This window comes from Tachypleus tridentatus, chromosome 13, assembly GCF_004210375.1.
Source record: "Tachypleus tridentatus isolate NWPU-2018 chromosome 13, ASM421037v1, whole genome shotgun sequence".
NCBI lineage: Eukaryota > Metazoa > Arthropoda > Merostomata > Xiphosura > Limulidae > Tachypleus > Tachypleus tridentatus.
This window is the reverse complement of record NC_134837.1, coordinates 99777626-99884374: the sequence shown is the minus strand read 5'-3', so window position 1 is coordinate 99884374 and position 106749 is coordinate 99777626. Positions and strand designations below refer to the sequence as shown.

Genomic DNA, 106749 nt, shown 5'->3' with positions numbered 1-106749 from the left:
AGAAAAGGAAGGGCCTGGCATGGTTAAAGCACTCGACTCATAATCCGAGGGTCGCGAGTTCGAATCCCTGTCGCACCAAACATGCTTGCCTTTTCAGCCGTTGGGACGTTATAATGTTTCGATCATTCCCACTATTCGTCGGTAAAAGAGTAGCCCAAGAGTTGGCAGTGGGTGGTAACGACTACCTGCCTTCCCTCTAGTCTTACACTACTAAATTAGGGACAGCTAGCGCAGATATCCCTCATGTAGCTTTGCGCAAAATTAAAAAAACACAGTTAGAAAAGCCATATTAAATCAAAATGACCTAAACAATGGTATTGCTATAATTTAGGAAACGACCATATATGTGACACATATAGCTGTATAATCAACTAACGACTATATAACAATAGATATCTATATTTCAAATAATAATAGTATAAGCATAACAGGAATACTTTGTTATCCATAAAAAACAATAGATATTAACTTAATGTATGGTTGGTATGACGGCTGGTATGGGCATTAGCACTTACATTTAAAATAAAGTACAGAACAACGTTTCGACCTTCTTGGGTCATCTTCATGTAACAAAAAGAGAGTTTGCATCTATAGTGTTGAGACTATTATTTATAGCTATGGATATAACTATGGTAACTCTCAATGTAATAAGGTAAGTGAATTCATTGCTGATTGTATTGTAATAACAGAGCAGAGGAGAATAATTTGTCTTATCAAAGTAACTGACCCCGCCCGTGCAAATTTTGATGGGACAAAAAAAATACAGTTGTTTGAAGCTCTGGATACGTAGGTTTGACTTATTTTGAATATGTTCTTTTTAAAACAAGTGGATTGTGTGCTGTCCATTTATTGTTAACTTATTTTAAAGATTCACAGCCATAAAAACCTGACAGGAATTATAAAATTACTTCCCACACTAAACGTTTCAAATTAATAAACAGATCACACAAGCAGTTAACCATAAAGAAGTTTTTGCAACCACAAGATCTGTTTATTGCCGCAAAGTTGGCGATGCTTCATTTGTCATTGCAATTCCAGTTCGATAAGTCTTGCAGGTAAGTGTATAAACACAAAATGTTGTTCATCAATTAACCTGCAAAAAAAAAAAAAAAAACATTGTGAAGACTTACAGGCCTATTTATGAGTGTATGAATGGTCATCTTACAAATTATTATAAACCAATAATAAAATCTACATTTTAGCCACCATCATGCCTAGTAAAAAAAAAAAAAAGTTTATTCTAAACGAAAATTATTTTAGTAGCATCCTATTCGAAAGGATTTGCGACTATATTTTCTTTCGTCGAGCTGACTATACTTGAATGCTATGGTCTACCAATACTGTGAAAGAGTAAAGATCACGAGATTATGCTGCCGACTGGACAAAAATAAACCAAATTTACCTGTTGAATTCAAATTTTCTTTTCCTTTTAGTTAGGTAGAGACTGATCTTTAGGAACGGAAAGCGACTGTTCACTTGTCTTGTCTGATATGCCCATTTTTTTTTGTTCATCTAAATAAAGATTGTTATAGCATACTCTCTGTTACACCTGTCATTCAATAGGATTATTTTAAATTATTTGATAAATGCGAATTCCAGTCCATATAAAGATAAGGATATTTTTTCTTTTATAATGCTTCTACAGAATAAATTCACCTAAGATCCAGGTTTCCCAATCCTTTTTCAGTTGCCAATCTCTTGGCAAATTCATACATTCTCATGATATAAATTTATAAATGAAACTTCATACCCAAGAAAGTCTAATATGTAACGTTTTATTCATCATAACAAACTCGATACAAAATATATATGACAAAAAGATTGATGTTCTAATTTTCTTTAATGAGATGGTTGAGCTTGATGAGTTTTAACAAGCATGTGAATATTAGGTTGTAGATTTGTCAGTTTAGGTCCCAATATTATTCGACGTTGTGCTTGTTTACTCAGATTATTCACATGGTTTCGACGATGTACCAACTTGTACAGGTGAAGGGCGGTTAGTTACATAGGCCATCCTTATCCAGTGGGCCATTATCGATGAGTTATTAAATTTCTTTTCTTCAGTCTTTGTCATGGAATAAACTTAACCACCTTTTAATTTGTAAAAATAGTCAAATTTTTTTTATCCTACTGTGAGACAACTGCTAATAATTAAATGTTAAATAAAAGTTTATGACCAGTAAAAGTAGCAAACTCTTTGTCATTATTGGTGTCTTTTCAGAAAATATGTATGTTTCTAGAAAAGATAATTACACCAAACATAAATTAGTTTTTATGGTATGAAATGAATTTTATTATACCAAACAATTCAAGTTTGTTTTTGCACTTAGCAATAGATTAAAGAACATATTTTACTTATTAATCATATATGCACTGATGTTCAAAGTGCACAAGTCACAACCCTTTCCAGAATGCCATTTAATATGGCATAATGAATTTGAGGTCAAGGTTATCAACTATTTTATTTCACATTGCTTACTTACCAACAGTTAATGATAGAAGAGATTCAATTCCACATACATTATACAGGTATACTGAACAAAAACATAAATATGCTTTTTGGAGGTTTTTTTTAACTTTTCACAGTAAGTTAGGCTGATGTCATCAATTCAGACATATCTTGAGTACAAGCATCTTTAATTTTTTTGGTTTCCTAAAATACTTTACATTTTATTAGGTGCTTGTCATACTTTGTGTAGAATACACAGTAAAACTAGTAATTATGGTGAATATTCCTTCTACATTAAAGTCGGTCCAATGAACAGAGCCCATGCACATTCATTTAATAAAGCTAGTCCAGTTATTGCCTTAATAACATTGTATTTGTTCCTTCTGAAGATACATTAATTCAGATATAGTTAAATTTAACAAAAGTAGCAAAGAAGTATTTTCCCATCAATGTTTTTTCATATTATTAATAGATATAGTTTCATAAAAAATTGATAGAAAGGTAGGGAATTAGGCAACTTTTGTTTTTGGTTAACTGTTCACATACTGCCATCAACAACACTGTAAACTTTTCACCTTTAAGTTACAATTAATTGTAAAAATACTGTTAAAACACACAAGCAGCATAAAATTTGAAATAAAGGGTTTAGAACCTTGCATAAAAAAAACATTGTAATCTCACTCTAATATCTGCCATATCAAATAAAAAAGAGATATATTAGAAAGAATGTTAATTATTAATCTACATTTAGTTTAATGCAAAGAAGTTTAAATCATTTGATGGTTTTTTTTTCCCAGTCCTTAGTGAATATTTAAACTTGCAATTTAGAGGCATGGAAATCTGACTAATTATTGTAAAGAAACTCATTACCCTGATGATGCTTTTTAGGCTTAACATGTCTAGTGACAATTTATTCTGAAATATACACATTTCTAAATTACCATAAACAGTAAATCCAATATATGAGCTGTTACAAAACAAATAAGAAATCCTTAAGTAAAGACGACACATTTTGTAATTTTCTAAATACAACGTTTATTAATTCAATTTACTTTGGTTGCAGTCAGTGGCCTGCTAGAGGCTACATTGTACAAAAAACTGGACACAGTGGCCACCACACTGCACAATAAACTAAAAAAGAAACAAAACACAATATCTGAATAAAAATACAGATTTTAAGACAACAAGAACTGCAGAAAACCACATCACAAAAACTCATCCTACTGTATTTCACATGATGCCCAGAGAGAAATGTTTTTGCGAGACATATACTTTCAATTACCTTTAAATATATATTTTTGTTTAAACTGAGATCAAGCAAGATTTGTAAGTGTTATGGTGAAATTTACTTGCTGCTAAACGTTTTTTTTTCTTTACCACATTATTAAGCAAAAAAATTTAGCTAGAATACTTCATACTTGAAAGTGAAAAACAGTGCATAATAAAAGGCTGTTGGGAGTTGAACATCCCTCACAACTTGAAATTTAACCAAAAAAAAAGCCAGCAATTTACAATTGCACATTAACAAGCAGAACCATTTACATTTGAAAGAAGGCCATCACACTTTAGTTATGTCGTGTTCCATTAAGTGTCTTTGTTCAGTCTTTTTTTTTTTCAACAGGCTAAAGTGTATTAAATTTTCAAAGCTGGTAAACATTGTAAAAATAACTTCAGAAGAAAACTCATCACAACTTTAATGTTCGTTATAATTCACTGTAATCCCCCAATGTTTTTAAAAATTCTTATCAACTATACATTTTCGTAGTGATATTTATATATCACATCAAGGTAATGACCATTATGACATGAATTGATCTTGCACGTGCTAGAGCTTGGACATCTAGAGCCACTTGATGCCAACCAATTACAGAGGTAGTGATATACCCTAGAAATAAAAAAGCTGTATCTTCGTATTGTGTTGGAAATAATAATAATAAAAAAAGGTCTTGTGTGAGAAAAGTAAAAACAACAGTTTATCTTATACCAACAACTTCATCTGATCAAGTAACAACCTGCTAATTCTGTTCTGAACATTCACAAACACACATACAAACTCCCAGTAACATTACAATATTCAATCAAGATAAATGGAAAGAGTGCTGTCCTTCACAAGCAGCGATTTCTAATTTCTTTTTCATAATTTCTATATTGGTGTAATCAGGGAGTTTCAAGTAATTTACACAGGTCATGACTGATGGCAAGTAATCATCTTGGTTTTCATTGGGGTCGAATGTTTTCCTTACTACGGTCAGAGGAGGAGACAAACTCTTGAAACCTATCAAGATGAAATTTAAAAAGATAATCACAAAAGTCTGTTACAACAATTTCTTGCAAGTCAATAAGTGTAAGTAATCTGTTGTAAAATACAGGACACATTTTAATAAAAATGTTTCAAACTTAGTTTTTTTTTTCAGATTTCTTTAAATCAAAAGTTGTATACCTAATTAACCCAAATACTTTCCATCAGTTCTACTGACTCTGGTCTTAATTCTATTAGGTAATGTTGGAGAAACCTTTTTTTTTTGCATTGTTTAAACTTAGGTCTATTTAAAATAGGTATGAACAAACCACAATATTAAATCTAAAACCACAGATAATGGTAATGTTTCAGCATTACAGGAGGTGCAATGAATCAAAAGAGGATCAAAGTTTAACAATAAAAATATTTCAAAAATAAATTTGTATAATTAATTTAAACATACTTATGAACAATAAAGAAGGAAGTATATCAAAAGTATAAACTATTTTTCAAATTCACTACTAGTATTAATGTTTTTAGAGGTTGTTAGGAAAGTTTTCCAATATCTGTAAAAATATTGATAAATTCAAGTAATACTGTAGTATCTGATGGTAAAAGGTAATACAATTATCCATTAGTGTTTAACCCATTCACAATAAGCTTGGTATAATATGAGTTATACACAAGTATTGGATTATAAATTTTGATACGTGTATCTTGACAAAACTTGGTAGACTTTTTTTGTACACCATAAAAACCTCGTAACTATCATAACAGAAATAGAAAGTAAATATAAGTTATGTTTTTTTCCAGCTAGAATAACTATGTTAAACCAGAAAAATACAAATATTTAGTTTACGTAGCTAAGTCTCACAACACTATATATCTCGGTTTAAAAAAAGTGACAGCCTATTCACACATTAAATGGCTGAGAAAACATTTCAGTGGACATTCTAAACTTTTGATTGGTTATTCACACCATATACTGAAGAAATGTATATAAGAAACTGTTTCCAAAAACAGAAAGAGGTGAATGAGGCCACTGTGATTCAGTACATAAGCTATATCTCAGCAAAATAAAAAGCCGAGGTTCTTATTTTATATTCTGGTTTGTTAATATTGGTAAACGAGTTCCTAATTTGTATCAAGCTATAGACTTATTATTTTCACATAACATTTAATATTAAACAGTGCTGCATCCAACATACCATGCAACTCACTAAAACCTATATTTAGATGCAATTTTTTTTTAAATATTTACTTTTAAATTAAGAAATTAACTTGTATAAAATATTAAACTTTGAATTATAATCTACAGTTTGATTCCAAATTACTGACATTAACATAAAATAGTATTTCCATAAAATTTTTAATGCAAGTCAACAAATGAGATGATGTGGCTTTTGACCTCTGACCTATCACAAAAAGATTAAAATGTCTTATTTTATTATTATTATTTTTTTTTATGAGATTAGAATTTGAAAGGTGGTACTTTCCAAATCAACCCTAATACTTTCCAGCTTAGTATATCTCAAGACAACTACAAGATAAAGTATTAATGTTTGGCTTTTGGATTTTGTTCTGATATATATTTAATTAACTATTAACATTTCTTTTGAATAAAGTAACAAAAAATTCCAAAACACTCATTCTAATCACGACAAAGACATGTTCACACAAACTGTAATTTCATAAATGTTTTAAGATGTGGGATAATGCTTCAAAAAATTTGTAACCAAGAAAAACACAAGAAACTGGAAATAAAACAGTTAATATACAATATCTACGTACATGTAACTCAAATAGTAGTGGCTTTTTCTTGCATCATTTGTACTAAATTACAATGTACCTAAATATACAAATGTTTGAGATTAAGTTTTAAGTTACATAAAAACGATATTTTATAATCATAATATTCATTAATAAATAAACCTACATTACATACACACACACTTGTGTAATATGTTACTGAGAGTTTACACTACCTCCTACTGGTAATCTAGGTGACCCTGTGACAAACTGAAGAAATCGTCTTTGTTCTTCTGGATTGTAGTTACTAAGAATTTCAAAGAGAAATTTAATGGCACGGCTATCATGAGTATAACCATGGTCAGGTCTACAGCATTCCATAAGATTTTTCACATCCCAGCAGCTACTTCCACTTCCACAGAACAAACATTCCAACTGAAAAAAATGTATCGTTTGTTATATACAAGCTGACAAAATTATAAAACTGAGCAACTTCAATGTCTTTTTCTTCAACAAAATCTTTTTAAAGTGAATTCTTTGGAGAAGATTCTAGTGTAAATGTTTACTGTAAAATAATTTTGAACCTTTAAATTCCAGTGATTTTACATTTTATCATCTCTGTAAATAAGAATTTACTATTAACCTTTCCATAATGGATGCACCTTAAAATGTTTGTGTGTGCCTCACCCTGTTGTATTCAAAATTTAATCAAACACCTTTATTGTCACGGCACATGAATGAAATTAACATTTGAATGCATGTTATGATTCAAAGTTTTATGTGCTTCAAGTTTTATATCCTTTATTTCAAATGCAATTAAAAAAAACTACTTAAAGCTTCAAATGTATTGTCATGCAACCAAAAAGCTATAAATATTCTTTACTTTGGCACTATGTATCCTCAATAAAACAATGGCAGTACTATTACATTATTACATTTTACTATAAAATTCTTACATAACTTTTTGACTTGTACATTTCAAAATTCTATGAATGAATGCTAAATGTAGTTGAAACAAGTAATCAATTTTTCAACTCCTGACAGGTGGCATGCCCACCACCTTCAACAGATTTGTCTGAGATTTATAGCCCATATGTATCCATTACATACATATTGTTATTAGAATATCATTTTACACAAAAATCTAACATGGTTATTTTGAGACTGGTGCTAAACTGTCATAACAAAATACATGTAGATGACAGTTGTATTGTTGGCTGTTTTATTGACTATAGCATTTACAGTTGTTTCTTACTTATGTTATAAACAGTTTAAATTGTAAAGTCTTACTTTTATATTTTAGTTAATTATGTATGAAATTATGTTTTAAAATGCATAATTGAAAGATTTAAACATTTTTACAAAAACATCACATTTTTCACCAGTTCTCAAAGGCTTATAATACACTGCAGTGCACAAGAATTTCACTGAAGTATTGTATACATCTGCCAGAAACACTAATATGCCTCAAGGGCACCACTGATTTGTGTCAAGAATAACAAGCGGTAAAGAATAAGAAAGGAAAATAAAAATATAAAAAGGAAAAGACCTGAAATTATGAATTTAATAACAGAAAGACATTTAAAAATATTTACAAAAAATTAAAATGCATTTTTTTCCTGCTTCCTCTCTTTACTTATATTGTTGCATTGTACATTAATGATAATAAGCTACTTAGTGTGGCATGGTAAAGAAAATGAAAAAATAAACATTTTCTCTCCAAAAACTTGATATTCTTTTAGAAGGTTCTCAAGATTATACAAATGAAATATGTAACTTTAAGATAAAGGAAATTATTTTTATATCTTAAAAAAATCTCCTTGCACTTGATTTGTTGAGTTTGAGTGCAAGTAACTACAATAGGTAACATTTTTAGTAAAAACCATTATATTAATGCCATTCTTTGTGTACCAGTTTTTGTGAGAATATGCTAAGAAATCTCAGAGCTACTATATGTATTGTTGTACAAGCAAAATTTGAGACTTGGTTCCCACAAGTTACACAAGCCTGATGCAAAAGGGTTAATACTACCAACACAGGTCAAAGGCCATGTCATCATATTTGTTGACTCACCTTTAAAATTTTACTGAACTACTGTTTTATGAATTTATATCAATAAGTGTGGTATCAAATTGTAGATTATTTTAAAATTTTAGTATTATACATTTATATTTTTTTAAAAGATACATTAAAAAAATTTAAATGTTTGTGATGTGTAAATTCAAAGTATAGTTTTATACACAAGTAACTCAAACTGCAAAGTGATAGCAAGAATATAAAATAAGAACCTCCTATCTTTTCTGTTTTCTGATATTAATGTATTTATTGAATCAACCAAAATGGCCCCACCAATCAATCATGCACATCTACTTTGTTCAGTGATGTGTGTACAACCAATTGAAATTCCAGAATGTTCTCCCAGTAGTTTTCTCAGCCGTTGCAAAATATTTTCACAACAAATGCCTTTTACACATTAGATTCAAATATTAAGTAACAGACCAGATATGATTCAATATTGTTTGTAAGTTTGTAAAACTTGTGTACAAACCATCATTTGTAACAACTATTAGTAATAATTGTTACTCTAAGCAATAGTCCATAAAATCACAGCTAAAATGTACAATTTTGTAGAGGTTAATTTTATGTTTTTAAATATAGTATTATAAGTGCACGTATGCCACATCATTACAGCTTCTGTAATGACAGCCAGTCACAGCTGAAAGATCAACATAATAAAAATATATGTTTAATGTTATGAGGATTAAGCTATATAGACTAAAATTGTGTTATAATTTAGTTATTCTAGAACAAAAAACAATTTATATTTCTTTCCTAATGCTTCTATGGCAAATACAAAGTTGGCCAAATTGGCCATATCTTTACAGTGACAAAACAGTGACACTAACAAATAAATTATAAAGAATTAGAATGTGAAATCTGAAAACTTTCTGATACATAAAATATTTTTGATTTTAATATCAAAATTAATTTGCATGTTAGATATTCAACATTCAAAAAGAAAAAAAATGCATGAGAAAACATTTAAAATTTTAAAGTTAACAAACACTTTGATGTTTTGCATACAAAGCCTTATAAAATTTACTGAAAACATGCAAAATGTTGTGAAGGTATGCTTACTAATTTAAATGTTGCAGCATGAAAAATATAACAAGCAAAAAATATCTGAGTTCAGTCCCTGAGATTGAGCCCATGCTGAGAGTTAATATAAAAAATGAAAGTACTGATGAAAATATTCAGAATACAAGTTTCTTAGATAATTTATATTTTTATGGATAAAGAAGCTGTATGTAAAGGGAAAAGTAGCCAGATGTGCCTCAAGTTTCTTTGTAGTATAAGCACAAAGCCATATTGGGCTATCTGTGGTCTGCCCACCATGGGTATTGAAACCTAATTTCTTGGCACTGCAAGTTTGCAGGGGAAATCAAATGTGTATTGTATGTTTCAGAGCTAACAAAATATAGAGCAGGGGTACTATTTATAACAATCACTTAAATCTGATATTTTGTGTAATAATTTGTATCATGTGTATGTAAACATTTCACTTTTTAAAAATGACTAAAAATGATTCTAGGAAATTTAACGACAACTGTTACTCATTTATCATCCTTACATGTTATCTACAATTAGGATACTACAAGACTAACTTTATGTAGTGAGGGCACAACAAATATTACAAATTAGGTATATTTTTCATGTTCAAGATAATATGAAATGTTAAATTAATTTCTATAGCAATTTAACAAAATCTAAGTAAACAAAAAAACAAAAAACAAACACAATGGAGCACAATGCAGCGAACCTTTATAAATTCATGGATGTAATAATAAATTACACAAAAGTTTTAAAACTATATGAAAAAACAATGTACTGCATAAAATCAGTGTTCAAATATTCCTGGAAAAATACTTTTATATACATTATATATAAACAAATGAAATAATTATTGTGCCTCCAATTTTGTTTCCATTACAATAATTACCTTCAAATCAATTTATGAGAGCTATATAATAAGCACCCACATGTTTTAGACACTATCCTTATAACTGTTGAAAGCTCCAATTTTGTTTCCATTACAATAATTACCTTCAAATCAATTTATGAGAGCTATATAATAAGCACCCACATGTTTTAGACACTATCCTTATAACTGTTGAAAGGTTGCATCTGTGGTTAGCATGGAACTTCATAGTGTATGTGCTTGTACTGTGAAACACCATCTCTTATGACATATACCCTCTTAAGCCTTTCACAAGGAAATAATTATTTTTATTTTTTTTCCAAATAACTAAATGATAAGTTGTGAAATATCTGTTACCTCTTCAGGGAAGAATATCTGCAGTTGTGCTAATGGGAAAACAGACTCAAACCCTTCTTTAAAAGCTTCCATCTGCCTCTTGACTCCTTCGTATAGAGTCCAGTGACTCACCAACTGCATGATCATAAAGATAAATTTATTCATTAAGTACTCTCAACATATGTAACTGATGCCTAAATCATAAAGACAATTTGCCATGTTAAAACTGAAAGTTTTTTCTTACAATATTTTTGAGTGGCTTATTGGATGTTGTCTTCTACGGAGTTAATTTTAGACATTTTGTACATAAACTACCATTTGCTGTAGCTGAGATAGAAAAATAAAATAACTTGAACACACTATATATTTTTCAAGGTTTAAGTTTTACCTCTTCATTGAAAGTTACAGCTGTTTGTCAGACTTAGCTATCCTATGATACATACAGCAAAGCCACCAACAACTGATGACATAGGTAATATTCAAATGTTATTAATTGTTTTCTGGAGTAGATAGTCATTATTTACTTATCTGCTTCATATTTTAAATGAACATCTAACAGCTGGCTGTTTTGTACCACATTTCTTTAAGTTGTCTACAGTTTAAAGTACAGCCACTTCTATATAGTAGGAGCCCACTTTTTACAATAAAAATGAAAAACAAAGCAGCCAAATGTTTACTTTAATCAGAGCATTACTAGGCTCTAACAAACTTAACTGATAACATATTACTACATAATCTGTCACTGTAATGCAATACAGATAACACAACTGCAATAATGATGTAAGATTCGATTTTAAAGCCCACAAACATTGCAAATATGGAATATCAATATATACTCTTTAATGTTATTCTAAATAGCATTGTTTCTATTACTGGATTTCCAAAAAATTGGAATATAACAAATCTAATGAGATATATGGATAGTGTGAAATATTATAAAACCAAAAACTTGTTCCTTAAATTTAATGTTATCACATCTATAAACATTCATTTACAGAAGAGAAAAATGGAAGAGTGTAAAGTATCACATTATATTCAATGTTTACTATAATGTCAAGAGCCTTTTATTTTCAAGATTACAGTTCTATATTTAGAGACAGTGATAAGTACCGATTTCAACTTAAGTTTCCAAAATTGTAATAATCTACAAAGTTTAAGTGAAATAATGTTAAAAAGTAATTGAGAGACAGTAATACATCATTCATATAACAGCTTGAAATTTACAGTAAATGCAAGTTAAACCTAAAATCACATTACAAAAACTTGTTTTTTATTGACATTAAATATCTTCAACACTCACATGCAAATATTCTTCTAAGTTGTGGATTGTTAAAGCAATATCTCGTCCACCTTTCCTCAGTTCAATGTGAGGATAGCCAGGAAGAGTGAAGTCTATGTTCAAATCTTCTATTAAACAGCCATCTAACACTAGACTTTCTATAGCCTTCTTTAAGTTATGGGGTGTCTGAAAAGTTGATTAACATTTAGTTTTATTTTATCAAAGGGTATCAAGCAAATTGCAAAATAAACATTTTTACTCATAAGTATAAAAACCCACCACAAACATAGAATCCAATATATAACTACTACATCAACGTGATAATCTGGTTGAATGATTTTACCATTTTATTCAAAATGAACAACCACTTCCCTCCAGGACTGTAATTCAAGTAATGATGGAAACTTTTTCTTACACAAGTAGTTCATAATTCAACATTCTAATGCTGCACTGTTAGATGAGTTATAATTTTCCTATACTGAAATGTATTTCAGATAGGTACTTCTCTCCTCTCACAAGATTACCCATTCCCATTTATTGCTGCCTTCTATATGCAAACGTTTTTTTTATTACACATGCCACAAGTCTATAGCACCTGCTTATTGGAATCAAACAATTCCAATGTGTGTATTTGATTCCAATGTCTCTCTCAGGCAAATCCTCATGTGAAAGATATTACCCTCTCTATGCACCTCTACTGAACTATCCCTAAAGTTTAGATGACAGAAGCAGTGGAATTGAGTGATGTGGAAGTGTGGGAAGTATAAGAAAAGTGAAGTACCTATCATAAATACATTTTAAGTATGGGAAATTAACTTCTAATACAATACTTCCCTCCAATCATAAGATTAGTTAGAATCCCACATTGATAAGGAGGAGAGACCTGAGGGAAGGGGGGGATGTCTATCCCCAAAAGTGTCTGAAATATACCTCTGTAGATGAGAGTCACAACCAAAAGACTCCAAAAGGGGAACAACACCACTTTTGATCCAGGTATACTCTTTGCCCATTTGTGTTTAAGAAATCACGATGGATATTGAGAGGAGCAAATTCAATGGGAAAGAATACAATAGGAAAGTGATCCCAACTGGAGAAAGATATAGTAACTCAATCCCATAATAAGAAAAGTGGGTAAATGAGGATGAGTCCATTGGTGTAGAGTGGCTAGTGTGTAGCAAATCTTACTTGGCAAGTCAACTAAATCCAAAACATCCTCACACAGTAATAACATCCTCACAAGTGGAGAAAGGGAATCATACCATCTCTACTTCACACCCAAGAATTGGGGAAATGAAAACTATTTTGATTTCTGGGTATGACAGGATTAGTTCTGAACTATTGATCTGGGAACGTGACATCCGGTATTCAAAGGAAGTCTTTTGCATGAAATCAACCCTCATGCCCATGAAACAGGTTTGAACCATCTAAATAGCAATAATATTCCTGTAATAAGAGAACAAGGGAGACCCAATGTTAGTACTTGAGCAGTCCCATGTATCCCTGCTGTAAACCATAACACATAGGGAGAAATCAAGAGGAATTTCAACTACTTCAAATCTGTGTGATTTATGTTGATTGATTCACTCTAAATCCAAAACCAGTTAGTGGGGTACTTACATCCATATAATGCTAGGAGGAGGGCTCCCAACAGAAAGTATGATCTACATTTTGATGACTTACTCTGATGGATGGTTAATCACAGATTGAAGGATATTACTACATCTATACTGGTAGAACACCACTTTCCTACTCTGAACTGAACAATTACAGATATTTTATGTGGAACTCAACCAATAGGGTGCCTCCATAGTCAACTTCCCCAGTGGCTTGGAACTGGGAAGTTGCAAGAAGTCGTGTAAAAAAAAGAAAAAAGGGTGGGTGAGTGGAGGGACTGCTACACCAGAGACAGCGCAATGGGTAATCATGGAACTCTATTTTGAAAAACAGATCATACCAGTTTATTCAACTGAAGTACATTTATCTCCTTCTGCTTTACAAATGAGAGCTACAGGTGGTATTGGTCCAGGATGGACCAATTTATGAAGCAAATATTGAGATTTTTTACCTGCAAGCCATTTGGTGATTCAGTATTGACCATTTTACTTAGACTAATTACAATATAAGTATGCACGTAACTCACATGAAATTTCTTCATACAAATGAAACTAGTTAATGAAACAGTTTTAAACTTGTCTTGCACAATCACAAAACTATGTAGTTTTAAAGAAATAGATATTTAGTTTTGATTTTTCTACTACTCATAATAAAACATTTGTTATTTAATGTAGTTATCTGAACTCAAACCCATAATAGTTTACAGGCAATTTGATTATTTTAAGCATAAAAATACAAATTTGTTTTTCAAATTTCATTCACACAATCTCCAGAACCTCTTAAATAAACCTCAAATTTTTTAAAGAAAATGTTTATATTTTATTTTACATTTTATCTATATCATTAACTGTAGATATCATCAATGTGCAGTGCAAAGAAAAAATTAAAGAAACAGAAATATGTACATATCTTTTGCATGTTACTAGAGTTCTGCATTTTTTTGTCATATGCATAATTTTGTATCTTTATCTTTTCACTTAGTTTATTTTTAATTTTCCTTTCTAATTCCATCTTTTATATATGATGCAGGCATGCCAATGTTACCCTGTGGTTATTATACTTATTAGAAGGCAAAGGTAATCCACAAACTCTTTCACTAACATTTGCACATATAAATGATGCTACCTTGCTCAGACATATTCACAAGTAAAATTACATAAAGTTAAATGTAAACAATCATAAAAGTTTAAAATAAGCATTTTCAAACAAATAATACACAACTCATTAAAATATAAATGTAAAGCCTAAGTGCAATCTCACAGTTTAGCAAATTAATACTGTATAAGGCAAGAAACACTTGGTACACTTCAAGAGAACAATGGACTATGCTTCTTTTATATTTCATGCTAAAAAATCCATATAGTGGTAAGTGGGTTTTTCAGGCTATAACTGAATAGTGGAAAATCTCTATCGGTTGTAAACATGTAATTCAACTTCAATCTGTCACCTAGCAACACAGCTTTGATTTTACAAGTGAGCATGGCTGATCTAACGCTGGGAAATATTAGTGTAAATGCCACTGAGAAATTCTTGGAAATTTTCTAGATGCTAAAGATTTGGTATGTTTTCAATTTCGCACAAAGCTGCTTGAGGGCTATCTGCACCAGCCATCCCTAATTTAGCAGTGTAAGACTAGAGGGAAGGAAGCTAGTCATCACCACCCACTGCCAACTCTTGGGCTACTCTTTTACTAACAAATAGTGGGATTGACTGTTACATTATAATGCCATGGCTGAACTGGAAAGCATTTTGGTGTGACAGGGTTTCAAACCTGTGACATTAAGATTATGAGTCAAAGTGCCTTAACCACCTGGCTATGTCGGGTTAGCTACTAAACGAAAGACAGGTGGAACTTTAATTTGACCTTGTATACCAATAGTCTTTATTCTATTCTCACAACATAAATAGCTCAAAGTTTAGACTCATAAATGCAAGTGGATCATGTGAAGCAAAACATGCAGTTTTGATTGTTACTTTAAATGTTTCTTTTTTAAAGAAATAGGAATAAACCTTTTGATAATATAAAACTAAGTTATAACATACATGACAATAGTAATTTATTAAAATATATTCACATTGAAGTGGTTAAAAAATGGTGTTGTGGTTACAGGGTTAAAAAAAATACCTGGCCAGGCACCACTTGCCACAGAGCAGGTGCCATGTTTTGAAGGTATGAAGAATATGGCCCATGAAAGTAAAAAAAAAAAAAAAAGCATTAAAAAAGAATTACCTATTATCAGAGTTTCACAGAAGTCTAAAGTACAGCCAAATGTGGAAGACATAAATCCAAGGAAACTGAAAGCACAATATGATATAAATAATGGAAGATTAATGTGTTAGGGTAGGTCCACGTGCCTGATTGTAGGATTTTCTCTAAAGGCTGATAAAGACGAAAAGTGAGAAAAAAGGCAAGACATCATTTTAGTGAGAGACAATACAGAACAAAGTATGGTGGGAAGAGGACAGGGGAAAAAGCCAACTGGTATGTGTAAAAGAGGAGATATTTCAGGACAGAAGGAACAATCTGGATAAAAATTAAGAAAGTTTTAAGGTGGGCATGTAATATCAATGTCAGGCACATCAGACAACAGACCCTCAGGCCAGAAGGAAATATGCCTTGAAGGGCAGATAAAACAAGTACAAAGAAATACATTTGAAAGAAAGTAAAGTAATGGAATTGAGGGTCATATTAATATCTAAAGCCAGAAGAGCAGGTCACCAAGGAAGTCAATGAATCTGAAAGAAATGGAATAAAAATGCCTAATAACATGAAATCCATTTGAGTGAAGATCCCTGGTCAAAATGCTACATAAGAAAGTCAGAGACACCTGCAACAGTAAGACAAGAGCAGGAAATACCAGAGTCTGAACACACATGTGAATGATCTTCTGTTTTTACTGATCCACATCCACAGAAAAAGGACAGATGGAATGAACCAAATAAAAAGCTACACAATGGGAGAAACCAGATAACCTTACCAGCCATGAAGTGTGGGGTGCAGAAGTGGTGACTTGGTTTGATGAAGATTGGGTAATAAGGGGAGTGGTAGAGAAGGAAATAATATTACTTGGAATAAAAGAGAACCATGTGTTCATAAAATGAGAGAGTAGAGAAGGTCTGGCAAATGGACAATTCCACAGAAAGGAGTCACAGAAAAAAGGTTGGGCTTGACTGATGAGTGTGTTAAAAAGATAATGGCACAAGATATTGGGAAAGACACAGGAAGGTCATTTCCAGTTTGAACAACCAAACCCACCCAAGCAGCTTCAAAAAGGATCTGACAAGTATAACTAGCAAATTCCTTTGGAATGACCCAGAAACAGCCAGCTGTCTATGTAAAAACAGAAATAAAGCCACAGAACATTTACGTGACAAAGAAAAGCTCTCACCACTAAATAAAAATATAAGGAGCTGAAGCCAGCTGATAGGGTATGGTGTGAAATTAGTACACTACCCAACAATGGATGATCAATGATAATGATGAGTTTTACAGAGATGGGAATATGCAGATAAGCATAGGAGACATCCATCTTGGTGATCCATAAACCTAGAAAAAATGCTTACTGAAGAGTGAGGTGGAACGTCATGGAGAAATGTGGAAAGTGAACAAAATGACTGAGACAAGACAGATGAATGATGGGCGTCTAGTCCTTGGTCTTTCTGGGAACCACAAACAGACAAGAGTAAAAATCCAAGCAAATGATGTGGAACAGGTTTGATAGCCTATTGAGTGATGAAGGCCTGTATCACCTTGACTAAATGCTGGCTAATTACAGGATCCTGAGGAGAAGGGAAAGAAGAAAGGTTTCCAGGACCATGGGAAGTGGGATGAGAAATGGAATTTCTGAGCCCCTTTGACAAAAATCTAAAGAACCCAACTATTGGTAGTAAAAGGATGCCACCAATGAATGAAATCTGGAAGTAGAGCACCCACTGTGCCTGAACCTGCTAGATAGTCAGAGGAACTGTTGACAGTATATCAAATATTGAGAAAACTAATGAACCAGGGCATTGCAAGAATGAGGGACAAGGAAAGGAAAGAAAACCAGAACTGGTACCATGCTCAGCTCTGACTGAGCTAAACAAACTATCAGATGTGAAAAGTTCAAATTTTTGCTGGGTAGATGTCAGCCAAGACTCTTACAAACTCCAGGACTGTATTAAAGATAAAATATCTTAAAAATAGAGCCATACACAAATCCTGGAAGTAAGAAGCAGGTGAACAGTTTTGAGATAAGATAGCATCACAAACTAAAAGGTTCCAACAACAGATAAACCATGTTTGCAAAGCCAAAGCTGAAGTGAGCCAACATGAAGAGGGAGAGGATGTCCCCCAGAAAATCCCTCAGGATTTCTGTGAAGAGACTCAAGGCAGGTGATGAACTATGGAAAGGTACAACAAAAGATTCATGAGGGTAAGATGAAGGTGGGAAAATTGGGAATAGATGAGATTAACAAGAGAGGATAGTCAGTGTTCACTTCTCAAATGGGCAAAACTGAACCCAACAGTTGTTGGTTGAGATATGGATAGTCAGCCCTATTATATGCATGAGGGCAGACTCATCCAAAGCCTGTGGCAAATGAGGTATACTAATTGTCAGCTGAGGAGAATTGTTCAGCATGCACTTAAATGACAGAGGAAAAACACGGGGAAGATATTAATGCAATATTGAAGGATTTGAGTCATTAGACATAGGATGAAGGGGTAAAACATCACATACCTGAGAAGTCCAAAAAAACCCACAGAAGGCTGAACAGAATCCAGGAAGGATATGGAAATGCACAGCAAATTCAGGAAGTGAAAACAAGTAATCAAAGTCCTTGTCAGCCTGTCCAAGTTTCACAAGTTCAGGAGAAATTGGGGCATTGTCTGGAGATAAAGGCTGAAACATAATTTTCAGTCTCCCTGTAAATATAGATAAATCTTCTGACAGGTTGCCAGCACCTGAAACCTTTCATAGACCAACTGTTGAATGTGAGACACCTGTAGTGATGACAAGAACTTTGGAATTCATGTTGTATCAGTCAACAAAAATACTTGAACAAAAAATGAAATGCAACTTAAATAAGGGTATAAGAACCTGAATGCTTTATAAAAATACAATGTTTAATTAAACCACTTTGAAAATAAATTCTATATAAAATACTCATCAAGATGTGAAAAAAAAGGAAAATGTCAAGTTCAATAGCTGCCAAACGATTGATTGACTGATTTAGTGTTTTATGGCACAAAGCAGCAAGGCTATCTGCGCCAAACATCTGGTAAAAATGTAAAAATAAAGTAAAGTAGTAAAAGACATAAAAGGAAATGAAGGTAAAACAAAAAAGTATAAAACCAATGTTGACACCTAGTCCACAACGTTAAGAGAGAAAGCAGAGTATAAGAAGTTGTAAGGTATTTACTCTAGCAAAATGGTAATGATCATAACCCGCCAGGAAGACTAACAGATAAGTTCAAGAACCACCGTCAGTCACCTGAAGTTGGCCTTTCCAGTCCTGGTTCCGGGTTATGTGTCATAGCAGCCAGTATCAAAATATAAAAGAATAGAAGTTTTAAAAGACACATAACAAAATCGCAATAATGAGTAGTCAAATGTCCAGTAAAAAGATAAAAGTCAAGTAAATGGAGTAAAATTTGTAAAAGTAATTGAAGATAAAAACAAAATGGCAATTAAAACAGAAAATGGTACAAAAACCAATGTTGACATCCAGTCAACAAAGTTGTAAAGGACTACCTGTAGCAGAATGGTAATGATCATAACCTGCCAGGAAGACTAACAGGCAAGTATAAACACCACCGTCAGTCACCTGAAGTTGGTCTTTCCAGTCCTGGTTCCGGGTTATGAGTCAATATGGCCAGTACTAAAAGTAGTAAAAGTGTGAAATGATATGCAGCAAAAGTATAATAACAACTCGCCAGGATGACTAACGAGTAGTTCAAACAGTAGCGTTAGTCACCTGAAGTTGGCCTTTCTAGTCCTGGTGTCGAGTTATTTAATGTTCTGGCCATTGTCCAATGTCAAATTGAATGAGAGAGATTAAAACTGTAAAAAAGGAACCACAATTAAAAAGGTGTAATGAATAAATATGCAACACTTAAATGAGATTAATGGCCATTAAAAAATTAAAAACGTTATCAAGGTGGACAGAGTCACCATCACCAATAACACTGTCCAATGTTACAGATTGACCCTGGGAAAAAATATGTTTAAAATATTGCCATCATTGAGAATTGTAACGATGGCAAGAAAGTAAAACGTGGCTGATAGTGATTTGAGTGTTACACAAACTACACATTGGTGCATCAGTTCCAGATAAAAGAAAACGAGTTAAAAAACTGTGACCAATGTGTAGTCTAGTGAGAACAACTTCCTCCTTCCGAACTTTACGAAAGCTAGATGGCCAAAGTCCAATATAGGGTTTGATTTGAAAAAGTTTGTTGTCGCATTGCTCACTCCAAGTGGACTACCAGCTGGCATGGAGCCAAGTCTTGAAGACAAGGTCCATGTACGGAATAGGCACAGGGGTGATGGTGCTGGAGCAGACAGATTTAGCTGCCATGTCTGCAAGCTCGTTCCCACGAATACCAACATGGCCTGGTATCCAGAAAAACTGGATTGAAGTAGCTGTTAATGAGAAATGGGCCAGTCGGTTTTGAATATCAGCGAGAATAGGATGTGAGCCAACGTGTAGCGATTCAAAGGCAAGTACAGAACTAAGCGAATCAGTATAAATAGTGCAGTTGGAGTACTGCTCAGCTGCAATATGATCCAGGGCAAGAGATATGGCATACAGTTCAGCAGTGAACACAGAAGCTGTAGAGGGGATTCTGCCAAACGAGAAGTGATAGTTTGGGTAGAGGTGCACAGAGGGGGTCACATGCACTATGTGATTGTACCATGCTCTTATTGATGGTGATGCATAATGGTTTACAAGAGACATGTTGGAATCATTTCATTCCAGTAAGGGGTACAGAAGGCTTGTTGCATGTCTAGTAAATTAATCTGCTATATAGGGCAGCAATAAACAGGAATAGCTAATTTTGTGAAGGGGAAGTAATGCATTGGAAAAGTAGCCCCTGCAATGATATTTTATTCCAATCTCAATATAAATTCTAGAGTAACTTCATCTTGTTTGTTATTACTTTTAATTTGGTCCATTAGGTCTTGGGAATAAACCATTACCAACTGCATGCATAAAATGATGTCCTAAAAAACAAAATGTTTGACATCAAAATAATTAACCTAATTTCCTAAGTTAGTAATAATTTATTTTAAACAAGGTGGTATTAATACTCCAGTGTGTACTATGAACATTAAAACCAAAACATGTAATCTACAAACCTGTACACCTTTAGATGTCAAACATTATATGATATACTGTTAACTGTTAGCACCCCTGATGACCTGTACAGCCAGCTGGTGTCAATCCTCATCATTTTATTTATAATAAAATTAATAAAGTTGTATTTCTTTATTTGTGCAGTATTGTTTGACATCATTTGGATCAAAAAAGAACTAAGTATATTTTATTGAATTTACAATGAAATGATGTTTTTCACATTTCTCAGTTTGTTTTTTTTCATTAATGCCACTGAATTTATGAATAAATTATAGTAATGAGATTGAATAAAATATTTTTAGATGAAAGCAGTTATTATTTAATTAAATTACAGTGTACAAGTTCAATGCATCATATATCGTCACTACCACATACTTCTTTCAGGTTTAATGAAGTATTTCATACTATCTATTAACTGCATCCAGTTTTATTTAGAAGTATATATGATCATACACTAACTTTACTTTCACCAAGGTAGAGGTCCAAGTAGAACACCTATCATTTTACATTTACCTGTGTTCCACAAATAAATAAATAATCAGAACTATGTAAAATCATTAATAATTTTCAAAACTTTTAACGTAAGAGATGTTACAAATGTTGCTACGGTTTCAAAGTTTTTAATTTAGTGTACTGTGTAACTATACATTTATTAATCAACTTATAGAAAAGTACTTTTCATTCTATGTTACCCTGACATTCTGGATATGAAAGCTATTAAAAAACCAAAACAAACAACTGATTTCAAAGTCCATTTGAAGTGCACTGATTCATGCTCAGGTCATAATGGTCCATCTGTTGACTTTATTTATCTTTGACATTATTATTATATCCTTTATCGTGATCCAAGTCAGAGGCATCACTAGGTACTTAAAAGATTTTGGGCTCAGGGTAAGAGGCATGGTTTTTTTTTGTGAATATCAATCATCGAATTCTATTTTGATTTTTCAAGACACCAACTTAACAAATGAGGCACTATTGAACAGAACTGGGGCAAAGGTCCTGTGTGCCAATGCATAGCAATAACTATGTATTTACTTTAGCACACAATTTTTCACAAAAACCTAGAATTTGCAGGATTTTATGCTCCCCATAATTACTTAGAGATACAGACATAAAAGGCAAATAATATATCTATATTAAATACACTGTAGTGCTTAAAAAATCAGACTGTCTTAGTGAAAAAAGGAGGCACATAATATGAAGAGCTGTGAACAGTATTCCTCATCTCTGGAAGAATAACTAGCAGGAAATATGAATAGAAAGATAACAGGACTTCCAGTTTCAGTGGGTAATAATGAGATAAGTTTCTAGCCTTAGTGATAAGTTCAAGCAGGTCACACAAGTAATAAAATACCATATTTCTCATTTTAGTGAGAAAAACAGGCACACTACATAAGTAACGAGCTACCAGGTTTCTAGTCTTAATGGAAAGAGCTGGGTAATGAGATAGAGTTCTAGTAGTCAGATTACAGGGTTTCTAGTCACAGCAAGAGCAGCATGCAGGCTTTGTAAAAATGGTGAAAACAGGATTTCTAATCTTGTTAAAATCCTAAGACAGGATACTTTAATAATGTGATAACAGTAATTATAATAATAATAAAATATAATTATGGCATTTGTTTCAAAGTTCGTACTCATGATGGTAAATGTTAACTAAATAAATATAAAAATTCCACATTACTGAAAAACCTACTTTAACATGTCACACTGGTTAATTAATAACATTAATATCCATAACCTACATGAAATTATAATTATTATAGTGTGAGAAAGCTTTTCTAAGTTGGAAAAGTATTACTATAGTGAATGATACTTGTCATATGACATTAGTATTAGGAATATTATATTTTTAACTTCACACTTCATATTCACTCCCTTTAAGTACACAATAGAATTTTCAACCACACTGTGGTTTTCAGTAACCACTGCTGACAGCATGTTTTGCATAATATAGGGTTCATCAGACTAGATTATACAACAAAAATAGTATAATTTGTAAAATTGCCTTCAGAACTAAAACAAACTCAATGCCATTTGCTTTGAAATTACTAATAAACCATGAATATCAGAAATAAGTTATAATGATTCATGAACTTTTATAAAGCCTTATTCTGTATAGTGTTACATGAATGAAAATAACCATGATCTTAATTTGAAAAGAGAAACAAACCTTTGTGAATGAGGCAAACCTTGAATTTTGTACAGTTACTTAACTTGGGGATTTATCATGAATGATTGCCGATTACTATGCACCATAGACCTAGAGAAAGTGACCTGACATCTTAAAAATTTATCATAAAACATTTCTTTGGGTTTGTATGTTAATACTATTAATATAATTATACATCACAGAAAAGATTGATACAGTATTTGAGTATCTAACAAATAGTGCTATATCATAAAGGAATTCTATATCAAAATAATTCTGCAGGCTTTTAGGTATTCATTGTTTCACTGCTATCCATCAAACATGTATTAAGTAAGCAGCTTTTTGATTACAGACATTTTCAATGGGTTTTACATAATTCATCATAAAGACTGTTTGACTGGTTCATCTTCAAAATATTCCATCTGCAAACATTTTACGTATAAAAAGCACTATTTGAACATAATTGACATTATGTCAAATTTTCCTGGAGAAATGGGATGACCTTTGCTCCTCACTAGGTTACAACTGTTTCATGGCTCCTCAGGTTTACTGCTAGCAGAACAAGAATAGTTAACTATCTGAAAGTATTTGAGTTTCATTTGAACTCTACATAATAGAAACTAACATTATAGATGCATTTAAAAGTAACCAGTGTAAAAAAGTTTATGCTTGTGGATCATAATATAAATATCACTTTCCACCTCAACAATTACTATGTAAAGTTACTGTTCTACAGTACATTACAACACACTCAACATTAAATTTATCATAAACAAAGGGGCCTTTTAAACACAGTGTATTAATGCAATGAAATGTGTGCTACAGTATACTAATCAAACTTTGTAATCATACACTAACCAGACTGATGACAACATAACTTTTTTCTGTTCTAGCCCACTCTTTTTAGGTATATTTACAAATTTTTGAGTATGTAAGAAAATTTTAAACAATCATACAAGCAGTATTTTTTTCACATTTTCACATTCACAAAACTTAACTCACATGCATTAGTAATATATAACAAAATTCTTAAGATGCTATTTAACATAGTGATTGTATAAGAGACCACTTACAAGAGTATTATCTTGCTCCAGTTTCATTTTCTGTACAATCAGTTCTTCTAGTTTGAAGTATGTGAGAACTAAACCTGGATCTATAAACCGAATGTCTGAAGACCGCAAGCTTCCTTCCTGACCAAGAAGCCACTTGTAGAAGATCAGATTCATAGGAATATCTAACTGCAAACATAACGGTTAAATTAGATGGATCCGTCTACTTCATAAATGATGTAGACTAGTTTATGCTTCAGCTTAGGAATACCTGTATATATACAATTCTGGTCAACCATTAACTTTTAGGTTACTTTGCACATAAAGAAAGTAGGGTTTACCATGTTTTTGGTTTTTAAAATGCAAGTTAATGGAAAAAAAATGCACTTGGCATCTTCATATAAATAATAATCTGCATTTTCATATATTAATTAGAAGAACTATCAATACAAAACCAAAATTAAAGTACCCTAAAAAAAACAACAGAAGTATCAAATATATGACAAATATTTCTTCTATGACTAATATTTCTTACATAAAAAGTTATTCAGTGTTTTAAAGTGACAAAAATCACTAACAACAAAAGAGATCCAATTATGTTGCAAACTGTTCATGGCACATGTAGCATTTTCTGTTGCCAAAATAGAGAATATAATGTCATTTAACATACCTGCTTCTCTTGGACCTGATGCTTCAGTGTTTAATGTTTCCCAGAATGGAGGGGAATTATCATCTTTTTTCATTCTCACAGTAAAAGTAATCAACTAAATTGCATGAAACTTGGTATAATGTGTCAGTGTTTAGTCATTGCAAAGAAGAGAATATAGTATCTATATAATTCTTTAGGTGTGAAATCTCTGAAGTTTTGTTGTGGCACTTTAGTTTTACAGTACAAAACTATTTACTTTTGTCTTGTACTTTATTACTGATTAGTAAGTTCCATTTTATACATATATCCTATTCTTGGTTTTATTTTTTATATTCACAAATATATTTATTTTTATACTTAATTTTGCTGAATAAAGCAGTTAGCTTCAAACTGTATGCTATGACTGAAAGAGTTACCAGTGAACAATGATCTCACCTCTCAGCATAAATTTGTTTTAAAATAAAGCTACACAGAGCTATATGAACCCTACCCACTGTGAATATCAAAATCCAATTTTAAAAGTTATAAGTCACCACACCTACTGCTGAGTTAACGATGCATTTTAGCATGAATTCCATTATTTTTGTCAGATATAATAGAATATTTTGTCAACAGTATTTTGGGTTGAGATCAATTTATATTTAAAAATTATAGCTTGTTATCAACAAATAACAATCACATTTTTTTGTATGTTATTTGAACATAAAATACTCAACATATTGAATACACAGAGATTTGTGTTATCTGAATAGTCTTCCATGGTAGGCAACAGTTTATTCCACTTGCTGAACCTCAATATCCTTATCATAAAAAATATTCATTTACCTTTCAAACAAATAAAATTCAAGAGATGTCAAGAATGAAAATAACATTGTCAAAAATTACAAAAAAATCCCAAACTAACTGGGAAGTATTTCAAAATTATCTTGAGGTTGTTTCACTATTTCAAAATTTGTGATTATTTACACATATATAACTATTGAAATTTAGATTTATAGTTTTAAAAGTTATCAACTCTTCTTTCTGATAACTATTGGTTTTAGGCCCAACCTCTTCTGAAAGCCAAGAGTTCTCAAGGCCCCTTTGGGCAAGTAAAAGTAGATTCAACAAATACATTTGACATTGTACAAAGACAAAGTATAAAAATAAAATATATGCCAAGCTAACCACAAATGCTGAAAATTTTATTGGGAGAAATAAACATAACATTAAGAGGAAAAAGAAATAAACAAAATATTTACCATTCGAGACACTTAGACAAAAGAAAAATATCTGTATGAACATTTAATTATTCTGAAATAATCATTGTAGAATGCTAAAGTATTTACTGTACATTATCTTTAACTTCTTTAAGTTCATCTGGACATTGCCAGTGTCTGGCTGAAAATCCTGATTTACTATTTGGCTGAAACCTAATCCAAACCATGTTATTAAGCACAAATGTAATGTTTTACTGAATTGGCTGCATTATGTATACATGAAATGGTAATTTTCTTCTGAAAACTTTTACTTTCTATTTGACACTATGACCATGTTAAATGGACAGTCTAATTAATGTTAATCCTTTCATGAAATTTTGAATATTATTCATCACAAAATGTAAGATTTATAACAAATTCAATAAACTTAATGTGCAATGGCATTAAACTTTGTTTATTCACATAAAGTTAGGAATTTACCACTTTATGCACTATAAACCAGTAGAATTGCCAAGATGGTAATATGCTTAACTAGTGACTAAAAACATTTCAAACAAACAAAAAATTTATGATACTTACCATACGAGAGTCCATCAATGCTTTGGCCATGAACTTCCCAAGTAATTTGAATTTGCTACGGATTTTTGTGACACAACTAACCTTGGCACTTCGGCTGAGTGGGGAGGGGAATAATCCACATGGAGAATGAATATATGATGTGTGGTCTGCTGGACCTACATTTAAAATATAGCAGCAGAACTCATAAACCATTTCAAGTTTATGAATATCATATTTAACATTTTAGATTAAATGTAATATAATATTAGAAAATGCAGTATGTTTTGTTAGTGCAAAAGCTTCTATTTTGAAAAATTTAGCCTTTAAGATATCTCACTATATTCCTTCTTATATTACAAAATTGAGAACATATTGTTTTATTTATAATTTCACAAGATTAACTTAAAATGAAATAAACTTTACACTGAAATGTCAGAAAAGATATAGTCAGTTACTAAAACATTCCTCAATTTAAATAGTACTTCATAAGCTTTTGCAACACAATGCACAACATTGTTTTTTAATAAAGAAATAATTATTTGTTTGGGAAGTTTTCACTCAAAGCCACATGAGGGCTATATACACTAGCCATTTCTAATTGTGAAGTGATAATACCAGTCAACATCATTCACTGTCAAACTCTTAGGTTACACTTTTACCAGTGAATTGCGAGATTAACCGTCACACTATAATGACCTTGCAGCTGAAGGGAAGCACTTTTAGCAATGGGCTACAAAAGAAGTTTTACTGGTGTTTCCTGTTTAAGTTATAATATAAATTTATTTTTAATAGAAAGCTTGAACTATATACTGTTTCATCTTAAATTCTAGACAGCTGCCATGTTACAGTCAATCAGAAGAATTTAACTTAATATAAAAACATGTAAATTGTGTTTAAAAAGGTGTATAAAATGTTGGGAAAAATCTAGAAAGTATGGTTTGACATAGAAGTTTGTTATTAAAGTGTTTTATAACTGGCTACATTTTGGACTGTTAAATCAAATATATTGAAATAATTTCTACTGCTACAAACTATAAAGAAACAGGTGGAAATAGAGGTTAAAATTATCATATCAGATTACATTGAAGAACCAATACACAGCTTTAGAGATAAAAAATTCAAAATATAAAGTATTTTAAGATAACCATACTAGAGTTCAAATGATCAGTACTTAGATAATTCTGGAAAATACATGCAAAATTTTAACAATTTGAGTTTACCAACTAGTAAATTTCTACATAAAAATATCATTCAAAATGTTTTTAAGAAATCACTTGTAGCAAATTAATCAAAATTCAGTTATACACAAAAAATTACCAATACTAAAACTTCAAAGTATTAGATACATGAATATCTGTGAAAAGTATAAATGCATCTGATAAGATAATTATACTCCATATTATGTTGAAACGGTTGTTTAATAAAGTGATGGATGTGAAGATATAAATTCTAATAATGATTTATTTCCATTGTGTTAATGTCAGAGTAAAGAAGTTTAAGTATATGAAAATAAAAATGTGAAACATTATGCACAAAAATCTTTGAACCCTTTCTTTGCCTGAAAAACCACCACAAAATGTACAATATGAAGACAGTAGCATTATAGTTTATTTCAATTTATTTATACATTTTCATCAGCAAAACCAACTTCTAGATTATTAGTTTTCTACAAGCTTATAGTGTGAAACCTCAAAGTCACCTAAACCCATTTTTCATACTCTTTAGCTCCAGGTATCCTTTACTACTCAAGACAGAAAATTTTAGTCTTGCATTCAAAATGTTATTTTTTATGTTATACCAATTAGTAGAGCATAAAACCTTAGCTAACAATCCATATTTTAATAGTATACAAATTTTACATTCCAAATTCTACAACGACATTTTTAAAACATCTTGAATTTTCCTTAGAATGACACACGACATACGTTCTCTATTTTCCCTTAAAACAACCCTTAAAAAATTCAGAAATTAAACATGTTACACACTACAGATTGTTATTACTCAAACAAACCATAATTTTTATAAACTTTCTTTTTTTCATGCTTATTCTTTATTATTAATAATAAATCATTATTATTTCTAAAACTAACAATTAAGGTTAGTTGATGTAAAATAAATAATAATACCATAAAAATGTTTCACGAGGCAAGAAGCACATTAAGGCAATAACAATAGTATAAGATTAGCTACACATGCCTCAAGCGAATTACAACTTATAATGGTGTGGATAATAGTTAGACATGGTTCTAGGGCAATCAAATGGACAATAAAATAAAATGTAATTATAAATAAATGTATACTGTTACAAACTGAAAACTACTTAGGACAAATGAATGTTGTTTCACATTACAATTTCATGAGTAATTTAAATTTTTTTCTTTCTTTTTGATGATTACCAGGTAGGTTAAATTGACTAATCCTGTTTTGAGTTAGGGCAGAGAAAATATAAAATTATATTGAAAAAAAAACAAGTCTGAAATGTATTTAGCAGGTTTCAGAGATTAAACAAAGGAAATTTGAGAAGTTATTTTTAACCTTAATACAAAAAGTGCTTCACACAATAACTATTTAAAACAAATATTTTAGTCTATTATAAATACTTCACCAAAAATTAGTTTTTTGTACATGAAAGGTTTATAATGTTAACTTAAAGACTGCCAAATTCTGTGAAGATATACATGCTATATTGAAAGTTAGAAGCACTGAATCTATAAAGATTTTGAACAAGTATAAAGAGGTCATGTGGTTGGTTAAATTGACCAAACCCATGTTGAAAGTTAATCAATATCAGTAACTTGAGTGCATATGCAATATGATATTGCTAGCCTTCAAATGTGTTTTACTGAATGTCATCTACAGATGCATACATACATATTTTCAATGCTATACTATATTTACCATTAATGTGCTTGTGTGTGTTCTTATAGAAAAGCCACATCAGGCTACCTGATGTGTCCACTGAGGGGAATCAAAGCCCTGATTTTAGCATTGTAAATCTGAAGACTTGTGTGACAGTTTACTACTTATAAACAAACACAATTCAATAAAACGAAAGGTAGGATATAAATACACAATAACTTCTTAGGCTTACTACATGTTACACAATTACATTTGTAATGTTAATCAAAGGCATAGAAACATGAATGATTTCTTTTAATTAGTTAATTAACAATGTATAAATTATTTTTAAGATTGAGCAAAATGAATATAAACTCATATAATTTAAGAAAGTTGTTTTATGTTTAAATCATTTGACTATTTATTTACCAACATAACTGAATGGAGTATAATTATGTTAAATATTTTTTTGATATTCACATACTCTTCATTACACATCTATTACCTTGTTCAAAATAAAATCACCAGTCAATGAGATATTGCACATAAGTCCAAAAAGACATACACCAATTTTATTTTTCCTTCTGCATAAAAGATTAGAAGAAAAAAAAGTTCTAGTGAAACTTCTTCTAAACAACTTTCTAAATACCTTTTCCATCACTAATAGTTACTACTTCTCCTCGCCACAAATCAGAATCAGCTCGCTGGAACTCTTTTGACACAAGGGCATAAAATTCCAGTGTTGGTCCCAATCCTGTTCCTACCTTTTATTACAGAAAAAAAATACATTTTATCTTTATAATAAAATATTTAATATTTATAGAAAATACAGCAGCATTATAACATAGCATATTTTTGCTCAGATTTCAACTGATCTTGGACTTACTTCATTTTCATACTGTATCTCCAACAAAGCTCTGGAACTTCCTAAATCTTGCATAACCACTTCTGCCTGTTTCAATAAATCATCACGTGAAACTGTCCGCTAGAATAAAAATATAAAAGTTGTTAATTTAAATATAGCCTGGAATGTTGGAGAAATTTAAAATACTAAATATATGAGGGAGAGAAGTGTCATACATACATACACACTGCTGAAAGCTATTAAATGAAAATTTGAATATATAATACTTTACTTAAGTGAAAACAATGTTATAAATATAAATTATATCTAATATTCCTTGCATATTAACTAATATGTAAATCATCCATTTGGTGTTTGTTAGGCTATGTTCTTAAATGAACATGTGGTAAATGCAGTTTTACATCACAGATGTTCCTGACATTTCACATCAATATGAAGTATGGTCACAATGAATAGCAAGGATAATCTGGTATTGATGTCACATTTAAAATCATGGTAATGATGAGCTCCTGAATTATCCAAAACCACCCATTTGAAAGATCTGTTTTCAGAACATCTTTATGCCTGGAGTCACTTGAAATATAATGCATCATCCAAGAGCACTTTATACATACCTGACAAGACTGAAGTTTGTTTAGTGTGAAGTTTACTCCAAATGGTTACTTTTTCAAAGAAGTGTAACTGCCAACTTAGTATGGTTGGAATGTACATTATCATACAATAGGCTGCAGTTGGGGTCAACTACACTATCACTTGACAACAAAAAAGTGTGCAATTAGACTCTGACACATGTAACATTCACAGTAAAATTCTGCTTAATGTATCAGTCCATACATTCATCAATGCTTATTCCTGCTAATATTATACTAAGTGAATGATGGTCAACTTTGTTCAGGTATCCACACAAACCATTCCATTGGCTTCTAAAGAGTTCATATTGTGCTAATGACACTTTCAAACACTGGATCAATCTGTAATAACTAGTTATGATTGGCACATTTCTATTTGTTTAATGGCTCTTCATGTGAGAAAAAAAACAACCCAAAACATCTAGATGTTTCCCATGGTCTTTTTATTGTTCAAGTAAAATTTGGATGTGGATTCACATCAAAATGATTGTGTGTGACTACTATACAGAGTACAAGCTTATAGACAAAGCAGTGTCCATTAACTGCTAATGAACCACAAACAGATGACAGATGATACATGTACATTAAATAATTCTAAAATCAACCAGAATATTGTTTCAATACAATAAAAAAAAATGGGACTTTTTATATAACAATGCATAAAATTTAATTTTCATATTTTATTGAGTTTCAGACTGTAGAATAAACAACTGAAATTATTTTGATGTGTATTTCAAAAACAGTAATTTTCATTCAAGTTCATCTTAAATTTTATCACTTTATTAACACAACACAGATGTACTATTCCATAAACTGTTAAAAAGTAAACAACAGTGCAGAGAAAACAAATAAATATTAACAATGGACCAATCTTCATGTTCACATTATGAAATATACATTATTTATTAATTAGTTTAAAAGGTATATGATACTGACACCCAATGCACTCCTGCAACATTAATATCAGACTTTATACTAGACATTACAAAAACAACCGAGGCTTGAACAAAGTAGGTCATTTGTGTGATAGAAAAGGTATATTACTCAATTCAAAACAAAACTGATAAGGAGATCCAGAAAATCTACAAAAACAGCTCTCAATAATCTAATGAAAACAAAATTTTATCTTAAGTAACAGATACATGGTGAAAAAGACAACTACCTTTCTTCGGTCTAGTCTTGGAGTCACCCTCTCACTGCTGTCACTACTGCTTAGTTCAGGTGTCATATCTAACAACCTCTGGAGTGCTCGGTCTCGATCAAAAGAAGTCACATAGAACAGTAAATGCCGAGTTTCAAAGGGGAAGAGAAATGGGCTACAGAATAAAATATAGGGTATACGGTTACACAGTCTTTAAACTATTTTAAAAAAAAGAAACAGGTTAACCTACCTTAAACTGAAGAAATATTACACATACCGAAGTACACTGAATACAATAATATAATTTAATTCTCTTTTCTGGGTATTTCAAAAACATTTATAAAAAGTTCATGATCCATAAGAAGGAAATTACTACTTTTCACTTTTCAAAGTTAACGTAAGAATGGGAAAATTGCTAAAAAACATACACGAAGTTTACAAAAAGTGTACATACCAAGCATAAGATAACTGAGACAACCACTGGGGTAGGTTACCAGTCATTATAGCTAATGGATCTTGAAGTTGTCTATTAGCTTTGGCTGTTAACTTACTGTTCAGGAACTCTGGTTGGGGAATGGCTGAATTCCAACAGCTCATCTAAAGCAAGTCAGAAATATATTGATAAACGCTCAAAAATTAATTTACTAATTTAACAGCTGAAAACCTAATGACTATCTATTAGGAGTTTGGTAGGATAAGGAAATGTTATCCATTGAAATTTTTAAGTAATCAACAAAATTTTGAGTAATCTCTTAATCCTTACTGACTGTTTAATAAGTTTACAAATTAATACAAAACAGTTTTAGGATGGTAAAATTTATCTTCCTCTTGCACTGAGATCAGTTAATATCAGCAATACATGATAAATAATTGAGTGCTCCATCAGCATCACAAACAAGAAAGTGGAAAATTATCTTAACATCACAAAAAAAATATCAGAAGTGATATGGTAGATTAACTCACATCGTACAGTGTTCCCCAGTAACGACATAAAGCATGAATCACCCTAAGGAGGCATATCACTTCTAATGAAGGATCCTGTACTGTAAATGAATCTGGGAGTGATGCAGTTAAGTACAAGGAAAGTAAAGGAACTGAATCTGGAACTATTCCTTCTGCATAATAAAATAAATGATTTAAGCATATCACAAAATATTCATTTTTTCTGTTTTCTGCAAATTTAAATAAACCAAAATATAATTCTTTTTTAATTTAAAACTTTCTGTGAAATAAGGTACCATTAAAACAAATTATACAGTTATATAATGAATGATACTACTGTAGAAGCTCTCACTCACCATTCCATAAGTCATCACTTTTCTTCTTGGGTGAGGTTCTTCCACCTGAACCTCCCTTGTTACGGCGACTAGAACAGCCTGAAGATATACCCTGAGAACGATGAATGGAACTGCTACTGCTGCTTACAACGGCTTTACTTGATGATGGGTCTTCATCAGGAACTGGACGGTACCTAACAGACAAAACAAGTAAACATTGGTAATTGAGATCTATAATCAGAAATTAAAGTATAGAAATTAAAATATACAGTCTTACTGAAGACAAATGTTTGAAACGTATTTAGAAAGTTTTAGATATAATGCAAATAATACTAGATTTTTTTGGACAAAGAATAGTTATTTTAATCATAACATGAAATTACTTTGCAATCAGACTAGTAACAAAACAGAAAACTTTCACAAGCAAGTCTTCAGTAAAAATATTTCATTAAAAAATCTGCCTTTTATCTGTACAAAAAGCTTGCAATCTTTACTGAAAATATACAAATGTTGTGAAGATACACGTGCCGTATTGAAAGTTTTAATGCCAACAGTGAAATGATTAAACAACTAGCCAAAGTATCTGGATTCACAGATTATAAGGTTGACACATCTCAGCAAGTGCATGAAAATTATCAAGAAAGTAAAAATACTGATCTAATTTCATACTTAAATCATTCCTGAATTAAGGTATATTCTGTTACTTCACCAATGTTTTTAATAAAAAATGAACTTCTTTAATCAATGGAGACTTAGTTGAGAAATCAACAACTATCATTCCAGTTATATTGTTTATACTTATACTTTCAGTACACAGTAACAACAATAAATTATTCCTTTGTTGTTAAGTGACATGAAATGAAAGCCATCATCACCAAAATGCAGACTTTTAAATATATTAGAAGTTCTTTATCTAAATGACATACTAGTGTATATTAAAGGCATGCATGTGTATAGGTAATATTAACCAAGTGCACACCTTCAGGGCCCACTTAGTATAGGTGCAAAATTTCAGGTTTCTAGATTCTTTCTTTCCTCTTGGGCTATAGCAGTCACACACACAGACACACCATTTTACTATTACAGATATATAACACCACACACAAATTTAAACATTTTGAAAAGTGTTTCCTTTATGTAACAGAGATTTAAACTGCTTTTGGTATATTAAGAAGAGTTGATGACCAAGTCCAATAAGAGATTAGAAAAAGTCAGCTGATTGCTGATTTTGAGCCAGTTTTAAATCAAGGGTTGGTTTATCCTTTACACATTAAATTGCAAGTTATTCACAAATTATTACTTCAGTCCACAATAAATATGAATAATAATAATAATAAAAAAAAAAAGGATTTCAAGATTATAATTATGTTTACTATAAGGTTCAATTAGAATATAATTTTATTCACATATTTTGTCAACAAAAAAATTCTCACCAAATGGTATGAGTCTGCACCCAGATATTGGCATATCCTACAGGATTCTCTGAGTCTGTGTCTGTCTCATGCCCATCAGCACCTTGACCACCTGCACCATATTGTCTGATGGCTTGATACACTGTCATGTTGTATGGGAGAACATTGTCCCCAATCAAAAACTGAAGCTTATGACGTGCCTGGCCTTGGTTAATCATCATAGCAGCCTAGGAAAAAACAGGAATTTTTTCCTTTTTTATAACTAAAGAATGACAATTCTTTATATTGAATTTTTAAAGGTGAAAAATAATAAAGTTTTGAAAAGTAGTATTTGATTTTTCCTTTCAAAATTACCTCTGCAATAAAATGTAAAAGAAATGTTCATAGTTTAAAAACTTCCTTTTAATGTCTATTTTATTAAAATTTGCTATGGATAAAGTAATTTAAAAAACTCAAACTGCTAGCCCTAATTATTGTTTTCCCCTATCGTTGTCATTCGAGATTGTGAAAATTATCAAATTTTTTGCCTGTGCAGATAACATTTGCTTCCTCATGAGATGTAGCTGGAAATGCAAAGATTTCTAAAAGTTCATTGCTTATTTTTAGCTCATATAGGTTGAAAACAGTAAACCTTTTCATTAGTAGGTACTAATTATAATAATTTATATCATACATTTTGACTGCTGTCTTCAGAAAAGTCCTGAAATCTTTACCTACACACACACACACCAACAATAGAAATCAGAACCAGGACTACTAAATATTTGAATGTTTTCAATATAGATATTCAAATTTTCTGACGTTTATGTTAGGTTGACTGTGTGCATTATCAGTTAGGTAGATACAGGTAGTTTTTAACTTCTCTAGCATAGGATTCATATCCCATTATTTACAAAGTATTTCATTTTCTTGTATGATCTTTGATATGATGGGCTAGGACAGAGATCAATATTTAACATAGTCTTCTATGTGTATTAAGCTCCTGAATTATAACTATTGTTAGTCTTTTTGTTTCACTAATGTATTGGAACCCACACTCATAAGGATTGTTTTAAGTAGTTTTTCTTTCCATTGGGTCTTTAGATGGTTTGTTGTGTATTAAACTAAGACTATATTGTATTATTACTTCAGAATAGTTGTAACTATACTGTCTACATATTCTCTGTTTTCAGAGACCTTTGACATTGGGAAGAACAACTGTTTCTGTAATTTTCTTTATGCTTATTCTTCATTTTAATTTTCTTTATCAAGAGTTCAAGGTATCTATTATCAAAGTGGATAGTGGTGATGTTTTTATTCCTTCTTACATCTTCTACATTATTAATTTTGATCAATCTGGAAACTAGACAGTCTAACATCCATTTGTAGAATACAGATGTATTTACATTTCAGCTGTCTAACACTATCTGTGGGTTTTCAGTAATAGAAAACAGTCCTTTTCAAGACTTTCTGAAAACAGCAGCAGATTAGCAGCTGTAATGTGAGATATAAACTAATTAATATCTACTTATAAGAGTTATTAATAAATAAATTTTGGTAGTTGTATACTCACACAATTCAATTTTCTGTATTAAATTTATTAAAAAGGCATTTACTTTTGCCATCTTACACTTTTGATATAAAATTTTCTAGAATAAAGAAATACTAACCAATATTATTTAACATGTATGTCAGTAACTTTTAAAACTTACCATAGTATCATCAATGTCTTCATCTGAGTTTTCATCATCACTGCCATCATCATCATCATCCTATAGGAAGAACAAGAAACCTTGTCACAAAAAATCAAAACAACCATGAAACCAATGAGAAAAATTCTAAACTTACTGCATACATACAAAATATATCTTCTATAATTACAAAATTTGGATTTGAAATTCATTTTAATAATTTCATTATAACTATGATCACTGAAATAAAATGATGAGTGAACATGATATTCAACAAAATATAGGACAAAAAGGTTTTAAAACAAAAAAGTAAACTTAAATTTGATCTATTATTATAGAGATTAGTTTGCTATTTTAGGTTAACATATATGATTAAGACCAAATTTAAATCATAAGTTGACATGTCGAATTTTATTTTTGTAACATGCTCTAATTGGTTGTTACTATTAAATAAAAGATAATCTTACCCTGATCCTTCCATATCCTCGAATAACTAAATATCTTTCTATAGCTTGAACAAGTGCTAATGGATCAATTTTTACAGGTCCTCCTCGCCACTGTCTAAGATTGGAACATGATGGATGTCGTTGAAGGTTACACTACAAAAATATTTCATGTTATTGTTACTGCTGCAAGTAAAATAAAAGCAACAAAACCAAAAAAAAAACGTCATATGTAAAAACTGTAACAACTATAAGCATTTTAATGTAGAATTATCTACCTTTATCAATATCTTAAAAATAAATTCTGCTCAGATGAAAAAAATTTAAGTAGAATTAAAATCTTCTTAAAGTCTCACTAAAGTTGTTGCATTTACCAGCTAACCAACTGAAACTACCATAAAATAATCATGACATGTAATTTATAGTTAATATTTGTTTGTTTGCAGTTAAGGTCAAAGCTACACAATAAGCAATGTGTGTTGTGCCCATCACTAGTATTGAAACAAATTTTTAGAGTTATACATCTGCCATTTATGTCCTTTGAATAAACTGTAATAATCAGATTATATAAACTATATTTTGAACTTTTGTATTCATTCTTTGATAGTGAAAAGTAGCACTGAGCATTTACAAATTAACTTCTGATTTTTGATCACTGATGTAATTTTTGGTAAGAGCCATCCATTAATACAATGAATAACAATGATATTTTAAAATTTAAAGTGTTAAATAGAAATACAAGATTCCCCACCTTATCAACATCTCAGATAATCATATTAAACTTTAAGTATTAAGGTTAGTAACAACGTTATAGTCTTAACACTGATGCAAAATAGAGAAAAGTACCTTCTCTAAATTTTAAATGAAAAACAGTTAATTCTATTTTTTTTTGCTTTTAACAAAGAACCAGTTTTTGTATAATTGATTCAAAGTCCATTTTTATAAATCCAGCTTTGAAACAAAATTTGTCTATATCCAGTCCTATCAGGACAGACTTGCTAAAAGTACAAGTAAAGAACCAATAGAAACATAACTTTAGTTTAAATGTTTCAGAAGATCTGAGATGTTAGAAAACTGAAGAAATGATTTTCTTCAGAAAAACTCCTGAAATAAAATATTTCCTTTGGAATTATGGAATAAAATGTATGCTTTATTTCTATATTTACCATCATATGAACAGTAGTTAAGTATTATGCAGAAAGGTTACATAATATTGATATCAGAAACCTCAGGAACTTAAAACATCTTTTGGCCAATAATACAAAAACGAACAATACAAAATGTTTGAGTTGCATTGCACAAAATAGATGGAAAAAAATTAAGATTTTGAAAGGAAAATTTGGCCACCAGATTCTTGAAGTAAAAATTACTTCACTTAAAGCCACAATTGTACAACCCAAAAATTCAAGTCTTGCTAAAGACTAATAGGCTATTTATAAGCAGAAATAAGAAATCTTGAGTTTGTGGTCTCATATTGCTTTTCTTCATCTTTAGCATCAATATTTATACTATTCCTTCCCACCAGTTTCACTTATTTCTGAAATCATAAATATTTAATGCTGTAACTGAAGTAGTAAGTATAAAAACATCAAAGGAATTAGAATTAAAAGCAATGCAAGACACTAAAACTTAATGGTGTGTGCAGAGCTAAATGTGTTAAAAAATGTTAAAAGAGATGATTTATTATTTAACCTTAAATTTTAAGTTTAAAAGTATGGAAAACAAAATTGAGTTTTTATAAAAGAAAAACCCATTTAATAGAATAAATTAAAAATAGATATTACCTTGAGCTGGTGGGTGTTGAAAAATTTGAGAGTGCTTGTTCCTCTGCTGCTCCCTGTACCACCACCACCTGGTAAATCATGAACTTTTACAGGAAACTGTTCTAGCTGGCTTACACAGGCATTCAATTTTGCAACAAGTGCAGAGAGGGGAGAAGGATCAAGTTTATCTAACTCCAGTGTCGAAATCTTAAACAACTGAAAAATTAAATGTAATTTGTATTCACATTTAAAGAAACCAATTTTAAGGGAAAATTATTCAATCTTACTGGTGAATGCCTTATTTGTTCTAGTCTCAAATTTTCAGTTACATTTATTAGTTTTGCTCTATTTCTTTGGGAAGACTATAAACTATAATTTCAACAGTACAAAAGAAATACTAAAAATAACAGCAACAGCCAAAGATATTATAAATCAGAAAAAAAATATTAAAAATTTAACTGAGAGAAGTCACAGGCTATTTATAGAATTGCTATAAGCACCTACAACAAGATACATGATGCAACAAAAAGTACACAAGTAAGGTAATACTAGTTGGAGAGATTTTGAAACAATTTTCAATCCCTACTTTTGTTGGAATTATGATCTATACAGGTGAATTTAGACTGCTTCATAACCAATGATCCATACTTTAGTTGGAATTATGATCTATACAGGTGAATTTAGACTGCTTCATAACCAATAATCCCTACTTTAGTTAGAATTATGATCCATGCAGGTGAATTTAGGTCTGCTTCATAATCAATGATCCATACTTTCATTAAAATTTGAATTTTATTTTTCTATTTGTTCAGTTTTCATATGTCCATGAAATGTGCACAATATCTACAAACTTTCAGTATAGCCATAAGCCATATCCATGATAGCTATAATGTTCATGAGAATTAAAACCATAATAATAAATTTATAAACTGTAATCCTTACTTTGACCTATAGATTTGTGTATAAAGCTGCCAAACTAGGGACTACATTTTAGAAATGAGTGACTGTGGTTTTAATTCTTCTTTCATTACTTCTTGTAGCAGGATTCCTACTACATTTTAATCTTGATAATATTTTAATATAGTTGTTTATTTTTTAAATTATATCTGCATAAATTATATACTTTACCTTTAGGAATTGTTACGTCTACCATTTCATGTGTTGCCACATGTTGGGTTAAGCTTGGTTTAAGATAATATGCAGCATGTATTAGGTACGTCCATACGTTTACCATTTGTAAGAACACCAAAATATATTTATTGGAATATCAAAGGTGTAAGTACATCCACAGACCAATCACAAGTTGGAGAAATCTTGTAGTGCAAGCTCTGCTGATATGAGTAGGTATGCAGTAGATGACAGTTATTTTATAAATATTTAAATTGTTATACTGGAAACATTAGCAACCTTTTTAATGTATTATTAACATATATGCACATAATATACTGTAACCAATACATTAAATGGTTAGTTTTTTGCTTAAGAATTTAAGTGTAGTTTTTTGATACATGAATTATTTGGAAACCTTTTCAACTCTTGCAATTAAAGTACTAACCATACTTAACACTAATTTCAATACAAAATAGAGAGTAATAACATTGTTTCTAAAAAACAGAAGAAAATTGTATATGTAAAATGGCCTCTTGACATGCAAGTATTTATTAAGCTTTAATGAACAGTGAAATTAACCTACTTTCTACAGTGGTTTAACTAGATTTTGCCCCAACTACCATACCATTAAACAGAATTTTAACATATGAATGAAGTAGTACATGATATTCTTATAAATGTTATGTAATTAACTGATAAAATATCACAAGAATAATGTTAACAGAATTTGAAAGAAACATTACACAGTCACAATGATATAAATATTCACAGTTGAAACATACTGGAGCTTTTTTGAAAACATGAAGAAATATTCGTAGACGGTCATCTCTACTACAGGCTCCATAACCACTGGAAGCTGTCAAGTAGTGTAGCAGCTTTGTAACCAATTTGCTGTGAATAACTTCAAATGAAGATATATCACTTTCTACTACCACATCACGAATTTCTTCTAAAGCTTTCAGTCCTCCATCAGCCTATGAAAAAATTAACAATTATGGAAACTTGAATCAAATGGCAAGAGTATATAATTTCACATTATTTTTTCAAAGTAATTTAAATATTGAATCATTTTTTAATTAGACTGAAAAGCAAGTATTAAAATAATTACAATGCACTAAATTTCAACTTCAGCTAGTGTAAAAACTTTACTACTATTTGCTTCTGGTACCCAACTAAAAGACATATAAAGTTAAGTAGTTGTAATAAAACAAACTTATCCTTTACTTACAACATTTTCAAGGTGTTCCAAAGATGAAGTGATTCGATTAAGAACATTCATAGCTGGATGTAAAGTTCCATGATTTTCTGTCTTGAAATACTGGTTCTCAAACTTCTGAGCTGTGCATAATAGTCCATTAATTTTACTTATTATAAACAAACTTAAAATGGAATCAACTAGTATAAACAATTAGTTGACATCTAACCCACAGACTGGGAAATACCAATCTTCATATTTCCATAATTTTTATTGCAGCATCAAATCCTTTCGTTTTATTGAAAATTTTAAATGAATGACACAGTTGAACACAGGAATTATGGTACCAGACTATGCATTTTCTTTAATAGGTTAACTATTTCAATTTAATCTCTTCAAATACAAGCTTTGTGTAAAATACACTGTCAAGTGTCAATATAAAGCAACTATTAAATATTCCTTACAAATTTAACAAGGCACAATGGTTATAAAATATTAAAGTAACATGCTACACACACACACACACACGCACACAAAAAAAAAAACAGCTGTAATGTCAAATATATATTTTTGAATGTAATGTTATACTTGCTTGACTCAAGAGAAGGAAGATGTTTGTGAATAAAGTTATTATACCGTTTGTGCTATATTTATTAGAATAAGAACATTAGATATTCAAAATATGCATAAGTACACAATCTATCAAACTTATTTGAAGAAAGTGTCCTATTTCGACTTTCATTTTTTTAATTTCTCATGCAGTTAAAACAGAACACCAACTCTATGGCATTTTCATGAAGTTCATTTCCCCTTCATTTTTGCATACAATTTGATAGCATTAATATAATTTAACATTTGTGATGAAGTAAGAATTTCTGTTTCCTCACCATCTTTTCCATTTTGTTCATCTTCTGAATCTCACACTGTTACCATCTTCCAATTCTATTATAGATTTGAAATCAATTCCATCAGTTTCTGTTAAAACATTCTTGTCAGCATTCACAGAATCATCTTCATCAATCTTCTTAGAGTTTGATTTTCGCTAGAATCGTCATAACAAATAACTTCACAGTCTCCGCCATTATCAAGAATAAATCCACAGTTTCGAAAGCACTATTACACATTCATCTTTAACGCAATTAATTGAATGACTTAAAAACTGCATCTAATATGCCAATTTTCATGGTCATTTCAAATGCTCTTATAGTCGTCCATGTTTGCAATAATATGCTGAAGCATCAATTTTCTGTATTTCAATTATATACACTGTACAATTCCATTATCTAGTGGCTGTAAAACTAATATTCTACATGGAGGTAGAAAGACTAAATGAACATTTGAAAGCTGAACTTTTGGGTGACAAGTTGAATTATCTAGAAAAAGAATATTCCTATTTTCTTGTTCCATTCTTTTGTTTAATTTGTTCAAAAATTCCCTGAATATAGCAATTGCCATCCACGCTTTATTATTCACTTTCCATTCCACAGGAAGTTGATTCTTCCTCAATTTTTCGAAACAGCACGGATTTTCACTGTTATTTATTACCCATGGTTTTTCTAGTTTTGCATCAGCAAATGCAACCAAAAGTACAGTCAATCTTTCTTTCGAATAGTGACCTCCAGAATAATGATGGCAAAAAAAAGAACAGAATATATTTAACCAATACTCACTGTAACAAAATGTTCAAAAATTTAAAGAAATTAATCAAATAAGAAATTAATATTTAATCAAAAACATTTTTTCCACCTTACTCAGGTTCCAAACCCTCTTGTTGATAGATGAGATTGGCAAAAGATAGTTTTTCCACATGTTACACGCAAGTTCCGCCACATAGAGAGATCTTAAGGTAATGCTACAAAATTTAGATATTTCCAGCTTGTACACATTTCTGCCCTGTGCAGTTCCCAGCTCAGGTTTTACTGTACTTAGTTAAATAACAGACTAAATGTGCTCTGTACCCACAGTTGGTAGGTATGTATACAATCATTCTTTCCAGGAAGGTTAATCTGTATAATCATTGTGAACTGACCTCACCACTGATATAGAATAAGCTTATATTAACTTTACCAACACTGTCTATGCCCAACAGACCAAACTTGTAACTATTTGTACTCGTTACAGTTTATATACTAGTTACTTCTAATTTATTAAGTGTATCTTCACAAAACTTGGTACTTTAAATAAACATCACAAGGCCTTTGCACACACAGTCGGATTTATTAAAGTATTTTTTTAAACTTGTTTTTGAAACTGTCTATTTGTAATTAGTATGAGAGCAAATTAATTTTCATTCAAGAATCTCATATGTCACTTGTTAACCTCTAGAACCTCTTAAACATGAGGTTCCAAAGTATGTACCCAAAGAGTTTCAATTGTTAAACATATCCCATAAATTGTCTGTTTATTTTACTTGCAACACCTAAAGTTAAATCCAATCTGAATAAAGCTGACATCATGGACTGCCTCAGTGTACGTTTTACCCCATTTTTGTATATGGTATGCGTAATACAACATCCTTGATAGAAAGAACACATGCAAAACAGAAAAGTGTCATTCATACATGCCCTAGCTCCAAGAACACAATACTGGACGAAGCAGCTTATGTTTCCTACAACCCTTACAAAAGAAACTTCCAAGGGTAATAAAATTGCAATTAGAATGTGCAAAAACATTTATTATATGGTTAAAAAATTGCACTGGTCCAATAAACATTGTAGGTTCCTAGTCTCGCTGATCCACTTACCTCACAGGTGTTTCAGTACTTCTGCTTATTTATTTGATGTCTGTCAAATTTTGCAGGATATGTATATGAAGGTGTTATTTGAACACACAAAGTTTACTACCCTCTTGTTTTAAAGTTGTCAAGTTTCAAATGTAATACAATGTAGTTTTAAATTTACCTTAGTTTAGACATTTGGAATAACAAATACAGTGGGCATAACTGTGTATTGGCCTACAAAAGTATACTATTTTGGCTACTGTATGTTTATAAATATACATATTGGTATTTACTAGAAGTTTAAATTTTAGTTGTATTTATTAAAACATAGAAAGTAAATTAGAAATATATTGAAAACATTGATTATGTATATACCTGTGTTACAAAATTTTGCACTCTGGCATATGTACTATTCTAAGCCTTGTTTAGACTTGAGGGTTGGGTGTGTAGAGAAAAATTTTTGTGGGCTTCAAACATTAACTTTTGAAAAATAAATATCAAATTACAGTATTAATATCCTCAAAATCCCTGCAATTTAAAAAGATCTTTAAGTATATGTGGGTTGAAAAAATTCCATTCCAATTCAGGGCAATGACTTATTGCTCGCACATCTACAGTTTGGCAAAATTATTTCAAGTCCCTTAAAAACAAGTGTTAGAATTATGTAAAGGAGAAATTTCTCTGTCTACTGGTTATAAACCTGACATGCTTAGGAGTAGGTTGAACTTAAAAAGACTCAAATGGTTGGTTTGAAGGGTGGAGGCACTAACAGATCTGCTAAATATATTGATATCTCTTCTCAGCAAATTATAAAGAAGGGAGGTTTTTATTTTATATTTACCCTTTCTATATTTCAAATTTGTTAGATATTTGTACATATTGTATGGTGGGCATAATAAAATAGAAACTGAGCAATAAGACAACTAGACATGTTATGTGACACACAAAAACCGATACGTAACTTTTTCTTTTATATTAAATTAAAACATATTGCAAAATTTATATTATAAACTACATTTTGATGCCAATCTCATGGATGTAAGTAGTAAAAATGTTATTTAATGAAAATTTTGAAAATAACACTTGGAAAGTCATGACAAGTGCACTTTAACTTACAGTGGTGGGAGCAGGGATAAAAGTGTTAAATAAAAACAGCATTTACTATAAAACACACCAGTATTCACATCACAAAGTGTGGTCTCAGATAGATAGTATTCTCTATTGACCACTGACTGAACACCAGCTTGTTCCATAATTATGACATTGAAATTTACCTTGATCTCTGATCCAAGCTTTAATTTTTTCTCTATTCCCAGACAAATTAGTACAGCTTGTGGCCTTTTGGTCTGTAGATGGTTCCTTTAGAAGTAGAAATTTATAAAGTAAAATATTTCTATATCAATCAATTACAAAACTACCTTGTGATAAAAAGTAAATTTAAAAATATTTACTGAATATTATTACATTACTTGCACATAAACAAGATTTACCAGATATTATTCTCAGCTGTGGTGCTATTTTATAACAGGAACATACACTGATTAAGCTTTGTACTATTTTATTATTATTTTCAATTATTACTGAAACTTTTGCTATTAATACAGATATATTATTAATTATTACTTTTCAAAATAATACTGAAATGAGCTATATGACAAAATGTAGAAGAAAAATAATTTGAAACATCTACCAAATTAAAATATGTTTACTGATGAAGTTACAAATCACATGAAGGGCCTTGCATGAAACTTCAAATTCAACAGTAAACATACTCATTTTTTTCTACATTTACTTTTGTTGCTTATAGGTCTTTTATTATAAAAAAAAAATCAAACAATGTGGCTTACCTATAAAGCTAATTGAAAAACCAGGTGTATCACATATATCTAAATATCAAACAAATTATAAAGAAACAAAATATGGACATTATACTCAGGTACACATATAGATGAGACACCATATACCTGTACAGCAGAACATGTAAAGACACACAAAGCCTCACCTATCGCAACTAGTGTAACTAAGGAATAATTTGGGGTAAACCATGACCTACACAAAAAAGTTCAACTTCTTATGTCCACATGAAACTATATTCTATTGGTTTGATAACTGTTTCTGGATCTCTGAGAACTGAGTTGCACTTTATTTCAAAAAAAATGTTAGTTTAGCTCAAAATCTGGTAAAGCAATAAAAGTCTCAGTACTGTGTTAACAGAATAAAACTTACATAATAATAACAATAAAACTTTCTAGTACATATATAATGAATGTACTGACTTACTGAACTTAAGGATCTTCCTGGTAAAGGAGAAGTGCTGCTCCACCGGCCCCATCGAGCAGGATTAAGACTGGCAAGGAAAGAAGAAGTCTTCGCAGCAGCCGTACTCAGGCGACCTCTCCCAGAGTGACCTACTCCTGTACACTGTAAACTGGTAGAATTTGAAACAGAACTACCAGGTAAGGGAGAGTGAAGACTTGCTGCAGGAGAGGCTGGGACCGACAAAACTGAAGCACTTAATAACTGACTTGGGGAATTATCAAAAGTCCGCTCATTGCGACTTGAACTTCGAAAAGAAAAATTACTATTTACAGAATCTCTGGGGCTGTCTTCTGTGCGCACTTTACGACTAGTAGCATTTCCACGTTTTGGAGTCCTTTTTCTTTTGAGCACATCACTAAGACGCCTACAAAAAAATGATAAAAAATAATCATACATAATCTGCTTGAAATATTTACCTTCAAATCAAACATCTATAAATTGACTACTAAAAGATATATATCTATTAAACACACTTTAGAGCATGTTATGAATTAATGAAACTTTTTAACAAACATTACTGTAAACGAAAAGAAACTGGGCCTTTGGCCAACAGAGGCAATATTCTATCTATCTGAACAAACCTAAAGTATAAATCCTTTCAGTCGTAAAAGCTCTAAGCTTTTTAACTAAAAGTATGAAACATAATACTCTGTGTTATGGTCAGGCAACTGATGAGTTGATTTACCATAACAATCCAATCAAATCAAATTATAGGAGCCTAAACAGACTCTCACATATACTGTTCTTATTATATTTGATTAATATTATAAATCAATGAAAGTAAACTTCCTAACAAACATTAGGACAGTATAATGTTTGCTTTCAAAACTGAATAGTTTTATAAATTTGGTTAAAATAAGTTCAGCTAATTAACTGTAATTTTAAGTAAAGCAAAAGTAACTTATTATTTGTTAATTTAAAAGTCTGAATAATTTCAATTTTTTTTTCTTACAATCACACATCATAATAAAAAATCTAACTCAACAACTCTGAAAATTATGTTGTAAAACTGCAAGTAACCAGAAAATTGACACTTCACAATTACAATTGATTACAATATTTCTTCATAAACATATATTTACATTTGACCAATTGAAGAACAATGATCCTCATCTGGATTGGAGTTAGGGGGCAGGACTCGAAGACCCATGGGTCCTGATGATACTGAGGATGAGGATGACGGAGATCCCCAGAGAACACTGCTAACAAAGTGCAGAGAGCCATCTGCTGAAGATGAACCAGTATGGGGATTATTCAATGGGAGAGTAGTTTCACAAGGGCTAAAGCTTAAAGATATTGGAACTGGAGGAGATGAATGTTGTGACAGATCCTTAGCACAAGGACTAATCTGTTGAGGCTCTGTTTTAGCTAGTTCATTGACCCGGTGCATAACACCTGTGACAATAAAATTTTAATTTTTTATGAAGCAATCATACATTACATTATTCAAATTGCATACAGTTATTACATACAACTCTGAAAGTTGAGGGCTTAAGTTCTGTAATGTAATACATAAATACATCAAAATGTACAATAAGCTATTTGTATCAATATAAAATTAAGTCTAGCCTTAAGAGAAAACTCAAGTTAAGAATGCAACCTTCATTTAGTTTTTTCCCTATTGTTTTAATTACTTTTCACAAAATATTTTAAATGTTTAGGAAATCATGTTCCATGAAGAAATGAAATTCTTATTACAACAACTTGAGAGTTAGAGAAATTACAATATTGTATAGCTCTAACAATAAGTACAGTGGCAATTAACATTAGGGATCATGATGAAAAAACTTGCATCCATAAGCATTGCTTGTTTAAAACCACTTGTAAAATTAACAATGACTATTTTTTTGTACTTGTAAAGTCCCTTAAATTGCTATACACACATTTGAGTGAAACAAATTTTCACTATTTCAAACATTTTTTTTACCCAAGTAACTGAATTTTTTAGAAGTGTACAGAAAATATGATGAACCTTTTTGCTCTAATTATTTAACAGCACTCTTCTGTTTGGAGTCCCAGTGATTCCTTTCCTGTACTGAAAAGAATACTATAATATATGTACATGGATGTATAAAACAGACTGTGCTACTATGAGCATGTTAGGAGTAGATTGGTAGAAATCTTGACGAGTAATAAAAAAAAATTGAGTAGAGAGTCATCTCACGCTTGGTTTTGCTGGCACACAAAAATATAACTAATTAAAAGGAAAGAGCATAATAAAAGAAATGATTTCATAAAGATAAGTAGAGATCAACATGTACATAACCTAGCTAGATATAGTAACATAGAAAGTTTTAATGCTAAAAAATACTGAAACAAAAAAGTCAAAACTAGAAAGACAAAATTAATTAAAATTTGATTTTTTGAAATATTTTCTTTGGCTCAGACTAACATAATTACAATGATTTACTAAAGTAAGGATAAAATGTTTTAAATTTTAAGTTATTCAGTGTTTGTAGTTTGACTTTTCTTTCAGTACTTTGTGTAAAATCAAAACCAATATTACTATAGCTAGTTAGGTTTTGTGTGTGTATCAATCCTACCAATTTTATAAAATCTGTTTTATTATTTCATATAATTTTTTAAATTTATCAATAGAATTTGTTTTGGCTCATTTACCTTGATGAAATTTTGCATATGAACCTTTTATAGCAATAACATATTTGAAAAGAATACAGATCAAAATTAAAAAAAAAATATCCAATGAGAGCAAACATTGAAAAATATTTACAGCCAGTAAAATGTATTTAATATAAAATCTATAACTGTAGATTCTTAAAAGAAGCTTTTTTAAAAGTTACTGATGTAATAAAGCATCATACAATAATGAAATTCTTGCTTACACGCATGACAATGGAAAAACTTTATTTTATTATACGATGTACAGCCCCCAAATTCATGAAATTTTTTATCCTATGTGCAAGTAGATTTGCAATAGGGATCACAATTTTCCCATTTTGCTTCTTTTTTATTCCTGTCATAAAGAACTATCTTTCTCCATTCAAATGTACAGGAAAAACTAGGCAGCTGCATTTGCTGCACGTAATGGAGCAAATTGAAGATGAAGAGGTCACATGAAGATTCCATGTTTACAGAGTATTTTACACGTTTTCTTTGGACAATACAAAAAAGGAATTTACAAGAGGTTACAATACAAGGCTGCAAACTGCTTATAGCCACCATGCACTGTCACATCTGCCAACTGCTGGAAACCCAAGTGAGCACTGGTGCTACAGGTAATCAGTTAATATAGGAAATGAACATATCACACTTACCTTCTCTGCAAAAATAAACCCCAAATATATCAGGAAGTTTCTGCATCAAAATTTCTGCCATCTGCAGTGCTCCAACAACAACACGCAAATCTTGAGATGACAACATGGCTGCTACATGACTGTGAAAAACCCAAAAAACATACATATACTAGTAACAGTAACAACTGCATTAATACATTACATTCTGTTCAAAGATGTTTAATCTAACACAGAAATAAATCCTAGTATATTTACACAGTATTACATGCATAATAAATGCAATGTTCAAGCAAAAATTAACTGTGGACATAAATGTAATGAATAGTGAGGGAGTGAGATGGATTACCCAGGGTAAGCAGGCAAGGTAATTTAAACAATTTTTTTTTTGTAATTTATGGATATTTTTCTTTGATTTTATTCACAAAATGCTTGATATATTAAACAGCAAGTACTTTAGCTATAAAATACTTGGTATTGTTAGGTCTACTTGTTTAGAATTTTCATAATGATCTATTATTACTTAAATAATGAATATGTTTTGAAGAGTCACAATAAATTGCTAAAATTCTCCATAGATATCTACACACAGTTTCCACAGATTATTGCATGTTTTCCTGCAGATCTATCCTTAAGTCAGTGACTTGCATGCATCTTTTTCTATGCTTGTACATCACAGCAGAGAGGAAAGGAAAAATAGCACTTTCCAAAATCCACCATTATATAAAAAACACTAATATTTAGATAAGAAATGTTAAACTAAAGATGAAATTTATTGATACTTAAGCACTAATTTGACATTCTTAGCTGCAGTTGTGTCAGCCTCATTTTCACCTTTAACCCTGTGTGGATCAGTCAGCTAACAGGAGTGATGCTATATCGAAGAATTAATATTTACATAGTTCTGAACTTATTAGGTGTGCCTTTATAAACTTTCATAAGCTTTTGATAAACACGAAAAACCTGTCGTATACACATACTTTATAAAAATCTTGATTTTTGTATTTTTACTAAAGATTTGTAAGCATAAGATGATTTTTATATTAATAAAACCTTTTTCATCTTAGTTTCTATATTTCAGTTGCATAAACTCTACAACCTTCTAAATGAAAATCAAGTTTTTTTGCAAAACTTTATATTTCCTTTTGAAATGAAAAACTAAAACTTAGATAAAATTAAACTTTGAATTATAATACATTTTAATAAAGTTTATTTTAAATGTATAATGAAGTTTTATTAAATTTTAAATAAAACTTTGTAAAAAGGTCATGATATGGGTGCTCTAACTCTCTTGTATGCAGTTACATTAGATATACAAACATTATAAAACAGAGGAAACTGTTTACTGATGCCAAATGTTATAACTAGTCTCCTCAAAATGAAAACTTACCCAAAAATACCAAACTAAACTTGCTTTTTTTAATTAATAAAACAAAAGCAAATAGGATATACTTTTTGCAAATATAAATCTTTAAGACAAAAATTACTGACACACTTAAATATAAAAAAAATGTTTAGATGTGTTAAAATCTTTTCCAATGAAACTAAGAATATGATAAAACCAGGATACCAATTATTAAGTACTCTATATACGTTAGAAAGTTACAATAAACTTTTCTATAGATAAATTATTTGTAATGACACAAACTAACATTGAAAAACACCAACCCTTTTGTCTTTTGTCATGCAAATATTTTGTGTAAGGTTTGTTTCAGTGCAATGCTGCACAATGGGCTGTCCACTGATTTTAGATTCAAGCTTAATGTTAAGTATAAGGGTACTAAATGAAGATTCCTATAGATTTACAGTGTTATTAACATACCTTGACACTACTTGATTTTTTAGAACTTTACCCAGTAGTTCTGGTGGAGCAAAGTAAACCATTCTTAGAAGAGCTCGTAGACATTTGTGTCTCACAGCGGGTCCTGCCTAAAAACAATGTGCAATACATTGATAATTTCGTTTCTTAAACAATAAAATCTGTAATGCATTATTACATGTTTTTCAAAGACCTTATAACTACTATAACTATGATATCCTTTCTGAAATCATCTGTAGAATAAATGACAGGTTAATAAAAACACTCTTTATAAACCACTCTTACTGATGCTTGTTTTAAAACATTTTCAAGAAACAAAATGTATTATTTTACTTAATGTGTATACAAATAAAACTTTTAATACCTTAAAATCTGATGTTACATTAATAAAAAGTAACAATTTGTTCCTATTTAATTATATTTTCTGTTTATTAATGCTGAAAATATTTATTATAGATTTGATAACATAACTAAAGTTACATAGCTGTTAAATGGAAATGAACTTTTTACCATAAAACAAAATGTGGAAGTTTTTTAAAAATATTTTGGCAAACATCACACCAAGAAACTTTATTAAACAGAACTGCTACTTAATGATAACTACTGGATGTGTATAAATTCACTTCATTATACTTTAATGAATGAACTTACAGAACTGCTATAGACTTCATACAGTACTGCAAACAAAGATTTGATGAAGGATGCAGCAAGTTCAGTGTTCTCATGGAGACAGTCCACTCTGGAATCAACACTGCTGATACTTGAAGTTGACACTGGCAGAAAAGAGAATATTTCATGAATAGTGCCAGCAACAGAAATATTCTGCTTCTGAAATACAGGCCCTATTTTTATATCAATGTTGTGAATACACCATCAATAATACAGAAGTTTTCAAGGACTGATTAATCTAGTACATAGCAGTAGAACTCATATTAGAACAATGTGCCTTATTTTGAATGCAACAATGTACTACAAGAATGCTCCCTTGAAATCAAACAATTCTATCACAGATCATTTTTATTCTGGTCTTTTCAAAAATAAGCTAATGTTTCAAAATTTCTTAAACCTATAATTTTATGAAGTGAAAAATGAGAGACAAAACTCTTGATGTACTTCTCACCTGATGATGTTCCAGAACAATGGTTTACCCTTCGCTGCACTGGCCTTGTAGTTCCAGTGTCTTCATTAATCTGCTGCATGGAGTTGAAATCAATAGTATATGTTCTACCCATAGTTGATAAACTTATTTCATCTTCACCAGACTGATGGGCTGCCTGCAACAGATTTCGAACAATATTGTATTTATTGTGTTGATTTTTTCTAATTATTAAAAGCAAAAATAATTTACATCTATAGGTTTCTGAAAACCTTCTTACGTAAGTCTTGTAAGGAACCACAAGTCAGTTTGTTTTTAATACACATCTTTAGTCATTTTAATATACAATCTATATAAATAATACAGTGCATTTCTTTTTCTGGAACTTTTCTCTCACATTTCTCAACAAAACAAAGTTACAAATCTCATTGTTAGAAAAGCCTTTATCCAAGGAGTCTGAACTGCATGTTGGCTTTTCATTTCAGTATCATTTTATGTGTTTGTTTTTTTTCAATTCACTCTTTTCCATGTAATGATTATGGTGTATGAGAGTATAATGTTGCTGTTATCATGTGATGACTGACTTTATTTCAATTTTATTTCTGTGCACAGTATTTCACACAAACAATACTTAACCTGTGTGTAATTATATATAGAGAGACAAACACACACAAAAGAGCACTAATTTATTTAGGTCTAACATATGCATATTTGTGAGAACTTACTGAGATATGTTTCTGCATAATCAATTAAGTTTGCTTTCACTACAACTTTATATTTTTACTTTCAAATAAATTAGCTTTGGTTTGTTATATAAATTGCTACAAACACCTTTAGCTACTTTTTTTACTTTGCTATGGGATTGCATCCCTTAATTTTGCAAGTTTCTTTGCTTCAACTCATAAAACCATGCCATATGCTGTATACTTCTGTACCATTAGCATTTAATAAAATTATGCAGAAGTTAAAGTTATGTTTAGATGAATTTTGTCTAAACATGCAAGATTTTTAAAAAATGAACAAGGATTAATCAATTTCACACATAATGGTTAAAAGAAAGGATAGCTTAAATGGCATGTGTGAAAATGATAGACTAAGGAAAATACAAGCAAAGGGCATGAAAGCTACAGCAAAAATTCTGCAGGCTGCTGCTTAAAGAATTAAAATGGTTTAACATATCGAAAAATGTTTATTTCTAGAAATATTTTACTGAAGAATCTTTTTTTTACAGTAATTAATATTTCATATCACTTCCAAATTAATCTAGTTCCAGTTTCTTTTTATCTAAAGTAAAGCTTAAATCTTTCACTAGCTTTGTTTTACCAAGAGTGGAAAAATACAGAACAATATCTCCAACACTACAACAATTTGTTGTTACAAGTATAAAAACCAGTAACCACTGATCAGGACTAGTTCAACGTTCAATATCATCTAGAGTTAATCTTAAACATGCATTGCCAATATTATTATATAACAAAAGAACCCACCCCCAGTGACAGGAAGTTTAAATTTGATCTATAAATTTATTTCACAAACTATGAACATTCAGACAGACAACTATTCACAATATATACAAGAACTAGAAAAAAAAGCCATATATAAACTGTTCAAAGTATATACATCTTATATAATTACATTTGCCCCTCTAAAATAGATGAAGTTTTTAACTGCTTTAGATTTGTGTACCATACCACTTGTCCAACTGTTATACCTCTATAATCTTGCTATCTATCCCAGTGTATGGATGCCAAGCTCCTCTATCATCTCTCCACTGCCACACTACAGCATCTGAGTGGCTGCTTGTAGGTTTCACCAGATAAGCATCCACACTGAATATTCCATCCATGGGTAATCGTGGCATAAGCTCTCTGAAAGCAGCCAAACAAACATCATTCAAATTTAATCTTAATGAAACAGCTTAGAAACAGTGGAATTCCTTAACTTTATTATTGTTATCGTCCAAAACATTCAAGCATTTTATTTTAAAATATTTTTATGTTAAGTTTTAAAACTGTTCATAAATGCTTACCCAATTAAAGATGTGATTTCAAACAGTTCCTGAGGGCTTCTGGGAATAAGCTAGAAAAAACCCCAAAAAACTTAAAATATTTTTAAGTGGGTTAATTTTCTATTGTGAATTAAAATTTTTTTGGTTATGTATGAGAAAGATTACTAATACCACAGATGTTATTCCATAAATGAAATGTCCTTCACAAAATTTATACCATAAATTACTGTAGTTTCACATTAAAAGAACTAATTTACACAATTTGATGTGTTAAAGTTAACAGTAAAGAAAAAATATGAATTTTACAAGTATACTATTTCAAATAGATATGCTGATAAATTACTTTTTGTCACTTTTATAAGAAATAGAAGCATGTACCTCTAATGATACTTATGAATTACCTCAATCTCTTCTGATACAGGATCAACACTGCCCATCAAAAGGTACCTCAAAGTCTCTGCTATATCTATAACACAAAACCTCTTAAAATATTTGACTTCACAAAAAAAACAATTAAGGTGAAATTTTTCATCTTTGTTAATAAGAATTAACAAAGAGGACAGCCAACAGTGATTAACAGAAACATCTCCAGTTAAAGATAATCCTATAATCCAAGATGTGCTTCAGCAAATATGAATACTTCCCTTGTCAGAAATATTTTTCTTGCTTCAAGTAATAACTAATACCAATTTTAATAACTAAGTCAGTGGTGTACTATGAGAAGTTTTGTGAATGAAAATTTTTACATCTTTTTACAATAAAAAAAACAAGTTTGATGAAACCTCATATCTACATAATATTCCATGTTGTTACTTGTCTACATAAACATACGTAAAACCAGAAGCATCAAAAGCTATAAATGTTATGTAGAGGGAGCAGTTATAAAACTAACCTTCTTACACTTACTTAATATTTAATATAATTGAGGAAATGGAAATTGTAAAGATTCAAACTAACCATTCCTTTCGATAAAGGCAGCCCTTTAACATTAAATCACAAAATATGCCCATGAAATATACTAGAATGCTAGCCACATTGCAAATCAACCATTACTGACTGACTGAATCACATGCAAACATAGCATAGTAAGATAGTTTGTATACATGTTCTTTGGTAATGCTTTAACCAGTATTAGTTTATACTGCAGTATGAAAATGCTCATTTGAGTATTACTGCTGCTTCCAACCACAGACAAGTGGAAACCTAGTATTGACTTTCTTGCTGTATATGTCCTTTGATAATTTTCAACTAAAACGTTAGTCTAGCAACATCTTTAGCTAAACATCCATAACTTCTTAGAAAATATACAAAATAATAATAAAAAAATCAAATTAACTTATTATTTAAAGCCATTCTTGGTTGTTTAAAGGTGTTACTTTTTTGCATTAATGATAACATACTTGACTAAACTACTGAAACATAATATAAGTAGATGTTTATTTCAAGCAAATACATGGAAGTGGTTTGTGGTGTTCATTTACATTGTAATAATTTAATATATTTTGTAAATAACTTCACAAAAAAGTGTTATGAAGTTTTCCATAAATATACTAAAAATTCCACTGAGCTACTAAGACAAGTAGTAACACTGATATCTTACTATGCACTGTAAAGAAAGAGGGAGAATTTCACAACACTAAACATTAGAGAGTAACTACATAAAGATATTTGGTTATGTTACAACTCTACAAACAGGATACAATAATCGATGCTGAGACAACATTGTAATCTATTTACTTACTTTGTTTTAGCAACTGAACTGCCAATTCGGGACATGAGCCGCACATTACAGCCAACATCCTCAATACCATGACAAAGGTGCCAGAGCTGATGACTGGAGGAGTTACCATCAACTAAAACAAAGTAAACAAATAATGAATACACTCTCCCTTGTAATATTTACCATACAAATAAGAAAAATATAGAAAGTTTGTGTGATGAACACAACTTTCTGCATTATATTGCACAATACAAATATTCCATGTGATTAACATACAATGGAAAAATTCACAAGCTATTACAAAATTGTGTTTAACCTTGTTTAATTTTCAAACTGATATCACACTGGCAAATTAATTGTTCCAAGGTTTCTTCTACCTTATAGTTTACTAGTGGTGTTAAATTTTAAAGTTAACATATCAATAATATCAACTTTGGCAAAAGGCAGTTTTTGTTGGATGCTTTTACTCAGAAATTAAACCAATCAGTAAACATCTTTCAAGCCAGACTCCCAAAACAATGAGAGATCACTTAATCCCATTTGCCACCTGGTACAAATTTTTGAAAACTTCATATTTCCATATCAAATGCATTTACAATGTGAAAAATACCACTTAATAACAGACATATTGTTTATTAAGGAGATTAATTATTTATACTACATGTAAACAAAAATATATATTAGCTTGAGCATCTTTGTCTATATTTAGAATTTAAGAAAAACATTTTATTTTTTCTGTAAGCTGAATCAAGTATCAATTTCATTCAAAGTAGTATAAAATCATTTTCTAAATTCACTGCATTTTCCTTTCATTTTAAATTTTCAACTTACTCTTTGAATGCTGGTCATGATATATTGTCTCAGGAGAATATCTGTACCCATGCAAAAGTGCATTTTTTTTTTTTTTTCCAAGTTCAACATTGTCAAAATCTTGGTACCTTGCACATAACCAATTAGTGCCATTCTGGTTCAAAAGTTTATTAAGTTTTTTTTATTTTCACTCTATAATTTTTTTATTGGCCTTTCACAGCCTGCCAGAAGTTGACTTACATTTTTTCAAAGGTTTTACTTCTAACTAATTTCATAGAGATGAGGGTGAACAAAAAATATAGTTATAAGCATCAACATTTAAGTTTAATTTGACTGCATGTTTCAAATGCAATATCTGTAAAGAGAAACTGATACTGTTTTATAGCACATTTCTTGTATAATTAAAGATTAATTATCATGATAAACAATTCAATTAAAATTTAACAATTTACTTTCTGTAAAAAAACACCTTTCACGACCATCATAAACACCCTTGCAATAACCAGGTGATAGCAATTGCCTAATTTGGTTTATCAATAAAATATATATTTTTTTTACAACAACTGATGCATTTAACTGGTACCAATACCCCCCTTGTGGGAAAGCTGGATTAAGGGTGCTGATTGGCTAATGCTTACATTATATGCATGTCAAAATGGAAAAAGATGGTTAAGGATGGAATGTTTCAGCAATCTGACAGACTTGTATTAAATGTTCATAAATGCAAGTGTGTGATAGTTTTTTTGCTTTGAGTATGGCAAGTGGCAAACTAAGCTGAAAAATTAAGGTGTTTCAATCAAATTTTACCATGGGGGAAAATAAACTTGAATAAATTTGAATGTGAAGTTAACTATGTGGCCTCTGAGAAAGTTTAAGAAAATTGATATCACTAACAAGTCATCAAAACCTCAAATTTTATTTTGGAAGTTAATACTAATGCATGCATCTTTATTAAAGAAAAAAAATCATTTAATACAGTAATCAAAAGTATATTTTAATGTTTTAAACTAGAGGTTTCATATTTTAAGATATTTAAAAAGGTAAGGGGTTTTATAGTGAAAGTTATTTTGAGGAACATGTGTAAAATTATAAACTGTGTTGGAGTTTCAAATCCTGAAAATATAGCTATACATATTTTGTATAAAAACAAAGAGGATACACTTATTTTGTTCTAACATACCAATTGCTGAATGTTACTGAGAAGACCATGATTAGCTATTTCTATCAAGATCTTAGGATCATTTTGATAGCAGTCCACAAAACGTGAAAAGGCCAAGCACACACTCTCTACAGACTTCTTATCTTGCTGGGTGAGACGAGCACTCAGAATCGGCAGAGATTCCTGCACGAAGTGGAACTCATCAGTCATCAAATTTTGACAACAGTTGGCCATGATTGTGAGGGCAGCTCGCTGAGCATTTATGGAGAAGAAATCCAAGTATGTAAGGCAAGCAGAAACTCCTCTCTGAAAAACAACAAAACACTCATGAAGCACAATAACTGCCTTTTCACATCAAGAATTCTGGTTAAATTACTATTATCTAACTTTGGTAAGTGTGGAGAAAAATGACTATCAAACAATTACATCTTGAAGCCCCTATAATATAAAGGAAAGTGTAGTTTGTTTTATACAAAATATAATTAAGTGAAAGCAGTACTATAATTAATGCATGTTCTTAAAAACTGTAGTACTTACAGCATGAAGAATGGCTTTGCTGTGTCTGCGAGATAACATTTCAAGGGCTGTAAGAGATTGTTCAGCAACATCCATGCACTGAATTACTTGCAGCTGAGAAATAAAAAATTAAAAAGACTACTCGTAACGTAAATATCTAGGAATTCTGTACGATGAATACTAGTTTCTAATGTTTTTAAATGGCATAAAAGTAGAATTAATGCTGCTGAAGTAACTAGGAGAAAATTTTTCATAAAAACTGAATCATCCAAATTAAGTAATAGAAGTGCAAGCATACAGTCTAGTCAGACTTGCAACTTGATTTTATTACAACAAATTCAATTTTTTTAAAGTAAAAAGGCTTTGCAGCTTACATGGAGTTTCTCACATAATAAATCACACCATAAATCTTAAGTTGACTCAGAATCCAGTAAAGCAGACTAGTTCTTTCAAGACAAAAATCAGTCAGAATGATGTCATCACTGCCAACATCTCAGATTCCACACAAAGCAAGGAGTTCAAATGTTACAAACATTTTGTAAATGTATCAGAAGATATCATAAAATTATTTTATTTTTAATCTTATTCTGCATGTTCAGAAGTTCAGAAACAATACCTTTTCTAAAAATACAGGTACAGCATCAACCACAACAGCAGAAGATCTTGGAAGAGCTTCCATCATATAAGTGAGAGCACGACAGGCATGATTCATCTAAAACACAATATAATTACTTAAGGCAATACAAGACCTGTAATGAAAATTATTACTGAATAGAACAATCACTTTTTCAGTTTTACACTCAAATGGTAGTTCACAACATGACCTTAATTTAGAATAGCAAAACTGGCCATACCTACCTAGAATTAAAACTACGATATAAACATAAATAAAACAAATGCTCTCTGTTTACTGTGAAAACATATTGATCAAAATTAGTTACAAAGAGAGCATGATTCCTTACCACTGAATGCCTAACTACATAATAAGCCAGTTTAACATGCAAAAATATATTAAAAACATCCAAAGAATATGAATTCCATGTTTAGATGTTAACTACAAGATACTCATTATGATAATGATTATTATAAATTTTGATGTAAAAACTAATTGATAATGAAACTTACCATATCAAAATTGTGTTCCATTGACAGGAGATTTATGAGGGCAGGAACCACCTGTTTTACAGGAAAGCCAGCCAGTGTGTCCTCATTACCCATCACCAACAACTGACACATCTCCATAACAGCCTGTAGTTGTTGGCCTTCATCTCCAGTAGCTTGTAGTCCCTGAAGTAACTGGTGGGCTTTGCTACCTGTTAGTGATAAAAATAACATGGATATCTTCTGTAACAACCATGGCTAGTACAAGCACTTCAACTGTCAAGTACATGATGTACAGGGTGGCCAAAAATTATCTTCCCTATTTTGAAATAATTAACTAGAGTAATGCAACCATGCAGTTAACATTTGTAGACCAGCTCTACGTTGTTTCCTTTCACTCCAGTGAGTAGTGCAGCTCCATAAAATGGTAAACATGCAAGAAAAGGCTCAATAAAATGGAATGGTTTGGATGGAATAATTCCATGGCCTCTAACATTTGCCAGACATCACTCCACTAATTGTCTTTCTTTAGGGAGGTAATGTTAAGGATACCATGTGTTGCAGACCTAAGTAAGCATCACAGAACTAAAGACCAGGATAGCACATGCCATTGCTACTGTAACTGTGAATGTTGCAGTGAACATGGCCTGAAATCAAATATCAGTCAGAGAAGCAGAGCCACTAATGGTACACATGTAGAAGCCTACTGATATGTCACTAAAACTGTTTATAGTTGGGTTACAAGATATTGAAAACAGCATGGTTATAAATCTTCATTAAAACTTAAAACAGGAAAACTAATTTGAACCACCCTGTGTTATCCCCTTGTTGATTTAATATATCAACATAGTAACATCTAATTCTACAACACTAATACAAATAAGAAATGAAAATACTAAGAACTCTCTCTTACTTGCACTACTTCCCATTGATCGATGTAACAAATGTTGCATACGTGGCCCTAAGGCTCCAAAGAGATGAGGTGGGAGACCTCGAGCTTCCAGGAGAGCTAAATGGAATTCAATTACTAGTTAAACTAAATGCAAAAAATAATGATCACCATTTTGTTAATAAATACAAAAATTGTCTATGGCCTAAATATGTATCACAATACACACAAATATTATAAATGAACTCAACCATTTAAAAACACTTATTCAAGTGAAAAGAAGAGTACAAAACAGACTATTAAAATAAACTATAAATCTCTGTGCATTATTCAATTGATCATTATCAAATTTTTCATCACTTACAGCTCCCTGCACATATATTAAATGTTTCCAAATCTCATTTTAATAACAAGTAATAAAGCACTGTATTTTTCTCACAAATACTGAATACTGTGTGTTAGCACAATTTAAAAATTCCACTGAAGTGTAATCAAACCCAAATACTATTTACTGAACATATATCAACTTCCCAGCTGGACAAGTCAACTTACACCTGACTTACTGCTGAATGTACATCAAGACAACATTATGCCAAACAAGCACACAAATGTTATTACCAAGGCCACTCTGATATTTTGCATTCACTAACAATGTTGGGTATATCTTAACTTTCCAATACATTTGCATGTTATAATTTAAAACCTTTTCCCAATTTACTGCTGCAATTTAATCCATTAAAACAAAGAACTGAAAACCCAATAGGTGAATAAAACCTTTATATTTCAAGTTATTGTTCAGCCTACAAATTTTCTTGTCAAGGAGACTTGTCACAGGGTATGATAACAAGCAAAGTCATAAAACTGCTTTTTAAGAATTCTTTTAAATTTATTTGGTTGGAAAAATTATCGTCCCTAGGGACAAAAATGCAAAAAATATTACTAACATGAATCACAATACTGTATTTACCTTCTTATTTACAAAATATTCAGTAATGAAACATGAAATTTCATTCAAAATATTTCAGTTAACATTATACACCTTATAAATAACTAGCATACACAGACTGTAAAAACGGATGAAGCAAGTACTACCACCCCTCTCTGTAGTATACCATAACAAATCTCATCTCTCAACTTGGTGAAATAAGCAAGTTTTATGAAATCAAACTTGACAAAGAATAAGATGGAAAAGTGCAGCATTAGTAAATTTCTTTGCAAGCCAATCAAAACTGAAATGAATCCATGGCTTATTCATAGAATAATTATTTGTAAAAATCAGTTAAATTATCAACTTCTAATACACAGAAAAGCCAGCATGTTTTGATAACACTACATTCCAACAATGGCTTTTATGCCATGTTTTTAGTAACGAAAGCATAACCTAATACTGTTGTAAGTCTATGCTCTGAAAGTATAAAACCAGAGAAATATTTGTTGATTTCTTAATTTAGAGTATTCATTGATTAAAGAGTGTTACTTTTTATTAAAATGGTGATTATTATAAAATAGCTTATTCAGAAAATATTCAAGTTTAAAACTGAATCAATATTTTAACTTTCATGATAAGTTTTATGCTCTTGGCTGTATTTGGTGGTCCACACTTCAGGCTTATTATACCAACAATCATGTATAAAGTTCACTCCCCTTACCTTCATAACCCCTTTGTATCTCCATCACTAAAATCATAATGAGCAGAATATAATCAAACTATTCTATCTAGATAAATGGCTTTTATGACATCTAATATTTTTATAAATCAAGTGTGATGTGACACACACTGGCTTTTTAAAAACAGGTTAGATGGGCAACCTAATCAAGTATATGTTGATAGAATAAAAATACTGATTACTTCAAAAATGTTTATGTCGAAGACGAAGTTACAAGAATTCTAAAAACTGGTGTCTTTACCCTATCAAAAATTTTATGATTTGAGATTTATTTATTTTATACTAACAATATCATTCCAACAAGCCACGAGGCACTTTAACTTGAAGCAGAGAGACAAAGTTCAAAGCCTGTTACTTTTATGCACTGCCAAATTAGTGCATTTCTCATTCCATCAGGTCGTCCCTTAAGTAACGTCCTGAAATGTTATACAGAAAGTGCATCATTTCTGTCTTTGTAAAAGGCTTTACTAAGTAAAATATGTAGTAAATCATGTATTAAAATGTTCAAACAAATTAACTAAACTAACCCAACTTCACTTTTTCAGATCATTAATCAAATAAACCCTTATGAAAATGGATGTGTCTGATGAGCACATTAGGCATATAAAGCTTTACGAGTTTAAAAAAGGCAATAGTGCAGCAGAAACTACACAAAACATTCAACGTGTTTATGATGTAGTCTCTCTCAATGAAAGAAAATGTCAAAGGTGGTTTCAGAAGTACAGATCAGCTGACTACAGCTTAAGTGATCTGCCACGTTCAGGTCGTCCTGTCGAGTTTAATGATGACTTGCTGCTGGTTGCACTTGATGAAGATTGTGCTGTAACAGTTGAAGAACTAGCACAGAAGCTTAATTCAACCCACTTAACAGTTCACCATCATCCGCAACAGCTTGAAAATGTGTCAAAAACTTGGAAAATGGGTCCCCCATGATTTGCCAAAAGCCAATCTTAGAGCAAAAGTGGATATTTGCACTTCTATGCACTCTTGTGAACGTAACCCACCTTTTTTGGACAAGTTAATGACTGGAGATGAAAAGTGAATATTTTGTAAAAACGTTAAATGCTGCAGATAATGGCTCAGTGCAGGTAAACTGGCTAAAGCACAGCCCAAAATGGACCTCCAACCTAGGAAAGTATTGTTAAGCATTTGGTGGGATATTGTTGGTGTGATCCATTTTGAGTTGCTGCCACTCAATGTAACGATTATCAGACTTCTATTCAACAGTTAGAGTGCTTGAATGTTGTACTAAGAGAAAAGAGGCCTGCTTTGATAAATTGCAAAGGTGTTATGTTACAACAGGATAATGCATGGCCCCCATACAGCAAGGATTACATCTTCAAAGACTTGAAAAAGACTGGGAAAAGTTTCCACATCCTCCTTACTCTCCAGGCCTTGACCCATCTGATTATCATCTATTCTGAAGTTTGCAGAACTATCTTGATGGAAAAGATCTTGGAACACAACATCAAAACTACCCTCTCTGCATTCTTTTCCTCCAAACCCCATGAATTTTATAGAAGTGGCATTCAGAAGCTTTTAAATCCTTGGCAGGAAGTAATTAAAAAAATGGTACATACATTATTGATTAAATAACAAAGAGCATTTAAAATATTTTCCCTTTTCCTGAACCTAAAATTGGATATTACTTAAGGAATGACCTGATAAAAGTAACTTTTTCTAGAGATCATCGTTGTGAAACTGAGATAAAAACAACAGTACAGTTTTTTGGTTTTTTTTTTTTTTAATCAAGGAAAATCCAGGGTGTAGAAGAAATTATGTATTTTCAAAAGCTTTTCCAGGACTAGTTTAAGAATTTCCAGTAGTAACATTTTTTTACCAAATTATATAACTTTCCACACTTTTCATGACCTATGTCTCTATTATCATCATAAACAGTGCTCTCACCTACCCTGTATACTATTCATTCTATTACAATCACACATTTGAGTTTCTAAATTTTCTGAGAAGCCTAACCACTCTATCATAAGACACCCAACATCTCTAATTATCCTAGACTTTCCCTTCTACTATAAAATATCATCATATTGTTTTTTTTATTTACTCTTTCATACCTATTCATTCTATTTGCAGATGTGTCAACCCACTATGTACGTTATTCACACCATCATTTACAAGTGATTTACGAATCCTGAATCTTACTCATTGAACCATCACCAATGTTGCATTTATACCTACATATTCCATCATTCATACATATTCTTTACTGATCCTGAAGCTTACACATTCAACCATCACTATTGCACTTATACCTACCCAGTCATATATGATTCAAATATTTTGCATTTCTGATACTCTAACATTTACCAATTCAGATATGATGGATTCTACTTATCCTGAACCATACCTCTTCCATCACCATCAGATAAGCTCTTTGTACCTCCAACAGAGGTTATCCATTTCATTATAATGTGTGTTTATACATACCCTGTAGCCTGCCCATTTCATTATCATCTGATTCACTATCTGCAGCTGCTGCCATAGAACTGCTCACACCACTTGAAGCTAAAAGAAGGGAAGGTAAATTATTAGATACCAACCATATGACTGAAAAATTAATGTATTTAAAATATTTAAATACAATGAACAATAAATGTACAGAAGTTCTCAAAGTACTATAAGACTAAACAAAAGTACAAAATTCAAGGCAGAAAACATCTGTTAACTACTAACAATATCAAACAAATACTTTCCAAGTATACTGGGTAAGCTTTTGGCAGTTCTATCATCACTACAGTGAGAATAATAATGATAAAATGTCATTACACTCATTTTAACAATTCCAAGTGGTGGTGTAACTCAAAGTTTATAATTTGGTGTTCATTTACATAAGGTAGTGTTGTATTACGTTATTTCACAAAAAAATATTTATGAAAGTGTAATAATAGATATAAAAATACAATACTCAATACTTTGCCAAGTAAAATTACAAAATTCTTTTTTAAGGATCAAACAAGTACAAAAATCAATGTATTTTGAAACTTAAAGTTAATTTTTTTAGAAAAAGATTACAAACAAAAGGGCATATTCAATATTAATATAACAAAAATACACAAAAGTAATACATAAAGTAACTAAAACATGGAAAATGAAAATAGTCGATATTTATCTTACAAACATGAGCAAACTTCAAAAACAGTGAAATCAACAACAAAATTAGAAACTTCATGATGAGCAATCACAACTACTACCTTTTAATCAATGCTGGAAACTGAAATTTGTTGAAAAACAATAAACAGACAACAAATTAAAATGAATTTTTAATTGTGATAGTGCTTTCAATTACTATTTAACAAACATTTTTGAGCTCTATCAATATAAATACTGTAATAAAAAGTACATCTACATTACTTCTTATATTTAGAATGACTGAGTCTGGTGACCAAAAGAAAAATTAAATATTACCTGAAAAAGTATAAAAAACTAGTTGTAGTAAAAATCAATGCACATTAACATCAAATAAACAGAAATCCTGTGATTCAGTTTATTACAATGCAAACTGCTATAGTTAAGACTATTTCTTAAAACTGAAACTCACTAGGTACACTATTAGCAGCATCTTCATTGTTGAAAGTAGTCGACGTCCCCTCTTGTCCCGAGTCTGCTCCTGACATACCACTCCTGCCTGGAGCTCCCTGTAGTCGGCCTGCTCCTCCGTCCACACTACTGGAACTCACTGCAGGAAGCTTGCTTGCTCGGGAGGAACGCCGACTGAAAAATGCCAGCATCACATATTTCAGTTAAGTTTTTTTTGTCCAATGACAAACACATAAATACCAATCCCTCTAAAGAATATTTTCCTTAAAACATCGAAAAGAAAACATTTGTACTTTGGGTGTCCTCTCACTTAAAACGGAAAAGTAAAAGTGATAAGTTTAAAATTCAATGATTTTAAAATTATATAAAATTATTTTACAAATCACATTTACAATGCAATTATAAATGTTTTGCAATACATGCTAACCCTTTATCATCCATGAAAGGGTTTTTTTTCCCACCACTGTAATAGTACAGGAGATTTCTAGCACGCATAAATATATGGGTGAAGATGGTAAAAAGAGTAAATTCTAAATTGAAATAATTAAATACAGTTAATTTCCTACAATATTTTCCTTTCAAAAATGATGTCCATGCAAGTGATTAAAAATACACAACATACTATAATGGAACTCGGTTTGTGTGTGTGATATTAGAAAAACTTACGATGCAATGTGCAACCCCCAACTTTGTAAAATTTTTATCCTGCATGCATGTAGATTTAAAATAGGGATAATGATCTTCCCAATTCACCTCCATTTCCCATAATGGAGAACTTTGTTTTTCTCCATTCTCAGTGTGTAAATGAGACATCACAAATACATCACATGTGAATCTAATGCACTAGTGCCAATGGAAATTGGCTTGTCTTTATAATCACAATGTTAAGGGTTTTTCACCTATAAGCATTGCTCAGAAAAGGAGTATTTAAAAATTTAAGCATGTTAAATGTATACTAATGAGTATTAAAAAAAGTGAAAATAAGAATTCAAAGACAAAACTGTTTTAGTAGTAGGCATTAGTACTTAGTTTCAGGAATTTTTAGAATCAACTGAACAGTACAATAACGTTTTCCCAAATAAAAGTTGTCAATCACATGTATTAACTATTTGTTAACTCTCATTAAAGTTAACAGTAGATTTTTTTCCCACCATGTGCACATTTTTCAAAGCAACAATGCTATAGAGGTGTTTGGATAAAATTTAAAATCTATATGTAAAATGGTTTTTGGTATTACATTTACAATTTATGATTGTTTACATTGAAAGTTAAACAGCTCCCTGTACCAGCTGTCCCTCCTCTCAAATTCACTTACTGAAGAGAAGGCAAATATTCAACATCTACTGCCAACTTTATTTTTCTAACCAAAAACAGATTTCACCATTACTCTTATAATGCACCTATGACCCCAAAGTAGATAAGGCAATTTTTGCCAACAGAATGTGAACCATGGACATTTGGATTCAAAGTCTTGTATACTAAACCACTAGGCCATGACAGCCCATATTCAGATAAGTATTTCAACATAATCAAGAAAAATACACCAACAGCTTTTCGTACCAAATTTCTGGCTTACCACATTAAAAACTCTTAGTTCAATTGGACTTTACACAACCTAAGTTAATTACTTTCCTCAAATAATATTTTTCTGTGAAATAAAGTTTTTGCTAATGCTTGTCAAGAAATATGTCACAATAGTATACAGCTATACATCTATATGGTATATATTTTGCAACTTATGCATACAAATTATGTACTTTTGTGCTAAAAGGAAAATAGCTTCATAAACAGATGAATTTGATATAACTGCTTTACTAATTTAGAAATTACCTGTTTCACAGACGTAACTCAATAAATGAAAAACATTTTAAAAAGATAACAATGCTAAGATGCAAAAACTTTTATGTAATAGCTTTACTATACCATTAACAATAGCTATACAAACATAAAATTTCTTTTGTATCCAAAATAATCTAGAATTATAAAATAGTTTTTAATTCATTGTTGATTACCCTAAATGGTTTACTGTATTACTGTTTAGAAAAAAATCCCCATTTAGTGTTATAACACAAAAAATTAACTTGCATTGGATATGTACCATTAAAAGAGATACTTTTTAAAAGCAAATACTGATAGTACATCAAGTCAATTTCTTTTGCAATATTTCAAATATGTTCTTGATAGGTCTGATAACTGACTAACAATTGAAAGATAAAATTCATAATCTTGTAATAAATGCAAACTTGTGCATATTCGTGCACACACATGAAAAACAGAAGACTATTAGTCATCATTAGTCCAGCAGCTGCATATAAAAATGATTTAAACTGTTTATCTGTGAAAATGTAAAAAAAATGTTTAAAAAGTATAAATCGCAAATATATTTATACATACATATACATAGTGAAATTAAGTACTTATATCTAAATGAAGTTAAATGAATAAACAAAATCATGAGGAAGGACTGCATTAAAAAGCAGCAAATCCCAACTTCTGATTAATTATAACCATAAAATTTTCAAAAATTATGTCTAAGGCTTAAAAATTTTATGAATATATACATATGTATAGATAGATACACACGTGTGCAAGTTCATATGTTTGATACTGTATGATTTATATTCAAAATAAAAGCAGGTTTGTGGGGGGTTACACACTTTCAGCCAACACATCTACAATCAGTTTCACATAATTTACTTTCTACCTTCAAATAGTTTTCATATTTCTACACTGTAATGTCAAACATTTCAATGAGCAATTTCTGTGCCTTTATTAAAACTAGGCCCATTTACAACACAAATACATACATAACTTACATTCTATAAAGTTTGGATGAAACATGTGCTTCAATATAGAAGAGGCTGTTCATTCAAATTCAGACTACAGGCACACACCAACAAAACATTAAGAGGTAAGCAATACCTATTTCCATTCAGTTACACTACTTAGTACTGCACTGGTAGTTGACTACCCCCATGAATGTATGTAACAACTATCAGTTTTCATTATCATCTTCTACACTGCTGTAGTGCTTTTCATTTTTAATTGAAATACTATTTTGATGAATAACCAGTGAAAATCACATTAAACTATTTTAATACTTAAACCTTACAAGCTTGCCGAGTGCTGTCACAAAGCTGCTGACGCTATTTCGACAATCTTTCGAAATAAGCGTTTATACTCGTCGCTCAATAGAACGTCACTCACTACATGTACGCGAAAGCTAACACTCCAGTCACAGCGTCATAGCTTAATGCTAACATTTATCGTGCGTTTGTTAAACATGCATATTTTTGCGTGCGACTGTACGTTTCATGAACCTCTTGAAACTACATTACCGAACTAAAGCAAATACGCATTAAACTCCACCTCGGTATTTACATGTCCAGGAAAGTGCAACAAATATTCATATCAAAAATATAACCTAAACAGGATAACATTATCGATGAGTGCGTTGTGTCTATCACACTCTAAACACATTTATTATATGATGAATAACTTTATGATAAACACGTTAAATTAAATACAAAATTCTCTTCACGATGTAATTTTCAAAGAAGCTGATATACGATTCATATAATTCATAAAAAGGTAAATGCTAATAGAATATACAGGCACTTATGAAATAACAGGGTCACAATACACGACTTCGACAAAAAAACAAAAACGCCTGCTAAGTTTATCATTACTTGTTATTTTAACACACAGTAGTTAAAATAATACCAGCTTTTAGAAGGTAACTGCTCTTCACCAACGAGAAATGCGGGTTAAATTCAACAGGGAAAAACCAGCGAAATCAAATAAGTGATCAAATGTGATTAATCTAAACAGATTTCCTTTAGACTAAAATTTATTTACGCTTGAAAGATTTTTTTAAATCCACAGAAAACTTCTGTTTGGGTCTGATACATGCCAGCACACGCACAAGCATGTAAAAAGTGACTTAGAACTGCATCCAAGAAGTAATACAGATTAAGACTTCCGAATGCTAAATTCTAAAACCTTTTGTGTGTGTGTGTGTGTGTGTGTGTGTGTATTTACACAACACATTTTTTTTCACTGGAATACGAAGACAAAAACCATTAAGATCCCAATAATAAAATTTTTTTTCACCACAAAACTACGTAAAAACCTTCAACGAAATGCAATCTTGGTTGTCTTTCTTTAGCCTAACTTTCAAAATTTTAGAGAAAAATTGTTCGGCTTTTTTTTCTTTAACGTTTACAACATAAAGCATTATTTTATTTCCCCGAAATCTTCCTACATTTTTTTTTGGTCGCAGCACCGATTCTATGTCATGAACAGTTTATTTTCATCTGGGTATCACCACACGTTAATACGTTAATGATATTTTGGTATATATATATGTTTTAGACAGTGCTCTGAATTTTTAAGCTGAAAACGTTTTTCAAATACACAAGGTAAGTTACCAGAAGAACACAGGTGTAACCTACGCCAATGCTCGATAAAGCCCTATAAACACATGCAAGAGATGACCAAAACTTGATATTTTGGAAGTTATGTTTTGCACCTTTGAAACTGTGATAACTTTATTAGTTCAAAATTTTTTTGTTCAATGGTTTACACCCGTATCTACTTTCCCCGACATCATAACGTACAGTCCAATTGGTTATCATTGCAATTTTACCAATTTTCACAAATTATTTACTGCAGTCTTTAATTTATTGTTGACAGGTGGGATTGAGTGTTTAGCTTTGGAGGATACTTCAAGCGTTAAAGTTTCCACATGAAATGAAACTTTAAAGTTATAAACGCAATCAAGGGAATCTTAAATTTATAACGTTTTCGCCTTTAATAAATTAAAAAAATACCTCAAACACGTTCTAAGTGTTACATTTAGTACAAACTATGCAGCACTGTCTTACACAATTTCATTTCATTTAAATTTAATCTTTTTCACACACTTTAAAGTTACTAAAAATTACATTTACAAAGCAGTGAACGATACATATGTAAAATATGGCTACCTCGATCAGTCATTAATTGTACCGATTCCCTAACAAAAATAGCTTGCAAAGCAAAACTAACGAGTCTTTATTTTGAATAACAGCTTCCTCCCCCAAAACCCTTGCAGCGTTTTGATGTTACCGAATTTTACAAATTTCCAATGTTTTAACAAACACTGATAACTGAAAACTGTCTTTAATTAATTGTTTCTCCGAAAGGGGTAAAAGGCTGCCTGGAGGATTCACCTGTTTTAACTACCCTTACCAATGTCTTGTATGCCAGAAGAAACTACTATGACATCATATAATGGACGTTCTACGTTGCAATTTGTACTGTTGTGACGTCAGTAAAACATGTGTGGGTCATGAATCACGAGAATTATGCACTCTGTGGCTTACAACATATGTACTTTGAACTTCAGAAGCAAAAAACGAAAACTTTTTTTACTCTTAATTTTGGTCTTATTTACTCTCTCGAGGATGCTGAGAAAGTACATCTAGTTTACTCTGGTACTTTTTATTTTAGTATTGGTTTATTTTGAATTTCGCGCAAAACTACACGAGGGCTATTTGCCGTCCCTAATTTAGCAGTGTAATACTAGAGGGAAGGCAGCTAGTCACTACCCACCACCAACTCTTGGGCTAGTCTTTTTACCAACGAATAGTGGCATTGACTGTAACTTTATAACAACCCCAAGGCTGAAAAGGGGCGAGGATGTTTGGTGCGACGGGAATTCGAACCCGCGACCCTCAGATGAGTCGAGTACCTTAACCACCTGGTCATGCTGGACTTTTCTTGTAGTAAAACACCGATTAACTCTTTAATCAGTTGGTTTTTAAAATCAGTCAAGAACCGTATTTTGTTTTAAATATAATGCCACTCCTACATCTTTAAACCTTATATATTGCATTGTTTATTGTTAGTTAATTGATGTCCTTTCGTTATAAGGTTGTTGAAATGAAGCAATCGTCAACACAGGTTCATTCAATTAAAAATCTTTTAACCAGTCTTCGTCACAATGCCTACATCAGGTTTACCACAAAATTTTGGGAGTAAACAAACCAAATAGTACCTTTACACACTTTCTTTTTCCGATACCAGGTGCAGATGTCTAACAACCCCAGAATTTTTCAATGCATACAAGTACACATCTTAACAGTATCATGAAATAGCAAAATGTGTTTTTGTTGAAAGTATTATTCAAATGTAACAAACACCAAAATGGTTGCTTCACTATCAAGAATGGTCGTTGTTCCTGGTTTCCTTGAAACTGTGTCTATACTAGACGAGTCTGTCAGTATGCAACAGTTGACATATTTCTTAACACCTGATGTGAATGATGACGTAAATCTGGGAATAATTCAGCACATATTCATACAGTAAGCCCAGGCAATCTTTGTGAACCTCTACAAACAGTAAAAACGAATTTAAATTGTTCTTCAATTGCATATTGTGCCATTAACTGTATAATGCCGCAGCAACATACTTGTATACTACCTAGTTTAGAGAGCTTTGCTCTTGTCGGATTCTGATCTTCTATGGAATAAATAAATATGCAGAAAGATATGTGCATTTATGACTAACCTGTTTCTTGAGCAGATGTTTTGGTAATTCTGGGTTTAAAAGTTCCCATTGTTTCTACCTCTGCCATTAACATTTTGGAGAAGGAGGATCAGCAACGTCTCCATTCCATACTACAAAACTATTTTCATCTGCCTCTCGATTTCTGAATTCTGTAGCTGCCAATGCACTTCTGGATTACTGTGCGTGTCTACGTAGAGTATGTTCTGTTTACTCACCGAATGAATAATAAAATCTGACGACATAAAATATTGGGAAGAGAAATATAATTGTTCCTTAAGAAATGTTGGTTCAAATAATCAATTACTTGCATTTCCACATCAAAATAAATGCAACTTTATGTAATGGTACTGGATTGTTAATTACATCAAAAATAACGTGCATTACAAAAGCGGATTCCCAAAGAAAGCTTACTGAGGATATGAAAAGGTTAATATACAATGATAAACTTTCTTTGAACGTGTTTTAAAGATTTAACACTGAAACAGTAGAGATCATCATGTGTATGTAAATTCAAATACAAATTGACGTCAAAGCAAACACCATTATAAAACGCACAGCAAACAATGTCTTACCAAATTGTCTCAGGACACTAACACACTAATCGTGCTGGCCTTCTATATAGCTTGTTATATCTTGCAGGCCATATAAGTACTAGTTTTAATCCAGCACACTGAAGCACTATGGTAAATTTTAACTTCTTAGTCCTTCGTCAGGCGACTAGAATTCCTAGACTTATTTGGGAGTTTGCAGAGCTTCCAGAAACATCGTTTCATGCCAATTCATGTACAATCTGATTATATGAGGTGTTTGTACCAAACAAGTCTTCAGAAACAAAACAGGATTCACAAGTCCTTTAAATAGATGACGATATCTATTATTTGGCCAATACCATGTGTTTTCCTTATAGCAAAGAAACATCAGGCTACATTTAGTCTACCGAGGGAAATCGAGACCTTGATTTTAAAGTTGTAAATTCGTAAACTTACTGCTGTCACAGCGGGGAGACAATATTATATAAACCTGCATTAGCTTAAGTTTGTTACAGTTACCCAGAAACCTTCGAGGTTTACTTAAGCATCGAGCTGTAACATCGTTGAGTAAGCATTTAATTATTTATACCTAGCTACATATGCGTAACTGCGTTTAATCATAAATTTTAGGTATGGATAAGTTTCAAGTACATTTATCCACACTTTTAAGCAAACAAGTGATGAAGTCACACGCATAGGTTTTTAATATTTTATATAAAAAAACAACGATTAAGGACCGAAGATATACAGACTATGACTGACTGGCATTAAAGCAAAAAACACGTCGAGTAATGGTTTCGGATTCAATTTCCTGAACCTCCATTTCAAGACAGCTGCCCTACTGATTTAAGTGTAATGTGACCTTCATAGTAACGTTAGTCACTTTTAAAACCAGTATATTTTAAAATATAGGTATTAACAACTTGACTATCTGTTATGAATATCAAACCTTTCCTTATATTCTGTTAAAATAAGGAAATTTAATGATATGAAAAGACCACAATTTATGTTATTTTTTGTAAAACACAAAGCAACAGAATGGGTTATCTGTGCCCGCGTACTGAAAGACGATTTGTAGCGTTACAAGCCCTGACACACCGCTGAGCTACCAGAAAGGGTAGTTGTTTATATGATCAAGTCATGTAATAGACGACGTCTAACATACATATAAAAATATATATTGTACGTGTGGTATAAAACGTATCACATAATCTGTCATTTGTCATTTACATGTTACATGTAGCGAATATGTGGGGTTAAGTTTAGCTATCGTTGCAAAACTAATACCAATGCCTTCAATAATTTACTACTTGAATAATGTTTTACATACAATAGACAAGTCGAACTCCTTTCACTTGGATGGTACAATTAGGAATTAAAACATTTTAACATTCATAAAAATAATCTTTTCACAATTTAAGAAACAATAATTCATACAGGTGAGCTCCCGACAATCCAAATATTTATAACAGATGCCGTTTTTCTTCTTAGGAAAACACAATTCAAAGAACCGATAATAAAAGTGTCTTCTTTATTCTATTTTTATACGTCTATATACATCATGGAAGAGATTTATTCATTACATTAAAAACTGAAGTCACTTCTCGGTAGTACACAATTTCAGCTTACTTCAGTGAGATAAATGGTCCCGTCAAAAACAACTGTCCTCGTTTGTTTTTATTTTTTAAATAGAAATTAAATATGTATATCCAATATCAAAATTAGTTAAAACTGTGCACAAATTATTAACTAAACATGACGTTGTGCCGCGACACACAAAGGTGTGTTTAAAAGTACAATATAACGTCAAAAAGTTTCCTTTGAGACCTGTTCCACGGACCTTTTTATAAATTTGATGATGCAACGACAAATTCATTCTTAAATACTATATAATCTAAACAAACCCTCAAACCTATCAGTTTGATATATAAAAAAACAACCCCACTTAGAATGAACTGCATTGACTTGTATTTAAAAAAAAATACTTTGGTTTAGGAATAAAATGAATAAGCATTACAATGCCAGAAGGGTTTAGGAAAACCTTAAATGGTTTTTTATTTAATACAAAAACTGGGCAAAGAAATGATTTAGAAAAGGTACTATACGTAAAGCAAATTTTCCACAGCAAGAAACATTTAAAAATGATGGCTGCACACAAAACTCCTCCAGTAAAATATGTTATAAGGCTAATTATTTTTAATACAGAAAAAAACTATATGTTCCGTTTTTTCTGATAACACTAAGTATCATATGTGCGAAACTTTCTACCGCAGTTGTCCTAATATTCTCGAAAGGATATCGAAGGACGCTTGAAGGGGGTCATCTGTTTTAACACTCACACAAAGATACAGTAGTGTGTTGTCTGTCAGTATCCACTAAAATGACATCACCTAACGAACGTTTAACGTTGCGATTTGTACTGTCGAAACTTCAGTGAAACGTCTGTATGTCATGAATCACGAGAAGAATTACGCACCCTGTAGAGTACCACACAGCATAACAGATGAATTCCAAAAGCAAGAAATAAAAATATTATTCTTAATTTTCGTTTTGTTTATTGTTGCAACAGAACACTTTCGAGAACCCTGCGGAAGTACATTAGAGAGAGAAAGAGTGTGTGTGTGTGTCTGTCTACACACACACACACACACACACACACACAGCTGGAGTACTCGTCATCAAAATGGATGCTACGTAAATTCATGTTTAATGAAAACCATCTTCGGACATGAAAAGTTGTTTCACTTATACGCAATTGTAGAAAACATACATAAAAATACAAAACACAAAATGTGAAACTGCAAATTTGCATGCACCTCTGCATCGATCTAAAAGTTTCATGCCAAATTTGGTGAAGATCCATCTACATCCTGCGAAGTTGTACTTGTACACACATTCACACTCTGATACCACTTAATCCTCTAAAATGTGAAACATCCTTGTATTTGTACTATGGTGGACAGAAGGGCAGCTTCGTGAGCTACAACTCTTTAACCTCGTTTTTACCCGTCACCAACTACTGTTTCTTTTAATAGCCAATGCGTTGGCTCGAGAGCTCTTTCTTCAGCTACTTTCAACACTGTGTGTGTGTGTGTGTGTGTGTGTGCACATCTTAACCCATAACTTATCTATGCTTCATTTCTGGAACCTGTTTTGCTTTAATTACCTGTCCCGATGAATACTTCTTAAATATCTTACTAAAGAAATATCATATTTAGGTGTTATTTCTCTATATTGATATGTATTTTTTAAAAATAAATTCTGTTTATTCCACACCTTTAAGTATGCACAAGTACTACATATATTTTGATGTTCCGATTTCACGACTTAACAGAAATAGGAAAATTCCCTTACCTATCAAAAAGGATCCGTTACCCTTTCTTTTTTTTTCTTCTTCCAAAAAATAAACTGCTTGAAACTAAATAGCACTTCAGACCCAAAAGCCTAACGAGCTTTCACACGAAACAAAAGGCTTCGCTTAACGTGGTTAAAACCGTTTCTATGCATTCAAACTGGTAACCCATAGAATCAAGCGATAAAACATGCATTTTAATGGTGTTACATCGGCGCTATTAGGTTTTAAAATATACAGTTTACAATTAATGTTGTATTTTCAATGTATTTCCTAAGATTACACACATTTTATAACATTAAAGGGCACAAAGAGATGATCATCCATCTTTGTGAAATATTTGCGTTACTGGATGAAATAGTGGTTTTAATAGAGCACCTACAGTAAGCAGCTTTGATTGTGTTTTGGTTGATTTAGAGCAAAGCAACATTGGATTATCTACTCGCGGGTAACCGAAACTCGGATTCTGGCACTGTAAGTCCGTAGATTTACCGTTGTCCCGCCTGAGGGACAAGTTTGACTGATAAGTATAATTAAACAAATCATACAACGCCTGTGTTAAAGTTAAAAAATTTTACACCAATAAACAATGTAGCTTTAACAAAGGCACATGTTTTAACGATTATAAACGTAATACAGTCACCAAGAATAAAAGCGAATTTTATAAAACTAGCCCCCTTGCTTTATGAAAGAACGATGCTTTATTAAATTTTTTTCAGAGTTTGCTAAAATTAAACTTCAACAAAAATTAAGTTTCAATACATACCACTGAAAAGTTTATGCAAAAAGTACAAATACATGGTGATCAGGTTTTATAGCATGCAAATATAGTTTTATCCTGTGCTTGCCGAAATACGCGTCTACTCTACTGAAGATTTTTTAAGTTCATGATTAATGAAAGTTTATCTTAGAACATGAAAAGTTTCTTCCCTTGCATGTAAATGTAAAACACGAAAATTCTCATAAAAACTGCAAATTTGCATGCATCTCCGCATGGACCCAATGAATCTACATACCAATTTTGGTGAATATTCATCTACAGGAGGCGAAGGAGTGATAAAAAGTGAAAACAAACGATCACAATAAAAACTGCAAATCGTAACCCCCACCACCACCATCCGCATGGACATAATGAGCCTCAATATTAATTTTGGAAAAGATCCATCCATACCCTGCAAAATAATTACCAAGACATACAACAGACAGTACTGTTGTATTTATATCGATGGTCTGGTTACGAATGCTACAAGTTCTCACTGATCTAGAAAGTTGTAATAATAAAACAAAACTTTCACAAAAACTGGTACGTTTCGAGACCGAAACTGCATACTTGCGTCAAGTTCAACACTTCAGCCAATGTATTGGAATATATTCAATACAACTTTCAATCCATATACCGCCAGAGCTGTAAGTACTTATAGTTGATTCCAAAAAGTATAAAAAATTGTAGTTCATATATATATATGCAACATATATATAAAGTGCAAAAATCAGCACTATAAGGTTGTATATTGACTGGTGTTATTTTTTTTTTAACCGCGGTATAGCCAAATATAAAGATTAATAGACATATATTAAACTCAATAACCCATCACTTGATACACAAACCTTTGATTTTTAAACCTTTTTTTGTTGGAAGAAATTCTAGATATATAATTGTTTAATGTACGTTCAATATAAGTATTATTTGACTTCTTAGCGACGAAAACACTAAGTACAGTTGTTTTTTCTGTCCAGTTCCTTACGTTATATTATTTAATGGCTATTTCATTAGCTTCAAACTAAACTGGATAGTCCTCCACCAAAAAAAGAAAAAAAAAGAAAATAAAGTAATGCTCTAACTACTACGAGAATACACTTTTAATAAACACTTTCATTACAATAAAGGGAAAAATAGTAAATTAAAAAATAGCGAAAATTTAAATAATTTTAGTGTAGTGTGTGTGATTAAGCAATCGATACAAATAACCATTTAGAGAAAACGCAGCCCAAAAATACCAATTACTTTCAAACAATACACCATTCTTTGTTACTAATGGAAATCTAGCCTCCATATGAATGTAGTAACAATGCAGTTTTTCACTTTTTATTCTATGCAGCGCAAGTACTTTTGATATTGGTCTAAATTAAAATAGACCAATATTTTTAATAACTTACCTGTATAAAGTAAAAGGAGTTGCACCGGAGACCCCTGAAAGAAACATCTTCAACCAAATCACAGTCTTGTCATTGGTGCTTCAACAAATAGTGAACAATACAGTTTTAAAACAACAGACAAGCTTTGTGACATCACCACTTAAATGCTGTTGGCCTCAATAAGCATACTTGTACGACTACTACTAGCTTTCACAGCAAGCCAACACTCCCACTGTGATACTCATTTTACTAAAGAGGGGAGACCACTTATTCTGCCAGGTGAGACAAACCAGTACTTGTACGACCTCTCTCTCTCAGAAAACTGCAATGTATGAAAGACTAAGGGCTGGGAACGTAGACGGTAACAAATTTTTTAAAAAAAGTGCTTGATTAAACTAGAGATTATTCTTCACAAGTTAAAAGAAATAATCGAAGTTAATAAATAACGGCTATAAACATTACAGAATTATCTATTAACTAATGCCATAAAAATTAAAGCAGGTATTATTCATTAGTTTGATATTACATCCAGAAATAATATGTTACTAGTAATAGACTACACAAGGCGTTAAGTTTGAAAATAAGTCAAAAGTTTACATGGCTGAATATGCACCACTTGGTTGACCATAGACACCAAGTAAAATCTCTCGTTTGCTAGTGGTTGGCTAAGTGCCCTCAGGGTGTCAGCTGACGTCGAAAACTGACTGCTCTCGCGTTGCAGGAAGATGAATATCCGGTTTGAAGTTCACGTCATTTTTCTAAACTTTATGCTGAGTTTCCGCCGTCTGCATGTATGACAGTGTACTATCACTGAAAGTTGATAGAAAAGATTCAGTTCACCCCCAACTCTAGAAACATCGTAGGTCTCTCACGCATGTTAGTTTACTGGTAAGCATATTGAGGCGTTCAATGAACTCAAGCTTCTGAAAATAATTCAATTTTTGAAACTTGGAAATACAAAGCTTCACTGTTTAATGTCTGGTTGCGAAAGCTATGAAAGGTCTCATTGATCTAGAGTTGTAACAATAAAACAACTGTCCTTCAAAACCAGTAACATTTTAGACAAATGTATACTTCAACACTTCAGCCAATGAATAAGAGTATATTTAACTTTCATCTCACTTGTCTGTGTATTTATCACCTTTAGGTACTTATATTTGAATACAATACTGTAAAAGTTTGTAGTTTAAAAACATGATATATATGAATATGAAGTTTAAAAATGGACACACCACGACTAACATCATGATGTTGGATTTTCAGTCATGTAAGTGGTGGTCTTAACGTATTTTTTATCACCACGGTACAATCAAATTAACTGAGAAATAAACCCAATAATATATTATTTGACGTATGGTTTGTTGATTTGTTTTAAACAATTAATGGAAGAAAGTCTAGATATCGTAATATTTAAAGTCTCGTTGATTTAGACTTATTTTATGCTATTCACTATTAACCCTGAGCTACGAAAAAAAAAAAAGTGCTTCTGTATTTCTCTAGTACGTTTTAGTACTGAATACTTATCAGTTGCAAATTATACTGGTCACAAAGCTCTTACGATCGCTTTGCTTCTCACTTAAATATACCTCTTGCAATGTAATAAACGGATAAATCGTCGAGTCATTTTAAATGATTCTTTGCAGCAATTACTTAGTCACTTTGACAACGTATGATCGGTATGATGCAGTTTTTGCCACGTTAGATAATTTAAGAAACACATACACTATTTTGCAATGAACGAATAACTATCAAGTTGTTAAATGTCGTTACGAAATCTCTAGTTGAGCAACATCAAATGTAGAAATAAGAACACCAATAAGCATAACTAACTTATATTAAAATAGATACTACATACCAAACTACACCACCAAACACAAATATGGTTTCTAGAAATGTAATGGTGACATAGTGAATGAACGGAGATTTGAAAATAAATAATTGATTTATAAAGTTTCATCAACCACAAAGTTACTGGCAAATGGAGCAAAAACCAAAAACAAAACTGATGAATCAATGAACAGTTACAAATCAAACTAGAGGAAAGAAACCCAGAACTGGTTGCCAATCCACTGGGAATCCTAAAAATATAAGAATAAAATACCAAACTGGGACTGACAACCTTCAAAAGAGAACTTGAAGTAAAATGAAGATAAGTACTGATGCAAGAGATCAAAATGAATCAGTTTCTGGTTAATAATGTCTTAGGAGCAAGGGCATTCCCACATCCTTCTGTGAACTTAATTTGTTGCTTAGGGACATTATTAATCACACATCTTGAAGGTTTGGTGTTTGTAGAGCTACTCTTTTCTGTTTTAACAATGAAGTACAACTTGCCATACAAAGAGTTTTTTTTTTGTCATCTGCAGATACATTTTTGTTGCAAACACATTACACTATTGGCAAAACAGCATATTTTATTGCAATGATTTTTTTACATTCTTGATGTTGTTTATATAAAATTAAAAAGCAATATCAACTGAAGGAAAAGAACAATAATTTTGTTTTCAATCATGTATTTAATCAAACTGAAAAAAAACTCTTCATTCAGCATTCGACTTATCCCAACAGTTAAAATGGCAAAAGGTTAATACAATACTTATGAAAGCAATAACTCTCAGAAACAAATTTCCAGGAGTTTTGTTGCTCTTGCAGATTTTACAAACAGAATAAGTTTCAAGATGGAACAAAGGGAGGAAAAACACAATAGTTGAGAAATCATTACAGAATGCAGACTTCATCGTAAAATTTCAAACTGCTACAGTCATGTGCCATTGTCATCCAGACATTTATAAATCTGGATAAGCTACTCCTACCATCTTCATAACCCTGTTAGCCAATTACAAACCTTTGAGGGAGGACTTGCTACACTACACAGAGGTGGGGGTAGAGGTATAGCTGGATAGCATATTTGAAAATAGTTAAAGTATCACACAGAATAGTTCACAAACAGGAAATGAAAAAAAAAAGATGAAAATATAACAGAAAATGATCATAAAGTCTAGAACCCCTACTAAGATAAACTGCAGAGTGATAGAAGGATGAAGGTTGTTTATTGTAAAGCAAAGAGCTTTGTCCATCCAACGTTTAGCATTATAAGTCCTGTGACTTACTACTGAACCACCAAGGTTCATAAGGATATGTACAAGATGTACTTTAAAAGGAAACTCATTCTAATTTCCAACAAATCAGGGACATTAGCAACAATATGACCTATAAAAATGCACCAGACATAAATTTTATACACCAAGAAGTTAGAACAATTGCCTATATCCTTGAATGATATTCAAAAGATAAGTGAAATCTATTAACTACAACACACTTCACTGAAGGTCACAGAAGTGAGCTGTGCTGGTAATGAAAGACCCAAGGAAGACAAGAGTAAAAACACAGAAGAAATATGATGTTAGATAGGAATGAAGAATATGGACAACTCTCTACATTTCTGATTTAAATTAATATAATTATTGAGGAGAAAGGTATTTATTCAATGTTCAGGCTGATCCAAAAATATGAAAAGGAAAAAAAATCTTAATGAAAATTTTGAAAATACCATTGTAACTCTCCTCAACCATAGAAAAACATTCATCTCAAGAAAGGAAAATATGGTGACAGATGAATACTAAAGGCAAGTAGGTGCTAATTATAAAGCTACTGATTCAAACTTCTGTTCCTTTCAAACAGAAATCGTAAGTTATCTGGTCATATCTGAGGAAAGTCTTGCAAAGGATCCACCTTAGCTCTGTGATGGGTGTGTCTTTCTTATAGTAAAATCACATTGGACTATATGCTGTGTCCACAGAGTGGAATCAAACCCCTGATTTAGCATTGATCTTTAACTGAGAAAATAGACTAGTTCCAAGTAAAATTATAAAAACATAAACAGGCTGTGTTGCTGTACTTCAAAAACTGAAATGCCAAGAAGACATAATTGGCAACTTCAAAAGGATGAGTTAACTTTTGAAAAGATCTTTGTTTGCTCTTATTAGTTGAAACACAATCCAATTAAGTATAAAGAGAAATTAGATAAACTAGTTAAAAAGTTTGAAATAGGTCAGGAATTGCTATGACAAATACACTTTCAAAACAAAGGTTAACAGAATAAAAACTTCACACTATCACGATAAAGTTGAAAAACCAAGAGAGAAATGCATAATATACCAAGAGGTAATATGACCACAAAGTTATGTAAATGCAAGATAACTTGTAAATGTCAAGTAGTATTAGTAGTAGTAGCTAAGGAATATGACTGTTTCAAAGATTTTGAAAATGGGTGTGAGACAAGATTATAATGCTCACTTACACCTTTTTTAAGTATTTGAACAAGATTACAGAATATAAATGGAACAGTACTATTGGGACGAGAAGTTTATGAAGAAAAATTACACACACACACACACACACACACACACAATAACTGCACAAACAAGAGACTTAGTTAAGTTACTTTTGATAAAGTATTGTTTTTCTATAACATTTTTTCATCAGCATAATTAACTTTTCTCCTACATTTGCATTAAATACTTCTCTTTCATTATTAGACAAGCATGTTATCTAAATCAAAAAGTTATGATTTCATATCAGAAAATTTTTAGTGTCTGCTATCTTTTGAGATAAAAATGTCTAACTGATATGTTTTGACTCAAAGGTTTAGTTAAAATTAAAACAATGTAATATTATTCTATACACAAGCTAATGTTTTGTGAATAATGACCAAACAAGAAATATTGGCTCATATGTATAACAGAAATAGAAAAAGATAAAGGCTTACTTTGCTTTTCATACTCAATACAGATTTAACATGTTTTTAAATGTCAGAAATTTATCTATGGCAATAACATAACTTGCAAAAGATGAAAAATATTTGGTCCACTTTTTTTTTAACCTGCCCAGTTCAGAACTTTACAGTCATTTATATACCATTCAATACTGAGACAAGTAAACATACAGAGAATTACATCACTGAAAAAGCACAGTTCTCATACATGTATAAATGTACATATCTGACAATCAATGAATTTCAAGTAAGATTAACAATATGATAATGAAATGTTACAGAAAAGATAGTGCAGTTCAGCATATATGATAAACCTTAAACTTATGGTTTTTACACAACATTACAGCCAAATAACTTAATAAAAATAAACTTAGATATTTTTCACCTTTTTTGATTTCATACAAGTGTGACAAATTTCAAACTAACATCTCTCACTCTAACCATTAAAATATTTTTTGGAGGGGGGGATACGAGATCACTCAAACAGGCAATAATTTAACAACATTAACAAAGATAGTTTTGTTGTTGCACTACAAGCATTATGTGTACAGAAACTTAGTGACGTAATGTACATAAAAGTTCACATGCTGGAGGATAAATAGGAAATTTCTAATATTCACTCTAATATTGTACAGCTGAAATAACTCACCATTTCCTATTCAAACTGAAAAAACTTAAGTCAAAAGATAAAAATCATAAAACTCTTTCATTGTACAAAATACAAGAAATAATTATGATAATATACTTATGATCCTTTAGTGACACTGGTATAACTAGATAAGTTAAATATGATTTATGATTGAAAATGTAATTGGCATTATTACATTGTAAACTGTAAATGTTTTATTTGAAACTGGTATTCTTATGAAAAAACTAAAGTCATCACTGAAGTCTTCTGAGTAATGCTAAGCCTACTGGTAACACTTAATTTTGCTGTATGTGAAATGTTACATGTGTTGTTTTAGTTTTCTATGACTATTTTCACAATCAGAATCAATATTAAACAGGAAACCTGCACTACACAGAAATGTGAGCTACAGAATTATTTTTTCCATGGGTTATTTCACCACCACAATTTTATAAACATATACTAATACAGTAAGGCATCTATTCACTTCATACAACACTTTAGAAAGATTTCTATTAACTCTTTTGTGACAGGTCATGGGTTAAATGCCTTGTCATTGCACTTGTTGACTTGCATTCAAAATTTTATTGAACTACTATTCTATGAATTTGTCAATAAGTTTGGAATCAAACTCTTAATTTATAATTCAAACTTTACTGTTATATGAGTTAATTTCTTAATTTAAAAGTTAATACTAAAAGAACATGTATCTAAATATAGATTTAAATGAGTCACATGGTACGTTGAATGCAGCACTGTTTAAAATTAGATGTTTGTGATATCCAAATACTTAGTCTACAGTTTTGTACAAATTAGGAGCTAAAATTATTAATACTGATAAGCCATAATATAAATTAATCTTGTATCTTTTCATTTTGCTGAGATATGCCTTATGTACTGAATCATACATGGTGGTCCTGTTCAACTCTTTCATTTTTTGAAATGATCCCTAATATACTCTTATTGCAATACATGACATGTGAATAACCAATTGACAGCTTTGAATGTTCCCAGAGTGGTTTTTCACAGCCATTTAAATCTGTGAAAAGGCTACCACGTGTTTTTGATCCAAGATTTCAATGAGACAGGTTATGTCTTTACTCTGCTTGAAGTGTTTTTTTTTTTTTTTAAACTCTAAAACATCTTAGTTAATGAGATTAATAAATTGAAGCAGAATTCTATGGTATCAGTATAGCTATTTATGATTTTTTGGTTATTAAACTGTGTGTAACCGAAAAAAAACAAAAAAAATGTTATCCTCCACGTGCAAAATTTTAAAAGGTTTAGCAACCTATGTCCAGCAGCAACAAAGTTCAAACGTTGGAACTATAAGAGATAATTGTTTGCTTTACTTCTATATTCTTTACACTTATTTTTCTTAAAATATAGAATCATTTATTTTTAAATAGTAATGATCTATATACATGTATATAATACATAGTAACTGAAATGCGACTTGCATATTACAAAATACTAGTCCACTAAAACCCAGCCAAGACAAGAAAAACTAATGGTCAGTTTCACATTACTGGACAATTAACATGAGTACATGTGCACTGCATCAATGCAAGTTATGTTATGCTAGCTAGACATGATTGGAAGGTCAATATAATAAATATATTTGTAAGTATACAGCATTATGAGGCTTAAGCAACTTAGATTAAATATTTGTATTTTTATGTTATAATGTTCTCATTCTATAAAAAAAATGCACAATTTATTTTTCCTAATTTTTTTTATGATGGTTACGAGGTTGGTCAAGTGACAGGCCCCACACAGTTAAGGTACAGAAAATAACAAAATATAAAGTCTAACTAAAAACAAACATTTGAAATGTATTTAGGAAGTTTTATAAATTATGCAAAAAATATTTGAGATTTTTGGGAGAAAGAATAGTTACTTTATTCATAGCATGAAATCACTTTGCACTTGGACTAGTAATAAAACATTCTACTTTCACAAACAAATCTTTAGTAAAAATATTTCATTAAAAAATGACTTTTTATGTACAAAAAACTTGTAATCTTTACTTAAAGTATATCAAATGTTGTGAAGATACTCATGCTGTATCAAATGTTATAGTGCAAACACAATGTGTGCAAACATGTTCACAAACTTGTGTATATTATACCAAGCTTCACCACTTTTATTCAAACATAATAAACAGAATAATGTAAAAGGTATGGTTTTAACTGTCTGTACTGAAATTCTCAATTTTTCTTATAAGCATTTAGAAATTACATGAAACACTTGAGCACTTGGAAATCACATTATCTTCAAGTGTGTACATAATGAAAATTACCAGCATTTACAAAAAACGTTCTTTGTGTGGACTTCAAAATGTATTTTTGTTGAACATCTGCTGATTTGCTCTTTATCATAAACATAATTATCAAAAAACTTATTACAAATAATTTGTTTAGTGAATTACTAATGTAATATGTAAACATGATTATAACAGGTTTTCTTCTGACTGACAGATGAACTACCACAGTTATTCATGGATGTGTTAAATAACTGAATCATGTGTACAACTGTTTAAAATTAATAAAACTGTGCATACCTTTGATGTATATAGTAGTGCCATCCATTGCAACTGTGAATTATCAAATGTACCCAAGCAGTACACACAAAGTATTCATACTGGCATAGTGTTAACACTGTGCATTTTGAAAAGCTTTCACTCCATAGACAAACTGTGTGAAAATTAGTTAAGCCAGAAAGGAAAACTTCACTTCTTGGAAGCAACTGAAGAGAAAGTGGGAAGGTGCTTTAAAGCTGCTTGAATTTGTCAACAACAGAAATTCATATCTTGATAATTTGCATCTAACAAATACTAATTAGTCATTAAGTGGTCTAGCCTTTAGCAGTGTTATGAAATATTACAATTAGTTTACACAGACTAATCTGAGATTAATTTGATTTAGCTTCATAAACTACAGGAAAGTTAGATTGAGAATTATATTAGCTCAAGAAAATAAATCTTTAAAATTACCTTGAAGCATGGGATGGGCAGTTCATGAACAGTTTGTTATACAAGTGTAAAATTAAATTCTGAATTGATAAAATTTATTAAATAAAGAAACCCTACAAAAATTTTAACCATAAAAATAATTTACTACAAAATTTCTCAGAAAATATAAACACAAAAAACTCACCGGCTACTAGCACACGACCCCGTTGTCTTGGTTCTTGTGGCCTTTTCTTGGTTGATCTTTGCTGCCTTCCCACTTGCTCTACTGCCTTTAGCAGGAGTTTTTCCTTCAACAGTACCCAACTGGAGTTCTGAAGTTTTTCTACTTGGCTGCCGATTTTTTCCCTTTCCTTTGTTTTGATTTGAGCCAGAAGGACCTGGCTGATGACAAGACAAATCTACAGGAACAAGATTAAGAGGCAGAGTTTGCAGATTTTCAGTTCTCAACTGAGGTTCCTTCTTTATAGCAAAAGGACCTGACAACTGATTATGGCTGCCTCCACAATGTTTTGCTAAATCTTCAACTTCAACTTGAAAATAAGAAGCCTCATCCAAAGATGAATTTGATTCTTTCTTTACTCGTCGCCTATTGGTGCTTTGATTTCTTGGATGTGGAGAACCTCCTAAAGATTTGGTGTGTGATATAAACCCGTCTAAAGAAGAAGAAAAACAATCATATTAACACTTCTGAACATCATTTAATAATCTTTATGTAGTTGAGAAACATTTTTTAGATCTCAAAAACTTGCACGCACACACACACAACTACTGTAATAAAATATGCCCCAGTAGAATAAGATACACCAACTACAAGAAGAGTTATTTTAATCTATGTCTACATGTGAGCATTTGTGTAAGGGTAGATGATAGGAGCTATATTAAACAAAAGGTAAGTTCAAAATGAGAGCACCACAACATCTTTATGTCTGAACATTTTAATGTTTTAATGGGGGTCTGGAATCCTAATCTCAAGAACAGTTTTACTGTCTTCCCTAGTGATGGATAGTACTTGGTTATTTTTTTCATTTTATTACCATTATTTTTCTTAGTTAAAAGTAAGAATAGATCAACCACCTTTTCATTTTATGGTAAAGTATAAAATTAAAGATCAGGAGTGTAGTGCATATCAATATCCATGACTTAATCATGGAAAAAAAAAAATTAACATGTGTACACCAGATACACACCATACATTAAGTTTGAAAAATGCTTCCTGAAGAGATACATTTAGAAGTTTAATCACATATACTTATTCTAATTATTTACAAAATTTGTCAGAATAACCAATTAGTCAAGGATAACTGGTGAATTTCCAAACAAATTCCACAAATCGCCAAACTCTTTAAATTGGAAAAGATCTTAATTTCATGATCAGAAAAGTATCACATTTGGCTGAGTGCTTGATATAGTTTTCTTCTATGATCTTGAGAAAGTGTCTTTCAATGGTTTCTTTACAATAAAAGTTACCAGCATAACAAAGAATCATGTACCAGACAATATGATGTTTTTCAATGTCCATGCTTAGATCATGTACATCTCTAATTCTGTACAGTTTTTAATACAGCAATATTTTGCAGCTACTGACATTTCCATTAAAAGCTGAATGATGAGTAAATTTCAAAGTTTGTTGTTACAGTCTTTTGTGATAGTATTAAAATGTAATTTTATAACTATTTGATGATGAGATGTAAAGGAGTTTATTCATAAATACTCCAAGTAATAGTGTCCTTGTACAGCGAATTTATCTTTTATCACATCTTGAAAATCAAGTTGATGAAAATCTTAGAAGTGCAATTTTATGGTTAATTATATAACACAAGTTCCCAAATGTTTTCAGGACAAGGCTTCTCACCCTGATTGAGGCCTACCAATCTAACAAACCTACAGATATTGAGAGCTTTAACTGTATTGTGTATTTGGCTTCAGCCTCTAGTTTCATAACCATTGATTTGCTACATGGAAATACAGTAATATTTTACTGCAAAATTCTTCAAAATGTTTTAGCAGTATTTTTAGTTTTGGTTTGATCTTTAAAAGTTAACAAGCAGATTCAGTATTAAAATATTAAAACATATGTTGTAGTACATGGTTTATTTCCTTAAACATTTGCTTGTTGTCTTATTCATATATTGTGGTAATACGTGTTAAATTACTTTTATCACTGTGAATTAAATAACAGTAATTTTAATTTTTAGCAATATGAACTCTTAATAATACCTTTTTTTCCTGGGGTTGTGTAGAATGTGCTTTATTAACATAAAACAGAAATAAAAACAATCAACAATTTAGTTAAAGAAATTATATGTCACCATAAAATTCAATCAAGTATTGAATGTAACTGCACTTGAAATATTAACAAAATGAAAAAAGTAAAAGTTACTGGTTTAATAAAATGCTTAACATTCGAAGCAGAGAATTCTCACTTTTCTACATCTCTTAATCCAAGCTAATGACTAGTTCAGAAAACATTTCAGCATTTCCAAACTGGTGTGTAGTCACTGACATCCCTTGCTCTTTTTTTTTCATTTCTCATAGTGAAAATACTTGAGTGACATGAAATCTACAGTGTCATAAATACTGTAGAGTTTCAGCTTCAAACAAATCAATTTTATTTACTTTTATAATTTTCTTACATTGTGAAATCTCCATGATTTTGTTAACAAACATTTTTTTTGAAAAACAAAAATATTTCTTCAATTCATGTTTTGTTTGTTAAGATTGATCATAGAGTTCCATTTTATAAATACCTAAACAGTTTCATTGATATTCATTAAGGTATACTTCTTGGTACATTAAAATTTTTGATTCCAGTTGTCCCTATTGTCACTTTTAGACTGTAAAACTACATAGAAAACTGACAAAAATGACCTACAACTTGGTATGCCATGGCATAAGTTCATGCTAGGTAACAACACTTGCTAACAAAGTTCTTGGCTGAGATCAATTCAAACAGTTTTTCTATAAACAAGAATTTCTTTTACTAACCTGCACTGCTTGAACATGATAAACTTAAAAATATCTAGTAAATAAAGATTTGAATCAATATTTCAAATAGTTTCTTTTCTGTAAACAATAATTTCTTTTACTAACCTAGGCTGTTTGAACATGACAAATTTAAAAATAATATCTAATAAATAAAAATTGAATCTGTAATATTTCGCTGTTGCCTTTTCTAAGCCTGACCAGGTTTACTGATGTTTTGTCAAAAACAATTTCCAGATTTAAAACAAATTTAATTTCACATGAAAAAATTTTCAGGAAGGAAGAGAAAGTTTAAAGGAAAATATTAAAAACATTCTAAGATCTGTGGTTTTCTCGTAAGTTTTCTAAACTTCCCTGCCAAATTTCATTATTCTTCCCCAAGTAATGAAACTAATCAATCTCCTACAAAACCACAAATTTCTTCTTATATTAAGTTATTCATTTGATACTGATTTAAAGAGTTTATAATTTGTTATACTTAATGGTATTAAACTTTGCCACTCTTTTGAAAATTTAATTACACACATAATTCAATAACCTACTGTGAAATAAGAGTAGGAACCAGGAGGCTTTACTGACAAATTTCAGAGAAATAGAAGGAAAATCACATTACAAAAACGAACTAATGAAAATATTCTCTAGAGATGTTATTTTCTTATCAAATATAAGCCAGTGCAATGAACAGAAAAATACTAATAAAAAATCAATAAATGTGTTTCTTACAAATACGATTTCTTAATCATACTAATGATAGGTTTATGCAACCAAGACACCACTTGAGAATGGTATAAAGAAGCAGTTTAGTGTTATTCAAAATATGGTATTTCTTATAATAGCATATAGAATGTGTAATATTGCAATGCAAAAGCAGAAACCATCATTACCATCACAAAAACAAGTGAAGTATTGAAGCTAACCAACTAATCAGAAGAACAGTTTATGCAGAAACACAAATGACATTACAAAACAACTTTCTTATTACTGCTTTTCCTTTTCTTTCATTCTGTGTGATTTCCATAGTTTTGTTTTAATAATCATAACCCCAACCATTCTTCATATTCTAAAATCCTACCTAAACTTTCAATACATAGAATATGATTTCCTCCAAAACCAGGATTTTTAGATTGGTTAAAACTAAAATTATCAGACAATGACAAGCTTTATATTTCAGCACAAATATCTGCAAAATGCAATGAAGGCTAATAGCTTCAGTAATGATAGTTACATTTGTGTAACTAGACCATAAGTTTAGTGTTAAACAAGACAAGGAAAGAGAATATCACTTGTAATAGAAACACATGAGAGAAAACTATGACAATGGGAACATAAAACACTGTAGTATGCAAGGAAGTTGAATAAATAATGCAATAGTTTGTGAAAAACAAGAGATGGAATAATACCTAAATATTTAAAGAAATTTACTTTACAATTTTTATTACTAAAATGTTAAAATTAGTAATAAAAGTATGTGTGAAAATAGTATGGATATGACATGTCAGTTTATTTTTGAATTTTTTACAAATGTTCTGCATTTATTATATAATCAACTTAATGCATATACAAACTAAAATTTCAGAAGTTTTGTAACTGCTATGTTGCTTAATTTTAAATTTACATAGAACATATATACTACAAAAAACAAACTTCACTATGTTGTCACTTCATGTGACACATTCATTGTGATCTTAGGAATACCACAGACCTGTTACATAAATTCTACTGTACCATATAGACCTGGATAATGTTTTAAAGAAAATGTTCAATTTTTACACAGTTTACAGACACTATTATATGTCGGTCATAATTAGATGTCTAAAAAATTATACAATATTTCAACACAACTTACTAAAAAAATTGCTGAAAGCTTTTAGAAAAATTGAGCATGCATACTCCTTACACAACCCTAACCACAGCTGACCATAAAAGTAATCTAGTCACTAGTTAAATCCATTCCTCACTAAACTGATGGCACAGCTGTTCTCCAATTTGAACAGTAATAAGGTGGACAAAAAGTAAATGAACTTTTAAAAAGTACTCTACAAGTAAAGAAAATAAGTAGAGAGGAATGTACAACGAAGGTGACATTTATCAGGGATAAATTCAGATAAACTGAATTTATAAAATTCAGGTGATTGCTATTTGGAGCAGTAATATTCCACAGTTATGAAAAACCTTCTCATGATTTTAAAATCATACAGAAGAGCCTGAAATAATATTTGATAAATGCTCGTATGTGTCTGATGATTATACTGAATATTCATGTCATAGAAAAGGAACCTAAAAAGTTAAATAATATATTAGGATATACTGCAAGTCATTTTAGCTATAATCAGGAGCTGTTTGCCATCTCCTAAAATGAGTAACAAAGCAATAAGAAGCCATGTGATCTTGACCTCTTCCTTGATTTAGCATGTTCCCAACACATACTGCTTACAACGTTTATCTCTCTGCAGAGAGATTTTTTTTCTTGTTTCTTCTTTTTCTAAGCCCCTTTTCAACGGACTGCCACTCCTTATTTCTCAGCTGACTGTCTTGAAACTTGTGAGGGTTTAATATGCCCAGATTCCTTTTTGATTTTTTTCACTTAAGCTTTTTTTTAAAAAGGATTTTTTGGGTTCCAAAGGTGAACCAATCCAAAAATAAGCATTTTGGGCTCTTTTGGAGTTGTATTTACAGCACATAATGAAAACTGGCACAAATAAATTTTTATGTGCCTAACATACTGAAATACAGAAAGTTGGATTTAGGGGTGGAAGTCAAGTTTTTTTAAAAGCATAATTTTGGGGGTTTTGATGAATTATTTAACCATATTATAAACAGTATACATGAGATTTGGTAAAAAGATACTTTTCTACAGGTACCCCCAGATTGGCAAACAAAATGGAGGACTTGTACATTTTATGAAATTATAGAAAGGATAGAGAGGGGGGTCTGAACAAGCCACAAAAAGCATAATTATACACACACACACTTGTTTTTACGGTTACTCTGCTGTATTTCAGCCAATTTACATGGGATTTGATATAAAGATACCTTTTTGCAGGTCAGAGGGTACACACACGTTTTTCAATACTTTTATTTTACATGATTTTCCTGGTGTCAAAATTAGCCATGTGATCTCACAACAGATACATGCTGCATTTACAGTCAATGTTGGCCTCTGATACTAACAGAAATAATCATTCTTTCCTGCAAATATCTTTAATATTTGACAAAATTCCTAATGGTCATTACTGCTGCTAATTTGCTTCAGAGCAATATAAAAATTAAAACTAATATTGTCAGATACACCTAATGTTAAAAATTTAAAAACTAAAAAAAGCAACTCCTGTGTGATTAAAATATCAAATGAAACTATCCAAATTATATATAAAAAAGAGAAAAAAGGTATAACAAGTTATTTGCATTCAATTAACTTTCAAAGGTACTGTGATACAAAACTTGTTTCCCCAGAAGCTAGTTATATCTCTAGCTTCTAATAGAGCTGTAAGAAAATTAAAAGTAAAAAAAGAATGAAGAGTTCACATGCATCAAAATGTATCTGATCATTAACTTCTAGTATTGACCTTAATCTTTCAAACTAATGGCAGACAATAATATTCATATTAAGTGATCATTTTGATAAATATATTTTCAGAGAATGTTGTTTATTTTATGTACCTATTCTATTATATTGAAAGTAAAACAAAATCCTGACTATGAATGTTACAAAATTCTGACACAAGTTAGTTTCAGTATATTAAAATCCAAATGTATAAAAATTGTCATGTTAGCAAAGACAATTTGAATCCAAGCACACAAGTGCATATTCTATTGTATATGTTACAATGTTCAGAAAGTATAAAGACAAAAAAATATATTTGAACTGCTCTTATAACATTTGTGTCTAAACTATGCAGCATATCTGATTTCCAAGAATTAAGAACTTTATTAAAAACTAATCTAATTTTATGTAATATACTAGTTATAGTTATTTAAAGTGCCATCATATAATAAAGAAACAGTAGAAAAACAATTTTTCTTCCTTTAATTTTATAACTCACCTTTTGTTCCTGAAGAGGTAGCTTTAGGTTTGTCTTCAGAGTAAAAGTTAGCTGTGACAACTGGAGAGTTTACAGTAAATGTGGAAGTCACTTTATGGGGTCTACAAGGTTTCTTTTTAATCACAGTTTCCAGTTGTGTATCAGAAGTAATTTTTTCTACTTTGTAAGAATATCTAGAAGTAGAAGGTGGTAACCACTGTTCTGGTGCTGGAAGTTGCTGCTCAACTCAAACTCTGTTTTTGAACAAGTTCTTGTACTATGATTTTTTGTTAAAGTAGAAAGCTTAACTTTACTACCACTAGATGAAGAAAGAGTTTCATTCAAGGATGAAGTGCTGGGTGGATCAATTGTGGCACTTTGCTGACTCCTATTGTTTTTAAAAACTTCCAAAATACCTAAAAAAAAAGTTATCTCATTTAATTTTTTTAGACAAACTTTCTTCAAAATTTTAATTTGAATGTGTTGATTTTTCTAAACATCATGAGACAAAACCTTTTTTTTTTCATATGCCTTCTAATAAATTGCACTACTTGTTTATCAAACAGTACACTTGATAATATTTACTTATCTATGATCTTGTAAGCATGAGTTTCAGACTGATATAATAATTACACACTTAGATATGACTAGGAATGACAAAAGCATATAATCTCATTTTATGTTAATTTTAATAAGCATTCCATTATATTTTAAAAGTTGCAAAGTTATCTTGAAATTGCACCAACATTTTCAGATTTCTCAATCTACGATAACCATATTTATTGATAAAACAATAAGTATGAGCTGTGGTTTATATACCTGTGTTTACCTTTCATATAAAAATATATATACTTAGAAATAGCTTCTATATTTAAGCATACAAATGTTGTACAATGTTGTAGTAACACAATCAAACACTGTGGCATTTACATACTGAAAGAAAGAATAGTAGTTTAGCTTCATGGCAACAGTCTTCCAGTTTCCAGTGTCTCATTATTCAGTTCTAATTATTCAGTTGCCATGGAGACTTAAAATACTATTGAAACAAAAACATGTATACAACACTACAATGTTTATCTTACAATGAAAAAAATGCAACATCTACATATTAAAAAAAAGTACTGGTTTTGGTTCATTTTAAAAGTTGTATTTCAGTGTAGCCAAAATAAATATGAAAGGAAACTACACAATTGCAAACATTTCTGTTTACACAGTTTGCTCATTATGTATAAAATGTGCATACTTATTACTCTTCTGTAGGATAAAAAAAAAAGCTGAACTTTGTTCTATTCTGAACATTATGCACCTGTAGAGCAGATCCCAAAATTTCATTCACAAGCTTTTCGTAATTGCAAAGTTTAGATTCTAGAGACACATGAAGTTTACTGAAAAAATTCATAATTTTCAGCATTTCTCAGTATTTGTCCCAGCAATAAGTAGATTGGTTCAAGTATTCTTTATCTTTCTGGTATGAATATAAGAATAGTATAGCATGCATACTTTTGCAAAGTTTGGTTGTTAAAAATATATCTGTTTCAAAATTGCTTTCAAAGTAAACCATATCTTCCCGTTAATTGCCACTAAGGGAAGCAACTACAAAAAATAGGTAAGCCAAGTATAGTAGTGAAAGCTGAGCTGAGCTCTTCTCTCTCTCTCTCTCTGTGTGTGTGTGTGTGTGTGTGTGTGTGTGTGTGTGTGTGTGTGTGTATATACATATAAAAGCAACTAGTGCTCACAGCAAGTGGATCTGTACATCTCACTAATTTTATAGTATATACTAATTCCAGCTTTAGTGGCATGGAATAATTGTAACTAAGTTTTTACTCTTGAAAGCTTCCCACGTTAAAAGTAAGCTAGAAAGAACACTAATCAATAAAAATATAAAATATCCACACTTCATTTTGCATAATTTAGCTCTAAACATATACATCATTCAAAGTTTTTCCCACGCTGTCATCCTTAAAAGTAACACTCCAATACAATGTCATTTATTTCACCTGTGTGATATTATCAACATCCTGATCTACACATTACTTCTGTGTACGGGTTGTTTTCCTTTAAAGATCTAATTTAAAAAGTTGTGCTTTAGCTTACAGAACATAACATTATTTTATGCATGTGCTATAAAACTGTATTTACATTTGGTTCAACTCCTAATTCACTGAGCTAAACTGAACAAAATGTTATATGAGAAATTGTATTAAAAGGATGAGCAGATCAATATATCTTACAATGCATGAATATCCACTGCAAAGTTTTTGAATGTGGTCTCCAAAAACAGGCACATATAACAGCTTTGGAAAAAAAACTCACCAACTAAAAACCACTGGAGGAGCAATCATTCTTTATAGCATTTTTTTCCTTTTATAATGTTGATGATGTGCAGTAATATTACACTTGATAATTGATAGAGTATTTAAAAATAGCTCGAAACTAATTAGAGGCATCATAATTTTTTTTAACCTACCATTGATGCTGTTTACTTGTAGATGCATATCTTTTAATTGTTTTGAATACATATTTTAAATCAAATAGATTGTGTGCTGTTTGTCTAATGAAATTTATCTCCAACAAGTCAGATACCTACTGTAAAGAAACCACAGCCCTATATAAAACTTGATCAGAAATATGTTACCACATAAGGTTACAAGAACTCGACAAATAAAAGAAAGAGGTGATGCTAGATGTTATAAAACGGGGCACATTGAGAATGAGTGCAAGTTTGTCACCAACAAGCAACAGCAAATATTTCAATACAAAGCTTTACAAAGACAAATACTGATAAGTATAAAACAGCTTACCTCTTGCTGAATATACAAAACAAAATTTCCTCACCAATAATGCAAAAAATACCTAGTTTTACTTCTTCATATTTTCACTTTATTTTGATTGTATTTGTAAGCAATCAAATGTAGAAACAATATCATTTGAACTTTCAATGAAATAAAACACAAAATTACTTTTATTGATAAAATTTATATGTACAAGATTTTAGGCAAGTAAGATAAAAATAAAGTAAAAGGAAGCGTGTACTATAATTCTTATAAAAAAGTGTTTCACAAAGAAAATATATACAATTACTAGCTCAAATTGTACTTTTTTCTTTTTTACAGAGAAGGGCTTTATGGTGTGACCATATACAACTAAAAAACTGCATGTCTGTTTTTTTTAATTTCACACAAAGCTACTTGAGGGCTATCTGTGCTAGCCGTCCCTAATTTAGCAGTGTAATACTAGAGGGAAGGCAGCTAGTCATCACCACCCACCACCAACTCTTGGGCTACTCTTTTACCAACGAATAGTGGGATTGTCCGTAACATTATAATGCCCCTACGGCTGAAAGGGCATGTTTGGCGCGACAGGGATGCGAACCCGCGACCCTCAGATTACGAGTCGCACGCCTTAACATGCTTGGCCAAAACTGCAGGTGTGAACATAATTTGTGCTTTATTCGTGTATCACTGAATATTTACTATAAAAAATGTAAATTCTGTGTATCTGAAAATATAAAACATTTTCCAAAGGAAAGTCTTAAAACTCCTACAGATCAAACTCATAGCTCAGTTTTAGTGTATTACACTCATTTTTAACTTAAACATCAAAAACAGATTCTACCATCGAATGTTTGTGATTTATCAATGCAATCTATTCATTTCTAGAAAGAAATCTTTTCATTTGATAGGGTATATTTTCTTTTTCAAAACTAGAAAAGTAACTTATTTTCATGTGACTGTAAAGGTTTCAAAAGAAAAATAAATCATACAAATCTAAAAGAGAGAGAGAGGGGCTTCTTTGTAAGAAAAGAGTTGGTTGGTTGAGTTTGGTATTTTATTGTGCAAAGGAACTTGGTTATGTGTCAAACATCTGGTAAAAAATTAAAATTAAAAGTAAAATTATTAAAATTCATAAAAGTAAATCAAGGTAAAACAAAACAAAGTTTAATTTTTGAATTAAAAACATAAATAGCATTATATCCAATTTTTACATCTAGTCCACAACAGTAAGAGAAAAACTACAGTAACAAGTTGTAAAGTTGGCCTTTTCAGTCCTGGTTGAGTTATTTGACATTATGGCCATTTTTCAAAAAGTAAAGAAATAAAAGTTTTAAAAGACTTGTGGCAAAATTTTATTATAACTTACCAGGATGATTAACAGGTAGTTTAAACACCAGCATTAGACATCTGAAGTTGTCCTTTCCAGTCCTGGTTTTGAGTTATTTGACGTTATGGCCATTTTATAATTTCAAATTGAACAAGATGTACTTTGATTCTTAAGAGGGAATCACATTAAAAAAAGTTCTAATGTACAAATTAAAAACATAAATAGCATTAAAAAGATTAATGGCCTTTAAAAAACTAAAATCATTTCTAACGTGGACAGTGTCACCATTGCCAATAGCACTGTCTAACATTATGGATAAACCTTTGGACAAAAAATGTTAGTAAAATGTGGCTTATTGTGACCCGAGTGTCACACAGACAACACACTGGAGTATCAGTCCCAGATAAAAGAAAACAATGAGTTAAAAAACTGTGACTAATGCATAGTCTAGATAGAATAGCTTCCTATTTCTGATCTTTAAGGAAACAAGGAGACCAAAGTCCAAGATAAGGTTTTATTGGGAAAAGTTTGTTTTCATGTTGCTCATTCCAAGTCGACTGCCAACTGGCAAGGAGCTGAGCCTTGAATACAGGACCATATTCCATGTATGGAAGAGGCACAGCAGTGATACTGCCAGAGCAGACAGATTTAGTTGCAGTGTCGGCAAGCCTGTTCCCGCGAATACCACACCATGGCCTGGTATCCAGAAAAAACTGGATAGAATAAATGTTAAAGAGAAATGGGCCAGTCAGTTTTGAATATTGGCAAGAACAGGGTGAGAACTAACATAAAGCAATTCCAGGGTCAGAGAACTAAGCAAGTCAGTATAAACAGTGCAGTTTGAGTACTACTTAGCTTCTATGTGATCCAGGGCAATAGAAATAGCATACAGTTCAGCAGTGAACACAAACTGTAGAGGGGATTTTGCACCCAACTACCAAACCATGGCAGAGCCCACAGAGCCACCTGATTTCAAACCATCTGTATAAATAGAAATGTAAGGATGGTTCAAAAGATGTTCAGCAAATAGCAGACAGTATTTCCAATTGGAAGTGTCTGCTTTTCTCAGATGGCTTAAAAATAGGTCACATTTGGGAACTGTAATAAGCTATGGTAAGATGGGCTGACCAGTGAATACAGCAATGTTATTCAAGTAGAGACCCAATTTATCCAACTGTGTCTGGATATGAAGGCCAAAAGGAGCAATGGCAGATCACCTGTTCCAAAAAGCATGGCCTACCAAGGAAGGAAAACACAACCCCAGGTGGAATGCTTTGGTAAGGAACAAAGTTTCAAAGCATATAGTAAAGACAATTGCAAATGCCAGAGATGTAGAGAAAGTTCATGAGACTGTGTATAAGCTCTGAACTAAAGAAGTGCAGAAAGCCCAAGTGCAGAGCTGAGGTCCCAATGATGAACAGGGTTTAGCATCTTCAAGCCAAAGGTCCTAGCAGAGACACAGACCAGTGACCCATAGTCCAGTTTTGATCTAATAAGAGCATGATATATCTTTAAGCACAGAACATCTATCCACTCTGCAAGTGGTGGAAGACAGGGCATGGAGGATGGTCAGTGTTCTTGTACATTTGACTCGTAACTACTTCATATGTGGTATCAAGGTGAGCTTACAGTCAAAGATAAGTCCCAAGAACTTTGTCCCAGGGACCACAGGTAGCACAACTTCATCAATAGTGTACAGGATCAGGGTGAATACCCCGTTGGTGGCAAAAGTGCATGCAAACGGTTTTAGAGAGAGAGAAGTTAAAACTGTTTGCTGTGGTCTATTCAGTAAATGACAGAGGGCAGTCTGTAGCTGCTGGTCAATATACTTCATGTTTGATGATCGACACGAGATGTGGAAGGCAGTGGCATAGAGCCCGTTTGCAACAGTAAGAGGGAGTTGTTCAGAGATGGCATTAATCTTTGTAGTGAAAAGTGCAACACTAAAAAAAAAATGGGAAAGTGTCGACCCATACAAACTTGGATTCACCTGTCCATTAAAAACTTAATAAAAATGGGCAAATGCCTGTGTAACCCATATATATATATAAAAAAAAGCTTTCACCAAGAGTATCGGTGACGCTCCAGGTATCAGCTACTTCTTGGCCATCAGTGAGCAAGACAGAGGGGGACAGATTTATATTGTCACTGATCTATCAAAGCTGGTTGTGAACATAATTCAAGAGTCCTTCTGGCTTTGATATTTTACCTCCCAAGCATGTGCATGGGCCTGCTGAAAAGCGATGGAGTTCGAGAGTGTGGGATACCATTGAAACGTATTCCAGGCCTGTTTTTGAGCCTTCTGTGCCATGTGGTAGGCAGAGTTCCACCAGGGTCAAGGATATCATGGAAAACATAGAGGTTTTAGGAATACATTGAGCAGCTACCTGTATAATACAGTCAATTACTGCTGCCACACAGTCGTGTTTTGATGGCTTACAGACAATGGCAGGATCAAGTTCTGTGAGAGCAGTAAAAAAGGGCCAATTTGCTTGATCCAGCTTCCACTGACCATGGTCAGTCTCTCTCATAATCATAGGAAAAATGATCACTGTCTCGTGGGTTATTGCCAACCCTCCATGAAAAGTGGGAAAATAGTGAAGGGGAGCAAATTGAGAGATCAATAGCAGTAAAGAACTGACTAGGTGCATGAAAATAAGTATAAGAACCAGTACTGTAAAGAGAAAGGTTGTGATTAGAGAGCATATGCTCTACAGAGCAACCCTTCCCTTCAGTATTAGGAATTTTCCAAAAAGGATGATGTCCATTAAAGTCCCCCAGGATTAAAAATGGGAGTCAGCAACTGTTCAATTAGAGTATCAAGGGCTGATTGATGATAGGTCTCTCCAGATGACAGGTAGAGAAAACAAACCAAGATAGTACGACCCAAAGAAACAGATGGCTACAGCCTCCAAGAGTGTGTCGAGTGGCAAAGACAGGGTGGGCACATTGAAATCAATCAATAATGCCATCCCTCCATGCACTTGTCCATCACACAGCCTATCATTTTTTTACAAAGAAAACTGTAAAAGGTAACTGTATTGGCAGGTTTTAAAAATTGTTTCCTGCAAGAAAAGACATCCAGGATGGTAGGAAGCAATTAGTGCTTTGATGTCACTCAACTTAGAACATAAACCTTGACAGCTCCATTATATCAAGGTGGCCATTTTTACTTATGGGTAAGGTGAATTTGGTGGAGAGCCTTTCTGTTTATGACCACGTCTTTTATCTTTATTGTCTTTATTCAAGGGAGTTCTGTTGACCTCCATGGATCCTGCTTTGGGTCGATTTAGCAGGTCTTTGCTGTTGGAAGAAGATTCCAGCAACTGAGGACATGAACGAATGATCGTTTTGCATCTTAGAGTGAGAGAATAAGAGGTACTTCAAGAAATATTCATACCCAGAACCAAATGAGGTGGATCTTGGGGTTTGCTAGAATGTATGTTAGGGACAGAGATTGGTGTTGATTCATAAACTTTTTTAACAATGGAGGTCAAAAGAGTTATTTGGTTTGAGAACAATTATTTTGGAGGCACAGAGATCTGTCTGCACTCCCACTGTAGCATTGAAATAAAGTGCAGGAGTGTACATCTGAGATGAAGTGGTGGACAGCAACTTTCAAGCCTCAGAGTAAGTAATGTTTTGAATTTTCTTAAATGCTACAACTCTTTTTCTTCCAACCATTTAGGGCAAGAACAAATGTATGATGGGTGAGAGCCACAGTAATTGGTGCAATGAGGGTCTGTTTCACACTTACAGGCATTGTGGTCCTTGCCACTGCAAGAGCACTGTTAAGCATGACATGATGTCTTTGAGTGACCGAACTGGTGACACTGGAAACATCTGAGAGGGTTTGGAATGTATGGCTGCACCCTGCAATTAAGATAACCTGCTTTGATGGTAGCAGGTAGATGTGGTGATGTAAATGTCACAATGAGGACACTGGTCGGAATCATAATTCCATCTTTGCGAGTAGAGATATGCCTCACTGCAGAAACTCCTTGGGTGGAGAAACCAGTGAGAATCTCTGACTTGGGGATGTTCTTCAAATTCCTCTCAACAATAATTCCTCATGACAAATTTAAAGTAGCATGAGGCATAACCTCAATAGGTATATCTCCAATTGCCTTTGAACATAAAAGGAGTTCTCTGTGTTGAGATACGGATGTTTCCATCAATATGTCACCAGAGCAAAGTTTTTTGACTGACTTTGGAGAGCCAGCAAGTTCCTCTTGTCCCTTTTGAATGAAAAAGGGAGACATCTCCCCTAAAGGTTTGTCTGAAAGAGAATGTAGTATAAGAAAATGAGGTACAACAGGTGTTACAGGTGTTGAAGATTGCTGCTCAGAATCTTCAAGATATGGTCATTTACCTATGGTCTATTTTTTCACTATATTATTTAAGTTTTTATTTGGAAGATCCATAATAAAAAAAATAATTTTTCAGTGCCCACTGATCCACCCACCATGTAGCCCTATGAGGGGATGCACTACAATGCCAAACAAGGACACTGCAGCAACGCCAGGGTTTCGTGAACACTATACCCAAACACCAGCATCATATATAATGTCCACAACACTTATTGAGAACATCCAACACTGGTACTTGGTTGATATGCTGGCTGACTCTTGGGGGCCACCCCAAGGCTGCCTTTCTGCAGGAATTCAAAGTCAAAGTGGTGTGTTAGTGTTGGACCCCTTAACCACCAGGATCCTCTCCTCCCCCTTCACAGGTCACCACACACAGCAAACACATGGGTGGATATTTATATCCCAGCAGAGGTAAACTGAAAGAACAGAACCTTCCCTAGGAGGTCCTCTCACTATGTACAGGAATCCAAATTGAGGGGGTAAGAAAAGAGCAATGAGTTTATATTGTAAGATGAGAGTGAGCAGGAGATTCAAAAGACACTTGGTTAGTTAATACCTTTTCATAGTTGACAGAGAGTAAAAAAAGAACAAAGAAGTTGAATTAAGAGTGCCCAAAACATTTTTCCGACTTAAGTTAGGCAATGTTAAAAATGCATGTTTTACACACTTTGTAAGGAATCAGGGGAGCTAACAGGAGAAAAAATTGCATCTTTAACAGGAAGCTAAATGCTTAAATGAAAAATTGTATTAAAATACTGTGCTTCAAAATGACATGCAATGTATGCAGATGCATACATCTAGACAAATCAACCATACCATAACACTACCTTCCAGGCTACCATAAACACTTTCTGCAGAAGATTTTACATAACAATTAATATTCAATACTAAATACTGTATTCCAAATAAAAAATTTACATTGACAATATTATGCACATTGATTGTTCTGCATAAAAATAAGCTATTGACATCAACACAACATATGATAATAACATGTTTTATGCTGACATCACTGGTCAAATTGCAGATTTAATTAAAAAAAAGAACCAACTGCCAAACTGAGTTTCAATAACTAATTGGTAAATTTAAAAGATTTTGACAGTGACATCTCTACCAATGATTCAAGATTATGCATGTCTGAATTTCTGAAAATAAAAAGCCCATCAACTGGCTTGTTGGACAACAGATGGTACTACATTCACATGCAAAAGGTTAGTAAATTATTCTCACATTTTATGACTTATTTCTTTAAATTATAATAAAATCATCACTGCACTAATGTTCTAAAATTATGCTACTAAATTTGGATCAGCATTTTATTTTTCAATCAACTATTGTTTGAGTAAAATAGATTTAACTGGGCACATGCTCCCAAAACTTAATTATATATTTTTCACTTTTGTGTGTGTTTTAATATTAAACAATGTAAAGAAAACGAAATTCAAAATAAAGTTGCTCATTATATTATTTTCATGTACAAATATTAAACAGCAAATATGCTATATAAGAATGGAAAGCATGCTTGTAGATGCTCAGCTGCAAATAATAGTAACAGTAAATACAACATAGAGGTGCACATTTACTTGAACATAGGAATCCATGAAGGAATTACTTCTCTTTTAAAAGCATTTGCACAAGTTTCAAAAATCCAAATGTCTGATGAAAACAAATAATTCATGCTTATGTAAATATAAATTTAACATACTTCTGGTATTAGTTAGTGAAAATTAATATAAACTATGCCCACAGTGTACTATGTGAATATTTCTGAAAAGGTTTCACAGCTTAAGTTATTTTGAACTATGTGCATTTTGCCTATAACTTACTTCTTCATATTAACTTTCAAATAGAGAACATAAGCTTCTGTTCATTCTGAATTTCTTGGAAGTTGTACATCTTAGAAAAATTATGACTATCCCCAGATATCTTTGAGATCCAGATGACTAACTACCCTGAAAATTATGCAATTTAAAAGAAAGCACATGGGGTTTTCTGTTCAAGTTTCTGATGTGCACTCAAAATGGAGTCAAACACCAGGTTTGTCTCTGTACTTGAAATAATACAATAAAAATAGCTAAGGTCCTTAAGAGGGCTTCACAAAACTGTGTATAATTAAGAGCTGGACCACTGACTTATTTACACTGATAAGTGTAACATAACTGATTAATTGAAATTAATTATGTAAATTAATTTGTAATTTAATGTAAAAATGTAAATCAACATGCTTCATCTCACCACCAACAGGACAATACTACCATCACGAAATGTGACTCCCTCTTTGCATTACTACCAAACCATCACTTCAAAGTTTGGCAGAAGACAAACACCAGAAAATTGTGGGAAAGAAGATGGGAAGTGTAAGAGGAGGGAAGTACCTATTAGAAATACATTTTTAATTTAGGAAAATAACTTCTTAAATGGTACATTTAAATGGTACATTTCCTCTTCTCACAAGATTAGCTAGAATCCCACATTAAAGAAACTTGTCCAAGGGAAGAACAGACATACTTCCCAAAAGCATCCATAGGATACCTCTGTATATGAAAGAAACAAATCACATGTTCTTAGGAAGGGCACCACACCACTTCTGAAGCAGGTATCTTCTTGCCATGAACAATTATGAACAAACATGGCAGAAATGTAAAAGAGTATGTCCAAGTTGGAGAGCATAAGTCAGGAAACTGGGTAAAAGAGGATTTGTTCCATGGTGAAAAATAGCTATTGCATGGCAGACCATACTTGTGAAGTCAACTACATCCAAAACCTCCTCGCTGGGTAGTTACATCTATGCAAGGATAGGATGAGGATTATATTGTCGTCACATCAAGCCCTAAATTCATGGATGTGAGAAAATGACTGTCACCAGGGGATGACACAAGAGTGGCATAGAGGCAGGAATCTGGGAATGTGGCATTCAGTATTTGAGGTGAATCCATCTCATGCAATCAACTCTTGCAACCATGTGCTTAGCCAGAAATGTCCAAAGGTCAGTATTATCACAATCAGAGGAGAAAATGAAGGAATTATCAAAATAGAGAGAGAAACAACCCATGTATAACCTTCATGACCAACAACAAAGAGGGAGCAAGATGGACAACCCCAAAGCTGGGTGAGGACTTATGTTGATTGATTTACTCGATACCCAAAATTGACCCACAGGGTAGAATGAGGGCATCCAGATAAAAGGATGAAAAGCATCAAGATGTCTCACTCTGGTTGTATGTGTTATTAAATCCAGAGGATGGTATGTCTTCTACACTAACAGAACACCACTGTCCTACTCTGATCTGAATGGTTATAGCCATCTGTGTGGACATAATCCAGCAGAATGCTTCTGTGGTCAAAAACCCCAGCAACTTAGAATTGGTAAGTGCTCCCATAGTACACAGGAAGAAAGTGGGTGAAAAAAAAATTCTGGATAGTCCAGAGAGACTGCTACACCTGAGAGTGCAATGGATGGTCATAAAATTATACTGAGAAACAAACTATATCGACTTATTCAATCCAGACATGGCAGGGATGGGCAGCTATCCTCTTTTGCTTTACTCATGTTGTCAATGGGTAAAATGGCCTGAGACGGGTCTATTTATGAAGCATATACATTTCAATGTTACTGAACCTAGTGATCTTGTGAAACAACTCATCTCAAAATGTGAATGTGTGAAGCCAATCAAAGGAAAGTGTTAGTCAATATGGAGCACAGTGCAGATTTAGTGTTAAAGAATACTTGGTCAAACACAACTCATCATAGAGTAAGATCCACATATTGAAGGTATGAAGAATGGTCCCCTGCATTAAAAGATGCTTTCCCACTGTCATTGCCACAGTCTGAAGTATAACCACAGATGGGAGGATGCAGAAAACTCAATGTGATGGAAATAATGGGAGATGAACATCTGAGGGATGATCTACATGCTCGATTGTAAGATTAATCAAAAAGGTGATTAAGACAAGAAGCACAGGAAAAGATGAGATAGCAAATTTGATGGGAGGTAATGTAGAATAGTGTATGTTGGGAAGGAGACAAAGAGGAATAAACAAATTGGATTAAATGACAAACCCAACTGATAAGGATAAAGAAAGATCCTAAGAGGAGAAAGGTTGCTAGGGAATAAAGAAATGGGAACCTCTGAAGAAAACTGTGTGGGCAATATAACAACGGTGCATGCACTGGGTGTCGAAGTCTATCCAGATCAGAAGAGAGTAGAGACAAGAAAAAGAAGAAAGAGAAATGGGTAAAAAAGGAGTTGCCCTTATCATCCACCAAAGTCTTGGGAATGAAGAAATGATCCAGATAAAGAAGATATGTTGGGTGGTACAATGCATAAGTGATGTTGATAGCAAATATATCTTATCAATGATACCTGTAGGCCAAGAGAAAGAAATATGCCTTAAATGATAGGTAAAACAAAGAACACTAAGTAATATGCTCAAACAGACAAAGTAATGTAATGGAGTACAGCATTAATGTCTTAATCTGGAAGTAATGGATGTCTAGGCAACCAGTGTATCTGAAAAGTATGGATCAAAGTGGTAATGAGAAAAATGGAAAGTGTGGGATAGCACTGCTCAATACCCAGGTATGGAGGGGATTTTAAAAAACCATGAAAAAAACTTGGAAACCCCAGCAATCACTGGATGAGAAGCTGAAACCCCCTACCCAAGGGCCCAGGTGTGAAAAACATTCAATTTCCTCTGCTACATGGCAATGGATGAAAGATGAATGGAATGAGCTGTATAAAATTCCATCCAACTGAGAA

General features: G+C 31.6%; 1 protein-coding gene across 7 annotated transcripts; it reads right to left on the bottom strand.

The window, feature by feature from the left end:
- Positions 1–3459: 3459 nt before the first annotated feature.
- Positions 3460–93934, bottom strand: LOC143238753 (E3 ubiquitin-protein ligase TRIP12-like). Of its 7 annotated transcripts, XM_076479264.1 has the most exons (38): positions 93540–93934; positions 86699–87167; positions 65570–65742; positions 64459–64536; positions 60368–60463; positions 59479–59666; positions 58970–59065; positions 58375–58467; positions 57859–58143; positions 55890–56001; positions 54550–54614; positions 54170–54219; positions 53852–54008; positions 52165–52318; positions 51696–51817; positions 51048–51154; positions 49250–49368; positions 47057–47369; positions 45936–46338; positions 44930–45014; positions 40970–41079; positions 40524–40715; positions 38653–38847; positions 36893–37024; positions 36447–36506; positions 34777–34982; positions 33365–33537; positions 33030–33181; positions 32521–32663; positions 32088–32241; positions 30318–30416; positions 30081–30195; positions 26615–26769; positions 24212–24376; positions 12053–12217; positions 10774–10887; positions 6674–6872; positions 3460–4724 (listed from the first exon to the last, which is right to left on the bottom strand). In XM_076479264.1, the coding sequence occupies exons 3-38, from the start codon at positions 65643–65645 to the stop codon at positions 4528–4530; spliced, it is 5325 nt and encodes a 1774-aa protein (XP_076335379.1). In that variant the 5' UTR covers positions 65646–65742; positions 86699–87167; positions 93540–93934; the 3' UTR covers positions 3460–4527. The 7 variants fall into 7 exon arrangements, with proteins under 7 accessions (XP_076335379.1, XP_076335378.1, XP_076335380.1 ...); XM_076479263.1 differs by lacking the exons at positions 86699–87167; positions 93540–93934 and adding an exon at positions 78160–78777; XM_076479265.1 differs by lacking the exons at positions 86699–87167; positions 93540–93934 and adding an exon at positions 72693–72733.
- Between the last annotated feature and the right edge of the window lie 12815 nt (positions 93935–106749).

What these genes read in the sequence shown, in the direction of transcription:
- LOC143238753 (XM_076479262.1), bottom strand. Translation starts at nt 68,437, where the DNA reads ATGAACAGCCTCTTCTATATTGAAGCACATGTTTCATCCAAACTTTAT. An exon ending in TCAGTAACATTCAGCAATTG is followed by an intron (nt 56,002 to 57,858) that starts GTATGTTAGAAC and finishes ACTTTGTTTTAG; the next exon opens with TTGATGGTAACTCCTCCAGT. An exon ending in TCTCAGTTATCTTATGCTTG is followed by an intron (nt 32,242 to 32,520) that starts GTATGTACACTT and finishes TTTATTCTGTAG; the next exon opens with CCCATTTCTCTTCCCCTTTG.